This window comes from Primulina tabacum, chromosome 7 (genome assembly GCF_025594145.1).
Source record: "Primulina tabacum isolate GXHZ01 chromosome 7, ASM2559414v2, whole genome shotgun sequence".
Taxonomy (NCBI): Eukaryota; Viridiplantae; Streptophyta; class Magnoliopsida; order Lamiales; family Gesneriaceae; genus Primulina; species Primulina tabacum.
In genome coordinates this window covers 34,793,799-34,915,259 of record NC_134556.1, presented here as the reverse complement: position 1 = coordinate 34,915,259, position 121,461 = coordinate 34,793,799, and the positions used below count along the sequence as shown (strand labels likewise).

At 33.6% G+C, this 121,461-nt stretch overlaps 7 protein-coding genes and 1 long non-coding RNA gene across 11 annotated transcripts; 5 read left to right on the top strand and 3 right to left on the bottom strand.

Moving 5' to 3' along the window:
• Window positions 1-6,007: 6,007 nt before the first annotated feature.
• On the top strand, window positions 6,008-11,805 carry LOC142551446 (phosphoenolpyruvate carboxykinase (ATP) 1-like). The gene is made up of 13 exons (XM_075660683.1): window positions 6,008-6,187; window positions 6,300-6,577; window positions 6,729-6,925; window positions 7,484-7,637; window positions 8,179-8,263; window positions 9,144-9,244; window positions 9,393-9,691; window positions 9,838-10,011; window positions 10,101-10,166; window positions 10,344-10,522; window positions 10,622-10,791; window positions 10,882-11,050; window positions 11,558-11,805. The coding sequence occupies exons 2-13, from the start codon at window positions 6,309-6,311 to the stop codon at window positions 11,699-11,701; spliced, it is 2,007 nt and encodes a 668-aa protein (XP_075516798.1). The 5' UTR covers window positions 6,008-6,187; window positions 6,300-6,308; the 3' UTR covers window positions 11,702-11,805.
• Window positions 11,806-13,746: 1,941 nt separating this feature from the next.
• LOC142551442 (uncharacterized) lies at window positions 13,747-44,448 on the top strand. 2 transcript variants are annotated; one of them, XM_075660680.1, is made up of 27 exons: window positions 13,747-14,157; window positions 19,665-19,824; window positions 20,258-20,350; window positions 20,790-20,892; window positions 21,054-21,225; window positions 27,745-27,919; window positions 28,305-28,433; window positions 28,543-29,136; window positions 29,246-29,887; window positions 31,701-31,766; window positions 32,885-32,989; window positions 33,060-33,296; window positions 34,067-34,114; window positions 34,252-34,401; window positions 35,797-35,961; window positions 36,057-36,119; window positions 37,354-37,464; window positions 37,552-37,635; window positions 37,719-37,766; window positions 38,567-38,641; window positions 39,057-39,152; window positions 39,507-39,587; window positions 39,668-39,739; window positions 41,220-41,264; window positions 41,392-41,475; window positions 41,567-41,670; window positions 42,227-44,448. In XM_075660680.1, the coding sequence occupies exons 1-27, from the start codon at window positions 13,952-13,954 to the stop codon at window positions 42,318-42,320; spliced, it is 4,002 nt and encodes a 1,333-aa protein (XP_075516795.1). In that variant the 5' UTR covers window positions 13,747-13,951; the 3' UTR covers window positions 42,321-44,448. The 2 variants fall into 2 exon arrangements, with proteins under 2 accessions (XP_075516795.1, XP_075516796.1); XM_075660681.1 differs by lacking the exon at window positions 13,747-14,157 and having other exon boundaries at window positions 19,685-19,824; window positions 20,277-20,350.
• Window positions 21,563-23,285, bottom strand: LOC142551444 (uncharacterized). Its single transcript, XR_012821576.1, has 2 exons — window positions 22,328-23,285; window positions 21,563-22,294 (listed from the first exon to the last, which is right to left on the bottom strand). It is a non-coding gene; the product is annotated as an uncharacterized LOC142551444 (long non-coding RNA).
• Window positions 44,262-50,565, bottom strand: LOC142551443 (sucrose transport protein SUC4). Its single transcript, XM_075660682.1, has 7 exons — window positions 49,788-50,565; window positions 47,263-48,002; window positions 46,782-46,845; window positions 46,669-46,712; window positions 46,007-46,166; window positions 44,953-45,065; window positions 44,262-44,528 (listed from the first exon to the last, which is right to left on the bottom strand). Exons 1-5 carry the CDS (start codon window positions 50,314-50,316, stop codon window positions 46,008-46,010), a joined length of 1,536 nt encoding a protein of 511 aa, XP_075516797.1. The 5' UTR covers window positions 50,317-50,565; the 3' UTR covers window positions 44,262-44,528; window positions 44,953-45,065; window position 46,007.
• Window positions 50,566-70,292: 19,727 nt separating this feature from the next.
• Window positions 70,293-72,995, top strand: LOC142551440 (E3 ubiquitin-protein ligase RSL1-like). Of its 3 annotated transcripts, none has more exons than XM_075660676.1 (2): window positions 70,293-70,670; window positions 71,988-72,995. In XM_075660676.1, the coding sequence occupies exons 1-2, from the start codon at window positions 70,475-70,477 to the stop codon at window positions 72,806-72,808; spliced, it is 1,017 nt and encodes a 338-aa protein (XP_075516791.1). In that variant the 5' UTR covers window positions 70,293-70,474; the 3' UTR covers window positions 72,809-72,995. The 3 variants fall into 3 exon arrangements, with proteins under 3 accessions (XP_075516791.1, XP_075516793.1, XP_075516792.1); XM_075660678.1 differs by having other exon boundaries at window positions 70,293-70,707; XM_075660677.1 differs by having other exon boundaries at window positions 70,293-71,064.
• Window positions 72,996-79,292: 6,297 nt separating this feature from the next.
• LOC142551439 (receptor protein-tyrosine kinase CEPR1-like) lies at window positions 79,293-82,627 on the top strand. The gene is made up of 2 exons (XM_075660674.1): window positions 79,293-81,974; window positions 82,154-82,627. The coding sequence occupies exons 1-2, from the start codon at window positions 79,484-79,486 to the stop codon at window positions 82,549-82,551; spliced, it is 2,889 nt and encodes a 962-aa protein (XP_075516789.1). The 5' UTR covers window positions 79,293-79,483; the 3' UTR covers window positions 82,552-82,627.
• A 9,664-nt stretch (window positions 82,628-92,291) lies between these two features.
• On the bottom strand, window positions 92,292-93,383 carry LOC142551441 (protein PHOSPHATE-INDUCED 1-like). The gene has a single exon (XM_075660679.1). The coding sequence runs from the start codon at window positions 93,373-93,375 to the stop codon at window positions 92,389-92,391; it is 987 nt and encodes a 328-aa protein (XP_075516794.1). The 5' UTR covers window positions 93,376-93,383; the 3' UTR covers window positions 92,292-92,388.
• Window positions 93,384-109,214: 15,831 nt separating this feature from the next.
• On the top strand, window positions 109,215-110,286 carry LOC142551438 (protein PHOSPHATE-INDUCED 1-like). The gene has a single exon (XM_075660673.1). The coding sequence runs from the start codon at window positions 109,272-109,274 to the stop codon at window positions 110,184-110,186; it is 915 nt and encodes a 304-aa protein (XP_075516788.1). The 5' UTR covers window positions 109,215-109,271; the 3' UTR covers window positions 110,187-110,286.
• The last annotated feature ends 11,175 nt before the right edge of the window (window positions 110,287-121,461 follow it).

Sequence of the window (121,461 nt, the reverse complement as noted above, 5' to 3'; positions counted from 1 at the left end):
ATATGACAAAGCGTTTTTCCTTTACCAAAAGTTATAGCTAGTATAATGATGTAACTCAAATATTTTTAATTGTACGACAGTCCAAACAACACGTTTAGATTACTATAACAAGCATAGATAATTATTGCACCTCATATTTTATTGCTTTACATGTCAGTAAAATTAAAATTTACAGATTAGAAATTTTTTTCTTGAAGTTTCCGAATTATCTTTATTCTTTAGTTCATATTGGGTCCTTCGTGGGATGCCTCGGTTTGGCCATATCCCGAAGAAAATTTATTATCTCACATTTTAATCCTCAACATAAAATATATTTTTTTCGAAACTAAAACTTAATCTCCAAATCACTCTCATACATTCTAGATTAATAATATATATGATGACATATAAAATTTTCACATAAAACATTTAGATGTTATATAGGATCGGTTCTCGATCCTCCCAATAATGCACTACTTGCAAATCGAGATAATCTAACTCTTGATATTGGTTCTGATACAAATCTGAGGATCATACGTTATCAGCTTTGCAAAAGGTATAACGTTGCATGTCTACCCCCAATGTTGTGATAATATATTTTTTTTTAAAAAAAATTATATATGCTTCACAATCAATCACGAAAATGAGGAAGAGGAATTGGATGAGAAGAGTGGAGATTAGTGGTGGAAAATGGTTTCGAAGATTTCATATGAGAACAGAAGGATAGGGAAATATGCAAATAAAATATATTATTAAAGGTTTTTTGTCCTATTTGTATGATACTTTAATCGTATTAAATTCTAACACATTTTATTTTAGGCAAAAACTCGTGTGAGACGGTCTCACGAGTCGTATTTTATGAGACAGATCTCTTATTTGGGTTATCCATGAAAAATATTACTTTTTATGCTAAGAGTATTACTTTTTATTGTGAATATTGGTAGAGTTGTCCCGTCTCATAGATAAAGATTCGTGAGACCGTCTCACCAAAGACCTATTCTTTATTTTATTGGGTGTCACACGCATATAAATATTATATTTAATAAATAAATTTACTCATTGCTATTCATAGCAACTGAAATTTTTAAAATAATATATCCAAATTATTGAATACTTCTTAAAATCAATATATTTTTTTTATTGATTAAAATATATAGAAATAATATATTATATATGGTTATCTCAACTTCTTATTTGGAAAACATACTTTTACAACATAAATATTGGTTATTGCACGGTTACTCTCAATCTGACCAAATTTTAAGAAATTTTAATCGCTTCCAAGTTTCCCTGTGATTAATCACAAAAACTCTTGTGAGACGGTCTCACGAATCAATTTCGTGGGTCGAATCTTTTATTTGGGTCATCCATGAAAAATATTACTTTATATTGTAAATATCGGTATGATTGACCTATCTCGCAGATAAAAATTTATGAGACCATCTTACAAGAGACTTACTCACGATTGATATAATCGCTTCCGAATTTTCAAGAATATTTAGTTTTATTATTTAGTCTGCATAACTAATTTTTTTGGAATTTGTCCTAAGTGCCAACGGCCCAAGTCCAACTCTTTTTTCTCGACCTCTTTTGTCTTTGTGGAGCGGTCTCTCTCACGTATATCATTATATCAAGGCCAATTTCCAAACCGAGCTATCCATAATTGGTTTTGGGTTTGGTTTTGGGACGGTTGATGTACAATAATTGGTTTTATTGGATAGAGCGATCGATCCATGATATTTGAACTGTTATGCGATTTAAAAAATTTGAGTTGCATCATTATCAACAATAAAACTTTTGGTAAAACGACAAACGATCGGTCTTACATAGACAAAATGACTCTCAGACATTATTTGAAAGTTAGAGGACGATGAATTATGTATAATATATGAATGATATATATAACATAATAATTTATAATTTTAATCATTTATACAATTTCAGGGTTCAATTCGAGTCAAATGATCATATATCATATTAATTATCGAGTGGTTCAACATACTTCATCAACGATCCGGTTTAAGTCGTTATTTAGCACATTATAGTTTATGTTTTTTTATTTTAAAGTTCCACCTGTTCATATTCTTGAATAAATATAGAACAATTTTAAAAAATAAATGTTTATTTATCATCAAATTAAACAACCGATGGGGGAAGGAATAGAAAAGAGGTGCCCTTTTGATCTGGGAAAGGCAAATTTTTCACAATTAATCGATGAATTTGTATGGAAAACAAATAATAAAATAATGCAAAGGTGGACGGATATTAATGGAGAAGTAAGGCAACTTATAAAATTTTATTAAATTATTAGTTGACTTTTTCAAAATTTAGAAAAATATCATATCCGTACATGAATTTTCTTCGCAAGTTTGCTTTAATATTTAACTGATGAATTGACCAAAATGATGGGTTGCTGGGTGTGAGACGAATTTTCGATCCGATATGACTTATAAAAAATTATTTTTTATGTCAAAAATATTATTTTTATTGTATATATGAATCGAGTCGATCCGTTTAACTAGTAATCTACTTTCAAAAAAATTTCAAGAAATAATTTTGACAAGAAAAGGGATGTCCTATAACCATAAGACAAAAACTTGTGCGAGACGGTCTCACAGATCATATTTTGTGAGACGAATCTCTTATTTAGGTCATCCACGAAAAAATATTACTTTTTATGCTAAGAGTATTACTTTCTATTGTGAATATCGATTCATGAGATCGTCTACTCTAACCATAAACGTAGTTAACTTATTTGGAAAGACATGTATACAAAGAAGGGTATATTATGTTACTCTTAAAAAAATATGAAATAATCAAGTGACTGCAATTTTGTAAGAAAACATATTAAAATTTAAAAATAGAGCGTGATTATGAATTTTTAGAAAGTAAATATCATTTATCTTATCCAAATAAATTTATTTTTGGAAATTTTATTTAAAAAACTAAATAAAATATTTTACACGTGTCCTAGACAAAATCACCGGAATTTTAGTATTGAATGAGTCCGACAGCTGGAATATTAAAATAAGCATGCAAATCTTTTACAAAATATTTTAAGGAATAAGTTGTGCACATAGCCCCATTTTACTGCCTATATTACGCGTTGACCACGTTTTGATATCTTTTTTTAAAACATTTTTTTAATATAATATTATATATCCATATATTAATTTTATAAAGGAAAAAAGTCTTCCGTACAATATATATTTTTAATGAAATATATACACTTCAATAATATTATAATATATATTACGTAAAATAAAATCAAATAGTTCGATTCGTGAAGCCGCCACGTTATAGATAAAATAAACAAATAATGTCAATGGACGCGGTTTATTTAAATTTAAATCATATCAACAACTTTGACATATGTTCACATGATAATCACTTGTTGGACGTGTACAAAAAATATTAAAAAAATCTTCATGTAATTCTATGACACCATATATTTTATCTTTACTGGACTTTTAAGAAATGTTAATTTTTATGTCAAAATTAATATTTTTGACTCTAAATATGAACTGAGTCGATCCGTCTCACGATTATAAATCCGTGATACTGTCTTTTAAGAAACCTACTCCTTGGACGTGATGAATCAATTTAAAATTGTAAATGTCATCTCAATGATATACATGGATGTGTGCATGATTGATGTGTAACATATGTATATATATACATATGTGTGTGTGTGTGTGTTTAAGTTTTAGATTAGATCATGACGTGTATCAAATTCATCATAGAACAAAAAAATTCGAGGAGACCCGCACAAAGTATAATAAGCTGATTTCCACGTTTCCATCCGATCATGCCAATATTTAGGTAATAATACTACTGTATTTTCTCCTAAAATAGTTCGATTTTATTAAATTTTATATCAAAATACAATAGATATAATGTTATCTTTTACAATTATCGGATCACTACGACAACAACAAATATAAAATGAATTAAATACATGTCGCTTTTATATGAAATGAATTTATTCTAAAACAAATGAAAATGATTTGAGTATATATTTGAAATAACACCCATGTTGGGCGAATTTAAAAAATGTCTAAACAAAATTAATTATTTAATGGTAAGATTTGAAATTAGAGGAACTTAATTAATCCAAACAAGAAAATGGATTTGAAATCATATAAATGTTTTAATATTAGTGCACCCAAAGATTATATGTACTTTGAACGTTCGTAGTTATAACAAAAAAGTAATATTGGTTTCAAAGATATTCGATTATCATATTGAGTGTTCCAAAAATAGCCTTTAAATTTGACCAAAGGATTCATATACTAATATTTGAACGTTTGACAAGTGGTCAGAAGTTTGATTCCTCATACCCACATTTTTTTACTAGTCTATCACACAAAACTTGTCTAATGCGGTTTACATAGCTAGTTTAGTTTTTGCGTTTTTTACATTAGTCCGAATGTTTATCGATACACATTAATGAAAGATAGATATTGCGGATTCTCATATCATAAAAAAAAAAAATGTAACTCAAACATTAGTATATGAAGACTCTCTGTCTTGTAAGGGTCGATCTAGAGTCGAAAATGGTATAGATGGGGGTTTGGTAGATGCTACTCATTTGGATAGTGCTTTCATCCACTCAGTACATATGTGTGTTGAGTGATGGATAATAATCATTCATTCATACATCATGGTTGAATGAGTAACCATGATTTATTTACACAGCACACACACATGTCATGTGTCGAGTGAAGAACGACACTATCCATTTGAGTAGTGTGAGCAAAACCATGGAAGGATATAAATAAATTTTTTTTGCATTCAATGGAATTATTGAAAAATTGGAATATCTTTGTTATTGAAATATTCTTATTCGAATAAACACTATATTATAATGTAGAACCAAGTGATTACCGCTTTATCAAAAGCTATAACTAGTGGTAATGGTGCAACTCAAATCTTTTAAACTGCACAGCAGTTCAAGCACCACGGTTCGATCGTTCTACCAAGCAGAGACAATTATTGCACCAAATATATAATATAAAGTTTGCTATCGAAGATCAAACAAAAAAATTTGTGAAAATAAAATGATTTTCAAATTCATAATAACAAATCTATTCGGTTGTTTGAACAAATTTGACAATGAATTTAAAATCTGAAATAATATTCTTGAATAATTGTGGTGAATTTTAAATTCATTCCAACGTGAAATCATTTCAATTTTTTTTTCTCAAATCCAAATTCTTAGTCTAAACAGAACTTGCTTATGATCGACCTGATTCATATTTATAATAAATAATAATATTTTTTCCAGATTTGAGTTGAGCTAAGATCTATATCACAAAATTGATTAGTGAGACGGTTTCGAGAGTTTTGTTGTTAATTGTATCCTTTGGTCAAATTTAAAGGCTATTTTTTGAACACTCTCATCCAAAATATGTACACAATCGCTCGCCTTAATATTTGAAATCCTTTGATTATTTATAAACATGAATAAAAACCAATTATTGATTTTAAAAACACCCTCACAAGCATTTTAATAATATAAAATAATATTATTTCTTAATATTTAATAATTTTTTATATTTTAATTACACAAAATGTATTTATAAATGCTTAATATAAATAAACGCAAATTACAAAAAAAAAAAAAACTAAATTTTTATCCCTTTATTGAATTATGGTTCGGATTAGAAACTCAATCGTAAGAATCTCTTCTCACAACTCAAAAAACGTGTATCTCTATTTAAAGTATGACAAAAATTTGTGTGAGACGATTTTACAGGTCATATTTTGTGAGTCAGATATCTTATTTGGATTATTCATGAAAAAATATTATTTTTATGCTAAGAATATTAGTTTTTATTGTGAATATCGGTAGAATTTTATCCGTTTCCCAGATGACATGCTCTTTTAAAGAATATGACATTTCTTTTTTTTCAATGATACATCGAGAGTGAAAGAATATTAAATTAAGTGAGATTTGAACTCAAAACCCCGTTAATTTTCAAGTCTCATCCTTTTACACTGGGTCAAAGACATTTGCCACAGTTAGCTTAATTAACCATGGTTAAAGAGATTTGACGATGGCATTGGTATAAATAAACACGCCTCCGAATCCTCCTTATTCCATCACTCCCACCGTGTCACCCGAAACGTTCAAACTCGATCATCGATCGCGTATTCGCATTTGCATGGTCGGAAATTTCCACCGCAGTCGAAGTTTTCGATTCCAGTAAGTCTCCTATCGCCATTTTATTTTGCAGAGTTCATGATTTTTAGCTGTGAAAATCAAATTTTGCGTAATCGAAGTCGATTTTTATTATTTTATTTATTTTTATGAACAGGTTGTGAAAATGGCGAGTGGAGAATCTAGGTTTAGCAATTGGAGTAACGGATTGCCTAAGATTCAGACTGATAAGATGAGCGGGGAAGAAATGAAGGAAGATCATGAGATCTGCCACGACGACACCGCCCAGCCGGTGAAGGCTCAGACGATCCAGGAATTACACTCGCTTCAGAAGAAGAAATCCGCCCCCACCACTCCTCTCACGGGGGCGCTGGGCACCTTCGCCGCCGTAGTCCCCGAAGAAGAGCGCAACAAACAGCAGCTGCAATCAATTAGGTATCCGTATCGTTATCGTTGTTTTCTTCGAGTCAATTGATCAATCACTCCGCGATTTACGATCTGACATAGATCAAGTTTGTACTCGACCCGTTTAGAATTAGTTTATATGGAATGAATCTTATTCTCAGCGTGTACGTAAATACTGCAGCGCGTCATTGGCGTCTTTGACTCGGGAAACAGGGCCGAAGGTGGTGAAGGGAGATCCGGCGAGAAAGTCGGAGACACCACACGTGCAGCCGTTGAGTCATCATCATCATCAGCAGCAGCATTTCGTCCCCACTTTCAATATCAGCAGTGACAGTGCCCTTAAGTTCACTCACATCCTCTATAATCTCTCGCCCGCGGGTAAATATACACAAACTCTGTATCTTTTTTTACGCAAAAGAGATAATTATATATTGAATGTGTTAAGCTGCAATAATCGCCTCTCGTAAATTCTTGAGCCGTTTGACTGACACAAAATTCATAAGTACGTCTTGAAAATTTGCCTTCTCTGATCATACAACTTCTAGCTAGTATTGAAAACATTATGTCAAAAACTCAAGTTTATAATCGATGGCTTAGTTTGATAAAAAAAAAATTTGATCGGGAAACAAATCATTAATCGAGTTTAATGCATGTTTTAAAATTTTTATTTTATAGTCAACAAAAGGATTGAACGACAGATCATAAAATCGATAGTTTAATATTTGACAAAGGGATTGGACCCCAGGGGTAAAATGAAAGTCTTGTCCTATTTTTAATAAGAATCGCTCCTCAAATGTATGTTTTTATGATTTCTCGAAAAATGTTTTACTTGTATACAAGAAAAATTCAGATGTATGAATTTTTTGAGTTTTTTTTCCTTTTAATCTGTTCTTATAAAATCTTAAAAAAATAAAATAAATTCATGGTTACATTCAGAGTTATACGAACAAGCCATAAAGTATGAGAAGGGATCATTCGTGGCGTCAAGCGGTGCATTGGCTACCTTGTCGGGAGCCAAAACTGGACGCTGTCCTAGAGATAAACGTGTTGTCAAGGATGAAACCACAGCCGAAGAACTTTGGTGGGGAAAGTAAGTGCATGCCCTTTTTTTATATTTCTTATATGAAATACTGTATGTTAGGATATAAAATTTTCTAGTTTTTTTTCCTTCTCAATTTGTCTTTCATCATAAAAAAACATTTATAATTATTTAATCATATTATTAAGCAAGAAACCACTGGTCTTCGAGACACACATAATTTCCTTTCCTAATATATTCTTATTTTTTTGGATAAAAAATAATAATATAAAAAATCAACTATAAAATTTAATTTTAAAAATTTGTTTCAGCATATTATGCTATCCATAAAAATTTAGTATATTTATCCTAAATTTTTATGTTTATGCACAAATAAATGTGCCCAAGAGTAACTAGTTTACTTGAAGTTGGAATTCAAATTTGAAATGTTTTATACAAAAATTTCTTCCCAAAATACAAAATAACAAAATAAAAACTCAATCATAAAATTTGATAAAAAAAAATCAAATTATATACTATACGTAAGATCATATATGTTTTATACTATACTGGCCAAAAGTCAAGGGTGTCACGAAATTTTTGTGATGCCCAGGGGATCACCCAACATTGAAATGGACGAGCAAACTTTCATGATCAACAGGGAAAGAGCTGTGGATTACTTGTGTTCCTTGGAAAAGGTAATCACTTTACTTTTATGGTCATTTACTACGTGAATCTCACGCTTTCGGAGTTAGTTCTCTGAAAATTCTTTCTTCTTTCCAGTTTTTTTGATGGGGTTTATCATCACGTTCAGTTTGTCGACTTTTTCAAGGAAAAGTCCCTACAGTCTCTCAAGTCAACCACTTGATTATTTATATGGGAAAATATATTTTTCGTCCATTAACTTTTTCAATCTATTAAATTGTCAAAATTTGGTTTGATACACTAATTTTTTTATTTTCGGCTATTTTATTCCAATCGTTGATGTGACATCTGACAAATCAACAATTTTCGATGTCATGTAAGCTTATTCCGGTGTCACATCAGCATTTTCCAGTATCATATCAATAATTGAACCAATATAGTCGAAAATTAAAAGTAAGTGAATGATGTACTAAAACCAAAATTTGAAAACTTAATTAACTAAAACCCAAAATTACAAGTTAGTGGAAAAAAATTGTTTTCTCTATTTGTATTTATATTATATTTACGGTTTCCATATTACATCAGCATCTCATGCAAAACACCCAATACAATAAACTATATAAATTCTCAAGTAAAAGGCTATTATATTTTTTATGGATGCCAAAGCATGATTTTGGTCGTATCCAAAGCAAACTGAAACCATATTGCAATAGCATAAAGTCTTAGATTTGTTGAAGCATAAGGCAGTGGAAGTAAAAAAATTCTATCGATATGGAATTAAAATTATTTAGTTAAAGCTACTGTATACCTGTAATGTTTTTTCGTCATCAAGTTGATAATTCAAATTCCATCCGGCCATTTGATACATTAACACGTCTAGTAGGTTCCCTTCCAATACAAGAATAATAATTAATGATCTCCTTGAATGTTCAGGTTTTTGTAAATGATCAGTTCCTTAACTGGGACCCAGAGAATCGCATTAAAGTCAGGATTGTCTCGGCTAGAGCCTATCATTCTCTGTATATGCACAACATGTGAGTAACTTACAGAAACCAACCTGAATTTTCTATATAAATGATCTTTTTATGCCAAAACTTTCACTAGCTTTTTAAAGGTGTTGCCCAAAGTTGTGATATCAAGTAATATGAGCCTAAAATATTTGGTAAATCGGGTGGGTGACAGGTGCATCCGACCCAGTCCAGAGGAGCTGGAGAACTTTGGTACTCCAGACGTCACAATATACAATGCAGGGCAGTTTCCTTGTAATCGATTCACACATTATATGACTTCCTCAACTAGCATAGACCTTAATCTTGCTAGAAGGGAAATGGTCATTCTTGGCACACAGTATGCTGGAGAAATGAAGAAAGGTCTTTTTAGTGTGATGCATTATCTCATGCCTAAGCGCCAAATCCTCTCTTTACACTCCGGCTGTAATATTGGAAAAGATGGAGATGTAGCCCTCTTTTTTGGCTTATCAGGTATAGTTACAGCAGCCACTGTTTCTGCACCTAACCAAAATGTGAAATCTAATAATATTTTCATGACAGGTATTGGCTACTGGTTAATCTAGCCAACAATGTGTTATAGACCATTAAATTTTTTTATGTTGGTGTTCATATTTTAGGTACTGGAAAGACAACATTGTCTACCGATCACAATAGGTATTTGATAGGGGATGATGAGCATTGCTGGAGTGAGAGTGGTGTATCGAACATTGAGGGAGGCTGCTATGCTAAGTGCATAGACTTGTCTAGAGAAAAGGAGCCCGATATATGGAACGCCATCAAGTTTGGCACAGGTATTCTTTTCATACTTCAAACATATTTTTTAATTTTCCCTCTATTACTTAGACATTGGTTAGTTGACAACACCTTCTATACATGGCAGTTCTTGAAAATGTGGTCTTCGATGAACATACTCGAGAAGTGGAATATACAGATAAATCTGTGACAGGTAAAATTTTGAGTTCTCTATGCTAATTGACATGGTAAAAAGGTGAAGTTAGAATGTCCTCAGTATGAAAACAAAAAAGAAAAAAAGAGAGAGAGAGGAAAAGAGTAGAAAAGCACCGATAAAAAATCAAATGAATTGGCTTATAATAACACAAAATTTTCAAACCTTTTATTTCAGAAAACACTCGGGCTGCTTATCCCATAGAATACATACCGAATGCCAAGATACCATGTGTAGGACCTCATCCGAAAAATGTCATTCTTTTGGCCTGTGATGCCTTTGGTGTTCTTCCCCCTGTCAGCAAACTGAGCTTGGCGCAGACCATGTACCACTTTATAAGTGGCTATACAGCTGTGGTAAGTACCAACAATTTTCTATATGATGATTAGGCTCCTTGTTTCAAATTTGCTAGTACTTATTCGCTAATAAAAATGAGCAACATTAATACTATGCAGATGGCGGGAACCGTGGATGGTATAAAGGAGCCAACTGCAACATTTTCTGCATGCTTCGGTGCGGCATTTATAATGTTTCATCCTACCAAGTATGCAGCCATGTTGGCTGAGAAAATGCAGAAACATGGAGCAACAGGATGGCTTGTAAACACTGGCTGGTCTGGTGGAAGGTATTCATAAAACTTTAGGCATCACTAATCTTAACCCAATACGTTTGAAAGCAATTGAGGTCAAATTTTACTAAGATGTTTCATTTGCAGCTACGAAACGGGCAGTCGTATCAAGTTAGCTTACACGAGAAAAATAATTGATGCGATACACTCAGGAGTCCTCCTCGAAGCCAACTACACAAAGACAGAACTTTTCGGGTTTGAGATCCCTGCTGGAATCGAAGGAGTGCCTTCAGAAATCCTTGATCCCGTTAACACTGTAAGTTACAATACAGAATATGGATTACTTTTGTTCATCGATATCATATTATACTAGGTTCTATACTCACTTGGAATAACATTTTGGTATGAAAAATGATTTCTAAATAGCCTCCATTCATGTTTGCTTATAAGGTAGCCGCCATTCTATGTCGCAAATCAGTCTCAGTATTGTCCCATGCCTTTTCACTTATTTTTTTAAGAAACAGATTTGTATTTGGGTCACGGTATAGAAAAAAATCTTCTGTCATCTTTTAAAGATAAATGGATAACTAAAAAAAGTCACGTATCGATCCATACAACATCTTTTTCACAGGCTTCTCTGTACAAACACACTCGTGATTTTTCTTCGTCTAAGCGAACCATGGTTGGACTAAGTAAATCGCGAAGACTCTATTCGAGCTCGTCTTTAAAATAACAACGTTTCTAAAACCCTACTATTATCAAATTTGAAGTTCTAACTATGACATGTTGTATAATGTGTGCGCTTTTTTACATTTGGTTTCAGTGGAAAGACAAGAATGCACACAAGGAGACACTGCTCAAGCTGGGAGGACTGTTCAAAAAGAATTTTGAGGTGTTCTTGAATCACAATATTGGAACCGATAACAATCTGACACAGGAGATCCTTGCAGCTGGACCAAATTTTTGAGCACTAAATAATTTGAACCGTTTTATTTTATTTTTGAAGTAACTATTAATTATATTTTATTATGGTTTGTTGGTGTATTGAAGACCTATTTTGTATTTGAATAACGTATGTTTCCTCTTTCACATGCACATGATACAATTATGCGGTCTAATTACACCAACTCCTCCTGAAAAATATATATAGAACCCACGCTACTAAAAAAATATTAATAGACTTTTTACATCCTTCATTTTTTTAAAAGCAAACATATTCCATTTCTATGTTATAAAAACTCAGACATATGATCAGGTTTTATTTCTAATTTTTAAAAGAGTAGGTCTCTTGTGAGACGGTCTCACGAATCTTTATCTGTGAGATGGGTCAACTCTACCGATATTAACAATAAAAAGTAATTTTTTTAGTATAAAAATTAATATTTTTTTATGAATGACCCTAATAAGAGATCCGTCTCACAAAATACGACCCGTGGGACCGTCTCACACAAGTTTTTGCCTTTTTTAAAAACACCTTATATAGAATACTATTTTGTGAATAAGTAAATTTTATATCTACACACTATTTGAAATGTTCCATCTATTTATTTTCTGAAATTCAATTCTAAAATTATTTCAAATATTTAGTTCTGATTATTTGAGTTGCGAAAATGTTGACTTATGATGTATATGAATTTTTGAATTTAGATTTTTTCATTACTGCGAATTTTGAGAAAAATAATCAATTAATTGAAATATATGAAAATTACTGATATTCAAATTATTATCGTGTACGTATTACGATTTTTTTATTTAGAATAACATAATTTTCGAATAATTATGAGTTTTGAAAGAAAAAAAATTTGTTGGAAATTTTTGAGATAATTGAATTTTTTTAAAGTTATGTCACTCTGAGAAAGAATAAAAACTATAAAACTATTTTTAAACAAAAAGAGGAGATACGATAAGTAAGGAACATACATCAATCACATTCTAAGATCAGTAAAATATCGATTTCAACCAAAATAACCGATCAAACTGAATTAATTTGAAAAACCAATTCGGTTCATTCACAAGTACGATTTTAGTTTTTTATAATATCAGTTAATTCGGTTTCAAGTTTTTATATAGAACTTCGATTAATCAAACAAACTGAACGTTTATAATTTTTTTAATAATATTAGACTTTCTACGAAAGCTTATAAGGATACAAATATTAGAAATTCCTAATAAAATTTTATTAGACTACAGAATTAGAAATTAAAATATTTTTTTAAAATAAAATTAAAATGTATTTAATTCATTTATTACATCAATTTTTTTATTAAATCTGATTTTTTAAAAAAAAATCTCATAAAATTTGGTTGATTCGGTTATCGACTGAAATAACCGATTTTTTCGGTTTGGTTCGATTTGTTTTAAAAAAAGTTCAGTTAATTCGATTTAAAAAGTCGGTTTGGTTTTAATTGAATACTCACACAATATCACAGTCTAACACGGAGTTAATGTCAACCATATATATTTTTGAATCATGACTTCGCCTATAAACAACAAAACAAAGAACTCACTAACCGATATATTTCAAATTTTACTTCTTCTCACGATGAAATAAAACTAACAAATCAAGTCATAAAATGAACAAATAATTTGTTCATCCGATAAATGGAAGAAAGATTCTTGAAATTGCACGAATTTTAACTTTCCAAGCTGGATGTTCCCATGGATCCGTTAACCAAATGAGCCAAATTATGCAATCATCAGCATCCACTGGTCTAATCCCTACAGTGACACATATTCCACTCAAACATGAAAAAAAATTATTTGAATTTACCAAGTCATGTATATAATTCTAGGGATTAATTAAAAAGGTAGGAGTGAGACAAAAAATATTTAAAAAATAAAGACTCTGATTTTTTTTTAAAAAAACAAGGAATTGACTTTTGATTATTATATTAACCGTAATTAAACTCTTTATCTTAATTAATATTTTTTTTTTCCATCTACACGTGTCTTCTCCCAATTAAAATTTATGAAGACATATATATAATTTTATGTTCCCACTTTAGTGTCGTCGTTCGTCCATAAATTTATCAATTACCCCAGAGAGCCTTCGAACTTGGTCTCGTTATTACTGCACCAAACAACAAAATTTGAAGTTTAGAACCTCACCCCCCCAATTTTCGAAGCCCTAGGAAACTCCCAATTGAAAAGAAGCCCCCTAATTGCAGAATTCTGGGAAATTCCTCTTGATATCACTTCCATAGCCCCCAATTGTGACATGGCTGTGGCGCCGGTGCGGGAGCAGGCTCTCCCACTGTTGGCGGCTGCGAATAACCATGGGGATTTGGCTGTAAAGATTTCGTCTTTGAAGCAGGCCAAAGATATTCTGTTGTCCGTTGAGCCGTCTCACGCCGCTGATCTTTATCCATTCTTGCTTGAGCTTCAGTTTTCCCCCGAAACCCTTGTTAGAAAGTACCTCATTGAGTAAGTTATCGCTATACAGAAGCTAATTTCTTCCGATATCTGGTTCTTTTCGGTCTGTTAATTTTTTTTATACCTGTTTTCTTTTTTCACACTGCATTTCCCTACATAATTTTCCAATTACGTAAGCCTGTTCTCATGATTGGAATTATGGTTTCCTTGCTCCGGCTGTGGATGCAAGTTACAGGTGTCATTAAGGGTCTGACATGATTTTTTTTTCAAATCGAAATTTCTATGGATGCAACCGTATCTATTTGTTTTTATATGGAACCTACGAGTACTTATTGAGATTGTGGTTCTCAGTTATCAAATTTAAGCAGAGATGGCTCCCTTATTGACTAGTAGTGCTGTTCATCTACTGTTTTTTTCGGTTTTGGATAAAATTCAAGCCAAACCATAAAATATTAATGACCAAACCAATTCAAACCAAGTTTTTGGTTTGGATAATCAATTTTAGGTTTCGAGTTTCATCGTTAATTAGTGCACGAGGTGTTTATTTGGAAAAAAATAGAAATTGACACTAGATAGCACTTAGAGGCGGGGTTAAAGTTATATTTTATTATTGATTAAAATGATTATAACTAAGATATCATAAATTAAAGTGCATGTTACAGATTTGTGAAATTTATTACCTAAACTTTTAGTTTTATGATTATTTTTATCTTGACTTAAATCTGCAACAAATAAATTTTCTATATAATTGGACTGTTTGCAAGACTAATAATATAACCTAAACAAAAATCTAATAAAATATTTTATATCCTAAAAACGCATATTAAATTAACAAGATCAATTGCATAATTTTTGTATATCGATTAATCGGTTTGATTCGGTTTAGTTTATCTAAAAGACTAAAACTTGGTTTGGTTGATTTTATTACCAGTTCAAACCGTAATTTACTGAAAAACCGATCCAAACCATGTGGATCCAAACCGTGATTGATTGAAAATCAATCCAAACTATTTGGATCCAAATCATATTTGATTGAAAACCGATTCTCATGTGCTTCGGTTCGGTTTTACAGTTTGGTTCGATTTCTGAACACCTTTGTTATTGACACATGTAACATTTATAAGTGAAGAAAGAGTACAAGGAAGAAGAAGATTGCTACTTGTCATGAATGTTTGTAATGTTGTTGCTGTTATTTTGAAATAATTTTAAAGCGAATAAAAAGTTATTTAGGTGATTTCAACGTGCAAATCAGTGCGGTTTGAGGACTATCAGGTACTTTTGAATACCAATGTATTTTTGTGGGTAGGACTTACTAAAGAACTTGAAAACTGACTGGAAACACGTTTAGTTTGGCCAAACTTTAGACCCAAAGGGTCCTTGACCTATGAGACCTCCAATGGAGGCGAAACATCTAAATTCTGACCCCGGAATATTAATTTTGCTACTTTGGTTCACCAATGTGCAATGGCTTGTGTTTTTTACCCAATACCCACAAACCTAACATGAACATGTTCAGAGAGGACTTACTTTGTGTGTGTATATAAGGTTAGTTTGTGGTTTATTCATTATTCCTAGCCCGGTGTTGGAAATATGGACCGACTGTTCATTCGGAATATTAAGTCACATTGTATTTTATTGTGGACTTGACTTTGCACAAGAAGTCAATGTCTCTAGAGAGACAAGCCTCTGGCTGTTATGTCGTTGTTAATACAATTACAAGCAATGATGCACACTTTTTGTGATTAGAAGTGTTTGGTTTGAAACTCCGATTCGAACAGGAGGACCACGCCATGCTAATAAGCCTTGGATTATCTATACAGCCCCCACCGAACACAGTGAACCATTCATGAGGCACACCGATGCAATTATCAGGGGTGTGCTCTTCCACTGAGCTAATGGCCTGTTGTGCGAGCCTAAGAAAAAATTAATTCTATTTGTTTTTATTTTTGTTTCAGTTAAAAAGAAATATTTCCACAAATTTTTAGGGAAAAACTACTTCCCACTAATTAGTGACCCTATAATTCTAAAATTAATAAATTTTTTTTGATATACTTTTAAAATTAATTAAATTTCTTATTGATAAATTTTGTATAGTAATTTTTTTTTTTTGATAGGAAACAATATTTTATAAATAAAGTTTTTAAAAATGATTACAACAATGGATTAGATATTCACTGTCATCATTTATAGAAGATGACTGTCCTAATTTAGAATCCTACAACAATAATAATTTACTGATACACATAATCCCACTGTCTTATCAAATCAAAAACTGAGACATTCTTGAAATCTTTGTGAATTCCAATCCACATGGCAACGCTAATCTTGATTTTCTCCCAGCATTTGTCAATGTCCGTCTGTCTATCTTCGAAGATTCTTTGATTTCTTTCCAACCAAACCGTCCAGCAAATGCAATGAACCACAACTTGCCAAAATTTTCTTCCTCTCTTACCCGTGATATGTCCCAAATCCATGCTGAATAGATCTTTGGTTGATTTAGGTGTTACCCAAACCAACCGCAGCTCCTGCAATGCTTTAACCCATAATGAAAACTGAGAATGGACAATGGATGAGAATGTGGTCCTGAGTCTCCGAATCATTTCTGCATAGAACACACCAATTGGGGCACAATGCAAGCCCGGGGCATCTTTTTTGAATCGTCTCCGATGTTGGTAGCTTACCGAGAGTTGTTGTCCAAGAAAAAAGCTGAATCTTACTAGGAACAGGGACCTTCCAGATAACGTCGAAGAGTAGAAATTTTGGGTGAAAGTTATCTGAGAAAAAAGACTCGTAGAAAGAACTAACAGAAAACAAACCCGACGAATCCCCACTCCACTGAATAAAATCGTCCACCCCCTCAACTAATCTAACCGGCTCTAAAACTTCTAATAACCCTGTCAGCTCATCGATCTCCACATCTCTCACCCCCCTTCTGAAATGAAAATCCCATGAATGGTCGCAAGTTGCACTATCATAATGAGCAAAATTTGAAATAGTGAAATTGTGAGAGGAAGAAAGCTGAAATAAAGCTGGAAAACAAACCTTAAAAGGACTGACCCCCAACCAATTATCCTCCCAGAATCTAATCTTATTCCCTCCTCTCACCTTAATTAAAATCTTATTCTTAAAAGTTGGGTATATCCGAGAAATAAATTTCCAAGGGCATCTGTATGTTACATTTCTTGCCAACCCCGCATCCCAACCGTTTTCTTGTAACCCATATTTGCTAACAATAATTTTTTTCCACAATGTTCCTTCTTCTCAGAAAAATCTCCACCACCACTTCCCAAGCAATGCTGTATTTTTGAAGCTGATTTTCGAAATGCCCAATCCACCTCTTTCCTTTGGTTTACAAACTTGATCCCATGCGGCCAAATGCATGTGGCTCTCTCCATCCATTCTGTCCCATAAAAAATCCCTTGATATCTTATCCATCGATTCCTCAACACTTTTTGGTACCTTGAATAATGACATGTAATAAATTGGCATGGAATTCAAACCGAAAGTATCAATGTTAATCTACCCCCTTTGGACAAAAATGCTTTCTTCCATGTAGCCAATTTTCCGGACATTTTAGCAACCACCGGCTACCAAAAAGCTGCTTTCAAAGGATTGCCTCCCAAGGGTACTCCCAAATATGTAATAGGCCATGACTCGATACCACATCCCACTTGTCTTGCTAACCTTTCAACTTGTTCAAGTTCACGATTAATTCCCAACAACGCACTCTTTTCCCAATTGATTTTTAAGCCCGACATATCACAAAAGGAACTCACCACTTGGACCAAGAATGTTATGTGTTCATCATCCTTTGCGAAAAAAAGCGTATCGTCCGCAAACTGGATATGAGATATCTCAATCATTTCTCTGCCGACCTCTATCCCCTTTATAAGGTTCGATTCCTTAGCTTTGTCTATCAATCTTCCCAACACATCAACGACCAAGTTGAATAGAAAGGGAGACAATGGATCTCCTTGACGAAGACCTTTGAAAGCCCTGAATTTTTCTCTCGGTCTCCCATTGATCATAACTGAAAATGATACATTCGATACACAACCTCTCATCCATGATCTCCATCTATTTCCAAACCCTTTTTTCATTAAGACAAAATCCAAAAACTCCCAGCTCACGTTGTCATAGGCCTTCTCAAAATCCACTTTCAAAACTCAACCTTTTTTTTCTTAATCCTAGTCTCTTCGAGCAACTCATTCGCTATAAGACCACAGTCGAGAATTTGTCTACCTTCGACGAATGCATTTTGTGATTCTGAAATTGTACGTCGCCATCATTCTTTTCAACCTTTCTGTTAGGACTTTCGATAATATCTTATATAAGCTTGTTATTAGACTGATGGGTCTATAGTCCTTCACTTTGTACGAGTCAACTTTCTTTCTAATCAAGCATATATAAGTCTCATTGGTGATTCCATTGACGATTCCATTTTGAAAAAACTCATCAAAGACCAACATGAGATCTGTTTTGACTACTTCCCAACATTCTTGAAAAAAACCAAGAGTAAATCCATCAGCTCCCGGGCTCTTGCCCCCATCGCACTTAAAGACTGCTTCCTTCACCTCATCTTCGCTAAATTTTTTTTCTAGCTCTCGGCTCATCTCCGCTTCAATCGGGCTCCAATCCACGCCCTCAATACCCCAACATCTTGCTTGCCGCTTACTGTACAATCCCTTGAAGAAATCTGATATGATAGAAACAATCTCGTCCTCACAAGTTGTAATTGAACCATCGTTTCTTTCGAGTTTGTCAATGGTCGATTTACTCTTACGATTGTTAAGAAGGGAGTGAAAGAATTTAGAGTTTTGATCCCCTTCTTTGATCCATTTTACCTTGCTTTTTTGAAAGTTCATTTGATTCTTTCGTCTTATCATCTCCTCTAACAACAGCTTCGCTTCTTTTCTCTCAGACACTAAGCATTCCGAAGCCTTCCCCTCTCCCTCTAATTTGTCAATTCTACTGATTTTGTTCGATAATTCTGCCGCTTTCATCTCCCTCTAATTATTTCTGACAAATTTTTCGATAAGCTTTGAAAGCAGACACCAACCATTTCAAATGCTGAAGCAAGTTATTTTTCGTTATTAGACTTTTCTTTGGTAGGAATAGGTGAGGCTATTAGTTTGTGAGTCACTCTGTATGGTTGGGATGTTTATTTTCTTATCTTGTTAATTTTTCCCCTAGAGCAAATTCGGTCTTTGGAATGTTGGTTTAAGCAGTAGTGATTTTCTTCAAATCGTATTAATTGAATAACTGTACCAAGTGGTATATATCGGGTAGTGGAGGTTTTAAAGGAATATTATCTGTCGTTTCCCCTGGATTTTCTAATTTTTTCATCTTATTTTATGGGTTAGGTTTTAAGCAACAATCATTGTCTGTCTAATCTTTCCCTTTTGAGGACATATTTTGACTCTGAAATAGTCCCGTTCAAATTAAAGATGCTCACTTGTGTTTGTTTTGCAGTTTACAATTAATTGTACGTAATCTTACTTGGTAACTGTCAATGAAGCCGTTTCAGCGTTCTTAACATTGTTGAGCTTGGTTGACAGGGTAATTGACGAGATTGGAGAAAAAACAATGGAGCATCTGTCCGTATTTTTTCCCGTGTTATTAACATTCTTGAAAGATAATAATCCCAAGCTTTCAAAGCAAGCTATTATCGCCGGCACAAAATTTTTTTATCGGTCATTGGAGGAATTAGCATTTCAGGTCTATTTCTCACTGTGAATGAGTATGTTGATTTGTGACCACACCTGTTTCTCTCTTCCTGATTGACCTATATGTCACCTGTTACATTAATTTTAGCTCATGATTTCTCTTATTCTAAGTTCATTGCCTTTTCTTCGGAATCTGTGCTGTTGGTAGTGATTGTGAGACATATGAGTAACATTGATTTCATGTTTTGTTACAAAGATCACATTCATATGAGTTAGTACAGGAGCATATATCTGACTCGAAGGCGACTCACAAATTTCATTTTGTGTATAGCGTACAATATGAACCGAATATCAAATTCGACCGACCTCTTTTTTCAATTCTGGCATTTTATTTTCATCGTTTTCCTTGTCTTACTGTTATTTCGGGGAATGATTAGTTTTGTTTTTATGTATGAAACTTTAAAACTGTGTTTTAAAAATTATAGTTTCAACGGCATGGTATAGTTGAGAGGTGGCTTGAAGAGCTGTGGACCTGGATGATGAAGTTCAAGGATGCTATTTTGGACATTATTTTTGAGGTATTTATCAAGTTGCAGGTGCAATGTAGTTTATGGTGCAATAATCACAATCTTTCTTCAACTAGTGCATATGTCTCATTTTCATTTGTTCGGGGTGAGCATTATTGGGGATTTCACCATGCCGAAGATTAAGATTATCCGAAGTAGTACATTGATATCTAGCATCAAGAGTTAGATGGTGGAGATGAATTGTATTAGTTGGGGGACCTTAATGCAAATGATGATTTCAGGGTGTTCACACTTCACATTGTCATAGCCCTGGTTTACTTGCAAGTGCACATTATATATTGTTTGCTCTATCTGACCTTCCCCGAGGAAATCATCAGAACATTTCACAGCTTCATCAATGGCAAATGAATTGTTCTGTAACCTGCCTTTCATGTTGGATTGTTCTTGAATACGTGCTTTACATGAAAATTTTCCTCCATTTTGTTTGTAGGTTGGTACTGTTGGTCCAAAGTTGTTGGCGATAAAGTTTATGGAAAAATATGTTTTACACTTCACATTTCATTCAAATGATCCTCGAACATTCAATCCAGAAGGTAATCCATTTCGATCGATGACTATAAGCATCTGTGTGTTGGATTTTTTGAGGTTAATTTCCGTGTTATCTTTTCAATGGGGTTATTTTAACCCATCATGCAAAATGCTTTTAAGATTCTGATTAGTAATTGTAATATTTCCATTGATTATTTTCCTGTAGTTATGATAAGACCTGGAAGTGAGTTCAATATCTCATGGATCATTGATGGTCATCCTATCGTTGATCCGTCAGTTTTTGTCAAAGATGCGACTAGATATTTGGGCATCTTGTTGGACATGCTACGGTCAGCTAGTAATTTCCTTGGTTCGTTGACGATAGCTGTCATTAATAGGTGAGCTTTGTAAATAATTCTTTAGTTCCCTCTCTTTTTGTAAATAGTTCTTTAATTCCCTTGGGCAGTTTAAAAAACTTTGACTTCTAAAATAATTTTTTATTCATTATTATCATTATTTTTAAAAAGTTATAAGCTCCACCTTAATTGGAATATCTTTTGAAGGACATATTTAACTTGCCAACTGAAGTGGGACTGCTTATGTTAATTGGAGGTTATGAGCATTACTTACCAGATTTGAGTGCCGTAATACTTATTGATTGTTGGTAATAAACATGAGTACATGTTGGCTGGTTTCATCTGGTGCTGACGGTTAACACTGGAAAAACTTATGTCCTTTAGGAGATTGCTTACTGTGGCTTGTTTGTGAAAGAAGCGTTTGGGTTTTGAGAAAGTGTTTTGTGACTCTGGATGCTGAAGATAATGAAACCAGAAAAATTTTGTTCTCTATGTGTACTTAACTACTTATTAATTATTATATAGGTTGTGATATGCATTTGAGGTTTGTTGAAAACTTTGAACTGTATGCATGGTTGAAATAACTTCTGTGGAATCGAAATACACGATTCTCCTGATTTGAATTTGATTTAATTATTTTCCTGAAGATAATTGTGGTTTATACTATGAAACCTTGTTTTCTTGCTCAGTAAAATATGAAACAAGCAAATAAGTATGAGACAAAGTTTGTTTTGGATCTTTGAATTCATTGGAAAAGGAGAAGGCATCACGAACATAATACCATAACACCAATTATGCAATTAAAATTTTTTTCTCAGCGAATTGTTTGCGTGTGTATCCCCATGTTTCCTTGGGGGACAGTTCCAAAGATGTTTATTTATTGATCCCTTTCATGTTATCTGTTAGTTTTACAACCTTGTTAGGCACATTAACGTTCAGTTTGACCTCTAATTTTGCGTGCTTTTTTATTTCACGGCTGTATTGTCTAATCTGTGTTTTGTACTGGGTGTCACAGCTTGCATTGTATTTCTTTATGATTCATATTGCATTTACCATGACTTTGAACTTTTAAGGGTTGTGGTGTGTATTGAAGATTTGGTTTGATAGCATACTCTTGATAAATCATCCAGTATTGATTCGTCACTCGTCTAACGTGTGCTGATTTTGTGATTGTGCAATGCAGATTCAGCGAAAACTGTTCAACCTGCTACCCTTGCACCTCACTAAAGTTTTAGCTATTTGTTGCTTATGCTGTTTTGTTGAATAATGAAGGAAATATAAATCTTTGTTCATTTAGAATTTTGTTTGCATTTAAAGCTATGAGATAATCTGCTATCTGGTAATTCCCCTACAATGACCTGTTCTTAGATGTATTTAATTGAGATTTTGGAGGGATCACTGAAGCTTGGAAAATTCTTCTGTGATAAAGTTCTACAGCCTATTGTGCTATCAGTGCAGCATGCTGTGCCGCGTTTTAGCAATGGAGTTAAATAGCAGTTTGCCAGGGACTGCTGAATTGATGGTCCAGATAAGAGAAGTAGGAGTTAGCCGATGTCAACAACATTTGCAGTTTATAGGGTCGATTTACTGGTTGTAAATGTTTTGATACAAAACACCTCATCTTTTTAGCTTGAATTTTGTATGAACATACAGTTGCGGCATGTGGGGCTTGTAAATACTCTTTACTAGATGATTTAAATGCCATGAAATTTTATAATAAGTCATATTCGGCTAGTATTCATTTTATTGTTGCAAGAAGGTTTTGCTATGTCGTGCATGTTATCTTTCTTTTGTTGTCAGGATTTATATCCCTTATCTAATCCATGTGGAACTAGCACTTGTTCTTGGGCTAAATAGTTGGCTTGAACTGTTTCTTAAATTCCGCCTGATACAGCCTGCTTACTTTTCTTATGGGAAGAACACCCATGAGGGTTTTATCTTGATTTTAATTTTTAAAAGTGATATACTTAATGTGTACTGGCAGCATGATATCCCCCAACTGCAAAATTGAGCGAGATGAGCAATTTGTGTGAAGCGCATTGAGCCTCTTTTCTCTCCTTGATGATTACCCTGTGACGTGGGGTCTGGAGTGTAGTGAAGTAGTTTTTGTGAGCAGTGTCATTTAATGCCTATAGTAAGTGGAAACTGAAAATGATGAACATCAATACTAAGTCGATTGACCACTCAATACAATCTTCAAGGAATTGAAGAAAAGGTGGAACACTTGATGCTAGAAGTTGTGAGATACAGGATGTTGTTGAGCACTTTTGAATGGGTTGTTATCATGTTAGAGATCAAACTGTTGGTACAATGGAAATGTAAATTACATTATTGTACTATCAGGCACATCATTTTAATCAGACTACTGAGTTCAATGCAGCATATCAAGAAAAGGTTTGGAGCTGATGGAGAATCTGAAACCCATTAATCTTTGCTTTAAAATTTTGTTCCGTTGTATGACTTTGATTCTGTCTATGATAATTTTTCTCCTTGAAATTGTAAATTGAAGGCAATATAGTGTCCAGAGTTGGACCCTGGTATAAGTCTGGATACATTTCATAAGTTGGTGTCCATTGACTTAGAAGGATGTAAATCATAAGTGGATACATTCTCACAAGTCTGTGTCAATTTTTATTTTTTTTTTTGATAAGAAACTATTTTATTGGATTAGGAAGGAGTTACATCATATGTGCGGATGAGTAATCCGCTACAATGTTACAAAGAGACTATAATAAGGAACCGATGAAATAGAACAAAATACAATACTCAATACCGTACTAACTTCCAATCCCTAAATAACTCTGACACACTTAAATGATTAATCTGAAACAAGTTGACAGTCCAAGTGGCGACCCTTAATTTTATTCTCTCCCACACTTGATCATTTGACTCGGACACATCTTCAAAAATCCTTCTATTCCTTTCCAACCAAATGGTCCAAAATGTGCAATGGATGATGATAAACCAAAACTCTCTGAATTTTTTGTCGAACGGGTACCATGAGTTGGCATGTAGTAGGTCAGCGGCTTGCCTAGGTAAAGCCCATTGAATTCCTAGCTCTGTTAATACTTTGATCCAAATACCTCCCGCGAAGGAGCAATGTAAAAGTATATGATCTTGACTCTCCTCATGATTTCGACATAGACAACACCACTGTGGTTTTAAAACACAGTTCTTCCATCTTCTTTGCATGAAGTCGCATGTCGGTAACTTCCCCAACTATTTTTTGGAAATTGTGGATTTGTACAAAACTTCCATTGTACTATCATGTGATCCATTTCTTCCTTTTGTATATTTTTCAACCATTTTTTCCGACAAACTGGGATTTATAACGCCTTTACAATATCAAGTGATTCATTTCCATGTCTATTGGCCGCCCCATGAATGATGGACATTTCACTATACACTTGGTGACTTGGCATATTTCTACGATATCTATGGAAGTTTAGTATCCAACTTCTGGTTGTATGTGAAATTGTATGCACATTAGATGAATGGGCAAGCAACTTATCTGCTTTTGTAACACCATAATTAGTTTTTTTTCTTGGTAAATTGTTATTAGTCCATCATATGTTGAATTGAAATTACATGTCATTTAATGTTTACTCTTTGTTTCATGCATTGGAATGACATTCTCTCCGAGTGAGGATTGCATGCTCTTTGTAGTATTTGATCTTATTTGTTGTTTGTCATTGAGGTTTTTTGTTTACTTGATTGTGATACTATTGTTCGTTTCAAGGCATCTATCCCTTTTTTTTTTTGAGAAAATAGTAAGGCGATTTTGGTACATTTTTTTAGTCACGATTTATCTTCTAGTGAAGGATCTTACTAGTGATGTTTTCATGCTCTTATTTTTTTTGTCTTAGTTCACATGATTTGGGAAGGGGATAATTTTTAAATTTTCAAACTGATAACTTGGTTATGTTTGGGAATTTAATATCTGACAATTTACTTGTGGTAGGTAGGGTAGTATTCTACTGCAATGTTCTTCTAATTTGGCCATTTGGCTAGATGTTGTGGTTTTATTTCATTTATTTAGTTTCTAGGTTTCTTACTCAAGTGTAAGAAGCAACTTAGTATTTTCTGCTGCTCGTTTTCAGTTTTTGTGGGTTTTTTCTTAGTCAATGTCGTGCACGATGTGTTCTATGAAGGCATGTCAAATCATTAAACATTCTAAGTCGGTAACTCGAGTAACTGTCGCACCAACTGTCATGTCTGGAAGGGGACAAGTGTAACTGCTGCATTCATGCAAACTGTCTGAATGCCACTTGTTTATGCATGCTGCCAAGTGTCCACAACTGAAACCATAACCGTCCAAACAATCAGAACACGCCACATACATGTCTGAAGAAGTCCAACTCGAGTTGACTTGGTGCACCCAACCAAGCTCAACTTTGCCAACACTTTTCTGCCTTGAATGCATCCTCTCAACGTGCTAACTTGCTTATATACTTGGCCAACGGGCATTTAATTTTTGACAATTTACTTGTGGACCTGTGGTAGGTAACGTAGTATTCTACTGCAACGTTCTTCTAATTTGGCCATTTGTCTAGACCTTGTGGTTTTATTTCATTTATTTTGTTTCTAGGTTTCTTACTTATGTATAAGAAGCAACTTAGTGTTATCTGCTGCTCGTTTTCAGTTTTTATGGTTTTTTTATTAGTCAGTGTCGTGCACAACGTGTTCTATGAAGGCTAGTCATGTCTAATCATTAAATCAACAACATTCTAAGCCTAAAACTAACTGACATCCTCGTCAATTAATTGTTTTTTTAGAAAATGGATTGTATGGTACACCATCTAATTTGATGGTCGTGCAATTGGAAAGGTTGATGATATTGCACTTGGTCTGGCAGAAAGATAAGATGTAAGTGTTGTGTGTTGGCTGAAAGTGGACGGAGTTCATGATAGGTCCCTTTGAGGAGTCGGTTGCGGCACTAGTGGAATTCTTTTGTGGAGTAATCATGAGGATGAACCTAATATTAACTGATCTATGTAAAGGTCTTCCTGTTGTTTAAGCTCTCTTGGTACCTCATTTGCTGAAGGTGGTGGTAGTGTACGCACAGTATCCACAATTTTCGGAAATTAAAACTTGATTTTCGTTCAGTTTGCAAGGATAAAGCATTGAACTTTCCAGTTGGGCTTTACATTCGAATAGTTTAAGTAACACAACCTCACATTCAACTCAATTGTTCAAAAACCATTCACATTCACAGTCACATATACAGTCAGATTCACATTCGTTTTTATTCCTCTTTCAACCCTTATTGTACCTTCTTTGCTTTTTCATATACTCGTTTGGACATCATCACTTGATTGAATATTACAACTTTTAAAATCTGTTGCCGAATTTCATTTCCCAAATAGCACAAAATTCTTTTAAATTTGTTTGGGTTGGATTAAGATGAAGACCCAACGATTACTACCTTTGCTTCTTATAATGTCTTTCTTTTTTCTTTTTGGTCTGATGGCGAATGTGGTTGTTGAAGTCTCATGGCAACCAGTATGGTGATTTATCAGGTGCCATGATGTCATGCTGGTCATCTTGGTGGCTATTTGATTAGTGACAAAGTGATGTGTTACTTTCTTTATCCATGTGATAGTATGTGTAGGCATTTGCCTTTCCATTGAGATGATTACTTTTTGTCTTTTTCACATTATTGATTCCTACAAACATCTAAAATAAGTGAATCAATTTCTGCTGTCCAAGAGAGTATATCCGGCATTTTTTGTTGGGAGAGAGACATGTATGTTTCACATGTTATGTATGAAACACTTTATTGGATAGTTCAAAATTTTATGTAAGTCATTTGGAAAATATTAGAAGTCACGATGATCTGTCCTTTTCTTATACTTGGACCATCAATTTTCTCAGAGAGAAATATGAATAGGACATGATTTTTCTGGGTGGCATTTCAGTTGTGAGATTCAAAATTTGCTTCTTTATCTTGTTTGGTAAAAATCACTTTTTTATGAGCTAGTTGGGCTTCTGCCGTGCTGTTTTTCAACAGTCTTTCTTACTTTTTTAGCTTTTGCTTCATACATTTTTTTCTTTTAAGTTTAGTAAACATAAAAAAATGATGTCATTCACTTGCTGTCTGTTTTGTGAACTGGAGTTAATTGTCAAAGTGAAGCTTGAGTAGAAGAAGAGAGTTCTTTATAAACAAACAATGATATCTTTTGAAAAATTTACCGAATGGGATAAAAACTGCAGGTAATTTCGGCTTGTCTGTGTTTTGTTGCTATCGCTTTATTCTGATGATAAAATGTCACTATTGTTTTATTTTTCCTGTGTTATGGTCCTATCTTTCATCTTGACTCGTTGACCTAGTGATTTCTGTATGTGTATCATCCTCCATTTTTTTCGTTTATATCTAATCTAATGTTTTTGTATTTTTTCTTTGTGCTTCTGTGGGTGTTAAAATTTTAATTGATGGATGCTTTCAGTGTTTTTTGACTTGTGGCGCTTCTTATTTTCTGTTGGCATGCGTTAGAAAATTTTTATATTTGTTGCACGTGCTTCAGCTCTATACATGATCTAACAGTAGATCTTTGTTTTCAGTCTTGCAGCAATTGCACGGAAGAGGCCTGTGTACTACAATTCTATCCTTACTGCACTGCTTGATTTGGATCCAAACTGGGAGATGGTGAAGGGTCGCCATACTGTCAGCATTCAGTTTTCTTTGAGAACTGCATTTTTAGGATTTTTGAGGTGTACACATCCAATCATTGTCGAGGTAAAATATTACTGCTTCAGTGGCTACAGTGAATTTGGATGTACTTCTGTGGATCCTCAATTGAATAATTTTATTTAATGCCAGATTTATCAACCATTAGCTCTTGCATTCATTTACGGTTTTATTTTATATGTAGCAACATACAGGAAGTAGAAATGAAATTAGTCCTCTATACTGTTACCTTTTTATAATCATGAATGGATACATACGTATCAGGAAATCCATTTCAAAATGTGGGAACTTTTCTGTTTTAACCAACCACAAGAATAAATTTGTAGTCCAGAATTTCATGCCCCAGTGCCTCATTGATCTAGACAAAAGTGATATTACACAAGTACTTATTTGTTATGCCATCCTTACATTGAATATATAATTTTTATAACAGTCGAGGGAAATATTGCTGAAGGCTTTGCGAGCTATGAATGCTGGAGAAGCTGCCGATCAAGTTATCCGACAGATGGATAAACTAATGAAAAACAATGAGCGTGCATCACGAGATTTGAGATTGAATAAGGTTATATCTGTTCAATAAATTGAATGTTGTGGTCTTATCTCATGACTGATGAATTACTGATTCTATATATTTGTTTGCGGTTGTGGTGGTAATCTGGACTTTTTCTCAGGATGATCAGATACCAAATCAGTCGCATATTGCAGGAGATGTGACAAAGAAAAGGTTGGCGCCGATGGAGAATGATGATCAGAATAATTGCCAGGATGTTTCTTCTAAGAGAATTCGATATGGTCCTCGTAACACAACTGCAGCAGCAAATGCTGTTCTCAATGATGCTGGACAGGACCCTGTCAATGGGATCTCCCCTAAACTTTCTGTAATAGATGAGAATCTGAGTCCTGTTGAACAAATGATTGCTATGATTAGTGCTCTAATTGCAGAAGGTGAAAGAGGGGTCGACTCTCTGGAAATTCTTATATCCAACATACACCCGGATTTACTCTCGGATATTGTTATAATGAATATGAAGCACTTGCCAAAATCTCCACCTCCTTTGTCTCAATTCAGCGACTTGTCTTACAGTATTAACGATGCTTCAAGCGATCCATCTCAGATATCTCCATCAAATGGTTTGACTACTTCTTTACCAACTTTAGGCCCTTCAGAAGTATCTGCATCTCTATCAAACACGATTAGCCTGCCATTTTCAGATATGTCCACTTCCACCAATCTTTCTGCAGATTCCAAACGTGATCCTCGAAGGGTAAGATTTTTAAAAGTAGAACAGTTTATGGGCCATTTTACTCTTCATGTTTTCTTCATTACTGTAAGTTTGTTCCCAGATATCTTTTAATATTTTATAAATGGTCCAGGATCCTCGTCGCCTTGATCCAAGACGCATGATGGTACCTGTAGATGTGACACCGTCATCTCATATGGAAGATAATGTAGATCCTATCCATCATCATGTTGTACAGTCTGATTTAGATGTTCCTAACTCCTCTTGTCCACTGTCATTGATACCTCCGTCTAATTCTGAAAGTATTTCCATCGCTCTGGTTCCCAAAGTTGAAACTATCTCAAATCCATCTGAAACCCCTTCAATCTCAGAAGCTAATAGATCAGTTTTGAAAGATGAAGTTCCAGATATGGAAGCCATGGAATTTATTACGAGTGGGGAAATAAATAATGCTTCACATCTTTTGCCGTCCTCTGCCAGCAAAGTTGATGACACTCATGGGGCTGTACCACTGGATTTTGCTCCTCCAGATGGCACTTATTCCCCATCATCACAAGACACTGACCAGCTTTCACCCAATTTTTCGAATGTTGAAATATCTGAAATTGCATCTTCACTGTTGCCAGTGCTTCCCCAATTTATTGAGCTAACTGAAGAGCAGCAAAGAGAGGTGAAGAAAGTGGCACTGGAACGGATAATTAATCTGTACCCACGTTTGGAGAGAATGGATTCTAAGAATGCACAAATGGCGTTGGTTGCCCGATTGTTTGCCCAGGTAGGGCCTAAGATCCTTTCATTTACTTTTCTATGCCACAAGATTTTTAATGCTTTCGATTTTCGTAGGCGTGGCTTATGTCAAGATTTATACTTCAAACAAGCCTATTGAGATGTGCTGAACGAGAATGTTTGTAGGAATACACCTGTTTGTTTCCAATGATGAAATTTGTTTTGATTTGTGCTTTTATATTTTTTCAATGGTGAATTTATGCGTTGAGAGTTGGGTAATTAGATAGTTACTTTTATTCTTTTTTTTTAATGTACACTGATGCCTTGAACATGAACTTGTTTTCATCTTTCTGGCTTGCCGGCTTAACTACCGCTCTTGGCCCATTACTAATGGAATCCAAATGATCTCTGGATTGATCAGAAGATCCTTTCGGTTGGCTAGAATCCGTTACTTGAACGAAACTAGATCTTGTGGAATCATATTGAATATTTGACGTTAGCTAAGACCAAATTTAGGAGCAATCCTTATATTCTTTCAAGCCCACCTTGAATCCCAAAGGAACATGAACTATCATTCTAAACACACTGGATTCAATCTACTTCGAAAACATTGGTTTCAGTTGGATTTGGCTAACACTTTTATTTGTAGTGTATGCGGATAAGTGAACCAAGAATTATGTTTCATAATCTTTCATATGAAGAATAGTTCTGTTTTTATGATGTGTGGAAATGATGAAAGCAATAAACTCAATTAATATATATAATACATCCACTCTCATATAAATGCATACATTCTAAGATGATCGTGGCTTATGCCAAACCGGTCGCCTAAAAGGCGAAAATTTTAAGGGGTGTCTGCAGAAAATATATTGTTCATGTTGAATGAAATAGAGAACGTGGGATTCCCTTACAATATTGGTGAAGAAAAACTGTTTCAACATGAGAAATACAATTTCAAATGGGATCATAAATCCAAATGAAATTTAGGTTCAATAGTGGATGTATTTACTACAGTTCAAATATGGATATCACTCCAATCATGTAAAATATGTCAGAATCCAATTAGGAACCTTGAAGAAAGAGACGGGACAAAATAAAATTGCCAATAAAATAAACTCATCAATTGGTAGTTAAGACTCACATGGAAAATATCAGATAATAGAGTTAAAGATAATGAAAACCAGCAGAGTTTCGACGATTGCTGGTTTGGACAATTTTGTACGTCTTCTGGGTTGATAGAATGTCATCCATTAGAAGAATGGTTGAGGGAGGAAATTGATTCTGTACCTGATGAAAGATGCGAAATTTGTGGACGACAATGATGAAAAAAGAATTATCATTGCTCGCTCTCAGGAAGAATACTTCAATATTAAGTGGGTTGCAACTCATTTTGATGCACTTTAAGGAAGAATATGTCTTGTTTAAACCGAAAAATACTAGTTCAGACTTGATTGACTTGCATGCACTGCCTTACTTTCCGCAATTAGATTTGTATTCCTGGCAACATTACCTTCAAGATAGGGTTATTGAGGAATTGAGCTTAGATTCTTCTAATTTTTTCGGTGGTTATAGTTCTGGAATAAGAATGATGATCTCTCAAAGCCCTTGGCCATGTACATTTGTGTAATTCGTCTGTATGTTATCCATCTTCGAGTCTTAAACTATTGGTTTGCTAATTCCATGTTATGACCTGAACCTGCCATGATTTAATTATTTTTGAACATTCAGCATGGATCTGATTTTGGTGCAGGATGTTGTTTCTACAGACTGATTGCACGTAATGTTGTATATTGTGCACCAGTGCCCAGTGCAGGACTGTTTTCTATTGTCTATTCTGAATTTTCTTTATCTGGATTTTGTAGACTGATGTCAATGATGTCGCTGGAATGGTGCAAAAATATATTATGTCAGATTATGATCGACAAAAGGTCTCTTTCTTCCTCTGCATGTGTTGTGATTGGTGCAAGCCATAAATTAACTGATATACGCAGTCTTATCCATCTGTGATTTTTAGTCCCTTTTTCATTTGAGAAATGGGCCAACTGCTGTTTTCTTTCAAAATGATCTTATTAACTTTGTTAGTGTCCTTGCCTCAAACTCCATGATAGATAAGCATGTTAAACCATTACTTATGTTGTAATGTATAATTATATGTATTACAAAGATGCATACTTTCTGACTTCTGAAATTATTTTCATTACTTACATATTACATTTTGTTTTATTTTTATGTACATGTCAGAGTAACTCAATATTTCGCATTATCATATATTGCCTTTGCTGAAAGCTCTATACTGAATGAGACACCCCTTCAAATTACTTTATAATCACCGTGTTGACCTGGTATGGAGTTTTCATATTTTACTCTAAAGCATAGTGGGTTGAAAGTTGAGTGTTATCAATAATTTATGTAAAGATACTTCTGGAAAGAAAGTTATTTTAAAGAATAGAAAATACTATTGTAAAAAAGAAAAAGAAGCGTGAATTCATTTTGGGGCAATGTGAGATTTGTGTGTGAGTATATTAATTGCCTAGAAAAACACTATTACCTAACAAACAAATTATCTGTTTTGAAAGATTTACTCTCTCTTTATTATGTAGCTGCAACCATATCTAAAGTAATTTCAATTCTCAGTTATGAAGTGCAAGTGGCGTGAGGATCTCACTCAAAATCAGGGTCACAGCCTTTATTTTATGATATGCCTACTGATCATAGATTTTAATCACCTAAATCTTGTGTTGGATCTATTTGTTAGCTTGTTGGCATGTTGGTCATGAAAAGCTCATATATCTTAATTTTTGAGATTCATCCCATAATAAACTAACTGAAATTTTACTTTATTGTAAAATATTCTCCAGTATCATTTCTTTGACACTTAGAGATATTCCAGCTATCTTTTTTTCCAAATTGTTGTTCAACGACTCAAATGACCTCTCGCCTTACTGTAGCGACTTCTTGAAAATAAAGGACGAAGTGTTAAAAGTCTTAGTTTCTCCTTGTCCGTTTTTTATTACCTCATCTTTCTCTCTTTGGTTTCCTTTCTCAGGGACACGAGTTGGTTATGCATATTCTTTATCATCTGCACTCTCTTGTGATCTCGGATTCAGCATCATCTGCTGCCATTGCATATGAGAAATTCCTTCTGGGATTGGTACGAAGTTTCTTAACTTTTAACTGTTGCTACAGTGTACAAAGTAGTAATATTTGAACTTATATTACAGGCGAAAGCTTTAGTAGCTAATTTACCAGCATCTGATAAGTCTTTTAGCCGACTTCTTGTTGAAGTTCCTTCTATACCTGATTCTGTGTTGAGGCTGCTGGAGGATCTATGTACTGAGAGTCATTCTGAGGCAGATGGTCGTGATGGTGATCATGTCACTCAGGGTCTTGGCGCAGCATGGAGCTTAATTTTGGTGCGGCCACCCAATCGTCAAGCGTGCTTGGATATAGCTTTGAAGGTACTCTCTGTGTGAGATTGCGTTATTAAGCTATTTTTGGTATTTTATTTCAATGGCGTTCGTATGGATGTGGATTTTTTGTCGTCCTTTTTTCTCGTTTGATTTGTTTGGTAATCCTGGATAAAACTGCCTTTCTACTGGAATAGTTGGCACTTGGCATACATTGCATATAGAGCATTCGTCCTACAACTGATTTATTCTGTTCAACTATCTGCTTCTGGATGGAATGGAATGAAAATTGCTGTAACTGACTATCCTCACAAAATTGTGGATGATGCTAAGTGAAGGAGTTTGAAATAATTGGAAGGGTAGAAGTTAGTTGGATGATAACCTTTTGCATCAGAATCCCAACTATTTGTAACCTGTGGGGATGCAAAAGAAAATTTAATGATTCAGAAGATTGTTGTTTTTATGCCTATCTTGTTGATTATGTGATTTGGTCAAAATGTATTCCTTTTTTATTAGACAATTTCTTAGAACAATTCTTGATTCTGTCTCAAATTTGTGACAATTTTCTTTTTATTCATTATTTTTTTGCATGAAATGAATCTTATGTACGTTCAACTGTTTCATTATTTTGTTTAGTTGTCACTATCTCTGCAGAAATGGTTGTGAATATTTATATCAAATAGACCTGATGCTTGCGGTAGTTGATAAGAAGCTTAATGTGTATGTATATCATGCTTGTCTGCTACATGTGCACTTTCAGTTGCTGGAATACGTTGTGGAAACTTGTGCCAAATTCTAACTTTTCTTATTGTGAGGTGTAGTGTGCTGTTCATTCGAAGGACGATGTTCGTGCAAAAGCCATTCGCCTGGTAAGGCAAATAGCCACTTTCTTTTCAAGGGCACAGTGACAATTGATGTTGGGTTGACCACTAAAGTACTCGCAGTCCATAGAAAAAGTATGGATTGAAGGTGTTATATCTGATTTAAAGTGTCTTCCTCGTGTCAGGTGGCCAACAAACTTTATGCAATTAGCTACATTTCGGGAAAAATTGAGCATTTTGCAACCAAAATGTTCCTGGCAGCTGTAGATGAGCGTGTTTCTGAGACAGGGATTTTTAATTCTGCTGCAGTACCTGAAAAACAAATTGAAATACAGGTTATTTGATGTTATCTTTCTGTAACTCATGTATTTTGCCCTCTTGTAATTATTTTTCTAGCAAAGTGATTGCATTTTGATTGTTACGTTTTGTTCTCTTACTGACATATCGCACAAATATTTTCATTTCTTCTTTTTTTTTTTCAAATGCGTCCGTTCAGTCTAAACAATAAAGAAAATAACATGAAATTAAAGATTGCCTTTGCAGCAGTTTGTTTGGAATTTAATTTCTCACTGGATCACTGAAATAGAGGTATTTGTTAATAGGATATCATTTAGTTTATACTCGTGAATGCAGATAAAATGACTAGATTTTCTCTGCATGGCCTAAGACAGGTCTAGTGACTTTCTTCAGCTGTATTATCTGCTTATATCACTACTGATACACTCTCTTCTGTTCTAATTCTAATTATTTATTATTGGAGGTTTAATTGTATAGTCTAGCCTTTTGTTTAGTTTTTCCATGTAGTTTACCTTTAGAGCTCTGTCAACCCCTCTGAAAAACATACCATCTATGGAAATGGATGCAGTTCATGTTGATATTTCTCTATGTAGTTTATCAGCTGTTCATCTTTAAAAGTTAATACTTATTCAATGAGAAGTAGTTAACTACAAAGCCAAAGGAGTTTATTTAGACTTTTGAGCATTCTTCGCTTTCGCTGTATTAAGCCTGTTACCCTTCGGATAAGTTCTCATCATTCAATCAAGTTCATCTTTTCAGGGGCTAGGGGTCGGTGCAATTCCTTTTCTTTATTTTTTCTTTTTAATTCTTGTTCTGTTAATTTCAATATTCAGTGATTATGATGTTTCTTTGTAGTAAAAATATGTTTCTTTTTTTTATAATGACAACGGCTGTTTGGAACTGCTCTTTGTCATATCTTAGACTTTTTAGGAAATTTACTCATGCTAATGTACATGAAAAATATACTAATTCTTTACATCATCACTGCATAGTTTTAAATATGGGATGTTCAATAACTTATAAGCACATTGCTCTTACATATGTGAGTTGTTGCATTTTAAACTTTTGTTTTCTGTTTAAGTTGGTAGTATATGAATGTGTCTACTTATGGTTCAAGGACTAGCACGAGCAAGGTCAATGCTCTATTTTCACTGTCCAACGAGATGTACATCTAAAAACTATTACAGAGGTGGGCTCTATGTTAAGTGATTTTCTTGATCTCATTTTCCTGGTACATGCTCCACTGGAGGTGTTGAGTTTCTATTCTTCACCTAGATATTTAAACTTTTTTGGTATTGAGTCATTTCATGTATTTTTTTGGGCATTCCATGCATAAACTGAATTTTATTTAGTGTTTGTAGCATGTATGGCTAAATGGCTAAAGTTGCACATTTTATCATTCCATTATTGATGTTATTTCAATTTTGTATTAGGTGGAAAGCCAAGATACATCCATAAGCGATTCTCAAGTTTCAGAAGCTGGAAGTTCTCAAAATGACTCTGTTAAGGGCTCACAGGATCAGTTTCCTAATGATTCTTCAATCTCATTTTCTCAAGCACAGAGCTACATTTCTTGTTTTTTTGCTTTATGCTCAAAGGTTTGTTGGATGCTTCTTTGATAATTGAAGAGAATGACATTTTGTTGTTATTGGGCTTCATGATTCTTGACTCCGTTGCTTCTGTTTCCTCACAGAAACCAAGTCTTCTTCAACTGGTGTTCGACAATTACACACACTCCCCCAAGGCTGTTAAGCAGGTCTCTATCGGCTATTTTATTAATGGTGGCTTAAAATAACTTTTCTTACGAGGCTGTATGTGCTCTGGAGAGCATAATTATTGCATGCTTTGCATTTTTGTGACAGTGGATAAGTTAAAGAGGTGTCTACTTTTGAGACCAATTTGTGGCATTATCTCTCGCTTTCCGTAGCATGTTTGGATTTCTGATCCTGTTGCATGTTTGGATTTCTGATCATGCTCATATTTTCATCTAATTTTTTTGCAAAACCAGTTCTGGTTTGATAATTTATTAGTGTCTCTGAGTAATTTATTTACTCATTGTGTTAATGGATGAACAGAAGTAAAGAGAGCTGTGAATGTCATTTGGTTTTCGAAATCCCTAAGGTGGAGTTCAGTTTTATTTTCAGTATTTTTAGGTTTGTTTTCTGTAAATATATATTTGGCCATTATATAGGAAAATGTGATGTATGTAATTTAATTTTTTTAAGGAAATATTTTTAATTGTAGATATCATGTCATAAGATTTTTTCGGAGTTTGTATATTTTTAACTTCATAGGATGTCTTAAGATTGTAACTTACAATATTAGATCGGAATAAAATATAACAATAAAATATATTTTGGAATGAGATGCAACTTTATTAAAAGTTGTTATCATGTTGGGAGATATGAAGTGTATAAAAGAATAGTAATAGTCCTGTTCCTGTTCAATCTCAGAGGGGACATAGTAGGATACAAATCGTCACAACGATATGGCGAATGCTCTGTTGCATAAGATGCCACAACCATTTGCATATCCTGCTTCATTTCTTTAATTTGTAATCGTACCAGTGATCTGAAGCATTTAGCAGTTTGTCGAATTTCTATGCGGTGCATCTTCTCTTGTTCTTTTAGGTTATGCATCACATATAAACTGATCAGGAAGCTTAGCTGTCAGTGTTTTCAAGTCTTTTGATCAATCTAACACTGCTTACTGTTGTTGCGATTTGGCTGCCAAACTTCATCTGTGGCATTCTAGTCAAACGAAAAATGCTAAAATTACCCATCCATGAAGAAAAATGCTAATATTACCCATCCATGAAGAAAATGGTCTAATGATGTTGGCTTGTGCAAAGAAGCACGTGTTACGATAAGAAAGTAGTCAATCAGATTCTAGTGACCCATGGTTGTTGCTTTCCTTGCCTAGAGTTTGTGTGAATAATTCATTGATTATGTTTAGTTCATTTCCAATAGCTGAATTTCTGTCTTGTTCAGGCTGTGCATCGTCATGTTCCTATTCTTATAAGGGCTCTTGAGTCGCCATATTCTGAATTGCTTCAGATAATATCTAACCCACCCCAAGGAAGTGAAGATTTACTGACACAGGTTTTATCCCATTCTCCTCTCTAACATCAACTTTTTCTTGAAATGTCTTTTGTAAAATGCTGACCATTATTTTGGTTCTACATGAAGGTGATTAATATATTGTCCGAAGGGACAATACCTTCTCCAGATTTAGTTGTGATTGTCAAACATTTATATGAGACTAGACTAAAGGTAGTATTCTAGCACCTATTTGTGCCTATTTTTCGCATTGCTCATTGTTGATGCTTTGGTCCTCACGGTGTTATTCTTTGCAGGACGCTACTATTCTTATACCAATACTATCAGCTTTTTCAAGAGATGAGGTTTTTGCTTTTATCTATCATGTTTATAAGCCCGTTATTTGTCTCTTATATATTGGATACAAAAGTATGAATAACTTGGCAGAACCAGTAGAGTTTGACATAGTATGTTGTTTCACAATTCACCATACATGGAGCGACTTACGAGAGGACGTTAAAATATTATACTCGGAAACATGATTAACTAGACTTGTGAACAAGAAATTGGGGTTTTGCTCTGCTCAGTTTTGCAAAAAGAATAGGATCAGATGATATGGAACATTATAGGTTGATTGTGAAAAATATTGACTGTGACTATAATATTTCAGTCAATAATGAGAGATACTATCGTTAGTATATTTCGAACTCTATGAGGAAATTGATTAAGCCAGAATCCTAACATAAATTGAAGGATTCATAATAACTCAACATGAATAATCTAGAATCTTGGTATAAAAGGCAATACCAAAATGTAAAATAAATAAAAAAAACACATGGCTAAAGGTATAATTCCAAGAGAGATGAAAAGATCCATTCACTTTGAGGATTGGTGCGAAACTGCAAACTTTTGAATTCTGCTAGTCTTGTTACTCCTCAAAACTGAGAAACCTAGTTCGTTCTTATTGTTCTCCTTATGTTTTCTCAGTTTTCAATGCAAGCAAAAGTTCCCCCTGGTATTGTACTTTTAGGAGAGTTCTGCAACGAGATGGTTTCAACTTATTGTTGCTATTCTTTTAGTTAGTTTCCCTGTTCTTTCGCTGAAAAACATCATCACTTTTTACGAATTTGAAAAGTAAATTTGTTTGTTATTTGTATGAATTCAGGTTTTACCTATTTTCCCTCGACTTGTTCACCTTCCGATGGATGCATTTCAAACAGCACTTGCTCATGTTTTACAGGTATTGGCTGTAGAATCTGTGAATCGCCATCTTCTCAGTTTGGTTCCTTTTTTTAAACTTTTTTTCGAGTTTTTGGTGCTTGGATTTCATATAATTTGTCGTAATACAGGAAGAGGTTATACCATGGCACCTCCGTTGTGACTTTGGACCCTTTAAAGTGAAAGAACATGAATACTCTCTTTGTAATTTTTTTTACTCTTACATATCCTAGCATAATCATCGCTTTCGAGTCAAGAAAAAACATATCGATGATCTGTTATGTTCTGTGAAAGGATGTATTTATCTTCCACCTTGTTGGCTGTTTCGCATGAACGTGTTTGAAATTTTTTTGGGGAAGTTTATTCTTTCAAAAGTTTAGATGGACTTTGACCAGTTTATATGTTTTTAAGATTACTCTATATGCTTTTCTCTTCAGGGTTCTGCCCATACAGGTCCTGCCTTGACACCTGCTGAAGTCTTGGTTGCAATCCATGACATTTCTCCTGAGAGAGATGGTCTCCCTCTCAAGAAGGTGCTCATCTAAGCGCTACTATCTTTTCATAAGCAGAAAAAAAATCCCGTGTTTGATACCCAAGGTCATTTGTTTTCTGGAGGCTGCGCAATTTGATATACACTGGTCATTAGCTTTAAACTCGAGTTGGACAATATTGACATAACAAACATGTAACAGATATATATGCTGATGGATTTATCACAGAAGTTTTTATTATGCGTATTCTGGTGCACCGTTGTAGTGTTATGTTCTATTTTCCTGTATAATTACCGGACTATTATTCCTAGACATATCTCTGATAATGATTAAATTCATTTGTCCATGATCGCATTCTAGAGTTCTGTTCTAAGTAATGGAATCTGTTGTCTTCAGATTACAGATGCATGCTCAGCTTGTTTTGAGCAACGAACGGTTTTTACACAACAAGTGCTTTCAAATGCCCTAAACCAGATGGTATGCCATAGGTTCTTAGCAATTAGCATGTATCCGGAGATTTCGTTTGCACTGTACTAACCTTTCTCATTTTGGATTAGGTTGATCGAACTCCACTTCCTTTGCTCTTCATGAGAACTGTAATCCAAGCAATTGATGCATTTCCAACACTGGTATGTGCAGTTGTATCAACTTCTTATTTGATTATATGATTTTTTCAGTGAACTCGGTTGTAATGGACAATGCTAGTTTTTTAATCTGCCATGACCATAGGGTTTTGGAATCCCTCTCATTCCGGTGTGAGATCGGTTTATTCATGTTTCCTTCGCCTAGAAACCTGTCAGGAGCCGCTTATTGTCCGTGCAACCTCATGGCACCGGCGATAATCCCCGCCCTCTTCGGCCCCGGGTCTCACATGCCCACCAACTTTCGCTTGGTTTGTCCCCGAATCACACCGTACTGAGAGAGGTCGGCTCTGATACCAACTGTAACGCCCCAAATTCGATGACTGTCATCACTGTGTCAAGACGAGTATTTCCAGCGTGCTTATGTCCTCACTCACACGCACCCTAAAAAACTTCCCTGGGGGTCACACATCCTAAAATTGCCCTAAGTCAAACACGCTTAACTTTAGAGTTCTTACGTGATGAGCTCCCGAAAAGAAGATGCACGACGGATGAGCTCCAAAGCTAAGCGTGCTGGACTTGGGGCAATTATGAGATGAGTGATCACTTGGACTTCTTTTCGGCAGCTCATCACATAAGAACTCCAAGGTTACGTTATTGACTTGGGACAATTCTTGGATGGGTGACGCCTGAGAAATTTCCTAGGGTGCATGTGAGTGAGGACTTAAGCACGTTGGAAAGATTCGTCTTGGTCCAGTGGAGACTGATGTCGAATCCAAGGCCTTACATTGGGAGTATGTTAAGAAAGAAAGTACTGCTACAAGTTTAAACATATTAAAAACCAATCTAATTCTTGAAAATAAAGGATGTAAGTTATGACTACTACCTGTGCTCGAGTCTATTCTGGTTAGTTGATCTATGAAGCTTTACAGATTATTTTCTCTTTGTTTTAGGTGTTTTTGTGATTCTAGCCTTGGCTTTTTATGGCGCTGCTAAAATGTCATGGTTTTCCTGTGCTAATTTTACAATTGTCATTCTTTTGCTCAGTATAAACTTGAATTTAAACCCTCTAAATTACACCGAAAGAGAAACAAGAAACGAAGATATGGTTACTTGCCCCAAGTTGCATAAACCATGCTGCTTTAGACATGTCTAATTTGTTTGGTCTTCATTTATGTCGGTGTTTTAAATGTTTCTCAAAGTTCTCATATTTCTGTGGCAAAATTGCTTTTATTGGCTCATGTCATGTTCTTACTGACGGGTTCCGATCCTAAACCTTCACTTTATTTGTGGGTTCCAACTTTTCCAATATTTGACGTGTCACTGAATCAATGTTTAAAATGGCTTCTTTTGTACTGCTTGCCATATTTCAGCATGCTTGAATTTTGTCATGGCTTTTAATATGCTGATCGGATCCAGTTCGCACGAGTTCTTTTTTGTGTTATAAGTTGCATTTCGTTATCAACCAAATACTATTATGTGGTGAGGGAAAATCGTTTGAATAATAATCCATTTCAACAAATTCCAGGTCGATTTTGTCATGGAAATTCTGTCCAAACTTGTGCATCGGCAGGTACAGCAAGTACAAATTAGATTTTTCCATGAAACTTTCCGTCTCTGTATTATGATGTGATGCATTTTTGGTAGATTATATGGAGTCTACAAAAGAATTTTCTCATTTTATGATTACATTGGCGCAGATATGGAGAATGCCGAAGTTATGGGTTGGATTCTTGAAATGCATCTCACAAACACAGCCACATTCCTTCCGTGTATTATTACAGGTATTATCTGGTTAATTTGCTTGTGTAAATTGTTTCTCTCCTTTTTCCTGTTGCCTGGTTTTCTTGCCAACTCTATAAAACTTGCTTGCAGCTACCCACACCTCAGCTTGAAAGTGCTCTGAATAAACATGCAAATCTTCGTGGTCCCCTGATTTCTTTTGCAAATCAGTCAAGTGTTAGAAACTCTATATCTAGGTAATTGATTCTGATCGTTGGCAATTTTTTTGTATCTCACACTTGCGTGTTTCGGTCTTTGTTAGCCTCGACTTGCACAATCACGATTTTCTTCTGTTCAAAACCAGAAGAAATTGGAAATATCATCTGAGAAGTGTGCAAATAGAAATAATAGTTGAAACCATGCATAGAACTCCGAAGACATTAAGTCTTAGAGATGCTATATCATGGTTCATGGAAGACTGTTTGGAGTTGGTTTGAAAGTTCTAAAATCTGCTGTTTACTTGTGGCATTTTTTTGAGAAAACCTGTTGTGCTGGTCGGGAAAAAGCCAAAAGATATCGAACACAGAATTTTCATTGTTGGGAATGAGTTCCCTGGCTATAAAAATAAGATCTATTAACTGGTTTACTGATATTTCATGTTCACGTCTACTGGAAATGTTATCTATAAATTAAGATGCTTTCTAGCTTCTTCTTCTTACCCTAAACGCTGATTGGTGTGAAACATTGAATGGAAACATGACCCTGTTGTCCAAATTTTTGATGAAGCTAATTATAAGTTCGCAACTGTGACAGGACAACATCACTTTTTCTTGGCCTCGAGACCGAAGCACAAGTGCAACAACCTCATATTACATCATCTTTGCATGGCTTGGATCCAAATTCATGAAATGAAAATCGAGGAAGAAACAAATGTTGATGCCTGCAAATTTGGAGGTTTGTCTCACTCTTCTGTAAGAACAGCATATAAGTGCATTCAGCCGCCTAAGTCAGCATTGCATTTGGGTGCTTGGAAATCGCCGTGGTTTTTGGTTCATGATCCTATCCAGGAGCTCTGGAGCAGCTGATTTAAATAGGAAGGTAGTCTCGAGTCTTCATTTCGCAGTTTTCATCTGCATTTGGTGGGTCTTAAGGTGTGGGGAGTTTCCGATAGAAGAGGGAGGGTAGGTATGCGTGGGGTTTGGCGAGTTAGGAATCTCTAATTGGACTGTATCCAATTTTATGTTGTTTTTTCAGCAGCAGCAGGAATGTCGTCTTGGAGGACTACAAATAGTCAATATCTTTATTTTTTAAACTTCACAAAAAGAATTATGATACGCAAAATTGATAGGGGGAAATTATACATCATGTGTTTACAATCAGCATCCTCATTGACTGATCCATTACTTTGCGAGCTTTGAAACAGCTGGGATTTTTCAATCGCCCACCCTCAAAAGTAAAAGTTTGATATGTTATAATAGCTAATTTGGAGATCTACTCAAAAAATTTGATGTATCTTACAGATATATTTGTTTGTGAATCTTTCCGATGGTAAAGCTGTAAAAGAGGCAAGCAAACTTGTAGTATTCGTTCGAAAATGGGTTTAATTCACGCAATAAATGATTTCAACAAAAACATACCCATGCAAAAGAACAGGAAAATAACTATACCAAAATAATCTAACACGATTTGAAATACATTCAAAGAAGGGAGATGCAACTTTTGCAGATGTCCTTGAACAAGGCAAACAATGCGTGCTCGATTGAGTTTACACGGTTCGAGAGTGGGGATTTGCAAAACAATAGGTTTTCTCAACCATTTTCATTTTCGGACAAGATAACTTATCTGTCAAAATACTCAATCTTTCGGAAAAAAAATTCCAAAATTTAAATATGGTTCGGGAATGGTGTAATCTACCGTCTTGTTTCGAGGTGAAATGCTAGAATCCTATACTCGGAACACCTTATCAGAAGTATATTATAAGATCTCAATCTCCAGCAGTTGCGCCCGTTACAAATTCCTACAACAAGAATCGTCCCAGCCATCACCAACCCATGGTATGTGTTGAAATACAAACTTTTAACTCAACACTAAACACAATTTATGATTTCCTCCAAATGAGTTATCTACTCGAGGGCCAATACCACATTCATAGACGTGGACGTGCAGAAGTGTAAATCAATTTTGATTTTCTTGTCTTCAGGTCCTGATACAAAAGCCTTGCCAATGGTTTAGGCGATTGTAGCAGGACTCAAAAGCAGATAAACCCGACTTTTTTCACCAGATACCAAGGTAAAAAAAGCAGATATACTACGGAATAGATTATTTGGGAATCATGCTTCCAAATTACAGGTATCTTAACTACCAACCACAACCAAGATAGGCACAAATTGCAGGAGATTTCCATGCATAATTGTTGCATCAATAAAGGGCATTAGAGTTCCTAAAAAATTCCATATGTTTCGCAGGAATAAATCCCAATAATCTAACCTTGCATTGATGTTATTTTACTTTAAGCTTAGTTACAAGGTAACTTTTACAAGATGTCACAGAAGATGGCCACTGATTCTTTAACCTTATCATCCACAATAGCAAGGGACAACCAACTTTTCCATCCAATATAGTATCTTGCCATCAAATAACTTTTAGTTCCGGTGGCCAGTCACAATCATATAGCTAACATAAAAGGATTATTGATATATCACATAGTTGATGACCTATTAGAAGATCTTTACAGCACTTACTCGACCAATTTCCTAACAAAGGTCGAACGGTAAAGGGGGATGCATCAAAACCAGCAGAGGAAGAAGACGTGCATTGTTTTAAGCGAATCTCTTACTGTGTTGCACCATGAATATTTCAATATATTTTCATTACTAATAAGTCGTCTCTCTTTAGATGCTCAAATCTCCGATTAACTATCACAAAATTTTGCAGCTTCTTCTAGAAACACTAATTACTAACAGAAAGTGATAAAATGCAATCCTTTTTAATGAGATTCTCATCTGCGATGCTGCAAAATTTATAAAAACTGTAGACTTGTAATAATGGTCCAGAGTCTTGAGTTGTCCTATCATCGCTATCATTGCCTTTGTCTGTTAGCAATCCAATAAGAGTCCTGACAAGAACCATAATTCCAAAATATTTCAAGATTAACTACCAGAGAAATAATTCCAAAATATTTCAAGATTAACTACCAGAGGAGGAGGATTTAATAATATAAATGTAATATGCTGGTAGGATATGAAAAATGGAAAAAATTGTTCATAGCATTGTGCCACATAAATGAACTTAAAATTCATTTCACCCCCAAGTAGAATTCTTTCTAGTTGTGTGATTGCCCAAAATGATGATCAGGAATCATCTTAAATTGTGATATTTTACAGGCACCGACCAGTATCTATGATAGGTAAAAATGGTGCTTACAACATGTCAACACATACAAATAACCAATTTTCCAAACTGATACTCAAAGTGGCTCCGTATGTAACTAGATATACAAATAACCAATTTTCCAAACTGATAAAACTAATATCAAGTACCTCAAAGTAGCTCCGTATGAACTAGTCAGATATACAACAGGTGTGGTCGCAATGATGTAAGCGAATTGATAGGTGTCATTAATTTCTACATGGGACCACTAACCTGTTAGAACCTGTTTGCAGGGGAAAAAAAGATTCATTGCCTTCATACATACCAGATTAAATTACTGAGGATGCATCATTTGAATAAGTGTAACTAATTCACCACAAAACGAACTCATGTAAAGCAAACTCGTGTATCTCATGTCATTAGAAAAATTTATCCAGTTAAATGAGATAATTTCCAAATTTAAGATCATTTGAGTCTTGAGATTCTTATATCTCATTCTATATGTAAAGGTTGCTAGCACGTGGTGGCAGTCGTGCCTACAAAATCATCAACGTGAAAATTTTGGTAAACAATCCAATATATAAGACATATTTGTTGTCTTCCTTCACATGAAGGATAAAAGCGGTAAAACTTGAATAGCCCGAGTTCAAATGCGCTGTGAGAGCCGAGAAGCCTAACTTGATAAATCAATAAAAATTTCGGCACGGTTTTTAATTTTTTGGTGTTTCACTAGGTATTTCTGTGAGATCAGTACACAGAATGAAGAGCAAAGACAGGAGAGAGAATATTAGAGACAATCACAGAACCTCAACCTCTGATGCATATATACCTTTAAATATGCCGCAAAGGTCAAGATTCTAGTGCTCTTTACATAGAAAGAAACAATGGCAATGTTACAATCCGAGTCTTAAAAAGGTAACAACAGCCATTTTCTACAAAACCTAATTCACAGGAATGACAAGTTAGGACATCCATACCTGTCCAATGGTGGCTAAGAAAGAAGCCTCGCATAATATTTTTTTATAGATTTCATAAATGGTCAACATGACGACTTATTCTAAATGCACCTTCAGCCTTTAGCATCCATCTTAGATCCTATACTTATGCTGGTAATACCCATGATATCATATTATCATATGCTACTCCGGACTTCAGAGACTCCTTAATTTTCCTTCTAACATATGAATATATCGTTCTCATTTCCCAATTAAGAATATTCAGTACCTTAATGGTGGATCCTAGACTTTTCTACCCTTGTTCTAGGAATAGCCAAGATGGCTACAAGCCCACCAGCAAATGCAGAAATCGAAGCAACAGCAAAAGCTGGAGAGTTGCCACCACCAAAAAGTTGATCCCACGGTCCAGCTCCAACAGATACAATAACCTATTTTCAAAATGAAAAAAAAAAAATTATGCGTTTATAAAACTTTGCAAGCGTCAAAATATTTCTAATAGGACCCTTGCAATCCTCACTGGTACCCATTACAGGTAACATTTGTGAAGAAAAAAGATGTTCCAGATACCAGAATGTTTGAAGATACTTCATGCCATATGTTTGAGATGACCATGAAGATATGGAAAGAGAACTTAAAGAAATAAGGGAAATAGGATTCTGATGAGACAAAAGTCTCTGACGTTAGCACACCAGAAATGCTTGTCAGGATCATGAAGCTGTTCGCTAATGCAATGCAGATGTAAAGATACATGGTCAAATGATTAAAGCCTCATCCATATGCAGGTTCACAAATAAACAATACATTATGCAGGCTTAATTAAAAGCTTTTTACAGGTAAACTCACCCAACAAATCCAACAGCTATCAGAGCAGCCATCAGACAGATAAAACAAAATTAATCCATAAAAGAAAAAATGTGGAGTAAATCATACCTGTGGAATGACAATTGCCAGATTCAGAACCCCCATGGACAACCCTACAAGATTGGATTAATTATTTGCCTCCAGCCTACAAATTTTAATTTCAAATGCACATTCCAACCAACCTTGGCCCAGGCCTAACCCTTCAACACGAGTAGCGACCAATGCATATGGGACACTATAGGTTATCTGCAAAGATTCAATAACCAAGGTGAGAGCTTGATAGAGGAAATTTAAGTGATTGAGCAGTAAGCTGACCCGAAAGTTAGCATCCACAGATCCTTTCCAACCACCCTTCGTAGTAAAAATAAACCAACAATACAAGTAACTCCCATACTAATATGCCAACCTGGTTTCATGAATTCCATACACCGGAAAGATTACTCTTATGAGATAATGGGAGATCCATATAGCAATAATGCAGATTGGTGAATTTAGTATCGGTACTTAATCAAATAGTCTAATTTTTTGTTGCATGTAACATAAATAGACAAATAAAGAAGAAGAATTTTTTTGGCAGATAATGGCTTCTTTCTTCATCAGCTTTCTTTCAATTTTTTCACTGAAGAAATTTTTTGTTTGAAGGTAAAAAATTGAGTAGCTTACAGCTAATGGAATGCCAAGAAATGCAAATACTATTAGAGCAGCTGCAACAACCCCATCTGGAGGAAGATGGCCGTCAATGGTCAAACTGCTCTTGCAGGCAGTAATAATAAGCATTGCCAAGAAGCAGAGAGACATAAGAATATTTGAAAGTCCCCATGTACATCCAGCACCCAATTTCCGACATAGCTTCTCCATAAACACTGAGGTAATTCCAAGGATAACTGAATTTAACATCAAACCCAATGAACCCATTCTCACTCCCATGCCATAATTATTCCCTTCATTTGGTTTTCCACCATATATTTCACGACCCATCCAATCAGTATCAAAAAGAAGAAACGGAAACCAGCCAATCCACGTCAGTACAGTGACAAGAAGGATTATCCAAACAGTGCCAGGGAGAGATTTAAAAGTTCCCAACAGTTCCCAGAGAAAAGCTTCATGCTCTGGAGAACCTCCAGACATTTCTTCACTAAAACAATGAGAACTGTGCCTGGAACTAAAGGATTGCTCACTGCATGCAGAGAGGCTTAAATAGGTTGTCATTAGAATGAAAACAATGTCAATGATGAATGCTGCCTTCAGATTTGCGCAGTTAATGTTGCAAGCAGAAGTCCGTGTGAAAGGAAAAATCTTGTACCACATACTGAAGGATCCAGTAGCAAAGCCAAGGACATTACCAACAGCCATAAATAGAGAGAAATATGCATTTGCTACTCGAGTTCGTCTATGATCCTTCCCTAACACAATCAAAAAATTGCAAAAGATTAACGTAAAAACATTTTGCAAGCCACGTTCAAAGTAATCAACATATTTCTACAGGCATGCCCCTGATATAAGGAGCACAATGATGTTTGAAACAGCTAACTTTATGATTTTACATAGCAAGAAGCATTTTTTTCAGAAGGAGACCCATCATTAAGTCAATTTATCCTAGGAGATATCCGTAGAAACATTTTGCAAATGCCTCCATTTTTTTCAGAGTATTAGGTTGGACTTCAATTAGAAGAATGAACTTGCAACAATCACATTGTGGTCAATCAGGTGCATAGGCTGTCAAATACTGATCTCCTTGCACTGAATTTCAACGTGGCTCTCGCGAAGGGAAACTCGGGGAGCAGACAAGGAATTTAAATACCAGATAAAGTTTTCATGGGTATCAAACATGTGAATTATGATAAATCCAAAAAACCCACGTGAATTATGAAAATATTAAAAAATGCAATATCTTTATCTAATTGAAACATGGAGAAATATGGTGCAAAAAATTGTAGGAGGGGCAGGCCAGTCATGAAATGAACTCAAATCATAACTACACGGGGTTCAGGAGAGTTTAAACTGTCATCAGTAGCATTGAAATATAAATTGGACGTAACTTTAGAAAACCATTTTGGCGTTTTTCAAGATTGGCAGCAAAGCAAAACCAATCCAACTTAAATGTAAAAAAGGCAGGAAGCTACAGTAGGCCATTTAACGTAAATGTAACCTGTTCTATTATCATAGAACTCTTCAATCACTATTTTTTTTATTCCCTGCCCACTGAGAATTACAATGAATTATTACAGCTGACAAAGGCAGTAAGGCCTGGCTTCAATTCTGGCTTCAATTGCTCGAAATTCCCAATAAAAAACAGCTCCATCTCCCAACAATTTTAAACTTTTCACGACAAGTGAAGCACTCTTTAACTCTCTTAGAATGAAACAAAGCAACTTTATAGACTACCCAACAAAATGAAGCAAGAGAAAGCATCATGGTTTAGGAATAGCAATACCGTTCACCTCTTGGTAAAGTTGAGTTAGGGTCAAATTATGCAGACCAGGTCATGGATATTATAATTTTGTACAGAGTGATTGAACAAGCTGATCGGCAACCCAATAGAAAAAGGAATCCTTACGAACCAACCCAAACCATCCAACAATAGCAGCACAGAGACATATCACTTTATGTATGTTATTTTGTAAATTACATATGAAGAGATTGATTTAACTGCATTGTAGGAGTATAAAAGTCAGAATCCTAACTCCGGTATATTTTTAAAGGAAAAATAACTTTGTATTTGTCTTGTTTGGTTGAACTCATAAAGTCATGAATCATTAACTCTGTTTTCGAGTCTTCCTTCGTATTGAACCTTGCAAGAACTTGTATTTCATCATAAATTTGTTGAAATTAGAGATAATTCAAAATATTTTGACTTTTCCTTTACTTCTAAACCCAAGGAATGGGGGAATGGCCACTAAGTCAAAGTCGACTCAATATATTTGGATGAAGTTTACAGTTTCCGCATGAAAATTTAATTTCATTTATGGGCATTTCAGAGTCCACTCCCCAAAACCGATAGCCAACACTACCATAGCTCCGTTTTGCAGGAAGTTATACCAGGCCAACAAATATTAACTAAATTTGATTGATTCCCAAGTACTAACACGATAATATGAAATTAAACATGCACGTGTCAATTTGTACAAATCTAGAATTAGCATGAAAAACAGCAAAAATATTTAGTACGCGTTCGCCAGTCATCTTACCTGTTAGATCAGCGAGTAGAGCCCGACAAGGCCCTTGAGTCATGTTGTTCGCCAAATCGAGAAGCCAGAACCCGATAACGAACACCACCACAGCTCGTGTTTTCTTCTGGCCGTAGTCGCCGAGAATCCGTCCGATATCTGCAGAGTGACCAATAATAAGGACGGCGACGACGATGGAGGTGGCTCCGGCGAGTATAAACGGGCGCCGCCGCCCGAACCGACTGGTGCATCGGTCGCTCACGTGGCCAACCAAGGGTTGGACCAGTAGTCCCGAAAGCGGGCCGCAAAGCCATATTATGCTCGCCCATGCGTGAGGAATGCCAAGCTCTTGCACGTACGGGGTTAACAGAGACAGCTGAAGCGCCCAACCGAATTGGATTCCGCACGCCACCGAAGCTACGCGCAGTAGAGTTCGGAGTTTCACCCTGTTTGACCTCGGCGATGGACCGGGGACATTTTGAGGCCCTCGGTGTTGGGTCTGCTGCTTATTAAGCGTTGGATCACGCCTCTCGACTTCAGGAACCGCCATGCTCCAACGATTCAAACAGTTGGTGCTTGCAGAAACAGCTCGCTGTTAATTTCAGGAACGTTTGAGGACACTCACTACTGCCCGGAGATGAGCAAGCGGACGCGCGTTTCCGGTATAGGAGGGCGGATTATATATAGTTAAGCGGCGGGTGGAGTTGGTAGCATACGCGTACGGCGGAGCAAAAAAGTTTAAGATCTTTTGTCATCGCACACGTTGCATGTCAGTAATCTTTTACAATCCCAAGAGAGAACATCTTCAAAGATGATGTGTTCCAAATATATTGAATGCCTTTACATAGTGATACGCCACGTTTAAAAATGAATGATTATCACTAATTACACTAATAAATAAAGGGGTAAAATATTTTAGGATCCTAAAACTATAATTAATAACTACGGTATTTCATATTACACTTCAAATATCACGTTTTGATTGTTTTATCTGTCACTGATACTACTATTACATTGTTCAACATTCTTCTTTCCGAAAATCGCATTTTTTGTACAACTAGAATCGATCAACTTTTATACTAATTTTAAGACTGAGTACTTATCACCTTACAAAAACTAAAATCATATATTTAAGACAAAAACTTGTGTGAGACGGTCTCACGGGTCGTACTATTTTGTGAGACAAATATCTTATTTGGGTCATCCATGAAAAATATTATTTTTTATTAAAAATATTATTTTTTATTGTAAAAGTATTACTTTTTATTGTGAATATCGGTAGGATTGACCCGTCTCACAGATAAAGATTTGTGAGACGGTCTCAGAGACCTACTCTATAATTAATATCATAAATAAATATATATTTGATTATCAGGAATTACGAGTCTAACATAATGATCATATGATCGATTATTATGGAAAACACCATTATTACTAATAATCATGTATTTGATTCTTGTGATTTGTAACTAATTGAGATGGTGATCATCTGCACTTGACATTAAACTTGATAAATGATTTTAGATAATAGAATTTCTCAGTTTTACGGTTTACCAATTTAGATATGAGATAGGAATTTTTATCATTTTAAGTCTTGTCAATTTATATATGAGTATGATTTTTTTTCCCCATTAAATACTCTCCTGTAAATTATACATGATATTACTTTTGTTTATATAAGGTTTCTTCCTTTTTCGATTTCTCAAATATATAATTTAGTTTCTAAATTTATTTACATTTTTAACTGTTTTAATTTAATATCTCTGGTAGTTAACTTTTAGAAAACATGCAACTATTACTTAAATAAATCAAATAAGAAGTTTCTATAGGGATGTCAATGTGTCTGGATTTCACTCGGACCCGCAGTGGACCCGCTCATATGAGACGGATTTGGACATACTTAAATAGGTCATGGGACGGGTCTCGGGTTCAATTTTTCAGACACATCCGGGTATGGGGACGAGTCATGGGTCCTATAACGTCCGCCCTGTATCCGTGTCCTATAAACGTGGATATAAATACTCTATGATTTTAGTTTTATTAATTTTTCATTTTTTAGTAGCCCACCTCATTCATAATGGTCTTAGTTATTCTTATGTCAGCTGTTGCATTTGATACCTCTAAGATATCTATCTGAGGATCTATTTCACCGCCTTCCAATGTTGTTTTCTTGGATTATTCATAAACCGGCTCACAACTCCCACTGTATGTGGTATTTCTGGTCTAGTACGTATCATTGCATAAATGAGCAACTAATAACAGAAGCACGTGATATCTTGTCCATGTAGGCTCGTTCCTCCTCATACGAAGGTGATTGATCCTAAGATAGACGAAAGTGACAAGCTAAAGGTGTGTTAACTGGTTTTGCTTTACCTATGTACAACTTTCCTCCTCTCATATCTTTCCTAAATTTAGAGAGATTTATTTTTTTCTGCTTTCCAAGGAAATAGCTAGCTTTCATATAACTGAAGATAAGCAGATTCCAATTCTGGAATTTTCTCATTCAATACAAGCACCTTCATCCCCTTTTCACTCGTATGTCCGAAGTCTGCAATACCACAAATCAGACTTGGAACAACTGTTAGCAACGTCAATTATATATCTGCAATTGAAATTCATACAAAGAGTTTCAGCTTTATTGTCTCGTGCAACAATCATAGAACTTTTTGTAATATTGCACAACCACTAAACCTGAGATTATGTCCCTACCAAAACTAAATCTCACATCAACTTTGGTACATGTCTCACATTTTCTATTTTCCACACAATCTTGTTTGACATCAAACAAATATCTCTGATAACCACAATATCCAAAGGTTCTCCATCCACCACATATATTTTCCCATAAATTCTAGCAACATAATTTCATGATGAGGAATAGTACGAAAAGACACACCTGAAGCCAAAGTTCATGAATCGACAGGATTGTCAACAGAAAAAAATAGTTCATCCTGAATCTAATCAGTTGTCACGTTTGTCGTGTTGCCCTTGCCTTTGTCCTTCTTTGATGTAATGCAATTCTTTTTCATATGCCGTTGTCCCCTACAGTTCCAACACTTCAGAGACAACCCCTACATTTCCAACACTTCAGATATTTGTATCATTCATTGATTGTGATCTTCCTATGTTCCAATTAGAATTTTTTTTCCCTCTGCACCTACCTTCAATATTCAAGGCAGAACATGATGGTCACAGTTTCGCCAAAATCAATTTTATGAAGAATCTTTTCTACAAGAATTCTATCTCTAACATCATTAAATTTCAGTTTTCACTGACAACAGAATTACTAACCGCATTCCATATTGATTCCCAAATATTCGGAAGAGACGTCAAAAGTATCAAGGAATAAACCTCATCATCAAAATTAATTTCAACGAAAGACAATTGTATTAAAATTGTTCAGACGTGCTGCCCCGAAGGCCCCTTCTATCATCTTTAAAAAGATTTTTATAAAAAAAAATACCTTATTATTTCTAAAATGCTTCTCTTACATATCTAACAGAACCTTCAACAGACCCACAATCGATTTCTCATTTGCAACAGTAAGAGTCATGTTATTCGATAGTGCCAATTGAATAACATCCAACACATGTCTATCAAGGAGATTTCAATCATCTTCTGAACTCTTTATGGTTTCTTCCCTGCAAGAGGTATATGTAATTTTTACGATATAGATAGACCTCGGAAACAATAAAAGATAACAAAAATAAGCACAATAACATAAGATTTATAGTTGTTTACTCTCGATGTGAAAGATGTCTACTTTCCACCATTGTAAATTTCCACTACAATGAAACAAAGAAAACAAGACAATTTTTTTAAAAACATGTCACATCTCATAAATTTTTTTTATCACTATCTGTCTCTCTCTATTTGTGAATAATGATACAATGACGACTATCAACATATATATAAATAATATCAAAACTGCATTAATATATATATATATATATATATATATATATATATATAATACCCTAGCAAAATTGCATCAATACTTCAAATGAAAATACTTCACAAAGTAAAAAATATCATGTGTAAAATTAGTTATATTTAAAATCTCGAGTTTTTAAAATCAGCCATAAAAACATCAAATAAGATAAATGTGTTTGAATTTAATAACACTAAGTTTAAATGTGCTCGATTTTTTAAGATACATTTGGCAAGATGGATGCTTAGAAACTTCATCGGGACTCAATGTTGCTTTGTTAAAACCTTATCAGCAAAACTCATTGGAAAAATCCGAACGAAAGAAAAAGAATACATTAGTAGATACTTTATTTGAATGTCTTCCCCAACGATAGATGCGCCTCATTAAAACCTTGCCAGGAAAAACCCAGGGGTACAAAATCCTAGTGAAAAAAAAAGAGTACAACATCTCTCGCTAATTGTTAATTGTCTCATTAAAAACCTTGTCATGAAAAGTAACATGGGAAAAATGATAGACGAGGAAAAAAGTGTACAACTTTGACGGCTCTCCCTATTGCAAGCATCATTTGAAATAATCAACTCTTTGTATTCTAATCTTGTACACTTATTTGCCAAAAGATGATGCAGATGATAATTTTGTAAAATATCAGTCGTATTATTTTCATTTGCTGATAATCTCTTTATGTAAATCAATAGTCTGTATTATAAAATTGGAAAAAAAAACTCAGTCATGTGTCTTTCTGGTTGTCATCGTCTTTTTTGGAGAAAAGATATACGTCACTAGTGTAATTTGTGAGATATGATGACATATAAATTCCTATATATGTTACTTTATGACCAAATATCTTTTCTTCATCTTTCAAGTTGGAGAAAAGGATACTTTGAGCATCAAATGGTCAAACAACCACAAATTGATGTAATTTATAAAAGTATTTTCGTACATTTTCTTTGTACTATAACTTATGTACATATATTCTTCTAGAAAATGTTCAATATATAATCATAGATAGAATTTCGTCTTTTCCAAGTATTTTTATCACAAATTTTATATTTTAATTATTTTTCCATTTTAGTAAATTTTTCAAGAGTATTAAGCTGAAAGTATCACGTATACCATGATCATTTTAATTTGTATAATGACATGTTCTATTGAAGTAATAGTTTTAGATGTCAAACCTAAATCCATTTCACACCTCAAATCCTAAGAGGATTTTTTTCATATATATATCACTATCAAATCAACTCATCCATGACAACTGAAAATATTTTCTCATAATCGACTTTGTGTTAGAAAATCTAAGCTAAAGTGTGCTCATATTTCACATGTCATTTGTCAATCATTTTTATTGACAATCACTACAAATTGTATTTCAAGATAATCATCATTTTACATTATAGTAAAAACACATTAATAATTATATCATTTTGATCTCAAATAATATGTGAAATTTCATCTTTTAATATACTTATTATTATTTATGAATAACACCATCCAAATTGGATCCATTAAATATTTGGTCGATCACGCTTTTGGCTTCTTTTATGTTTACTTGCAAGTAATATAAGATATTTCCCGTAGGGCATCAATTCATTCATAACGATTAGCCTTCGTTATTCTTTTGACATTGAGATATCCATCATTTTATTTAAAGGGGTTCTTCGTCGCTTCAACGAGTTGTATACATTGTTCAACTAGAACATTAATGAAGCTAAATAGTATAATCGATTTTATATACAAGATCAAATAACATATTGTGAGATTTAAACTCTAAACTTCATGTTCACATTATCTTACATTGGGATCGATTTCAAAATATTTTTTTAGCTTCTATTTCCTCCCCTTGAATGTTAGAAAAATGGTTTTACATTAATAACAAATGAGAAATTATGACATAAAAATCTCATTGCTCAAAATATTTGATTATAAGATTCAGATTATTTCAAACACATCTACAATCTTTTCAAGAGATTTACTCTATTGTATTTGTCGCACATAACACATTATTAGTTGGCATAATATATACAACATATATTTTAGATATCCCCAAAATATGATGCATTCATTATCAAAATCAATAGTTTCAATAGTTGATTGGAGGTTTCTGCCAACTTGAGCTTATGATAGTAGTATCAAATTTGATCAGCAATAAAATTTCATAAAATTTCATGGATATTTGATTCAAAAATCTTCATATTTATATAACCAAGAACTTTTGGCTTCATCATTAACATCTTTGTGCACTATCAATAGTTTCTTAACTATTTATATAATTTGAATGCTTAACCCAATCGATAATGTTACTCTGAAAATATTTGTATCGATGATACTTTTGGAGAATATTAGCTCTTCTAGAACTATTGATTTCTAATATACTATTTATACCAAATCAATATTGGCATTGGATTCTCAAATCTATATAAATTAATCACTCTTTTATTGTATCAAGCATATCTTTCTTTTCATTGTCAATCAAACGATTTTCTAGATCCTTAATACATTCATATCAACATACGATGAAAATTTAATCTGGTTAGATATCATCGGCCTCCATAAAGTTTATATCGTGCTTGATGTATATCTCAATATTTTGTGCCAATTTTATAACTCATATCTCATTTGAGATAATATATTATTCTTTGGTATCAATTGTTTTCATTGACACTTATCACATTCATCTTATAGAATGAATCATATTAGTTAGACAACTTTGAATAATTGTATTGCTTTATTTCTCTTAATATAAAATCATGTTGTGCTACTTTAGAGTTATCATCATCATATATTTCATGGGAATCAGTATATAAATAATTTAAATTGTGCTACTTCTATAGCACTAACGAATATCTCATAAAATTGAATATTGACAACATGTGGTGCTATTCCAATAGCATCAAGAGAACGATAAATATGTTCATCCTCAGTTGTTTACAGGATTGTGCTGATAACATGTTATAAACCATAAAAGAAAGGGAGATGGGTAGAGAGAATTCATAAAAAAAAAAAAAGAGAATGAGTCAATACTCAAGTGCAATTTTCATTGAACACAATCACCATTTTACTAGTGGAAGATTACAACATACAAATATTTACATATATTATATTTTCATATTTTTTTTGATTACAAATCTTTCAAATATAACTAAATAAGATAATCATCTAAAATAAAAAATATTTTTATATATATACACACACATATATACTAAATTTGGAAGGAAGACTTCATTATTATTTTTTCAAAAAAGGGTTGGGTGGTTTTCCATAATAATGTGAAGTTTTCCATTTCTAGGCACTGATTTTGTGTGTGTGTATATATATATATATGTATGTGACTAGAATAAAGTGTAAGTCTTTTTTTATGATAGAATATTTCCATTTTTGGAATAGCTTCGATTTCTAGCTACCCTCACTTGCATTAAAGTTGTTATTTTATATTTCGTGTTTAACATTATTTAATTAATCGACTACAAAAATTTTTAAAATATAATTATTGTAAAACAAACCCATTCGCGAAAGCTATTTATTGAAAAAGTGGGTGATTTTATGGCAATTATTTTACTTTATTTGTCCTTCCACATTTATTAAAACTAGAGGAATATAAGTGATTTTTGGTCTTCAATTAATAATTAATAAAATATTACAAATGAATTGTGGGGACCCGGACGCTAATCATATTTTTAATCATCATTGGGACAATTCAATTCATTATAATAAACAGGGTCTAAATTTTTTTTTTTAAATGCGGAATGTAATGGAATTCAATCTAATATACATATCAGTATAAAGGTACAAGTCTTGTACAATAAGCATCAAACTCAAACTAAGGTTCAACAACTAAATGTCAAGTGTAGAATCCTATCTACAGCAACGTCAAAGTCCTTAGTCTCCACTCTAATCACGATCACTCATCATCTCCTCGACCCTGATCCTGTCCTACCTGTTGCCATGCACACATACAAACACGACAACAGCCGGATAACTCCGGTGAGAATAAAATCCCAGTGTAAATCAACGAAACATGCAATCATATAACAATGTAAAAGCATGTAACAAATATCAGTAATATGTATCAAATCTGAAAACATAATCAATATAAAACTATCAATCAGACTCGTGACTCTACGTCTCAGACTAGACTCATTCCTAGTCTAGGGATCCCGGTTTCCAGACGTTGGCATTCCTATATCGAATTTCAGTAATAGAAGAAACTCCAATTCTATTCAATCGATATAACCAAACATCAAGTGTCTTGACCTATCCGTCATAGACTTTGGCACTTTCGCCAACTCACTATCTTGTGACAATGTGCAATGTGCCAGTGACGATTCCATCACTATCGGCACTTATGTCACAAGATCACTCGTCTAATACTCGTCTAATACATGCTTTCTATAAATCAATAGAACAAGCATACCAATTCAAATCAATACACATAATAACAATAAGTTTCTGATTTAGGGAAACTCAAGTATATCCTACTCGAGTCGTTCTCCAGGTACCACATTGACTTATACCTTTCTTTCTGTAAATCTGATTCAGTCGAAGTCTCGAAATCAAAGTCTGTCAATACTCAATCTGGCAATAACAATATCGAAAATACAATATCAATATACTGCTAAAATTAATACCGAGTCTGATTAATCTGAATTCAATTCAAAATCAACGGCATAACGGAACAATCTGAATATGCCCGTCAATACAATATCAACAGATAATAATTACAATCCATAACTGATATCCAATACAATCGGTAATCAATCCACAATCCAAATCTGTCCAATATCAATCAATAAAATCTGAAAAACCATAACAATTTCATACGGTATCCGTTCTTCAATCCGGTTTCGATTATACGATGTCTAACATGTCGAGAACACCATATATGAATCATATCTGATTCTGACAATATCATAATTTCAAGACATAACAAAACTTAAGAAAACTTACGTCCAGTTGTAGCTGTCAACGATAGGAACACGGTGTTGTACTCGGATTCAAAATCAGACAGGCGGATCTTGTACAAATCGAATTCTAAAATCAAGAATTGAAAATCTCTCTCCTGGCCTCGATTTCCTTTTCTGAAGGAATGAATTGTATGTGTGTGTGTGTGTGTGTGTGTGTGTATATATATATATATATATATATATATATATATATATATATACATCTCGTGCATGCCCAAGCCCGCCCGGGCGCGGAGGGTTCGCCCCTCGCATTTCATATAGTCGCGCTCGGGCGGTCAAAAACTTCCGCCCGGGCGCGAGGTGTTCGACTTTCTTGCATTATTCAATGGCGCTCGGGCGGTCAAAAACTCCCGCCCGGGCGCCAAACCTTCGGCCCAAAATTTATGCTTTTCATATGCTTTGCCCAATCTGGTCTCGGTATGGCCCGGCTATAATCACATCAGCTCATAATCAATAATCTCATATTAACAGAATCAAAATCTCGGGCATTACATTTATCCCCCCCAAGATACGATTTCGTCCTCGAAATCACATGCAATCAAATCAGATATCAGAAAGAAATGTATAACAAAAGCTGAATAGTAAACTCACATCAGTTAAATAATGCTGGGAATTCCTGTCTCATATCTGATTCAGTCTCCCAAGTAGCTTCTTCAGTACCATGACGAGTCCATTGAACTTTTACAAGAGTAATAGTTTTCGTTCTGAGTTGTTTTTCTTTACGATCAATAATCTGGATCGGTTTTTCGACATAACTTAGACTTTCATCAAGTTCTGCCTCGTCTGGCTGAATAATGTGAGAATCATCATGGAGATATTTCCGTAGCATAGATACATGAAAGACATCATGTATTCTAGATAGAGAAGGCGGTAATGCGAGTCGATAGGCACGATCTCCTATCTTCTCGAGAATCTCGTACGGCCCAATATATCGTGGAGACAGCTTCCCTTTCTTGCCAAATCTGACAACTCCTCTGAAAGGTGAAATCTTTAAAAATACTCGGTCTCCTGCCTCAAATACCAACGGTCTACGTCGAACATTGGCATATTTGGCTTGACTGTCCTGAGCTGCCTTCATTCTCTTCTGAATCAGCTTCACTTTCTCCGTCATATCTCTGATCATGTCAGGTCCAATCTCAGGAACCTCAGAAATATCATCCCAATACAAAGGGGATCTACATTTCTTTCCGTACAACGCTTCGAAAGGAGCCATCTCAATACTCGTCAGATAGTTGTTGTTGTACGAAAACTCACAAAGTGGCAATGCATCTTGCCAATTAGTGCTAAAATCAAGCACTATGGCTCTAAGCATATCCTCCAATGTCTGAATCGTCCGCTCTGACTGTCCGTCGGTCTGAGGATGATATGCGGTACTCAGATGTAACTTCGTACCTAGAGCATGCTGTAAACTCTGCCAGAAGTGCGAAGTAAACCGAGGATCACGGTCCGAAACAATCGACTTCGGCACTCCGTGCAATATGACTACCTCTCTGATATAAATATCGGTCATCTGGTCATATCTGTACGTCATCTTGTATGGAATAAAACATGCGGATTTGGTCAATTTGTCAATCACAACCCAAATCGCATCACAACCTCTGGAGTAACGTGGTAACTGCGTCACAAAATCCATGGAAATGTGATCCCATTTCCATTCAGGAATAGATAAAATGTGCAGTAAACCTCCTGGTTTCTTTCTCTCGGCTTTCACCTGTTGGCAATTCAAACACTTGGATACAAATGTAGCAATATCAGCTTTCATTTGTTTCCACAAGTATCGTGTCTTCAAATCATTGTACATCTTCCTGCCACCAGGATGAATGCTAAAACGACTGTTGTGCGCTTCTGTCAGTATCCGCTGTCTAAAATCTGAAACATTCGGCACAACAATATAATTATTCACATACAAAACACTATCATGAACCTGATATTCCGATTGATGTCCAGCTCTGACTATAGCAATCGAATTCTGCACATTCTGATCAACTTTCTGAGCCGCTTTAATACTCAAAATCAGCTCTGGTTCGGCTTGAACAGTATATAATCTCATCGGTCTATAATCTGTCTCAAATACCAATCCAGACAAACAGCAATCTTCTATCAAATTCGAAACACCAATCGTCGATAAGGATAAAGAACATACCTTTCGACTCAGTGCATCAGCTGCTGCATTGGACTTCCCCGGATAATATTTGATTTCACAATCGAAATCTTTCAATAAATCAAGCCATCTTCACTGCCTCATATTCAGCTCTGACTGTGAAAAGAGATATTTCAAGCTTTTGTGATCAGAATAAATTTCGAAATTCTCACCATATAGGTAGTGTCGCCATATCTTCAAAGCAAATACAATGGCAGTCAATTCAAGATCATGAATTGGGTAACGAGTCTCATGTGGCTTCAGCTGTCTCGAGGCATAAGCAATAACATGCCCTCGCTGCATCAGAATACATCCCAATCCTTGGTGAGATGCATCACAATAAACCACAAAATCACCAGTACCTGATGGAATAGTCAATATAGGTGCACTGGTCAGTCTTTTCTTCAATTCAAGAAAGCTGGTCTCACATTCTCCAGACCAAACAAATGGAGCATTCTTCTGAGTCAATTGAGTAATAGGCTTGACAATACTCGGGAAATCTTTAATAAATCGACGATAATATCCTACCAAACCCATAAAACTGCGAATCTCGGGCACTGATGTCGGTCTCGGCCAAGAAATCACGGCCTCAACCTTACTGGGATCAACTGATATACCATCTCCGGATATAATGTGACCCAAGAATACAACCTGTTTCAACCAAAACTCGCATTTCGACAGTTTAGCATACAATTTCTCAGCCCTCAGGATTTTCAACACAGTTCTTAAATGCTCAGCATGCTCAATCATATTTTTCGAATAAATCAAGATATCATCAATGAATATAATAACAAAATCATCAAGATACCTCTGAAATATGCGGTTCATCAGACCCATAAACACAGCTGGAGCATTAGTCAAACCGAACGGCATGACAATAAATTCATAATGTCCATACCTGGTTCTGAATGTTGTCTTCGAGATATCAGAATCCCTGACTCTCAACTGATGATATCCAGATCTCAGATCGATTTTGGAATATACTGAAGAACCCTGCAACTGATCAAACAAATCATCAATGCGAGGCAAGGGATATTTATTCTTTACCGTTGCTTTATTCAGTTGCCGGTAATCGATACAAAGTCTCATCGAACCGTCCTTCTTTCTCAGAAACAGTACCGGAGTACCCCAAGGAGACACACTCGGTCTAATATACCCCTTGGCCAATAGATCCTCCAACTGTTCTTTCAACTCTTTCAATTCAATCGGTGTCATTCTGTACGGAGCCCTCGAAATCGGAACTGTACCTGGCATCAACTCAATACTGAAGTTTATCTCTCGAATCGGAGGCAAACCAGGAATCTCATCTGGGAAGACATCAGAGAACTCACACACCACTGGCAAATCCGCCAATGATGGACTCGATTTCAGTAAATCGACTGAATAGACAAGGAATCCTTCCGCTTCTTTCTGCAACAATCGAGTCATAGACAATACGGATATCAAAGGAATTCTAGATCGAGAACTCTTACCGTAAAATTTCCACTCATCAACCATATCCGGTCTGAATCTCACAATCTTGTGGAAACAATCAACAGTAGCTCTGTATTTGGTCAACATATCGATACCGATAATACAGTCAAAATCAGACAACCCAAGCACAATACAGTCTAACTCAATCTCATGCCCATCATACTGTAGTATACAATGTTTCACAGACTTCACTGATATCAAACCTGTCCCCAAAGGAGAAGAGACAGACACTACAGGAGATAATGACTCGATAGGCAAAGAATGCATCAAAGCAAATCACTCAGATATGAATGTATGCGATGCACCAGTATCTATCAATACATATGCAGGATAACCAAAAATAAAACAGTTACCTGCAACAACATCGTCAGGTGCCTCATGAGCCTGCTCCTTTGTCAAAGCAAATACTCTGGCCTGCTGTCTAGGAGGCTGGCTAACTGTCTGACTACCTCCTGGCCTCTGCTGTGACTGAGATGGCGCTGGCTGGAATGAATGAACAGCCGCTGATCGTCTATCAGTCTGTGCCGCTGATCCAGATGATTCGGCACCCTGTGATCTCTGAGTATCCCTCTGTGGGCAGACTCTAGCAAAGTGTCCATGCTGTCTGCAGATACGGCAACTGTCAAACACTCATCGGCACTGCTTTGTGGAATGCTTTCCTCCACAAGTGCTGCAATAAGGTCCTGTATAACTCTTGCCCTAACCGGTCTGTCTCGAGTCACTAGAACTGGATGAACTGCTTCCAAATCTCTTAAACTGCTTCTTTCTAGCTTTCAGGAAGTCTTTTTTTCCCCCATTGCTGCTGCCACTCTAAAACCGGGGAGGTGGTTGCTGTGGTCTCGGTGCTGGAGGTACAAACGAAGCTTCTCTCTGTCTCATCAGACCAACTTCAGCTACCTTAGCTTTGTTCAAAGCATCGGTAAAATTATTCGGTCTCCCGGTATTCACCAAGGTAAAGATTTCCGGATTCAGGCCATTAATGAACTGATCAGCAATGGCTTCGTCATTCTCGGCCACATGTGGAGCAAATCATAGCAGTGTAGAGAACTTGGCCACATATTCCTCGATGTTCAGCTGACCTTGTCTCAAATTCGCAAATTCTGCTCTCTTATCCTTCCTGTACGACATTGGAAAGAATCTCTGATAAAATTCGGTTCTAAAGACATTCCAGGTAATAGTCGTACCTCGATGCTCCAATGCTTTCTTCGTCGTAATCCACCAGTTCTTTGCAACATCATGCAACTGGTGCCCAATCAGTTTCATTCTCCGCTCATCAGTATAATCCAAGGACTCAAACAGCATCTCAATTTCGTCTAACCAACTCTCGCAATCAACTGAAGTCTCAGTACCCTTAGAGTCGGTGGATGGAATGACTGAAATCTCTTCAGCAATGTCTCCATCGGTGTTGCTGTTACATCCATTGGAGGATTCGAAGTGCTACCCTGTTCCGGTACTCTTCGAGGAGGCATATCTGATTATCAAAAGGGTTAGTAACAAAATACCACAAATCTATTTCAGTCCTCCTCCGGATCATCTTACTGCTGATCAATAATCGGTTCTGATTCATTCTCAATAACACATGTTTTCAATTCAAGTCAAATAAACAGATAAACATGTATTATAAAGCAGTAAATCATGCTAGCAATCAAAAGTAGGAAAAAAAACTCAATCTACCCCGCTCACTAGCTCCTATCTCAGTCTAAAGGACCTATCGCTCTGATACCACCTGTTGTGGGGACCCGGACGCTAATCATATTCTTAATCATCATTGGGACAATTCAATTCATTATAATAAACAGGTTCTAATTTTTTTTTTAAATGCGGAATGTAATGGAATTCAATCTAATATACATATCAGTATAAAGGTACAAATCTTGTACAACAAGCATCAAACTCAAACTAAGGTTCAACAACTAAATGTCAAGTGTTGAATCCTATCTACAGCAACGTCAAAGTCCATAGTCTCCACTCTAATCACGATCACTCATCATCTCCTCGACCCTGATTATGTCCCACCTGTTGCCATGCACACATACAAACACGACAACACCCGGATAACTCCGGTGAGAATAAAATCCCAGTATAAATCAACGAAACATGCAATCATATAACAATGTAAAAGCATGTAACAAATATCAGTAATATGTATCAAATCTGAAAACATAATCAATATAAAACTATCAATCAGACTCGTGACTCTACGTCTCAGACTAGACTCATTCCTAGTCTAGGTATCCCGGTTTCCAGACGTTGGCATTCCTATATCGAATTTCAATAATAGAAGAAACTCCAATTCTATTCAATCGATATAACCAAACATCCGATGTCTTGACCTATCCGTCATAGACTTTGGCACTTTCGCCAACTCACTATCTTGTGACAATGTACAATGTGCCAGTGACGATTCCATCACTATCGGCACTTATGTCACAAGATCACTCGTCTAATACTCGTCTAATACATGCTTTCTATAAATCAATAGAACAAGCATACCAATTCAAATCAATACACATAATAACAATAAATATGTGATTTAGGGAAACTGAGTCGTTCTCCCGGTACCACATTGACTTATATCTTTCTTTCTGTAAATCTGATTCAGTCGAAGTCTCGAAATCAAAGTCTGTCAATACTCAATCCGGCAATAACAATATCGAAAATACAATATCAATATACTGCTAAAATTAATACCGAGTCTGATCAATCTGAATTCAATTCAAAATCAACGGCATAACGGAACAATCTGAATATGCCCGTCAATACAATATCAACAGATAATAATTACAATCCATAACTGATATCCAATACAATCGGTAATCAATCCACAATCCAAATCTATCCAATATCAATCAATAAAATCTGAAAAACCATAACAATTCCATATGGTATCCGTTCTTCAATCCGGTTTCGATTATACGATGTCTAACATGTCGAGAACACCATATATGAATCATATCTGATTCTGACAATATCATAATTTCAAGACATAACAAAACTTAAGAAAACTTACGTCCAGTTGTAGCTGTCAACGATAGGAACACGGTGTTGTACTCGGATTCAAAATCAGACAGGCGGATCTTGCACAAATCGAATTCTAAAATCAAGAATTGAAAATCTCTCTCCTGGCCTCGATTTCCTTTTCTGAAGGAATGAATTGTGTGTGTGTATGTGTGTGTGTATACATACATATATATATATATATATATATATATATATATATATATATATATATATATATATATATAGCCCAAATGGCTTATTTTTCAAACTGCACGTCTCGCGCTCGGGCGGTCAAAAATATCCGCCCGGGCGCGGAAGGTTCGGCCCTCGCATTTCATACAGTCGCGCTCGGGCGGTCAAAAACTTCCGCCCGGGCGCGAGGTGTTCGACTTTCTGGCATTATTCGATGGCGCTCGGGCGGTCAAAAACTTCCGCCCGGGCACCAAACCTTCGGCCCAAAATTTATGTTTTTCATATGCTTTGCCCAATCTGGTCTCGGAATGGCCCGGCTATAATCACATCAGCTCATAATCAATAATCTCAGATTAACAGAATCAAAATCTCGGGCATTACATGAATTATGGTACAATGCTCGATGAATATGAATTTCCTTCAATTGGAAAATTGTTATTAGAAAATTGAAAAATAGCAAACCATATCATAAAATATGTGACAGTTCATGTAGGTGGATTAAAAATTTAATTGAATATATAATTTTATATTATTTATTACGAAATAAAATAAGAAATATGTTTGTTAGTTCAAACAAATGACCGATAAGAAATCGATGTTTTAAACACTCCTGAAAAGTACAGTTTATGTTAGCAGTGTCACTTGAATATTTTAAATTGTATCGTTTTGATCGTTTTTTGATAAAGACAATTATTATTTTTCAATAATTTTTATTTGCATAACATATAAATCGATCACATGAAATTGATTTTAATACTAACTGAATAATCGAATATTTGTTGTCGTAAAAAAAAATTATAAACGACGATAATAATATATCTTAAATCCGATCTAATAAAGAAGATCTGTTGGGTCGTGGACGTTGGGATTAGTTGGTTGTTGCACTTTTTCTTGGGTTTGTTGCACACACCACCATCATAGAACCGTAATATGTAATCAATATTTGTGCCTTTTTCCTTTGAAGAAAATTCTCGTGTTAATAGATATTGCCAAAAAAAATTGGAGATTATATTAAAGTTAATAATTTTAAAGATGAATTTTGTTGAGACGGAATAATTGTTTATAGAGTAGGTTTCTTGTGAGACGATCTCACGTATTTTTATCTGTGAGACGGGTCAACCCTACCGATATTCATAATAAAAAGTAATACTCTTAGAATAAAAAGTAATAATTTTTCATGTATGACCCAAACAAGAGATATGTCTCACAAAATACGACCCGTGAAACAGTCTCACACAAATTTTTGCCTTGTTTATATTAAGAGACACGTCATTGATGGGTATTGAGGTATCACTCATCTATTAAATGTACAGATGAGTGATACTTCATTGGCGAGTAGGGAGGTGAGCACGATAAGTGGTTTATATATCAAAATTGTATATTTATATATATATATATATATTGAGATTGTTATTTGCACTCTAAAAAATATGAATCACGCTCTGTTTCGCCTAATTATTTAATTAATTTACATTATTATCCCTACATGTTCCTTTTTATTTATTTTTTATATCTTACATAAACTACAAGGTACTTTCATATACAATAAATACATAAAAATAATAAACAATTTTTTAAAGTAAAACTAATTTTCTAATTAGAAAACCTTTTATCTCAATCGTTTTTAAATATAATAATTGTAATAATATTAAAATTTTTTTTTTTTACAAATTTTATGATGTTATATCAATTTATATAACTATATGTCTTAACAACCGAACTAATAGTTTAACGATATTCTACTATTTTCAATTTTCAAAAGTGTAGTAATACTATATTATATTAATATTTGATTATTAATTTGAATTAATCAAAGCTTCTACACACTTCCCGTAAATTCGAGACATTAAAAAAAATTAAAATTTTAGACTTAAAAGTTAAAATTTTATATTATATAATTTATTTGAAGCAAATTTTTTTATATTATTTGATTACACGTAATATTAAAATCTTTTTAATATAATACTTTTGATAGTTATGGCACCCGTATTGGTGGGTTTTATAACACCTACCACCTCATCAAAAATCGTGGGGTCCACATGTCACATACATATTACATTAACACATCTATTCTTCCACATTCATTTTAACATTCACACTCATTATTTGTAGGTCCCGTTGTCCACTCATTCATCTTATTCTTATTTTACATTAAATAAATTCAATTTCAAATTTTTTAAGAAATTTAAATTATTATTTTATATTAATAATAATTTTTGTATATATATATATAACAACGTTTAGCGACGGTTTGCGACGGTTTTGAAGCTAAATGTCCAATTTTCATAAATAATTCAAAATACGTGGGGCCCGCATGTCAGCAAATCGGCGACGATTTCTATAAAGCCGTCGCTAAGTGTGCAATTTTTTAAGAAAAATAAACTGACACAGGGACGTTCATACAGATGAACGCCCCACACTCTCTCTCGTGTGAGTGGACGTTATAACGCCACTCACATTAGAGAGTGGGTGTTAAAGGGGTGTTATAATACCCCTTTAACACCCAATGTGGGTGTCCTTATAGTTGATACGGAAAAGTAAAAGTTCAGCAGTCAATCAATTTCTTTTGTTTTGAAAATTATTCAATCAAAATTGTACATATAAAGAACGTTATGGTTACTAATATTAATTCGGAATATAAATAATATTATATATATATATATATATATATATATATATTAATTTTTATCTATTTTTCATCGATCATGTTCATCTCATTCTGTTATACGGTGATACTCACCTGCTGAACATGATGATATATCAAAATTATATATTTAGGGGGTGTATTCAACCTTGGAAATTTAATTACTTTTATTGACTTTTGTAGAATTTAAAAGTCTAGAGGTATTGAACATAAACTTTTATAAACTCTATAAAAGTTATGTGGTATCCAAATTAGATTTTTCTAGCGTCACGAAAAGTATAGTGGTATTCAAACTTGACTTTTTAAAAATCTATAAAAATCTATAGGTATCCAATATTTTCATAGATTTACAATAATTATAATATAATTCTCTATGTACAAACCTTAAAACTCTAGGTACAACTATAAAAACTCAAAAATTGTCTTCTACTCACCCTAGAGATTTTGGTAGACTTTTAATAGAATAAAAAACGGCATTTTCTCATTCTCACCCATATATCTCTCTTTCTCACTCAAAAGACGGTGTTTTCTCCTCTCTAAAGACAAATCGAGGGTTTCTCCAAATTTCAAAGGTATGAATCTTTTCTTGAATCGTTATTGATTTGATAAAAAAATATATTATGATTTCTATATATTCAAATCATGGTGAGTTGATGGATTTTTCACGATTCTGAGAGAAAAAAAGATGGCGCCATTTGAAAGAACACTTGAGAAGCTTTCTGGTAGTTGGTATCTGTTATGGCAATTCATATGTTACAGTTCTTTTCATAAAATACTTACATACATCTAATCTAGGGGGTGTTCAACTAATGTTTTGTTAGTTTTAAATACAAATTTCATAAGGAAAAGAATAGCTTTCTTCAAAATTAGTTATAATTAAGAAAGTAGTACAATTATTTTGAATAGCAGTTGAAATAATATATTTATTTGTTAAATTGAATTGTGATTTTTTTTCATATATTAAATATATTTACTTTTTAAATAAGTAAATTTATTTCAAAGTGAAGATGTTATTTATGTTAAATAATTACTAGTTCGAAGAAATAATATATATTGAAATTTTGATTTTGTTAAATTGAATTGTAATTTTTTTTACAAAAAATCTACAAAAGTCTACAAATATCTATCAAAATCTTGCAAAAAGTCTACAAAAGTCCATGAAATTCTGTTTACAAATCGGTGAGATTCTATAAAAGTCAATAAAAATTTACCAAATCCATGGAAATCTATCATTTATAAAAAGTCATTGAAAGTCATTAAATCTCTACATTGAATACACCCCACTTATTAAGACATTGTTTGTTGTACATTATAAGGCGTGATTGATTTTTAATTTTTCACTTATTATGTGTTTGGTGTGCATGATTAAGATTGTGATAGGTCCGTTCAGCCCGCATCCGGCCCGCACTGTATACATTATTATCATCTTAGTGATGATTATATAATCTTTTGAAAGAGAATGGAAGATGTTTGATTAATTAAAATTTTCCTTTAAATATCTTAAAGTTTAAAATAATTATAAATTTAAAAAATTTAATAATATTTAAATATAATTTTAAATTTGACTAATATTATAAATAATTTAATTATTACTGATCATATTTTTATTATTATATTATTTTTAACCATAATATTATAATTGTTATTAACCATTATTTAATATTCAAATTTGTATTAATATTTTAATTATCCCAATAAATGCATATTTATGTTATTATCAAAATTTAATTATTTTCTATAATATTAATCAATTTTTTAGTTTTTTTCGGAAATTGGAATTAATAAAAATTTAATAATTAATATAATATTTTTTATTTTATTTATAATTTTTTAAATTAATTAATTCTAGAAATTTTATTTATTTATTCAATCATTTTAAGAATATATTACTAATTAATATATAATAAGGGAATTTTTGTAAATAATTAACAAAAATAATCAAGCAAGTTAAAATCATATCAAATATCGTATAATTTATCATAATGTGTTGTTTATTTTTATTTTTTATTTTATAATCACTCTTATTATATATCATTTATTTATAATATCAGACGAATTAAACGATGCTTTTAATTGAATGTCATTTCAACATGACAAATATTTGAGCAACAAATCAAAATTTATATATATATATATATATATATATATATTATATATATAATATGTGTGTGTGTTTTGTTGACGACACCTCACCGATTAGTTTAAAATAACCCAGAAAATCCTCTGTAGACCGGAAGGAAGGTTGGTACTCCAATTTTCACCTTCAGGACTCCACTGGCCGGCCCTCATGCCTCAAAGTCGCCGATCAAGCTACGGCCGATTTACGAAATCTCCTTCACTCAATATAACCATCTTTCCCCTTGTTACATGTCAGAATCTGTCATTTCATTCATATTTTACTGTGCCGGAACGTTTCTTGCCATCACTGCTCCTGCATGGATGATTCTGTATTCCAATAGAAAGAAAAAAATAATCAAACCCATGAATAATCAGTTGATTCTAGAGTCTGTGGTCATCGGAGATTTGCCGGAGAGGCTGAGTTCGGTTGACATGTCCAAAGACGGTGAATGTTTTATCATTTTTCCCATTTGTCTTGATGGGTATGTGTTGCTATCTGCCGTTCTTTAGAGTAGAATGGATGATGCTCTTTGGCAGCTCTGTAATTGACTCAATTGTGAATCCTTTGCATGTTTTTTGTTTTGTTTTCTGAGATTGGTATTTCATGGTTGTCTGATGTTCATATTTTGGTCCCTGAGTTTTCGTTTAAAATATGGGGATGATATTTTCGGCTGTTTCCAACTCTGGTTGAGTTAAATTTTGTCTTGAAGTGTATTGATGTGCTAGTGAGATGTGAATTTACACGATGGATGAAGCATCCAGGCAGAAGACGAAGATGTGAATTCAATATTTCGTATTTAGGATCAAGCTCCAGCTGCGCTTGCGGGCAGCCATGACTGGTGATGACGTTGCTACTTGCTACTCGATTTTTTTGAATATATAGCGAGCCAAGAGCTAAGTTTCAATTGCGGCCCATCTGGGTCGATTATTACTTATTTATTCGGTGTTTGTTGGATTAAAAGATATCAGGTCATCTTAGGTTTGCTTTCAGATTTGGACTCTGAATGATTCCAACCGACTAGGATTTTAAATCCATTGTTATAATTGACTCTTAAGCTCAATATTGTAATGTATGGATTTGAAATCAACACAAACACATGAATTTTTTAAGCAATTCATTGAAATCATGGATTTGTAATACAAGCACGCCCCTATAACGAACTTACAACTTTGAGTCAGTATCAGATTTAAGGTTGGGATTAAGAATGGAAGATTCGTATGTTAGTGATGCTATATCACCATGTTTGAGTGGGATATTGGGGAAGAAAAGTTGATGTTGTAGAAAATGATTACTTAGGATCACCTGAAAGAAAAAAGATAAATCCAATGAGTGGCGGAAGCTATGTATTTTCTGTACTTTCTTGACTCGAGCAAGTCATCAGATAAACTTTCAAAGTGTATGTTGCCAATTTTGCTCATTAGTGAAGTGTTTTGCTGGTGATTTGGAAAGATTAAGGACATATTTTCATGATTCCATCATTGATAGATGCATAAGAGTCGCTTGAATCCATTTTTATTATTCAATCTTATTTTAGAAACATTCATCAGAGCCAGGTTCCATATTCTTGATAATGCTTTAGCACAACACTGATAAATGAGAGCTTCCCTGTATCCTGTTTTAGATTTTTAAGCGTACTTAATTTTCTTAGAAGGAAACCATAAGCCTGTGACTGTCCCTGTATTGTGCAGGCTCGTCGAATATCACCTCAGCTAACAAACTGATATCTTTTTCTCACTGTTGTTATGGAATTTCTATTTGCAGTATGCTCTCAAATAATCGAAAGTAGCAGAATCACCACTGCAGATGCAGAATATGCAGAAGAATTGCAGTTTCAAGAAGCATTATTGGTTTCTCTTGTCACGGCTGCCCCACCAAATGATGCATTTTCATCGGTGCAAGAACATATTCCCAACCCTGAAATGCTAAATTATGAACAAGTGCTCGAGGATTCACCCCTAAGCTTCTGTGAAATTTGTTTAGAGAACAAAGAAAGCTGGCAGATGTTTGAGAACGACAAATGCTTGCACTCCTTTTGCTATGAATGCACATCCAACCATGTCATCTCCAAGATTCGAGAAAATCTGAAAATCATCCCTTGCCCTGCTTTATACTGCAAGACCATACTAAATTTTGAAGCTTGCCAGATGATGGTCCCGGATGACATACTCGTAAAATGGCACGAGTTACTATGTCTATCGCTGATTCCCGACTCCCAGAAGCTATATTGCCCTTTTCTTGACTGTTCAGCCTTGCTCGTAAATGATTCAGGGGCAGTTTTGAAGAAGATAGAATGTGTTTCGTGCAAGAGATCATTTTGTGCGGAATGTCATGTCCCGTGGCATTCTGAGTTCACCTGCAAGGAATTCCAGAAGCTGTATGCAAGAAAGGGACGGGGGAAAGACGAGAAGATAGTGAAGAAACTTGCTGAGAAGAAGAACTGGATGAAATGCCCCAAATGCAAGATGTATATCGAAAAGGCCGAGGGGTGTGCACATATGACTTGCAGGTGTGAGCATGAATTCTGCTACAGATGCGGATCAAAGTGGACTGAGAATCATGGTGGCTGCAAACAGAAGCGGTAGAGCCAGCAAGAAAAGTATGTTGATTATAACAGGGTTGGATTCAACTTCTTTTGAATGTGTTCACAAAAAAATGTTTCAGGTCAAAGAAACAAAAGTCTTTTGTTTTTTTAAAAAATGTTTCAGGTATTAGATTAATAGTAAATAAAAATATAATGCTTCCTATTATTATTATTATTAATTGGAAATATTTTAGGAAAAAGAACTTAAAGCAATAAGTTGGATTAATCAGTATATGTACGTAGAAGAGTTATACGTATAATTATCGATATATGATTATTTGTATGAATATAGATTATCTTGCAAATCTATATTGATATAGATTCATATTATATTACTTGACTTTATTTGTAAAAATAAAACTCGACCACATTAACCACAAGTCATTATTTTTTAAAAAAGTGAAATTAGCCAACGAACCAATAAAACTACACTTGAAAATTAGACAATGCTCTTCATTTTTTACATTTGGTAACAAATTGCAATTAATTTTTTATATGATGCACATCTACTGTTCACATTTATGTAAATATCGATGAGGTGACATTCATCTATTAGATGTAATAAAACATGGAAAACTCGCATATCTAATAGGTGAGTGTCACCTATCAGTGCTTATAAAAGTGTACACGGTGGGTGTACAATATATGAAAACTGTAGTGGAGTAGAGTTTTGATATCCACTACAGTTTTGATATGTTGCAACCTATTATGCATAATTATGTGAGCACCGATGAAATAACACATAACTATTGAATGTGATTAAAAAAAATTACACATCCATTAGTTGAATGTCTCATCATCAATGTTTACAGAAACACTCTTTTAATATTTTCAATGCTTTAGTAGTTATTCTATATATAGTAACATAGAAAAGTCAGTTAGAGGTGATACAAATTATAATTTGAGTCGAATTTCTTTATCATTTACTATTTATGTATTTACTTATTTCAGCATAAATTTTTTTAATTTTTTTTCCATTCAACGAATGTCATATCAAAGTTAATGGATGTAATAATTATCTGCTCGGAGAGCGATAGAACCATGGTGTTTTGCTTGTTATACGATTTAAAATATTCGAGTTGTGTCGTTATGACCAGCTACAGCTTTTGGTAAAGCCGCAAGTGTTTAGTTCTACAATTAGTATTAGCATCAAAGTCACGAGTTCGATTCTAATTGATTGCAAATAGTACAATTATTGAAATAGAGATTGTTGGGTCCAATAATTGTCCATGCTGGGCTAACGATCAAATCGTGATGTTTGAAATGTTGTACGACTTAAAATATTTGAACTGCAGTGTTACCACCAGTTATGACTTTTGATAAAACGGCAAACACTCGATCTATAAAGTATTTAATTATCAACCATTTTAATATAAGAAAACCCAATCCTTTTAATTGAGGAACTTTAGAATGATTGATAGTAGGGTGACTTGTCATTTGTCTATCGAAAATAATAAAAATGAAACTCCAAAAATGTTTTAACTTTAGGGGAGTGGGCATCTTTGCGTTGCACTTCCATCTTGGATGGGGGCACTCACACGACGCACAGATACTCCATTATCGACTATTTACTTGACTAATTAGATTGTCAAATTTTCATCGTAATTTTATGAAATATTCATTTAATTTTGAAATTATTTACTATGATTTCTATATTAAAAATATGTTGATTGTCCATGGATCTAAAAGTATGTGATAAGAATGTCGAATTAACAGCATGTTACACATGGTTCTAGTAAAACAATACATTAAATATGATGTACATATGTAGAATTGGATAATTAAACTAATTAAAGCATGTGAAAAGTATAGGGATAAAGCAGCTTAATGAGGCCAAATAAGTGCCAATTAAATTATAAAGAATCATTTTGGATATATTTTAGTCCTTAAAAATATTAATATGACATAATATCCACCAAAAAAAAAAAATTGTATTATTATACACAATGTTCTAATAATTGGATCGGTGATCTAACCGATTTACCTTAAAAAATGGTTCAACCAGTAACGATCATGAGTAATTAGGTTGAACCAACTTGAGCTGTAGCCGATGTCCATATACCGTCACTCATAGAATATCTCACCCCTGAAAAGTGGTTTCTTTCGCCTTCATCAATACTTAATCCCAAGAATCTAGGTACTTAAGCTTGGAGGTCATGAGTTCAAGTGTCGGGGAAGGAAAAAAAAATCACTTTCTAAGGGTGTGATATTCTATGAGTGACAATGTATGGGCATGGGTTACGGCTCATGTTGAATCATCCTAACGACCCATGACCTGTATTGGTATATGAGTATGGGTTAATGCTCATGTCGGTTCAGCCTAATAGCTCATATTGGTTCAGTCTAATAGCTAATGATCGTTACACAACCAATCCGACCGATTGAACCGATGATCGGACCTACGCTTCAATTATATCAACTGTACTTGAACTATTAGATAATCATAGTCGACGCTAACATCACTACTCATGTCTCTATTAGTGAACCGTACATGAGATTTTCGCCTTATACGGCTCCTCATAGGTCACAAATAAGGGCTGAAAAGTCGTTATATTATATAAAATAACAATAATATAATACAATAAATAATATATTTTAAATATCTTAAATGTGTATTTATAAATAATAAAAATATATATTTATTCAAGTTTAAAATCTAAACAATATAAATATAATCAAATATATATTTTTTTTAAAAATTAAATAAATCAAAATAAGGTCTAGTATTTCTAAATAATATCTTTAATAAAGTTCATAATCAAAATAACAATATATAACAAAATAAATTAAACTTTTAAATATAAAAATATTTTTTTGTATAAAAATAAAATTGATTTTTAAAAAAATTAAAACTTTTGAACCTCATACTTATTCTCGATCAGTTTTGACCGATTGTGATCGGTCCAATAAGTTCTTAACCGGTTCTTATCAGTTTGACATGTCTAACGGCTTTTTAGCACTTTTCAGACAGAATCCGTGGCCGATTTATGATACAACCAGTCGAATGAAAAGTGCGATCCGATTTTAAAAACACTAATTTTATATCCATGCATGAAAAGGTACGATTATTGTCTTAGGATAATTTATCTAGATTATTCTAAAGGTTTAAATAAAGGCTACGTCGTCTTTATGTCACATAAACCAAAAGCATTTTATTTTATTTTTTAAAAAGATAAATAAATTTTACAGTCATGCACCAATATGCCGTGGGCATGCCATTTAAGTCGAGGGAAAAATAGTTTTTTTTTATTATTATAATACACGCAGGAGAGAGATCGAATCTGGGGAAGGGAGCCAGCTAATCTGGGGTGAGACCACTGGGCTACAAGCCCGGTCTCAAATAGTGTTTTTTCTTAAGTTTATTAACTTTTAATTTTTAAATATTTTTAATTCAATTTTTGATGTTGTAGCACTGAAAAATGCTGATATGATGTCGAAAATTGCTGACTTGTCAGACTTGTCAGATGTATGTAAACAATTGAACCAAAATAGTCGAAAATAAAAAATTAGTTTCAAAACTAAACTTTGAAAACTTAATGAACCGAAACCCAAAATTAAACAAGATAATAGATAAATAAAATCATTTTCCTTTGATTCAATTTTTTAAGGTTAATTAAAGAACCGGGAAAAATGGTTTATGTTAAATACAACCTCGATATTTTATTAAGTTTAAAAACATTTTGTTTATATGCCGTTTGCCAAGTGATTATTTGGTGGAACATCAATATATGAATATAGTTGATTTTCCGTGATACGATGTGATGAGACAATATTCGTGAGATAAGTCTATCAAATATATATTTAGAGTAAAAATTAATATTTTTTGTATGAGAAATAATATCTCTTATTAGTTTGATTAGTTAGAAATCTGTCTTACAAGATTAATATATGAGACATTCTTTAATGTAAAAATGACGATTCATACAAGAAGGCTTACTCGATCCAAATAATTCAAATTTGTTTAATTTGGAGAATTTTTTTTATTAGTTAAATAGAGATTTTTTTTTCCCATTCGATAACTTTTTCAACCTCAACTAGAGAGGAAGATGATTATGAAAATTAAGACATATAATTGCCGTTGAAGCATTTGGACTGCAAGGGAGTGATTTTTTATTTTTATTTTTTTCATTTTGTGACCTTCATGGGTCAATTATAAATATTATATTATCCGATCGATTATTTATATAATTTATTTTATTTTTTTTCAATTTAAAGACAATTAATTTTGGTATAATTATAAATTTCACCATCAAATGATAAGATGGATGGCTCTGCTTTTGGGTCCCACCATTAAATCATAAGATGGATGGCTATGTGAAAACAAATATAAAAAGGCTGTACAGAAATAGACCAAATTTGTATACATAAATGTTTGAAATAATATTTATGTGAATTTATCCTAAGTTGGTTAATGCAATATAAATAGAAATCTACTATTGCAATAAGGTGGTCTTGTTTGATATATACTAATATAATAATTATACACACTCACTTTGTGTGTGTTAAACCTATTCTATATATACAAAAATAAAAGTTGACCTATAGTAGACTAAACAATTTAATGTCATGATATATGTAGGTGATTTAGGTATGCTGAACGGTTCCGGTTCCAGATTCACCGGTGCTGGAACCGGTTCCAGATCCGAGCAATCCTACCCACTACCCGAACCGGTAGTTGATGGACCGGCTCTGGGCCGGCTCCAACCGGTAGTGGGTGAACTACTTGAAGGCCTTTTTTTTTCTTTTTTAATTTTTTTTAACATGTTTTGGTTTCGGATCAGACCCAGACTTACCGCTTCCATAGAGATTAAACTCCCCTGGTTACGTCGAACCGGTTATAGTTTCGGGTCGAATCAACCTATTAAACATGTCTAGGTGATATCATAATTTTACTTTTTTATCCAAGCTAATGCCATATATAATTTTAAATTTTTTTATGATATTTAATTTTTAAATATTAAGCTTATAAATTTTCACACTTTTTATAATAATTTTAATTTTTAAATATATTATAAATTAAATTTTTAAATGTACGTGTGCACGAAATTATAAGTTACAATAAATATATGGAGTAACTATATTAATATCATAGTGTATTCATGAAATGACCATATTGTTTCTAATATAAAAAAAGCAATAAATTATTATAAACTACAAGTAAATTTTAGAAGTAACAAAAAAAATTAGCCAACTTAAATAATTAAGTAATTTATTATCAAATAAGAAACACCAACTTATGCACACACAAAATGTATTTTCAAAACCGTCCTGACCGGGAATCAGATGTGACTGGTCTATAAAGTGTTACAAAACCATTTGATCGGTCAAATCGGTTAAGAACCGGTCCGATCGGTTCGCACATTTTAATTTTTATAAAAATCAATTTTTTATTTTTCTTTTCTTAATTTTTATATTTAAAATTTTATTTTTAGTTTTATATATAATTATTTTGATTTTTAACTTTATTAAAAATATTATTTTAGTAATATTAGACTTTATTTTGATTTATTATTTTTAAATATATATATATATATAATTTTATGTATATTGTTTAGATTTTAAACTTGGATAAAAAAACATTTAACATATTTAGAACTTAAAATATATTATTTACTATATTATATTATTATTTTACAAAATATAATTGTTTTTCGGTCCAACCAATAGGACTAGTTGAACTATTTTTTAAAATGAATCTGGTCGATCATCGGTCCGATTGAAAACATTGCATAGAATTACTAACGCAGATTTAAATATTTTGGGAACAAAATTGTCGAATATACCAAGATGTGGTCACAATGAGGACTTGTAACTCTAAATTTTACCAATTAAGAAAGCATAATGAAATGAATCGAGACATAATTATCAAATTTGAGTCGAACTTGAACATGTTCGAACCTTTTTTTAACCGAACTCGAACTCGAACTCAAATTTTTTTGTTCGATAGTTTGCAAGCGTTGAACGATCTTTAATATTTTATTAATATAATATAGCTATGTGTTTCTAATTTGAGCCAAAAAAAATTTCTCCTGGACTCAATTCGGTTCATTTCACCACTAATTGAGACTGCTTCCCTCGCTGACCATATGATAGCATTCAGTAGCCTTGATAACGAACAAGCTCACAAGCCAAATCTCACCCTCAACTGTTATCAGACATTTAATTTTCCCCATCTCTTATGTTTTGTCGTTGAGTAAGAAAGGATGAGACATTAATTGATTAACGTCGCGAAAATATACATCTTTCCATGATCGTAGCCGTGAGTTCCAACGAGCTAGGTGACTCTGGTACCTTTAAGGCCTCGCCGAGGTGACAAAGAACATGCTATATGTATAGTAAACAAGATGCACACAGAATCGAATGATTCAGAAATAAGTGGCCATGATCAACGTCCTCCGTGCGAAAATATCGAACAAACTGCGAGCTAGCAAACATCTATTTGATATAAAGCTATGCTTGATGTTATTATTCTGTAGTGGGAGAGTATAAGCATAAAGCTTCTTTATGCAAATATATGCGCCTCTTTAAATTTATCTCAATCAATAATACAACAATGCAAGAACCTCCTTTTTCTTTTTTTCTTTAGATTTTTTTGATCTTATTGCTTTATATATCTCTTGTCTTCCTCTCCTCATCCTTTGCATCAACAAAAATAGCCAAAACTTGGGCCTCGATCATGTGTAGTATGGTTTTGGCACGTTCATTTTTCTTTTTTCTGATCTTGTTCTCGTATTTTCGTTCTTGCCTTGCTACCATTGAGATTCAGTCTCGGTTCTTTGATATTGCAAAGAGTACACTCTCGGGGAATTATTCAGGCAAATGGGACGACGGCGGTTATTGCAACTATACCGGGATATCTTGTGATGATCAAGAAAATGTTGTGCAGATTGATATCTCTGGATGGTCTCTGTCTGGGAAATTTCCTGTTGATCAAGTCTGCTCCTTTCTTCCGAAACTACGGGTTCTTCGTGCAGGAAACAACAACTTTAATGAAACCTTCCCTCGTGGCATCGTGGCGTGTATTTTGTTGGAAGAACTAAACATGAGTTCTACACGTTCCACAGGTTCATTACCAGATTTCTCTCCCTTGAAAGCTTTAAAGATTCTTGATCTTTCTTACAACCGTTTTTCTGGTGACTTCCCTTTATCAATCTTAAATCTCACAAATCTTGAGGTGCTGAATTTTAACGAAAACGAAGGGTTCAGCTTGTGGAAACTGCCACACAACATATCAAGTTTGAACAAACTTCAGTCCATGGTGCTGACAACTTGTATGTTGTTTGGCGAAATCCCGGGCAGTATAGGAGACATGAGTTCCTTGATTGATCTTGAATTGAGTGGCAATTATCTGACGGGACGAATTCCTAAAGAACTTGGAAAGTTAAAGAATTTGAAGCAGCTGGAACTTTACTACAACCAACTCGATGGTGAAATACCTGAGGAGCTTGGAAATCTGACAGAACTAGAAGACTTAGACATGTCTGTAAACAAATTCAGTGGCAGTATACCAGAATCCATATGTCGGCTCCCAAATCTGAAAGTTTTTCAACTTTACAACAATAGTCTGACAGGGGAAATCCCGGCTATTATTGCGAATTTGACAACATTATACACGTTGTCCCTTTACGACAACTTCTTGACTGGTGAAGTCCCAAAAAATCTTGGAAAATCATCAGCCATGGTTGCCTTGGATTTGTCTGAGAATCGTCTTTCTGGGAAACTTCCGGAAGGGTTGTGCGGCGGAGGGAAACTGAACTACCTGCTCATGCTTCAGAACTCGATCTCTGGAGAACTGCCTGGAAGTTACGCAAAATGTGAGTCTTTAATCCGTTTCCGTGTTAGCGGTAATGATTTGGAAGGAAATATACCAGAAGGGATTTTTAGTCTTGCTCGTGTTTCGATAATCGATTTGGCATATAATCATTTGAGTGGTTATATTCCAAGATCCATTGAAAATGCCAAGAATTTATCAGAACTTTTCATGCAAGGAAACAAGATTTCAGGTGTTATCCCATCTGAAATCTCTCTTGCTGTGAACTTGGTTAAAATTGATCTTAGTAACAATATTTTGTCCGGTCCCATACCTTCGGAAATTGGAGAATTGAGATTGCTCAATCTTCTTCTTCTACAAAGTAACAACCTGAGTTCTTTGATCCCTGAATCGCTTTCTTCACTGAAATCTCTCAATGTTCTTGATCTGTCAAGTAATATGTTTACCGGAGAAGTCCCAGAAAGGCTGAGTGAACTGCTTCCCAATTCTTTAAACTTATCGAACAATCATCTTTCAGGACCAATTCCTATGTCATTCATAAAGAGTGGATTGTTGAAGATTTTTTCTGGCAATCCAAGCCTATGTATGCCTTCTAATCGTTATTCGTCTGATCATAACTTTCCCGTATGTTCTCAAGTTTATAACCGGAAGAAAATAAACCATGCTTGGCTTATCGGGTGGGTCTCTTTAGGAATCGTAGTTCTTGGAACCATCCTGTTTCTGAAAAGATGTCTAAGCAAAGACGAGAAAATGCTTGAAAAAGATGATACAGTTTCATCGTCAGTTTTTTCATATGATTTCAAGTGTTTCCACCTGTTAACCTTTGATCAACGTGAGATAATGGTGGCCATGATTGAGAAAAACATCGTGGGATATGGAGGATCTGGGACCGTTTACAAGGTTCATCTGAAACATGGGGAACTAGTTGCTGTCAAGAAACTCTGGACCAGTCGAAAAGCTAAAGATTCACCTCCTGAGGACCAGTTGATTCTTGATGAAGGACTCAAAACTGAGGTTGAGACTCTAGGTAGCATTAGGCACAAGAATATTGTAAAATTGTACTGCTATCTTTCCAGTCCAGAATGCAGTTTACTTGTATATGAATACATGACAAATGGGAACCTCTGGAATGCACTTCACAAAGAAAAAAACTTCATCTTGGATTGGCCTAAAAGACACCAGATAGCGCTAGGGATTGCTCAGGGATTGGCGTATCTTCACCACGATTTGTTGTTTCCCATTATCCATCGAGATATCAAATCTACGAACATACTTTTGGATGCTGATTACCAGCCAAAAGTCGCAGATTTTGGGATAGCTAAGGTTTTGCAGGCTGGGGGATCAAAGGATTCTACTACAACTGTTATTGCAGGAACTTATGGCTACTTGGCACCAGGTTACATTCTTGATCATCTGAGCTTTTCGATTCTTCAATGTCATTTTAAGGGCGAGTTTGAATTCATAAACACTGATCCAAAAAAAAAAAAAATCATTTATTAGGCTTTCAAATAAAGTGTTATCCAAACAACTTTCTTATCTAAAAATACACTCTAAATCTCTTTATTTTTGTGCCAGAATATGCCTTTTCCTCCAAGGCAACGACTAAGTGTGACGTGTTCAGTTTTGGGGTCGTGCTAATGGAACTACTAACGGGTAGAAAGCCTGTTGCAGCAGAGTTCGGTGAGAACAAGAACATCATATATTGGGTTGCCACTAAGGTGGAGACTAAGGAAGGGGCGTTGGAGGTACTCGACAGACGAGTCTCGGGGTTGTTCAAAGAAGAGATGATCAAAGTTCTTCTGATCGCCATACGTTGCACGTGTAGGACCCCTGCTTTACGTCCCACAATGAATGAGGTTGTTCAATTGTTGATCGAGGCAGATCCGTGCCGATTTGAATGTTGCATGGCATCAAACAAGCTGAAGGAAACTGCGGACACCACCACCAAGCCTAAAAATAGCTTTGATCTGTGATTTTATTAAGTCAGACATGGAGTATGGCTTATTGAAACTTGAAAGCGTTGCATAAAAGGATAAGCTATAGTATTTATTTGCAGTCTTTAATTTTCTAACATAAGTGGGAGTACTGATGATACTACTCTCTGGTCTTTGCAGTTGCTTATTGTAAATATTTTGAACATTTTTTACCAGGCTAGCAAAGTGTGTATGTGTCTATATATATATATATATGGCAAAAACTTGTGTGAGACGGTCTCACGGGTCGTATTTTGTGAGACGGATCTCTTATATGGGTCATCCATAAAAAAATTACTTTTTATGCTAAGAGTATTACTTTTTTATTGTGAATATCGGTAGGGTTGACTCGTCTCACGAATAAAAATTCGTGAGACCGTCTAGAAGACATGTATGTATGTATATATACCAGAAGACATGCACGTGCATTGTACGTGTGGAACATACAAAGATGGAACATACAATAACCGTAATTTTTGAATTTCTTATGATATATTTTGAAATTATAAAGTTCTATACATAAATACGTCAATAAAAAAGTAGCTAGAAGTTCTATAAGTATCCATCGAAAGAAATTTGACATGCATAAAACATGAAGATAATTGTAATATTTTTAAAAACTTTTATTTTTGAGCAAAAAAAGTTATTTAAAAAATATAATTAAAATTTTAAATCTTATAAATCATTTTAAGTATATATAGATGTAAGACCATTTTGTTTCACATGAAAAAGATTTGAATTCTTATTCCTAATTTTCTATCATTTTGATGTATATAATATAACATTTTACCTGAAATTCAAGAAACTTTTGAATTAAAATATTAACCTTTCACTATTATTCAGTTTTGTTGGCTTAAGCGTGCAAGTGAGAATAGTACTGAGATGAAAACCATTAATGGTTTAATTGTATATGTGCAACAAAGATTGCATTGATCATATGTCGATATAATTGATGGATGAAAATTGTGAGAACCTGAAATTCCAGCAGTAGCAGTAGCAGCAGCTAGCAAATTTCAGCAGAAGCTAAAAATTCCATCAGAAGCTAATATTTCAGAAGCTGATATTTTTCCAGCAGATTGGAATCCAGCAGCAGACAACAGATAAAATCCAGCAGCAGCAGCACGAAATCCCAGCAGACAGTTACTAATTCAGACCATAGCTTGTAACTGAAGCATTTAACACGAAATAAAGATTGTTAATGTCAGATGATGACCTTAATTGGGAGGCTAACAATCAGAATTTCACCTATAAATATCACCCTCAAACCTCTGAATTGGTTTACCAAAAATCTGGAGTTATCACTTGAAATTAGAGCTAAGAAAGTACATTTCCGAAGCTGTAAAATCCAGTAGCAAGGCAAGCAGATTTCCAGACTTCAACCGAAATTCTTTAAGCAAATTACTGTAAGTGGGCTTATGTATAAATATCTTGAAACCCGTTTGATACTTCTGTTTCTAAGTTCAGTTTCTGTATGTTTGATTTCTGATATATGATTTTGAAGCACTGAAACTCCCTAGTGAACTAATGGTAGGAATATATATTCTGAACATTTCTGAATTCTGATTCTGATTCTGATTCTGGCCTCATCCCTTAGAGGGGAGAACATATAGGGGACTGATATCAGTTTAGCCATGAAATTCACTAACGTGCTCAGTGCTTACTAATTCTGATTTCTGTTCTGAAACCTGTGATATCTGAATTCTGATTTCTGTTTTGAAAAGATGAGTTTCTGTATATTATTGTATTGCTGTTTTTGTTGAAAATGGTTTCGAAAACGGGGAGTTATTCCCGCCACTGCTTACTGAGTGACAACCATATCACTCACCCACTAAACACATCTCAGATAAGAACGAGGAGAAATATTAGAGGAGAAAGAGCAGATCCAGTTCTGGGGCTGGTGAAGAAGATTATTGTTTTCAGTTTATGTTATGTTATGTTAATTTCGCTGTATCTGTTAAGGCAATGTTGTGTCTGGTTTTTACATTTCCGCTGTAAAACATCAGTATCCGAGTTGTAACAGACAATTGATTTATTTCGTATTATGAATAAAAGACTGGTTTCTGAATTCTGTACTCTGAGGCTTGTTATTGTCGATTGTAAATTTGAGAACAACGCCAGTGTCAACCAACCCCCGTCCCGGGGCGTGACAAAAATTTTTAGGATACATGCAAATTGCTTTTGTGCTAATTAATGTATTAAACATTTGGGTGATATAAAAATTAATTTATGGCATGTGAAATGTAAATTCCTTTAACACAAAAATTTTATGAGATTCATTTTACGAGTCAATTTTGTGAAACAAATATTCAACCTGATTCGACCATGAAAAATTATTAATTTTATATCAAAATTATTACTTTTCATTGTTGGTATGTACATGGTCGATCTGTCTCACGTATATACCGTGAAGTCGTCTCATAAAAAATTTACTCTTACTTAAAATACTCTTAATTATAATTCATTTTTGGGGTGAAAATTACTCAAAAACTTATTAGAAACATTTTTATGCACAAAAGTCTACTAATGTAGATTAATCTTTCAAATTTCTTTCCACAGTTCTTAATGCCAAAACTAATGCTTTGAAATGTATAATTTGATTTGAAAACAACCCTATATTATATGTCAAATCAATTATCAATTAATGTTGCTTGCTGAAAATTCTAAATTTTAAATTGATTAATTAATCTATCAATTGTAAATTTTCTTCTGGTCATTTAATTAGTTTTATTGGCTTGTTGAAACTTGAAACACATGATTAATTTTGGTTAGAAACTTAAATTGATTAGAATTAATAATATCAAATTAAATTATCATTAATTGATATCAACAAACCAAATTCTTAGCAATTGATTATATACACACACAAACATAAACTTAAAACGCATTATTAATTTTTTTAAAAATAAATGTTATAAACTTATATCGATTAGAATTAATAATATCAAACTAAGTTATCACAAAATGATATCAACAAAACCAAAGGGTAAAAATTTGTGTGAGACGGTCTCACGGGTCGTATTTTGTGAGACAGATCTCTTATTTGCGTCATCAATGAAAAATTATTAATTTTTATGCTAAGAGTATTACTTTTTATTGTGAATATCGGTAGAATAGACCCGTCATACAGATAAAGATTCGTGAGATCGTATCACAAGATACCTACTCATTCTTAAGAATTCATTAAAAAATCAATGATATTTTTGTATTTGATGATGTTGGATTATGTGATCGCTATACTTTGATACACTGACCAATTTCTGTGCGACAGGCTCCCTGAAAAGGTGTTGATAAGAGTAATTAATGACTATATTTTAATCTAACTAGATAAATCGGTTTATATAAAATAATTGTAGAAATATTTTATTAATTATAATCCTAATTATCTAAAAATATGCTATCTTTCAACATTTGTAATTTGAAATCTAATTTATTTTAAATCAGATTGATAAAGACATTCCGAGGAATATAATATACTTTGGATTTTTGGCAAGGAAAAATGGGAAAATAAAAATTTTAAGATAAAATAAAAATTACTACCTTTTTTTATAAAATATATTTTCATGGTTTTATTGTGACTTTTTTTTCTAATTTCTTATATATATGTAGCTTGCAGATTTTGTAGTCAATAATAAATGGTTACAAAAAAATTATTTGAAATTTTATTTTTTAAATACCTTTTAATTTAATGAGTGATTTAATTATTTATATTGAAAAAAAAGAATAAAATAATTTTTAGTAGTTCAACAGCATATTTAATATTTACAGCAAACAGTCAGGTAATAAAATACATCACTTAATAAAAAATGGGAAGAGGGACAAACCAGAGAGTGTTTAGAAGGGAATAAGAACAAAGAGAAAGTTGAAAATGGCCTTTCACCCGCCTACCCCTACTCCCAAATCCCCCAATTGAATATATTTTCTCCATTAATCTTTCACTCTCCCACGATAGCAAATACCATACGCCATTTGACATTTTTCTTGGAGTTTCTCCAGAGACAAAGGTTGAATCTTTTTTGTTTTTTTTGCTGCTAAAACCTGAGAAGAAGGTGATAAAAACACCAATGTGAGGTCATACTGCAATGGCTTTCTCTGAATCTGAAGCTTGGAGCTGGAGGTTGGGGGTGTGGAATTACGGGGTTGACCTTCTCAAGAAATGGGTAGCATCTGGCTGTTGCGATGTAAATCCGAGGTCTTTTTTGGGTTTTGACAGATGAAGAGGGGAGCAAATGCAGTAGTTGTTGTTTCTTCCTCGGGCCCCTTTTTTCTCTTTCGCTGGTTTAAGGCAGACAGGATGAAGCCAGGCATAAACTTTTTTACAAATTTTCTCTTGAATATGAAGAGCCCTCTTCAAATATAGGCTTTTTTAGTATATTATTTTACTTTTTATCCTAACCCATATGAGAAAAAAGGATCTTTATGTCTTAGCATGTCTATCTGAAACGTTTTAACATTTTCCAGTGGTGAAACAGTGAATGATTTGTTCGTCTAGTCATGCCAATGCTGAGTGGAGGAAGTGGAAATGGAGCTTATGAAATTTTTCGTTACATATAGTTTTTGTATGTATGTCATTCAAGAAGTATTGCACTTGAGATGGCAAATTATGACTAATTGATTATGCGTTTTGCTTTTCCCCAAATCTCTATAGATATATGGTAACGGCACATGCCATTTTCGTTTGTTTTTTAGTTATGTTTCTCCATTGCTTTTTTAGCTTTTCCCACAATTTTGGGCACTTGGTAGATGGTAGTGATATTCGGTTGATTGTCGAGAAAAGATCTTTTCGCACCATTGTTTTAATCTCCTCGATGATATTGCTTTCGACGTCCTTAAACACGAGGTTTGTTTCATGGAAACTTGTGAAGAATTGTCGGTTGATGTCATGATTGTCACATTTTGTTCTTACATCCTTTTTTAGTTAAATTGAATGTGACACACGGAATGGATCAATGGGAAATAATACTTCATGAATGCTGAGTTTCATAGGTACATTTTGGTAGGTAAATATCCCTGTAACTGGCACCTTAATGGTGTTCTCAAGGCATTAATGACAGTACAGCACCAGATATTTTCTTCTCAGAGCAAATGGATTTGTGTTTAGACAATGGCTTATGGAACTAATGGGTATTGCTATGTATGAAATGAAGATCTTTAAGGCATCCTTCATTCGGTTTACTGGGAAATATGCTAGATCAATTTATCCGTGCAGGTTGGTTCGAAGCCGTTATTTTTGTTCAGTTTTGCAAATTCTTACCTTCTTAAAGGGCCAAAACCTCCATGTTTCCCATCACCTATGCTCTGTGCAGGTTCTTTAATTGACTGCAAATAAATTTAAATAGCATGGCTGATTGTTTTCGTTAAAGTACTGAAGATTATTCAACTGTTGAGGTATTGGACTCGCTGTTTTCATGTAGATCAATTTGCTTTTGTTACCCTTTTTAGTTTCCATCATCTTGGTAGATGATAAGTAATTGCCTGTGTAATTGTGAATGAAATTGTATGACATTTGCATTTAGCTCTGGAGGGACAGAAAGCCATACAATTGAGATCTTATTTATTTAACTTCGTATCCTTCTGCTTGCGGAGAAGATGAAGCACCATTTGAATTGCTCGCTAGCTGTAGTTTCCGTTCCTGGGAAAGGTCTCAGATAACGAACAGAAACATTCTGAAATATACATATAGAAAAAGTTTGTCGAAAAAAAAATGTTTCGCACCAATAAGATGATCCAAATAATAGATCTATCTCACAAAATACGACGTGTGAGATCGTCTCACACAGATTTTTGTCTAAGTGCTGTTATCCCAATTCCCAAATAAAAGGTGGATTGTCCATGATTTCTTCTACATTATCAAATAACTTTTCCAACGGTAGTATGGAAATTATCATCGTCCCATGAGGTGTACGGACGACCATAAGGATTTTCGATTTGTCTTTTAAGGCAATGTTGAACTATTTATAACAGTTATAAACTATGTTTTCATTGAATGCTTAGATTAACTTATTTTTGTATTAGAAATTATAAGATGTTTTAATTGGATATTTAGCTATATGACTTCTTGACAACAAGTTTTTAAAAAATATTGACCACTTCTTTTAAATTGGTATGAAATGCCAAAATTGACCTCATATATAAAGTATATCCAAAATTAAACTATTATATTTATATTTAAATAATTTATTTATTTACTTACATGGGTAAAAAAAAAAAGAGAGAGAATAAGAAGCGGGTCAATAAAAATCATAAACCCTACCCATATAATCCATATTTTCTCTGCACTCATGTTCTCTCCCTTGCAATTTCTAACAGCAAGATCTATTTTCTCTTTTCTGGATTCAAAAAACTTTGCTTACAATGAGGCAATATTGAGAAACAGTGTTTTTCTTGCTATTTGATGGCTCTTTGGGGATTTTGTTTGAGTGTGGTTCTTATTTTTTGGTGTATAATTTTTATTTTTGTTTGGAAGGGGTCAAAAGTGAAGACTAAAAAATCAAAAAAAAAGTGAGAACGGAGCAGGAAAAGGTTTGGGTTAGTGTGAATGTAAGATTATTGTAACGTAAGATTTGTCTTGAAGAACATAATTTATTTACCAATTATCCGTATTCATGAATTGAAAAGAAATTTCTTGAGATATATAATGGGGATGCATGATGCGAATGTGTTTCTGGGTTTGAACAAAGTTTCCAAAATATGTTTTCGATGTTAGAGATTTTTCTCAAAAATCATGTTTTTGCACGTATATAAACATGATAAAACAAATATGCGGAAGCTAAATTGAGCGTTACCTCCGGCCATTGAATCATTTTAAGTATTTGATATCCCTCCGATTGAAGTCTTCTAAACACTCCAATCTTTCTATAGATGGTGTATTATTATGTATGAGATTGTATGCTTAGGGACCTCAATCGCCTCTACTTATAGGCGTTTCTCATACCATCAACGAGAAAAGTCGGGAGCCGAGAGTAAAAAGAATCGTGTACGCATCTAAATTTTCTTGGCCGTCGCCAATTTCAATTTGTACACGCTACTTCTTTTAATACGTGTCACGTTTTTCTTACATTTGATGCAGTTTTAATTGGATTCAAGTTTGCCTAAGCTTGTGAAATCTTTAATTTCGCCATTATGCATTGCCATTGGATTATGTTATCATGGAGATTAAGTTTAATTTGGTTCCTTGTTAGAAAGATGAAAAAAATTTCAAGATATTAATTCCTAGTTTCAGTTGCTACGAATGAATTTTTCAGTCACCTAAAATTAAAATTAGTTCTCATTGATACATTTTTTGTGTTTGAATATGTTTAATTAACTAATTTCTTTTGCTTATGATTACGCATGCAGATACAACTAAAGACACAATTGTCAAGAAGCAGGCACTCCGATTGTAAACTTTCAATGCACTCACTTCGCTTTTTTAATAACAATATAGTTTTTAAAAAAATAATGAAAATACACATCAATTGCGAAAATTAACTTTGATATATAAATTTTGGTTGTTGTGAATAGTATATCGATTACCCAATAAATGTGACTTGATTTTCAAATATAGTTTAGCATCTTATGCTTGTTGCATGGTTAAATAGCATAACATGATCATTCTTACAACAGTAAGTCTAATACAAGAAATTTTGATATGCTCATTTCCAAAATTAGCTTCAACATAAAAGTGGTTGCCATTAACATGATAAATGGAAGCCAGTTACTTTGCGTTAGTAGCCATGAACATGGAAACAATTGCCATGAACATGAAAATAAGTAGCCATAAAGTAGCTATTTAAATGATCATAAAAATGAAAATTCTGAAAGTCGATCGTCAAATAACATTATTGTTTCACTACATAAGTTAAAAAAAAGTTGAAATGTATGTTGAAAGCTAAAACTAACATAACATATAACATGTCACCTCCAAACATCAAACTACTAGTCGATTTTAGCGTTTCCCAAACTCACCAATTGATGGATTTATGTTCACTTTTCTCCTTCCACACTTTCTTTTCACATTAGGTGGCAGCAACTTTCGTTCCAACTCTACAACTACATGAATTAGTTGCAAAATAAACAGTTTCATGGTCATCTTGGGTGTAAGCATGATAATGCAAGCTATTTAATTCATAGACATGATTTTTTTAGAAGCGTTGAACCTTTCACGAAGAATTGACTCAACGGTCGAAGTTTCTATAGTCGTAGATGCTGCCGCGGCATTATGATATCGGCTAAACCAACACGAAGTCAGTTTTTGAAGTGCATCTAACAATGAAACAATTGGAAGATCCCTTTCAGCACGAAATCTGGAATTTATTGACTCTACTCTATTATATTGTATTGTGTTCTGGGGCAACGAGATCTAGACCACTTGTCCGGAGAAGTGTGCTCTTCCAAATATTTCGGAACTTGTGGGTACCTGTTTCTCATATCACTATACAATGAATCAAACTCACTTTGTTTGTATATGCTATATGCATTAACAACTCTGTATAACCTTTTTGTTTACTCCTAGTTTTTATATTTTGTGACAAGTGACACACACAATAACCATGATGTGCTTGTTTGTACACATTTGCTATAGCATAAATTATACCCTAGTGTCTGTCTAAAATTATTGTTAGTTCTTCATCATCTGGTATCACTTCCTATTGTTTACTTCATTACACTTCATCATTATAGATGACAGGCTGGGCTCGGAAAGCCCAGTAATATGGTGCTTCGGGCCAGCCTAACTACTAATTTTCAACATCTCTATTTTTCGATAATTTCACATGAAGCACATGCATATTCTGTGAATCCCCAAAACATAAATATATCTTCACGCCTATTGCATTGTTAATATAAATAGGAAGAGGATTGCAATCACGTACACATGGCAAATAACTTATTCTCATTTTCGATTCATCTGTATTCAATTCCATAACTTTACTTATCAAATTCACCACTTCTTCACATGCACAATCATCCTTACCCAAAGTGATTGCTGCCTATTTAGAACTAGAGCCTTGACACCACATACAAATGCCTTGTTTATCTATTCTCCACTCACCATTATATTTACATAGAACATTAGTTAATGTCATTACCTGTATAAAACAAAATAAAATAGTCAGAAACATGTTGCTGGAATCAATCGACAAAAATAAAAAAGTATGTGGCTGGGAAAAAGTTTTTAAAAGGAATATGACATGAATGGCGATCGATAATACGTACGAGACGAAAGATGTTAAGTTTTCAGCGACAGAAATTATGTTTACGACGATTGATAAGAGGTTTAGTTACAATACAGATTCCAAAAAAAATTCTCTGTGAGACCCGAAAATATTGTGGCAAACCAGATGATTAAACTAAATAAACTAACGTTCAAACATAAAATTTGGTGAAATCCGCTTCTTGATATCTAATGTAGCTAGAATAAGAGTAATTTTATCAGTCTTGTTTGGTTAACTCTGAAAAATAAAAAAATTTTCCCACGTAGAAATGGGTAGAAGAGGCACGAGGAAGAGTGGGTGTAAAAGAAAATGAAATAAAAATCGGAGTGGTACGACTATTTGATTTTACAACCCGATATAGCAAAAGACCCGACAAAATTTTCCTGTATTATAATTTTGTCTTTTGAGATAATTAATTAATTGAAAATATAGAAGGACGGTCATTTACCTAAATAAAAAATATTTAAGATTATTAACCAAATTAGGGGAGGTTATATAACTAAATGCCCCCTTTAATTGTCATAATTACCAAAACAAAGAGCACACATATATTTAAATTGTTTTTCAGATTTTATCAAAAAATGAATGAATTAAATATAATTTTCTACCAATTACATTTCTTCTAAGCCCAAAATACAAGTATCACTCAAACTAAAGTGGAACATTTGGAAGTGGAAGGATCGTATATGGCCGGAAGAAGGTATTTCCGACCACTCGCACCATGCGCGTTGTAGCTACCACCGGTGGTCGGATCCAACAGCAAGTCTCCGGCGTAACCCGGGTAGGCCCCTTTCCCGTACACGCCAGGGCAAGCCGAAGCAGCTTCCAGTGGAGCAGTAGCCGGGCCTTGGTAGAACCCGTCTCCGAACGGGTTCGTGGCGGTTCCGGCCAAAAGCCCGGATAGAACAGTCACCACTCCGTCCATGCCCACATCATTGTTGGGGGATCCCAGTGGCGGGTTCTGCGGGCCGTAAATGGGCTGATGGAAGGGCCAAGCACAGTAGCCGGGGCACTGTGTCTCCGAATTTCCCACCCATATGTATGCGAATTTCTGATTCTTCCCTTCCACGACGGAGCTCTTGGATCCGTGGGTTCCGCACCTGTTCACGCAGAACCCAGCGACGGTGACATCGGAAGCCGTCAACACGACGTTGATGGCGTTCTTCTGGTCACCCTTCGACGCCAGCTGCACGATCTGTTTCTGCGAGAGAGATTTCCCGAGAGAGCATTTCTCGTCGAGGATCTGTTTGCCCAAACGGAGAGAGAGTGAGGATGGATTCTTGGAGTTTGCGAGGTGGTAGTATTTCTCCACGCCCTTCCACCAAGTGGCCACCGATGGGTTGCTTGGGGTGGAGGCGGGATCTGACAAGGAGGAGATGAAATCTGAGATGATAGCCGTTTGGGATGGCTTGAAGTGGCCGTACCATATGAGATTGACAGAGATGGTGCCTTGCAAGAGTGCACCTTTGTGGTAACGAAGAAGCTGGTCTTGAGCAGAAGACAAATTGAATGCAGAAAACAGAACCAAAAGCAGAGATTTTATAACATGGTTAGAAGCCATTGTAATGAAGGAGAATCTGAGTGAGCAGCTTTGGGGGAGATTGAAACTTTGGATTTGGTATGAAATCTCCATGGAAAGAGTGTGGTATTTATAGTATTCATATTGTGCAAGGAAAGTGAGGAGAAGGAGACTGACAGACAGTACGCGCTTCTTCGATATGCATTTGCCAGCCTTTTTTAGCCATTTATTCCCATCAGACTTAGATTCAATCCCATTTTGTTTTTTTCGTTTTTTTATTTTTATCAGAAAGTACGTAGTTGCAATTTGCAAATTTAGCCATTGGTTACAGGTTGAATTTTTAAAAACTAATCCAACTCAATTAGATATCGGATTTGGTTTGATCCTAAACCACATAAACCGGTTCTGGGTTGAACTTGATTATACCTTATCAATTCCGGATTATACCTGATCAGTTCAGGATTAAACCGACCCATTAACCATGACTACTCTTATGGGATTGCTTGTATAGATTAAATTTCAAAGATCGTCCCGCCAAATCACTGATTTTTTAAGTCATGATTTCAATTCGAAGCTCAAAAATTTGTAACGTTGTTAACCCATTGAGAATCCGACATTCACAAGGGCCTACTATATACATCTTTCATACAACTTTAAGTCATCAATGCATGTATCATGCACCTTAATTCAATTTATAATATGTATTTTTTAAAAAATTTTACAATTATCAACACTTATCACATGGTATTAATTTTTTATGTGGCGTTTTCTACATTACACCGACTCTCTCAACGACAACGTTAATGTTAGACTATAAACTCAATAGGTGTATTGACCCGAAAGAGGAGAGTGACTTGAGCAACAAACGCTCCGGTATGCCCCTCCAAACCTTTAGCTTTTTATCCGGCGAGTCAAGAATTTTTGAAGTATTTTTGGCTTCTAGGGGGAATTGCTCTGGATTTTGTTTCAACAAGCCATTTTGTATAATATAAAAATTCACGAGTGTGGCATGTACAAGGACTCGTCTTTTCTTCACGAAAATGACTAATAAAAGTTTCTATAAAAACTTATTTTATCTCATTCGTAAAATTATTTAAAATTTCAATTTTATCCATATGTAACGTGACAATATACAGTCGGCCATGAGCAAAGATGTCAATAACAAGTCCAGAAGTGTAGTAGCACCAGTTGCATTCCATTCGAAAAGTCCTCGCTCGGATCAAATCGAGCTATTTGAGCTTTAGCTCAATTCGATCCACAGTCGAACTCGAGTTCTAACTCAGCTATAAGGAACTTTTGTTGTTTTGAAATAACACAAAATTTATTTTGTAATGTATATTTTTCCTCAATGAATTCAATATAAAACAAGAGTTTCAATCATATAACTAAAAACAAATGATATCACCAATAGAAAATGAAATTCACTTGAGCTCGAACCACGCCAATAATGATCTTAGGAATGATCTTAGTTCGCTCGTGTTAGAGTTACAAATCACGTGTGATTGTTAGTATATAAGATAAATAAATAATAATTTAAAAAAAATTAACAATTCAACAAGTAAAAGTAGATGTACGATATATATGGATAAATAAAAAGTTTGTTCTTATTTTTGGATACATCAATCGACTATTTAAATAAAAGAAGTACCAAATAAGATCTGACTTTATTTTCTCATTCTCTTCTTTTTTTAAAAAAAAAAAAAGAAGAAGAAGAAGAGGAAAACGTATCTGTATATATATATATAAAAGCAGATTTTTTATCAAAAATAGTAATTTTTCGTCAAAATATTATTTCTAAAAAAGAAAAAATATATCATAAATATTGAAATATGTGTACTGCAATAGATGATAATTTTATTTATTGTTTGCATTGATTATATCAATTCATTTATTTCAAATTTAAATTCAATTCATTTTTATATTAATTCAAATATATTTTATGTATTATATGTCTTTTATTATTTTTTATTCAAAATGAAAATTTTATATATATCTATATATATAATTATATATAGATATATAAAAGCAGAGTTTTTGCCAAAAACAGTAATTTCCCGTCAAAATGTCATTTATATAAAACGAAAATTTTATTATGAATATTGATATATGTGTACTGCAATAAATGATCAGCTTCAATTATTGTTTGCATTGATTATATCAATTCATTTAATTCAATTTTGAATTTAATTAATTTTTATATTAATTCAAATGTAATTTATGTATTATATGTTTTTTTATTTTTTTATTCAAATTAAAACAAAACTCTATTGAAAACATAAATTATATTAAAAATTTTGCATTGATTATATCAATCAGTTTAATTAAAAACTGTATAAATAAATTTAAAAAACAAATGATTGCAATGTTCAGTATCACTCATTAGGTAAATCATTCAAAAATAATTTTTTCTATTTTAAGTAATTTCTACTCAAATTATTTAAAAAAAAGGAAATACAATATTTAATTAGTTTATTTAATTTTTCTAAAAATAAAATTGATTGAGTGTTAAAATTTATCACTACAACAAGGTTTTTCCATGAACATTAATTTACCATTTAATAATCATAAATGTTTTTATCTCAAATACAAATTATTTCGAAATTACCTTAATTTGAAAAAATTAATGTGTTGTAATTTTATTCCAAAACCATATGTATATTGTATATCTTGAATTGTCTTCTTAAAAATTCGAATAAAAGAGCACAAAAAAATTAAAACAATAGATTCAAAAGAGTTTCAAATGGACATTAAATTACTTTCAATAACATGTATATTACCCTCAATAATCAGAAATTTTTGACACTCAATGCATGCAATTCGAGATTTTCATAATTTGAAAGAGTTAATGTATATAGTTTGGTACACATGATAGGATAAACATGTGATATATAGTCAAGTTAAGGATAAATAAGATGTAGGATATTATAATTAATGTTTGGTATGATTTTAATAAGAGTGATTAAATTTATATATTAGATTGTAATGACAAAATTAACCTTATCATAATAAATTTTATAATTTCAAAGTTGTTGCATAAGTTCATATTTTTTATCTGTTCATAGCGCCGATAGTGCTTGCATAATTTATTTATTTTTACCTAATTTTATATATTATATAATATGATAATTGAGCCCTTGATTTTGTGAGTCAAGTCAAATATCAATTTTTAAGGTTAATCGAGTGATACTAATAATTTTATTGATATTTATAAAAATTATTTATATAATTATCTCAAATTCATTTATATAATTATCATATTATATAATATATAAAAATAAATAAAAATATTTATTTGATTTTAATTCTACCTACTAGCATAGATTTATAAAAATCATTTATAAATTGAGGGCAGTTAAGTCATTTATAGTGTATTTTATCATTAAATTAAAATTATCACACCTAATAGAAGTGACATTTTATCCTTTTAAAAAATCATTTATCAAGGGCCCATGATAATATCATAGGCTTTTTAAAAAGGTACCAAACATGGGATAAGGAGGATCATTTATCAATCTCTCCCTTATTCATGTACCAAACTATGCCTATGTATATTGTATATCTTGAATTGTCTTCTTAAAAATTCGAATAAAAGAGCACAAAAAAATTAAAACAATAGATTCAAAAGAGTTTCAAATGGACATTAAATTACTCTCAATAAACATGTATATTACCCTCAATAATCAGAAATTTTTGACACTCAATGCATGCAATTCGAGATTTTCATAATTTGAAAGAGTTGATGTATGATATAATTCTGTCAAAAGCATCAAATATATAATTATTATCCCTTGGGATGTATAATTTGAAATTAAAATTATAAATAATGCAATATTGCATATTATATTAGAAACCAATTTTATTCTATTTATCTTACTATATTGTAATTATATATAATTAATATCCCTTGGGATATAATTCTGTCAAAAGCATCATATATGAGTTGAATCATTTCAAGTTGTAATGTTCGTTTAAATTTATATTTGTTCGTTGTTATGAACTACCTACATATGAAAACAACGAGAACAACAAGACACTTTGAAATTTGTCTTTCATAATCGAGAAGTAAAAAATATTATTCATCTATTTATACAAAATTTTAATTATTATGTATTACTAATGTGATAAATTTCTTATATATTACAAAGTTCACGGACACATGATAGTATAAAATTTCCCGTAATGAAAATGATTAAACTAATTTTAAAGAAAGCAAGCATCTTATTAGAAGACACATTATAAAATTTATCGACATTATTTTGGAATACACATAATAAATGTTAATTAAATTTTTTTTCCTGATTTATACATAATTTATTTATGATCACATGTTTCATTTTTTCTTTCGGAATAATAGGTTGTTGTGTATATTATGAAAAGATTTTGTAAATAAAAAAACAACTCATTTGGATAAAGATCTTGATAAAACAATTATTGTTATCATTCAAATATGTCGAACACATGTCATGTCACAAAATTTTTGTGAATATTGATTTAGACAAAATTACTGAATTTTTAAAAAAATATTTCACATTAATTTTATTGAATGTGATTTAAAAATATATTTTTTATCACATGTTAAAAAATAATAATATATAGCTTCTCGAAAATTAAAAAATTAAATATGTATTAAGGTTGGTGGTCGATATCAATACACTAAACACAATAAGCATCATATCATTGCCTTAGGCTGACACAATCTAAAATTTTAAGATATGATAGTGATTATTAGCCAAAAAAATTAATCGACATGCGTAATATTTAATAAAGTTTTTTAAAATTATCGAAAAAATAGTTTTTATTTTTATTTTTTATAATTATATTATTTTTTCAATTTAAATATTTATTCATTTTCATTAATTTTTAATAATATTATCCCGTGTACGCTGTGCTCCAACACAGCCTGTCTAGCTGTTTTCTCTAATTCAAGAGACGAGGGGGCAATAAAACATCGACTTGAATATTTTTATTTTATTTTTAGATATCCCAACGCAAATACGAGAATTGTACCAATTTAAAAATATTTCATGTCCCAAATAAGTTATTTATAATTAGGGGTGTCAAAATCAGACACGATCCACCAACCTGACACGATTCAACCCGAAAAAATTAATATTTGGGTTTGGGGTTTTTGGGTTCGGGTCAGCTATCGGGTTCAACCAGATCTGACCCGAAAAAATGATCAGGTCGGGTTGAGTTCGGGTCAACTCGAAAATTTTAATTTTTTTAAAAAAATTATAATTAATAAATATTGCTTATATTTATATATATTGTATGCCTGAAAAATATTTATTGTATATTTATATCATAAATTTTTATAATTTATTATTTATTTTAAACATTTTTTATTTTTTAAATAATTGTTTATTTGATTTAATAAATATACTTATTTTTCTACAATTAGATTTTCAAATTTAAATTATATATATGAGAGAGATTTTATTATTATTTGTTTACATTAAAATATGAGTATTATTTTTTTAAAATTCTATTTAATTTTCTTTAAAAAATTTTATTAAAAAATTCAAAATAAGGTCATATGGGTTTATCGGGTTGATCGGGTTCAGGTTTGGGTTGAGAGTTTTCAAATTGGATTCGGGTTCGGGTTGAGAAATTTTTGAATAGTACTGTTGCTCAACCCGACTCCATCCACCAGAATTGACACCGCTATTTACAATAATTCATGCAGCAAGTTATCAATAATTCTTTTACTAAAAAGCAAAAAGAAACAACTCGTAGATCTTTCGGTAAATTGCTCAAGAATACCCAAAAACAAAAAATATATATTCAATCCATGTGTGAGAAAAAAATTATTTGTACTCTCAGAGCCCACATATCTTTTTTAAATGAAAATCGATACAAAATATTTAGAATATGATACTAATATATAATATTTAAATATCAAATTTTCAGATCTGATACTAATATATAATTTTTGAATATTGAAATCTTTATTACAAATATTGATATTAATACAAATGATCAATATTTTTTTATACATGTCTAGATGTTCAAATTTAGATATCTTTATGTGTTATTATCAAATTATATTATGTGTGTGAATCAAAAAAGGACAGAGGAGAATTAGCAGCAGATGATAGCTGTAATGTACTGCCAGTAAGTCCATCCAGCTTGCTCAAGCAAAGTCACGACTATATTGTTGCTGCATGCCTTTTCAATAATGAGTAGGTATCTCATGAGATGATCTCACGAATTTTTATATGTGAGATGAGTCAATCTTACCGATATTTACAATAAAAAGTAATATTCTTACATAAAAAGTAATACTTTTTCATGGATAACCTAAACAAAAGATCTGTCTTATAATATAAGATTTGTGAAATCGTCTCACACAAATTTTTGTCTTTAATAATTGTTTTTTATTAATTAATGCGCCGCCCAATAATTATCAATAAATCGGTCAACTATACATTATAACCTTTTTTCCCAATTAAAAATATAACTTGAAAAAATCGAATTCGAGATCATTGATCATACATCAACCTATTTTATCAACTTAGACACATATGTGAAGCAATAGTTTTTAAAAAAATATTAGATTGGTGTGAGGGAAGACAAATCCACAAGCTATATTACAATTAAGGATTCGAATCAAGCGAATTTCTTTTCTTCCAATCTGTTCGATAGATTATTTGATTTGCATTCCAAATATGGTATTTGAGTCAAACTGCTTGAAAATCCGATAGAGGCAAATCTAGTTTCAAGTTATTAAGTCAAAACTACAAATAATTTAAATTTTAATTACATATTTAATTAAACATTGAAATTCGGAGAGACTTTTTGGATAAATTGTTATTCTCTAAATCCAAATAAAAATTATCCGTCAGTTAAAAAAAAAAAATTATTTTTTTGCACTCTCTTATCAGCAAAAAAAATATGTTTGCATTCCCAAAGCCCACATTTATTTAATTATATGAAATTTGGTACAAAACATTGAAAATATGATATTTTGAATAACAATTGTTTCAGATCTGATATTAATATATGATTTTTGAGTACCCAAACATATACACCAAAAATTAATATCAATTACACATGTCTTTTCGAATGAAAATCTGTTTAAAACATTGAAAATATGATATAATTATATGATATTTAAGTACCGATTGTTTTAGATATGATACAAAAAATAAAAATTTGAAGATACTATTTTAGAAAAATTTTATTAATATCAACGTTTGTTACACATATTTGAGTACTCAAAATCATATATTAGTATGAAATCTGAAATAGATGGTACTGAAATATCATATATTAATACCGTATTTTCAATATATTTTTTTTATCGATTTTCATCGTACAAGACAAATGTGAATGGATTAACACCAATATTTGATATATATGTTTAAGCATTCAAAAATTATATATTGATATCATATATCAAATGATTAATATTTAAATATCATATATTAATATAATTTTTTAATATTTCGAGCTGAATTTCATCCCAAAAAAAATAAATATATATTTATAATATATAAACACTTGTTATATATCAAAGAAGGTAAACAAATAATTTTTCTACGAAAACAGAGACAATTTGTGTTTAGATTAGTGAGTGGATACCACGTTACCCATAATTTTCCCCCAACAATTTAACAATGGAAATTGAATATTGAACGTCGCACATCCCAAGTGCCAGCTGGAGCATTTCCTTTTTTCAATTTCCCGCTTCCCTAGGATCACTTTATATCCCCACCCGGCCCTGTATCTATCTAATACACATTATCTAAATCGAGTCGGTTCATCGTACAACTAAAAATATATGATAAATTTACAATTAAAATTGAAAGTTTCGTCTTCACATAGTGAATGTGACGAGGATGAGTGTTGTGTGTATCAGAATGTAGGTGTTGTGCGTAGGTGTTGTAACACCCACGACAACATGCAGCGGAAATTATAGTTTGACACACTGACACGCAACTTGAATGATAACAATACGAGATACGAGAGATAAATTATGCACAAGTATAAAATACTTGTGCGGTGCCTCAGGGCAAAATAATTCACTAGAAAAACTTGTAAGTTTACAAAAACCAATACTAGTGAAAGAATAAAACGACTCCCTTATTAAGGCGAGTAACAAATTGCATCCTAAACCTCTAACAAACCGTATAACCAAAATACATAGGATGCATCAACTGAGAAGTGAAAAAGTCTTCAAAAATCAGCGCACTAATCAAAACAGTGATTAGGTGTTGTCTTCAGATGTTGTCAGCACTTCACAGCAACACTTTATCAATGACGCGAGATTGCTTCAATCAGAAAATATTTTCTTCGTACAAATGCATCTCTGTCTCTCCGAAAGTTTTATGCTCTATATCGTCCCTCTCTTTCGTTTCTTCTCCTTTGAGTCCTATTTTGCATAGAAACCCAATTTCATTAGGAAACAAACTCTTTTTAAAACAAGGATAATATCTTAAAGATATTATGATATCATATCTTAAAAATATTATAGTCATATCAAATATAGTATTATATCACATATTGAATTTATACGAGATCATATCATCAATTTCGAGATTATTCTCATGTCTAGAAAGGCAAAATATTAAAGATAAAAAAAAGAAAAATATATCAAGGAATAAAATTCCTTTCAATCTCCCCCTTTTTGCCTTTCTGGACAAAACAACCCAAAAATGATTGTACGGCTCAGCTCCCCATGAGTTAGCAAATCAGTGACTCAGCCAACTTTAGTTGACTCCTCCTGAATTCTATCGTTAAGCCTTCTCCTGATGAAAAATACAGTTCACACAGGTGTTGTATGTTAGATGTTGCAACATTCAGATCATAACACCGAAATAGTTCATTAATCATGAGGGACAAAGATCAGAGATAATAAAAGGACAACTAAAGTAAGAAGTACTAGAACCATCAAGAGAGACCAAAACCATCAAGAGAGAAAAAAACTCAAAATCTCATTATCCTTCATTACTGCCGCCATCATCATCATCATCATCAGCCATTTTTGCTCCACTGGTTCCAGCTATATCTGTATCTACTCCCCCTTTTTGTCTAGAATAGACACTTTCACCCAGCAGAAGCTCATAGTCAGCCACTTGATTTTCATAATGTTCAATGGTTTTATTGGCATTTTCAATCTGTTGTCGGCCATAGGCAATCTGAGCTTGAATGTAGGAGATAGACAGTGTGACATAACCAGTAGGTGGAACATCTGTAGGTGGCTGTTCAGCTGTCTCAGCCCTCAGGCACATGTTCAGATGTTGTATCATCAGTGTTGCCAACATCCGGAGCAACATTTGAATGCAGCCAAGGCAGATCGATCTTCCTGTTGCCTTTGAAATAAGCAGGAGAAATCTTCAGAGGATCTCTGACAGGGCAATGATCTTCATCAATATCCCTAATGAAACCTTGAGATTCCAAGATTCCATAAATCAGTGAAGGGTAGGGCAGCTTTGTTTTCTTGAAGTCTCCTTCAGCATATTGCAATGCTGTCCTGAACACCAGATTTCCAAAGTTAAAGGCCCTTCCAGTACCAATAGCAAACAACACCAGGGCCTGAGATCTAGTCACAGTAGTAGAATTGGTTGACGGTGTCCAATTCCAGATTGATGTCTTGTGCAGCACGGAGAAAAAAGAAGTGAGATTAGCAGCACTCAACTTCTTGGGATAATCAGGGAATACTTTGATCAGGCCTCCAGTGAGCACAGAGGTTACAGCATTTATGTCCAGATCCTCTTCAACTTCCTCAATATCCGGAGTGTTGTAGAATGCATTGATCACAGAAGGGGAGAACTTGTAGATACGATCACGAACAAACACTCTCCCATACTTCACCGATTCCTCATCTCCAACACTGTCCAGGAGATTGCAGTAGAATTCTAACACTACACGGCGACAGTAGGCAATAACAGTAGTGACTGTGGATAGCAACCTTCGGTTCTTGAGAAACTCAATCAAATTGTATTTCCCATATGCATTAACATCAATATTTTTCTCCTCAATCAGCTCTCTCTGAACAAACAGCGGCCATAATGCCAAGGCATCCTCAGAATAAAATTTGGGGGAAAAAGACTTACTTAAATCATAGTCAGCCGAGTCAATGTGGTGCTCGATGTTGTCAACATCCACATCAACACCGGCAGCAGTAGCAGCAACATCATCAGAAGACTCACTAGCTTCAGAGCCAATATCCTCAGATTCAGCATCACCCTGTTCCTCAGATTCAAAGTCAGATACAGACGATGAAGAGGAAGAAGCTCCAGGTTGGTTTTGCTCAAACTCCTTCATCATTTCTGAATCAGGTTTATCATCCTTAGAAATTTGTTTCTTGGCAGCCTTTTCTTCCTTAAGGTGAGCAAGAAACTCGGCCAGAGATTGTTCATCTTCTACAGGCTCATCAGGAACTCTTTCTTCTGCAACATGTTGAGTATCTGTGATGGGGTTTTGTTTTTGAATACCAGAAGTAGAACCAGGTTCCTTTGTAGCAACAGTTGGTTTGGGGCGAGCCACCAACTCAAAATCATCATCATTGGAGTCGTCTCCAGATGAGAAATCAGGGTCCAGAAGATTTGAGGAGGTAGATGCCCGTGGTTTCTTGGTTGGAACAAAGTCCGGATCGAACCCTGCTTGTCTCTTTGACCTTCGGCGCATAGGAGTAGTGGAAAAAGCTTTATTCAAGACTTCAAAGTCCGGTGGATTCTCGACATTGATCTCGTTCCCAGGTTCACCAGGAGCGATCATTTCCAGCGGAGTTGGTTCTTCTGACACGCCCACAATTTCCATCCCCTCAACATTGGTTTCGGCTGTGGGTGTTGTGTCAGGTGATTTTCCACCCATGCTCGCAGCCATTTCACTCCTAATGTCGTGAGGATCGAAGCCAGCCATTTGAGAGTATACGGAAGTCATGCATACTAGACCCATCATTTTCCGATAATCTACCTTCTCCTTTCTTCTAGTTTGCATTTCTCCAAATGCTTCTCCAATGATCTGAGATGATGGATGATTTTTCTGAATCTTACTTGGAATATCAATCCCTTCATTGGTTACAACATCATCATTTTCAGTATACTCTCCTGGTTCATCATTTGATTCTGCCAGTGCAGGTGTTGTCTCAGGTGTTACAACACCGGGTGCAACATCTGTGTTAGGCAGTGTCTCAGTTATGTTCAGTAGCCCATCAATATCATCCTCGATTGTTTTTCCCGTTAGATCTGCAAGATCGTCAAAAACAACGTTAATAGATTCCATAGTCGTTCTTGTTATGAGATTATACACGGGATATGCACGACTATTGGATGAATAACCAAGAAATAAACACTTGTCAATTTTAGAGTCAAACTTTGCAAGATGGTATCGGTCATTCAAAACATAACATACACACCCAAAAACATGAAAGTACTTCAGGTTTGGCCTCTTTCCCATGATGATTTCATAGGATGTCATAGTAGAACCACTCCTTAAGTACACACGATTTGAAATATGACATGCTGTATTTAAGGCCTCGGCCCAAAATCGTTTTGAAATATTCTTTGAACTCAACATGACCCTAGCAATTTTTTGCAGTGTCCTATTCTTCCTTTCGGCTATTCCATTTTGTTGAGGAGTTATCCCTCTCTTTTCACAGAATGATATGAAGTGTGAGTTTTCAAATTCTTTACCATGGTCGGTCCTTATCTTACCAACCCTCAAATCATGTAGATTAGTAATCTTAGCATGTAATTTCTTAAAAACAGCAAATGTGTCGGATTTTTCTCTAAGAAAACTTACCCATGTAAAGCGAGAGAAATCATCCACACAAACACATGAATACTTCTTACCTCCGAGGCTTTCTACTTCCATTGGACCCATAAGATCCATGTGCAGGAGTTCAAGACACCGTGTTGTCCCAAAGTGTTGCAACACTTGATGGGAAACACGTGTTTGCTTACCCTTTTGACATGCACCACAAACATAAGGAATTCCAGAGGATAAATTAGGCATACCTCTCACAGCATCGTACTTACCAAGGTTCTTTAATGTCTTGAAGTTTGCATGACCCAATTTTTGATGCCACAAGTTTAGTTCACTCACTTTTGAATGATTGCACACAGGGTCCTCTCCAAGTTGATAACAATTGTCAGCCGACCTTGTACCTGTCAAAATACATGTATCAGTATTATCAAAAACTTCACAATTGTCTTTATCAAACTTAACATGTAAACCATCATCACAAAGTTGACTTATGCTTGTTAAGTTTGAGTTAAGTCCTTCGACATAAAGCACATTGTGTAGACTAGGCAGTCCATCAACATTCAAGGTCCCTTTGCCAGCTATTCTTCCTTTAGCACCTCCACCATACGTCACATGACCATTCCTTAGTTCAACATAGTCAGTCAAATAGTCTTTAGAACCTGTCATGTGGCGTGAACAGCCACTGTCAAAGTACTATATTCCTGCAATGTTAGTTTTTAACGAAGTATAAATAACAGAACATTGAATATTAGCCTTTGGCACCCAAACCCTTTTTACCGATGGTTTCTTATTGGCAGTGTTACGCCGGGTGTTGTATAACACCTGTTCAGATTCCCATCTTTTGTAGTCATCTCTCAGTTTAAAACAGTAGGGTTTGATATGACCAGGTCTAAAACAGTAGTGGCAGATAAAGTGGCGTTTTTTGGACTTGGACTTCTTTGTAGATATTTGCCTCTTTGATGAAACACCTTTTTCAGGGTATGTAGCATTCGAGATTTCAGCACTTCCTTTGACAAAGACAGTTGGTTTTCTTTCAGTGTTGGAAGACTCTCCTATTTCAAACTGGTGATTCGTATAACCAAGTCCAACTTTGTCATTCTTTCCAATCATCAAGAGTGAATCAAGTTTGGATGAACTTGAATTAAGCTTCGCAAGAATTTGAGTTGCTTCTCCAAGCTCTTCCTTGACTTTGCATAATTCCAGATCTTTCTTGCTCAAGATTACTTCAAGTCGTGATACTTGTGACTTCAGCTCAGTGTTCTCTTTGGAGAGAATTGCATTCACTTTATTTCTTTTGATCCAGTCTTCATACAATTCTTCATACATTATTTGCACACTTTCCAGAGTGACTTCATCATCATCTACTTCTTGGTTTTCAGACTGACTTGATTCACCAAGGGTTGTAGAATTAAGACACGCTGAATTTGAAAAGATGTTGCGACCAGGTATTGCAACACCTGTGACAACACCTAAAGGATTGATTTGCATTGAACGCTTCTCCTTGATCACAGCACACAACGATGTGTGATTTTCATATTCATTTGATCCTTGATCATCATCGGACTCTTCATCACTCAAAGTGACAGCCATGCCTTTGTTTCTCCGAAGTCGATTGGCACACTCATTGGCATAGTGTCCAAATCCAGAACACTCTCTGCATTGTACTGAGTCCAAATTTCTGACATTTGATTGGATTTGCAATTCAGTTTTTGGTCGAAATTGTCCTTTCATAGGAGTAAACTTTTGAGCTTTTGCAGAAGTGGTGATATTGGGCAACACAGATTTTTGTCCAATTTTCTTCTTCTCTCTCATTTTCTTCAAGTAATCACCGAATTTCTTAGTAATTAGAGAGATATAATCTTCACCTAAATCAGATTCATTCACTTCTTTAAATATTTGAAGGATTTCATCATAAGAGTCAGTTGAAACTTCAAGGGCTATTGTCTTCCCTTTATCCTTATTTTGTAAATCAAGATTCATCTCAAAAGTTCTGAGGGAACTCATTAATTCATCCAGGTTGATTGTTGAAGTGTCTTTAGATTCTTCAATTGCACAAACTTTGACATTAAATCTCTCAGGTAAAGATCTTAAAACTTTGTTCACCAATCTTTCATTGGACATGTGATCTCCAAGACTGTGAGCTTCATTAGAAAGTTGTCTCAACCGGCTATCATACTCAATAATAGACTCCTTGTCCTCCATTCTCAGGCTTTCAAATTTTGATGCCACCATCCTTAGCCTAGTTTTACGCACACTCTCGGATCCTTCACAATGTTTCTGAAGTATATCCCAAGCTTCTTTGGCACAGACACAATTGGTGATTAAATTAAACATCCTTGTGTCAACAGACGAGAATATAGCATTGAGAGCCTTGGAATTAAAATTTGACGTTTGCACTTCATCGATTGTCCATGTACTTTCAGGTTTGAGCCGAGTGTCTCCATCAGCATCCTCAATCTTTGGTGGACTCCAACCATCAAGTACACGCTGCCAAGCTCTTTCTTCAATTGATTTAATAAAAATCCTCATCTTTACTTTCCATAATGCATAGTTTGATCCATCCAATATGGGAGGTCTAAAAACAGTGTTTGTTGATGCTTCCATGATCCTTTTCCACCTGAAAAACAAAACAAAACAGGATCTCACTTAGTAGCGTCAAGTGGAGGCTCTGATACCAATTGAAAGTTTCGTTTCCACAGAGTAAATGTGACGAGGGTGAGTGTTGTGTGTATCAGAATGTAGGTTTTGTGCGTAGGTGTTGTAACACCCACGACAACATGTAGCGGAAATTATAGTTTGACACACTGACACGCAACTTGAATGATAACAATACGAGATACGAGAGATAAATTATGCACAAGTATAAAATACTTGTGCGGTGCCTCAGGGCAAAATAATTCACTAGAAAAACTTGTAAGTTTACAAAAACCAATACTAGTGAAAGAATAAAACAACTCCTTTATTAAGGCGAGTAACAAATTGCATCCTAAACCTCTAACAAATCGTATAACCAAAATACATAGGATGCATCAACTGAGAAGTGAAAAAGTCTTCAAAAATCAGCGCACTAATCAAAACAGTGATTAGGTGTTGTCTTCAGATGTTGTCAGCACTTCACAGCAACACTTTATCAACGACGCGAGATTGCTTCAATCAGAAAATATTTTCTTCGTACAAATGCATCTCTGTCTCTCCGAAAGTTTTATGCTCTATATCGTCCCTCTCTTTCGTTTCTTCTCCTTTGAGTCCTATTTTACATAGAAACCCAATTTCATTAGGAAACAAACTCTTTTTAAAACAAGGATAATATCTTAAAGCTATTGTGATATCATATCTTAAAGATATTATGATATCATATCTTAAAAATATTATAAGTCATATCAAATATAGTCTTATATCACATATTGAATTTATATCATATCATCAATTTCGAGATTATTCTCATGTCTAGAAAAGGCAAAATATTAAAGATAAAAAAAAAAGGAAAATATATCAAGGAATAAAATTCCTTTCAAAAATAATAATAAATTTCATAAATCGAATAATATTGGAGATTCATCTTATAAAATTGATCAATTTTAAATGAGTTTTTGTGTTTTAACTTTGATTATTTTAGAAGTCAAGCCAAGATATTAGGAAGGCTAGAATGTGAATATCTATCCTTTGCACCAAGCAGTAAAGTTGACATACGATCATGCGATGGAAAATAGGCAATTAGTAACAAAATTAAATTCAATTTTATTTGTAATATGAACTTATAGTTCAAGAAAAGAGAAGGGCATTTCGGGAGATACATTAAAAAATCTTCGCTGTGGGGTAAACTCTGATGCTTCATGTTCTTTTGCGCTTTTGGAGCATTCATTGTACCTCGAATAGCATATATCAGATTGAATTCCAACACCTCTTGCAAATAAAAGATATTTTTTTTAAAAATAAGTATTTTATGAGACGATGTCACATATAAACGAGTCAACCATATCCATAATTTCATTATAAAAAGTATTAATTTAGCATAAAAAGTAATATGGTTTCATAAATGACACAAATAAGATATTCGTCTCACAAATACGATCCGTAAAACCAGTCTCACGCAAACTTTTTTCTTTCAAAAATCCGTTTAACAAGAGTTTTGTGTGATATAATTGAAGAAGCGCGTACTGTCTGTCAGTCTCCTTCTCCTCACTTTCCTTGCACAATATGAATACTATAAATACCACACTCTTTCCATGGAGATTTCATACCAAATCCAAAGTTTCAATCTCCCCCGAAGCTGCTCACTCAGATTCTCCTTCATTACAATGGCTTCTAACCATGTTATAAAATCTCTGCTTTTGGTTCTGTTTTCTGCATTCAATTTGTCTTCTGCTCAAGACCAGCTTCTTCGTTACCACAAAGGTGCACTCTTGCAAGGCACCATCTCTGTCAATCTCATATGGTACGGCCACTTCAAGCCATCCCAAACGGCTATCATCTCAGATTTCATCTCCTCCTTGTCAGATCCCGCCTCCACCCCAAGCAACCCATCGGTGGCCACTTGGTGGAAGGGCGTGGAGAAATACTACCACCTCGCAAACTCCAAGAATCCATCCTCACTCTCTCTCCGTTTGGGCAAACAGATCCTCGACGAGAAATGCTCTCTCGGGAAATCTCTCTCGCAGAAACAGATCGTGCAGCTGGCGTCGAAGGGTGACCAGAAGAACGCCATCAACGTCGTGTTGACGGCTTCCGATGTCACCGTCGCTGGGTTCTGCGTGAACAGGTGCGGAACCCACGGATCCAAGAGCTCCGTCGTGGAAGGGAAGAATCAGAAATTCGCATACATATGGGTGGGAAATTCGGAGACACAGTGCCCCGGCTACTGTGCTTGGCCCTTCCATCAGCCCATTTACGGCCCGCAGAACCCGCCACTGGGATCCCCCAACAATGATGTGGGCATGGACGGAGTGGTGACTGTTCTATCCGGGCTTTTGGCCGGAACCGCCACGAACCCGTTCGGAGACGGGTTCTACCAAGGCCCGGCTACTGCTCCACTGGAAGCTGCTTCGGCTTGCCCTGGCGTGTACGGGAAAGGGGCCTACCCGGGTTACGCCGGAGACTTGCTGTTGGATACGACCACCGGTGGTAGCTACAACGCGCATGGTGCGAGTGGCCGGAAATACCTTCTTCCGGCCATATACGATCCTTCAACTTCCAAATGTTCCACTTTAGTTTGAGTTATGCTTATATTTTAGGCTTAGAAGAAATGTACTTGGTAGAAGATTATATTAAATTCATTCATTTTTTAAATAAATGGTAAAGTGATCGTTATCTATATATATATATTTTAAATTTCTCACCCCCTTTTTCTTAATTCATTTAATTTTGGGGGGTCAATTTTCTTTAGAAAAAAAGTGTTGTTTTGTTTGTTTTACTCCTAATGCTGAAAAGTTTTAAATCATTCAAAAAAAAAATCAAGAATTCTTAGTTCCATTCGAATAAATAGATTTCAAATATATTTTTATTTTTTTAAAAAAAAGATTTTTCAACTGCGTTTCAAATGTCGAGTAGGACTTCTTGTGAGACGATCTCACGAATCTTTATCTATGAGACGAGTCAATCTTACCGATATTTATAATAAAAAGTAATACTAACGAGTTTTTTTTTGTTTGTTTGGTGTTCAAATGGTTTTAAGTTTTAATGGACCGGGTACCTTGATTTTGGGCCAAAGTTCTCAATTGGATCTAATGCATCAAATCCATCATTAATCACATACTCTTGAGAAAGGAGAAATGATATGACAGCTAATTTATTTATTTTTGTCGTAAATATTATGTCACAAAATCGGCGAGAAGCAGTGGAAGTCGATCCATTTAAACAGATCCCAGCCTGTCACAAGACCAATAAAGCCATTGCTTCAGGGTTCGGCTCGGTTAGGTCGATGCTACATGTGGGGACACTGTCTCCACATTATTTGGATGGACAAGATTCACACACATATGTGATTTTAAAAAAATTAGTGAATTCCATGTATGTGTGGTTAAATTTGGACCCTTGATTCTATCATGGGGTAGTGCCCCTACATGTAGGATAGAATGAACCGTTCGGCTCAATAAGGTGTCCAAATTGTTATTGATAGGAAATTTTTTTTAAATGGGCTGTTTCTTTTCTTTATGTTCTTTATGTTCTTTCTGTTAGGGGTGTCAAAATGCAACACGACCCGACACGACCCAACACGAAAAAAATCAGGTTTGGGTTGGAGTTTTTCGAGTTCGGGTCGGTTTCGAGTTGGGTGGGTTCGAGTTCGTTCCAGGTTAGACGGGTTTCGGGTTGGGTAGCGGGTTGACCAGAAAATTTTTTTTAAAAAAATATTACCTATATTTTTATATATTGTATGTTTGAACAAAATTTATTGTATATTTATATGATAAATTTTCATCATTTAATATTTATTTTATATATTTTTTTAACAATTGTTTATTTGATCTAGTATATATACTTTAATTTTGTACAATTAAACTTTTAAATTTAAATCGGAAATTTTGTTATTATGTGTTTAAATTAAAATATTATTATTATTTTTTATTTTTTCGATTTTTTTTCATTAATTTTTTTTAAATAAATAAATAAAATTCGGGTTATGTGGGTTAGACGGGTTCGTGTTTGGGTTGGGGGTTTTCAGGGTTGCTTCAGGTTTGGGTTGAAAATAAAAAGTAAAAAAATTTCACGGGTTGACCCGAAACCCGACCCGATTGACACCCCTATTTATGTTTCACATCTGCGACAGCTCTTTTCCATCGTTCGTCAGTCGTCGGCCGCGGTCATCGCCCAGTCCGCCAACTCATTTTTTTAATTTTTCGCCTCAAGTCTAGTCCAAGACTCCTATGCTTTTTTTTAAAGTCGCGTCCTACTAGTTGCAGTGTGTGTCAATAACTCAATTAACTTGTATAAAGCTTTTGATCAGTAAATACACATTTCTCTCTTATAGAATTTCTTTCCGTCTCTATGATCATCCGCGACCAGTGGGGTAATCTGGATTTCGGGATCGAGTTGATGAAAATTTATATAATATTCGTATTATTTATGAAAGAGATTACATAATATTCGAATCGACATCGTTTCGTTTACCGTCTCTGCTCTACTAGTGTCCATTTTACCACATTCATCTAACTTGCTGATGTGTGTGTGTGTGTGTTTTTTTTTTTTAGCAATTCAATCTTAACACGATCTCTCGGTTTGAGAAATTCCACTTTGAGAATGGTTCGTTTTTAAAATAAAATTGTAAAACCCAATAGTTTTTTTAAAAGAAGTAATAAAAAAAGATCAAATCCAGCTCATTGAACTGCTGGGGTGACACGACCCCACGTGGGAGAGGACACCCACTAGACTCGTACATTTACATCTTCTAAACAACGCTATTTTTAACTATACACTAATATTTTATTTATATATTTTTTATAACAAAGTTCTATATTAATGCTAACAATGTCTTCCTTGCATAGATCGTATTCTATGTCGCGAACTTGTCAAGTTGGTTGGGTGCAAAAATAACGAGCCAAAATGAGACTGTTCATTCCGTGTCGTATTATGTGTCAGGACAACTACTACGAAAATGTTCAAACAGCACCACTTTATCATTCTGTTGTAAGAGTTTTTCTGTTGCTGGTGGTGCACAAGCGTTCAGCAATTGATGATTCATTTCTCGGGAGAGGAAAGTGAGGTTCTTTAGATATGACAATCTGCATGTTATCGAAGAGAATTCGAGTTGAAGGATAATGAAAACGAGTGGTGCTCGTCAAGTGAAGTCTATTTAATGTATTCGTCGTAGAGACGTCATGAGAAAAGAAATAGTCTTTTATTTGAATAAGTCCTTGTATGATTGTAACTACTTATATTTAGTAAATTAGCTTGATAGTTGTGCGTTCCTCCGTTGATACAGGTCGGTTGGATCAAACCACACGTTAAAATTGCATGTATTCTTCTTTTTTTTTCAGTTTTATTAATTTTTAATTAATTTAATCATGAAAACTGAGAAAAATAAGATAAAATTAGATCAACAATATACATTTAGTTTTATTATCATAATAAGCAAAAATACTTGTAAAACACACAATTCTTCAAAACATATATTCTTTCTCAATCAAATTTAATGGATGTCCGTTTCACGATATACAACAACGAAAACCGATGAAAATCAAGCATGATCAGTCGTTACAATAAACACATGTAACAAATACCTAAATGTAATGTAATCATTCTAACGAGAAAACTAACTAAAGGAAATAAAAACAGTAAGTATAGAGTCAATTTAAACCACAATTTTTGGATGCTGAAGTCAATTTAAACCACAATTTTTGTCCAATAGTTTGATATATGTTCAGAAGTTGAATCAATTCTGATTAATGAATTTTATAGAAAAAATTTAATTCCTTTGTGCAGTGACAAAATTGCGCAGCTTGTCCAAATTGTGGGAGAATTCTTGGAGGTCAGCTACTTGTTCGGTCAAACTTGTTGGAATCTTAGAATATGGCCACCACAAACAATCACACAAATATAGTATATAATAATAAATAAAAATAAACGAATATAATATAATGTTACATCCGAGCACATCGAAAATTTTGTCCAATCAATTACACTTTTATAATATATTTATAAATATATATTTAATAGATTAACGTAAATTTCCCAGAAATACATCTGTCAATGTTTTCATTAAAATTCAGTATCCAGCAATTATTTTCTAGAAATCAGTACCTGACAAATCTATATATTTGGTTTTAACTACCTATTAAGCAAACTTTACATTTTTATCATTTATTATTTAAATAAATATATTATTTTATCCACCAAAATTATATCATTTTTCTCCATTTAAAATATAATTTTATCAAAATATTGTTTCTCAATTATCATGGAATAAAAGTAAATACTTATTTTGACATACAAAGTACCTATTATGGGGTTTCAGATACTTGATTTCGTTCTTTGAATACTCTAAATTTATAATAAAATAATATATTTTCGAGCATTCACCGTAAATTCAGTCATTGTTGGTATTTTAATGAAAAATGCATTAGGATGACTTATCCTTGTCATTTTATTTTTTTTAAAAAAAACATAGGTCATCACTCATCATGAAATAAGATTAAGTATTTATTTTGACCAACAAAATACCTATTTTGGAGTTCCAAATGCTTGATTTTACTCTTTGAATACTCCAAATGTGTAAGAAAATACTGGATCTTCGAGCTATCACAATACATTCAATAAAGTTGGTATTTTCATTGAAAATGCATTAAGATGGCTTATTCATGTCATCTAATGTTTGAAAAAACACAGTTTCTCACTCATTGTTGAATTAGAAAAATTACTTATTTTGATCAATAAAATACCTATTTTCGGGTTACAAATATTTGACGTGGCTATTTGAATACTTCAAATGTGTAAGAAAATACTTAAGTTTCAAGTAATATTAAGTGACTTTTGATTGTGTCATTTGTGAAATTAAAATGTGATACTTAAATTGGTACAAAAAGTGTCTAATTAGAGTATATAAATACATTATTTTACCCCGTAAATACTCATATCCATTTAATTGATGATGCCAAAATATGATTTGAAGTTAATATTAAGTGACATCGATGATGATATTCGTGAAACAAAAATGTGATACCTAAATTAATACAAATAATACATAATTCGAGTTCACAAACACTTGATTTTACCTTTAAATATTCAAATTCGATTGAGTATGTCAAAATATATAATTTGAAAATAATATTGAATATTTTTTGATGATGAGATTTGTGAATAAAAAACGTGCTACCTAAAATTGGTACAAATAGTACCTATTTTGATTTCACATATACTTGATTTTACCATTTTAAGACTCAATTTTGATTATTTCGAGATATAAAAAAATATATTTAGTAATATTGAGTGACTTTTGATGTGTCATTTGTGAAGTTAAAATGTGATACCTAAATTAGTACAAAAAATATCTAATTCGAGTCTACCAATACTTTATTTTACTTCCTAAATGAGAAGTATTTTAATTTGAGTTTGCAAATACTTGATTTCGTAAATGATATACTCACACTATGTATTAAAATACTAGATATTCGAATAAGCAACGTAAGTTAATCAAGTGTTGATATTTTTATGGAAGATAATGACATATTCATCTCATTTAATAATAAAAAAACAAAACAAATTCTCAACTAAGCATGAAAATTTTAAAGTACTTAGTTTTACTTGAGAAGTAACTAATTTGAGTTTGCAAATACTTGATTTCGTAAATGAGATACTCACAATATGTATTAAAATACTATATTTTCGAATAGACAACGTAAGTTCACAAAGTATTGATATTTCCATGGAATAAGCATTTGGATGACATATTCATATCATTTAATATTTTTTCTGTAAAAGAAAAAACAAATTCACAACTAAGCATAAAAATTTTAAAGTATTTGTTTTCATTTGAGAAGTACCTAATTTGAGATTGCAAATTTTAATTTGGTACATGAGATACTCATAATATGTAATAGAATACTAGATATTCGAATATGCAACGTAAGCTCACCAAGTGTTTATCTTTCCTTGGAATACGCATTTGGATGACATATTTATCTCATTTAAATAAAAAATACTAATAAATATAATGAATAATTACCAATAAGTATTATGTCAAATAAGTCATTCAATGAATATCAAAAAGTATTGTCAATTAATATTTATGAGTATTTTATAAATCATTGATTCAAGAATCGATATATATGCTTAAAGTGCAAACTTCAAGCTCATTTACGAACTATGTTCATAATGCATCTCTCAATTAGTCCATGATGAATAATGAACTATGCTTATTTATTTAAATGATATGAATAAGTATACTAATGAATTTTCCATGTAAAGATTGCAGTATTCGAATATCCAGTATTTTAATGCATATTGTGTGAAGCCCCGACTTTTCTAGTGATAATAATTTTTATGATAAACCTAATTTTGGGATAAATAAACCAAGATCTAAGATTTGATAAGATATTGATACCGGATAAAAATATAAGATTTGATAGGATATTGATATCAGATAAAGATATAAGATTTGATATGATATCGATTCTAGATAAAGATTTGATTCAGAATTCAAACGCGCGATATCACTCGATCACGACAGCAGCTAACCCCTATAAATATAAGAAACTTTCATTCAGAATTTACATCTCATTTACACATCAAATTTTCGAGTTTTTGCTCTCCAATTTTCGAAATTCCTCACCAAAATTCTGCACGAGGCATCAAAATTATGTCAGAGTTTAGAAATTCGTTTCTCTTGCTCGGGTGATCGGAATCCGATCTCCATCGTTCAGAATATGCTTCAATATGTTTTGAATAACATATCCAAATTTCAGCCAAATCCGATAGTTAGTTTTTCGTTTATAGCCTTAGTAAGAAAACTGCTTAGATTTTAGGCGAAAAACATCATACCTATGTTTTTCGTCCCTAAGAAGGTCCAAATGACTTCCAAACTCGATCTCCACCGTTCATAATTTAATTACGTACTTGGTAACGTACTGTAAAATTTTGAGCCTGATCCAACGGTTCAATAAGGTGCAAGGAAATTTTACAAGACGGCTGATTTTTCGGTAGAGGTGTTGTTGCGTTTTCGAAGTGTCGGTTGCATGATTCTTCTGTGGTTTCCTAGTTCTTCACGTTTTATCCAAGGATCAAGGTAAGTGGGCTTGTTTTAAATGTGTAAATTTCGGTTATGCATTTCGTGTGTTTTAAAATTCGGTCGAGTGCAAATTCTTCTTCTACTCCTTCTGGGTACGATTTTCGGCATGAAGTAAATGTTCTGACACTTTGAGAATTCCAACCATGATATGTCCCTCATACGGTGGGGATATAACCGATTCGGCCTCGCCCCCTTAGAGGAGTAAAAATTAGGGACTGATATCAGTAAACCATTGAAAGTAGATGAATCTCAGTGTTTGGTTAATGATGTGCACGTGGTATGAGTCATGTTATGAAAGGTGTGTGTTACGAATTTTTATGCATTTTGTTATGTTGTGCTCGAACGGCCCCCACTTGCTGAGTATTTCCCAAAATACTCACCCCTTACTCTACCTTCCCCAGATAAATCAGAAGAAGAAATAGAGAAAGAAGAATCAGACATCAGTTTTTGGGCTGATAGTAGACGCATGAAGAATTTTAATTAAGAATATGTTCTTGTGAGTTTTAATTCAAGTTGTAAACGCTTCCGCAGATGTTTATCGTTTTCAGAGTACTGTTGTAAAGACGATTCCATTTTTATGGTATTTATGATATAAACTGGTTTTGGTTTATACTGTGCTACGAGGCTGGTTGTTTTTCGATTGTGTGATTGATGAACAACGCCGGTGTCGACTAACCCTGGTCGCGGTGCGTGACATATTGTGAGTATCTCATTTACGAAATCAAGTATTTGCAAACTCAAATTAGGTAATTCTCAAGTAAAACTAAGTACTTTAAAATTTTCATGATTATTTGAGAATTTTTTTACCAAAAAAATATTAAATAAGATGAATATGTAATCCATGCTTAGTGATCGAGCAAAACTTTCATTGTAAAATTCTTAGTAAAAATTAATAATATTCAAGCTCGAAATAATCGCAAGTGCACGATGTCAAGTAATAATATAATCATGGACTTTCAATAATCGCAAGTGCACGATGTCAAAATGTTCCATGCTTAGTGATTGACCAAAACTTTCATTGTCTAAGGACTGTATTTCTCAATTATTATTCTCAGTTATTCAATTTGTAGCAGCGATATTTCAGATGATTATTTACTACTACGATTATTAAATAAAAACTTAATGAAATGGTTCAAGGATTAAATGATGAAATAAATAAGCTAGAATGATTGATTAAAGTTCAATGAGAAATGAATTTGTTGGGAATCTCGGTTCACCTACCCCTCGTTAATCTACTTAATTCGTTCGACAATGATCTATGCTTTCGACGAGATTTCATATCCAACTAAACACGCCCTCTCAAGCTATGCCAAACTAATTCAACAGTGAAGTAATTAAATCTTTTTAATTATTTATCAATGGTGAATTGCATATCGTTTTATTAAATCCCATAGCTTTCGACCTACTGGACTATGACTATCGACGTGTATCCGACTTCATATTTCTCTGAAAATTGTAAATCCACGGATTATACTACTCGTTCCTATCATGAGCTATTCTCTCGAAAACATTGTCCGGAAATCTTCAAATCTTCGCTCTAAGCCTTTTTTCTCTTTCAAAGCTTTGTGGCTGCTGAAATGTACTTGAACATGTCATCCAAATACATCTTGGATGGAAACACGAGCACTTGGTGAACTTACGTTACATATTCGAATATCCAGTATTTTAATACTCATTATGAGTATCTCATTTACCAAATCAAATATTTTAAAACTGAAATTATATATTTCGCAAGTAAAACGAAGTACTTGAAAAAGTTCAATACTTAGTTGTGAATTTTTTTTTAACAATTAAAAAAACTATTAGATGAAATGAATATGTCATCCAAATGTATCTTGGATGGAAATGCGAGCACTTGGTGAACTTACATTGCATATTCGAATATCCAGTATTTTAATACCCATTCTGAGTATCTCATTTACCAAATCAAATATTTTAAAATTGAAATTAGGTATTTCGCAAGTAAAACTAACTATTTGAAAAAGTTCAATGATTAGTTACAAATTTGTTTTTTTAAACAATAAAAAAATAATTAAATGAAATGAACATGTCATCCAAATGCATCTTTGATCGAAATGTGAGCACTTGGTGAACTTACGTTGCATATTCGAATATCCAGTATTTTAATACCCATTCTGAGTATCTCATTTACCAAATCAAATATTTTAAAATTGAAATTAGTTATTTCGCAAGTAAAACTAAGTACTTGAAAAAGTTCAATGATTAGTTACAAATTTGTTTTTTTAAAAAATAAAAAAAATAATTAAATGAAATGAACATGTCATCCAAATGCATCTTGGATGGAAATGTGAGCATTTGGTGAACTTACGATGCATATTCTAATATCCAGTATTTTAATACTCATTCTGAGTATTTCATATTGAAATTAGGTATTTCGCAAGTAAAACTAAGTACTTCGAAAAGTTCAATGATTAGTTGCAAATTTGTTTTTCTTCTAAAAATAAAAAATATTTAAATGAAATGTACATGTCATCTAAATGCATCTTGGATAGAAATGCGAGTACTTGGTGAACTTACATTGCCTACTAGAATATCCAGTATTTTATTAATTTTTATGAGTATCTCAATTATCAAATCAAGTATTTAAGATTGAAATTAGGTATTTCGCAAATAAAAGTAAGTACTTCAAAATGTTCAATGCTTAGTTGCGATTTTTTTTTAAAAATAATAAAAAAATAATTAAATGAAATGAACATGTCATCCAAATGCATATTGGATGTAATGCGAGCATTTGGTGAACTTACGTTGCATATTCAAATATCCAGTATTTTAATATCCATTCTGAGTATCTCATTTACCAAATCAGGTATTTTAAAATTGAAATTAGGTATTTCGCAAGTAAAACTAAACACTTGAATAAGTTCAATGCTTAGTTGCGAATTTGTTTTTTTAATAATAAAAAAAATAATTAAATGAAATGGACATGTCATCCAAATGGATCTTGGATGGAAATGCGAGCATTTGGTGAACTTGCGTTGCATATTCGAATATTCAGTATTTAATACACATTCTGAGTATTTCATTTACTAAATCAAGTATTTTAAAATTGAAATTAAGTATTTGTCAAGTAAAACTAAGTATTTCAAAAAGTTCAATTAGTTGCGAATTTTTTTTAAATAAAAAATATTTAAATTTAATTTATATGTCATCCAAATGCATTGTGAATGATGAGTGGAAATAGAAGATGACCAATAGAAAATAGGTATTTATATCATTTTTATTAATTAAAAGGGTAAAAAGATAAAAATGCATAAAACATGTATTAAAAACTAAGTTGATCTTTTGTCAGGTATTAAAATACAAAAAAAAACTCCTGGGTACTGAATCTTAAATAAATCATAAACAAGTGTATTTTTCTCCAAATTGCCCATAGATTAAACCATATGTACAACTTTTTACAATAAAACCCATAGTTGTTCTTTGCTATACATTAGATAAACCGTCGGACTAATACACTCAGTGCCGGAACCACCTGCAAGTATATCCGGTCTGGTCCAATTTTTTTTAAAAAATGTATTTGTAAATTTTATATAATTTTGGAATAATATGATATTAACCCGGGTAGATCAATTTAAAATATTAAAAGATTCTAGAGTTTAAAATTATAGCCCGGACATAGCCATATTTCTGGCTCTGCCACTGAACACACTAGTATATAAATTATGTTAGTCAGGTAAATCACATTGATCGGACAGACTATGAGAGACATGTTTGTCTGATAAAATATTGGTAAACATAATTGAATACATCAACGTTGATAAACACTTCCTAACTCCATATATAGTTATGCTTTTTTTTTAACCCACACCATATATACTTTTTTCTGTAATTGATGCACATAATCTAGCAACTGATGCTATTGATATTATTATTTTTTTCAACATTATCTACCTTTAATAATCAAAATTAAGTGAAAAATGTAAGACCACTGAAAAATATTTTTTTTAAATAAAGATAATAATAATTATATTTTAAATTAACCCAAAATATATAGATATAGGCAATTGTCAGCGGTCACGTCGTAGGTTTTTTTTTTTTTTTTTTTTGTTCACAAATCAAATGATGGAATCATACGATTATCTATCTGTATGGCAAGTGGGATTTTATATTTAGTACTTTATATAATATTAAATTTAAAGCAGTGGTAGTTTTTGATGTAAATTGTTATCATTTGTTTGAAGAACCAGTCTGGATTTTTACACACGCACAGATGGAATTGATTCGTTTGGCAATCAAAAAGAGCAGAAGAATTTTTTGGACGACGGTCGTGCTAAAAAGGCAAGAATCTGAGAAAAAGAGCAATCATAATTTACACAGGGAGAAATAATATTTGATTAATTTATATGAGAGTACGTCCATGTTCGCAAGAGGATTGCCATTTCGCGGGCATCGATGGTTAAAGATCCGATTATATACGACAGATCTTCTACCCTTTATATGTTAGTATCAGAAAGAGTCATGCTAGCTTCATCAGTCGTTTATTTATACGGTCTCACGAGTCAATTCTATGAAAATTCATGTCATGAAAAATCAGAACATACACAATAATATTACAACTTGTATATAGCATGTCATATAGAATGCTTCCAATCGCTACACGTAAATAACCATGCAATTGTTTCAATTAGAAAAGCACATTTTACTCAATATTCCTATGGTTCTTTTTTCATTAGAACATATAAACCATTGTATGTGAGCGGTGAATATCCGACCCTAATTATGACAACTCAGAAATTGTCACGTGTTTACCG

What these genes read in the sequence shown, in the direction of transcription:
- LOC142551446 (XM_075660683.1), top strand. Translation starts at nt 6,309, where the DNA reads ATGGCGAGTGGAGAATCTAGGTTTAGCAATTGGAGTAACGGATTGCCT. An exon ending in CAGCAGCTGCAATCAATTAG is followed by an intron (nt 6,578 to 6,728) that starts GTATCCGTATCG and finishes TAAATACTGCAG; the next exon opens with CGCGTCATTGGCGTCTTTGA. An exon ending in CCTCTTTTTTGGCTTATCAG is followed by an intron (nt 9,692 to 9,837) that starts GTATAGTTACAG and finishes TTCATATTTTAG; the next exon opens with GTACTGGAAAGACAACATTG.
- LOC142551442 (XM_075660680.1), top strand. Translation starts at nt 13,952, where the DNA reads ATGGCTGTGGCGCCGGTGCGGGAGCAGGCTCTCCCACTGTTGGCGGCT. An exon ending in GTGAAGATTTACTGACACAG is followed by an intron (nt 37,465 to 37,551) that starts GTTTTATCCCAT and finishes TTCTACATGAAG; the next exon opens with GTGATTAATATATTGTCCGA. An exon ending in GTTAGAAACTCTATATCTAG is followed by an intron (nt 41,671 to 42,226) that starts GTAATTGATTCT and finishes CAACTGTGACAG; the next exon opens with GACAACATCACTTTTTCTTG.
- LOC142551443 (XM_075660682.1), bottom strand. Translation starts at nt 50,316, where the DNA reads ATGGCGGTTCCTGAAGTCGAGAGGCGTGATCCAACGCTTAATAAGCAG. An exon ending in TCTACTCGCTGATCTAACAG is followed by an intron (nt 48,003 to 49,787) that starts GTAAGATGACTG and finishes TGATTGTGTTAG; the next exon opens with GGAAGGATCATAGACGAACT. An exon ending in TTCTTGGCATTCCATTAGCT is followed by an intron (nt 46,846 to 47,262) that starts GTAAGCTACTCA and finishes GAATCTTTGCAG; the next exon opens with ATAACCTATAGTGTCCCATA.
- LOC142551440 (XM_075660676.1), top strand. Translation starts at nt 70,475, where the DNA reads ATGTCAGAATCTGTCATTTCATTCATATTTTACTGTGCCGGAACGTTT. An exon ending in GGTTGACATGTCCAAAGACG is followed by an intron (nt 70,671 to 71,987) that starts GTGAATGTTTTA and finishes TTCTATTTGCAG; the next exon opens with TATGCTCTCAAATAATCGAA.
- LOC142551439 (XM_075660674.1), top strand. Translation starts at nt 79,484, where the DNA reads ATGTGTAGTATGGTTTTGGCACGTTCATTTTTCTTTTTTCTGATCTTG. An exon ending in TTATGGCTACTTGGCACCAG is followed by an intron (nt 81,975 to 82,153) that starts GTTACATTCTTG and finishes TTTTTGTGCCAG; the next exon opens with AATATGCCTTTTCCTCCAAG.
- LOC142551441 (XM_075660679.1), bottom strand. Translation starts at nt 93,375, where the DNA reads ATGGAGATTTCATACCAAATCCAAAGTTTCAATCTCCCCCAAAGCTGC.
- LOC142551438 (XM_075660673.1), top strand. Translation starts at nt 109,272, where the DNA reads ATGGCTTCTAACCATGTTATAAAATCTCTGCTTTTGGTTCTGTTTTCT.